Source organism: Salvia miltiorrhiza, chromosome 1 (genome assembly GCF_028751815.1).
Source record: "Salvia miltiorrhiza cultivar Shanhuang (shh) chromosome 1, IMPLAD_Smil_shh, whole genome shotgun sequence".
Taxonomy (NCBI): domain Eukaryota; kingdom Viridiplantae; phylum Streptophyta; class Magnoliopsida; order Lamiales; family Lamiaceae; genus Salvia; species Salvia miltiorrhiza.
This window is the reverse complement of record NC_080387.1, coordinates 56,866,912-56,975,438: the sequence shown is the minus strand read 5'-3', so window position 1 is coordinate 56,975,438 and position 108,527 is coordinate 56,866,912. Positions and strand designations below refer to the sequence as shown.

General features: G+C 34.3%; 10 protein-coding genes and 4 long non-coding RNA genes across 40 annotated transcripts; 6 read left to right on the top strand and 8 right to left on the bottom strand.

Moving 5' to 3' along the window:
* Nucleotides 1-1,845: 1,845 nt before the first annotated feature.
* LOC130997481 (transcription factor bHLH153) lies at nt 1,846-6,168 on the bottom strand. The gene is made up of 6 exons (XM_057922809.1): nt 5,598-6,168; nt 3,622-3,744; nt 3,397-3,462; nt 2,982-3,047; nt 2,384-2,428; nt 1,846-2,191 (listed from the first exon to the last, which is right to left on the bottom strand). The coding sequence occupies exons 2-6, from the start codon at nt 3,718-3,720 to the stop codon at nt 2,021-2,023; spliced, it is 447 nt and encodes a 148-aa protein (XP_057778792.1). The 5' UTR covers nt 3,721-3,744; nt 5,598-6,168; the 3' UTR covers nt 1,846-2,020.
* Nucleotides 6,169-14,400: 8,232 nt separating this feature from the next.
* Nucleotides 14,401-17,500, bottom strand: LOC130997470 (uncharacterized). Of its 2 annotated transcripts, none has more exons than XM_057922794.1 (7): nt 17,125-17,500; nt 16,122-16,193; nt 15,972-16,039; nt 15,409-15,556; nt 15,231-15,314; nt 15,013-15,087; nt 14,401-14,742 (listed from the first exon to the last, which is right to left on the bottom strand). In XM_057922794.1, exons 1-7 carry the CDS (start codon nt 17,404-17,406, stop codon nt 14,737-14,739), a joined length of 735 nt encoding a protein of 244 aa, XP_057778777.1. In that variant the 5' UTR covers nt 17,407-17,500; the 3' UTR covers nt 14,401-14,736. The 2 variants fall into 2 exon arrangements, with proteins under 2 accessions (XP_057778777.1, XP_057778769.1); XM_057922786.1 differs by having other exon boundaries at nt 15,013-15,108; nt 17,125-17,499.
* Nucleotides 17,501-19,860: 2,360 nt separating this feature from the next.
* On the bottom strand, nt 19,861-23,784 carry LOC130997459 (protein THALLO). Its single transcript, XM_057922774.1, is given in 10 exon segments — nt 19,861-20,006; nt 20,110-20,289; nt 20,853-20,940; nt 21,338-21,524; nt 21,613-21,709; nt 21,807-21,946; nt 22,587-22,662; nt 23,126-23,217; nt 23,339-23,490; nt 23,678-23,784. Coding segments are annotated over 9 exon segments (1,110 nt in total). The 5' UTR covers nt 23,460-23,490; nt 23,678-23,784; the 3' UTR covers nt 19,861-19,877.
* A 3,143-nt stretch (nt 23,785-26,927) lies between these two features.
* Nucleotides 26,928-37,433, top strand: LOC130997395 (uncharacterized). Of its 13 annotated transcripts, none has more exons than XM_057922703.1 (16): nt 26,928-27,235; nt 27,318-27,568; nt 27,654-27,885; nt 28,760-28,839; nt 29,551-29,589; nt 30,173-30,191; nt 31,419-31,472; nt 32,990-33,117; nt 33,197-33,268; nt 33,584-33,669; nt 34,763-34,872; nt 35,126-35,176; nt 35,661-35,719; nt 36,657-36,701; nt 36,781-36,855; nt 37,123-37,433. In XM_057922703.1, exons 2-16 carry the CDS (start codon nt 27,413-27,415, stop codon nt 37,240-37,242), a joined length of 1,326 nt encoding a protein of 441 aa, XP_057778686.1. In that variant the 5' UTR covers nt 26,928-27,235; nt 27,318-27,412; the 3' UTR covers nt 37,243-37,433. The 13 variants fall into 13 exon arrangements, 10 of the variants coding, with proteins under 10 accessions (XP_057778686.1, XP_057778670.1, XP_057778729.1 ...); XM_057922687.1 differs by having other exon boundaries at nt 26,949-27,235; nt 27,326-27,568; XM_057922695.1 differs by having other exon boundaries at nt 26,950-27,235; nt 27,323-27,568.
* An 18,239-nt stretch (nt 37,434-55,672) lies between these two features.
* On the bottom strand, nt 55,673-57,601 carry LOC130997365 (protein RETICULATA-RELATED 3, chloroplastic-like). 2 transcript variants are annotated; one of them, XM_057922662.1, is made up of 2 exons: nt 57,375-57,601; nt 55,673-57,071 (listed from the first exon to the last, which is right to left on the bottom strand). In XM_057922662.1, exon 2 carries the CDS (start codon nt 57,004-57,006, stop codon nt 55,930-55,932), a length of 1,077 nt encoding a protein of 358 aa, XP_057778645.1. In that variant the 5' UTR covers nt 57,007-57,071; nt 57,375-57,601; the 3' UTR covers nt 55,673-55,929. The 2 variants fall into 2 exon arrangements, with proteins under 2 accessions (XP_057778645.1, XP_057778639.1); XM_057922656.1 differs by having other exon boundaries at nt 57,460-57,601.
* Nucleotides 57,602-58,748: 1,147 nt separating this feature from the next.
* On the top strand, nt 58,749-61,445 carry LOC130997382 (uncharacterized). 3 transcript variants are annotated; one of them, XR_009093070.1, is made up of 3 exons: nt 58,772-60,066; nt 60,133-60,304; nt 61,049-61,445. It is a non-coding gene; the product is annotated as an uncharacterized LOC130997382 (long non-coding RNA). The 3 variants fall into 3 exon arrangements; XR_009093072.1 differs by having other exon boundaries at nt 58,774-60,066; nt 60,150-60,304; XR_009093068.1 differs by having other exon boundaries at nt 58,749-60,304.
* Nucleotides 61,446-64,067: 2,622 nt separating this feature from the next.
* LOC130997285 (uncharacterized) lies at nt 64,068-72,896 on the bottom strand. 8 transcript variants are annotated; one of them, XM_057922567.1, is made up of 7 exons: nt 72,766-72,896; nt 72,552-72,625; nt 70,342-70,530; nt 69,152-69,590; nt 68,140-69,065; nt 66,836-68,059; nt 64,068-65,751 (listed from the first exon to the last, which is right to left on the bottom strand). In XM_057922567.1, exons 2-7 carry the CDS (start codon nt 72,613-72,615, stop codon nt 64,094-64,096), a joined length of 4,500 nt encoding a protein of 1,499 aa, XP_057778550.1. In that variant the 5' UTR covers nt 72,616-72,625; nt 72,766-72,896; the 3' UTR covers nt 64,068-64,093. The 8 variants fall into 8 exon arrangements, with proteins under 8 accessions (XP_057778550.1, XP_057778559.1, XP_057778544.1 ...); XM_057922576.1 differs by having other exon boundaries at nt 72,761-72,872; XM_057922561.1 differs by having other exon boundaries at nt 72,722-72,848.
* Nucleotides 71,398-78,965, top strand: LOC130997357 (uncharacterized). Its single transcript, XR_009093060.1, has 4 exons — nt 71,398-71,964; nt 72,053-72,148; nt 72,234-73,896; nt 78,159-78,965. It is a non-coding gene; the product is annotated as an uncharacterized LOC130997357 (long non-coding RNA).
* Nucleotides 75,103-78,152, bottom strand: LOC130997341 (uncharacterized). Of its 2 annotated transcripts, none has more exons than XM_057922634.1 (11): nt 77,851-78,152; nt 77,686-77,770; nt 77,478-77,602; nt 77,320-77,404; nt 77,112-77,238; nt 76,865-77,046; nt 76,352-76,757; nt 76,158-76,268; nt 76,004-76,075; nt 75,684-75,917; nt 75,103-75,598 (listed from the first exon to the last, which is right to left on the bottom strand). In XM_057922634.1, exons 1-11 carry the CDS (start codon nt 78,077-78,079, stop codon nt 75,410-75,412), a joined length of 1,845 nt encoding a protein of 614 aa, XP_057778617.1. In that variant the 5' UTR covers nt 78,080-78,152; the 3' UTR covers nt 75,103-75,409. The 2 variants fall into 2 exon arrangements, with proteins under 2 accessions (XP_057778617.1, XP_057778624.1); XM_057922641.1 differs by having other exon boundaries at nt 76,865-77,022.
* Nucleotides 78,966-80,032: 1,067 nt separating the features above from the next.
* On the top strand, nt 80,033-83,737 carry LOC130997329 (putative UDP-glucuronate:xylan alpha-glucuronosyltransferase 3). Of its 2 annotated transcripts, none has more exons than XM_057922618.1 (4): nt 80,033-80,137; nt 81,495-81,704; nt 81,832-82,469; nt 82,562-83,737. In XM_057922618.1, the coding sequence occupies exons 1-4, from the start codon at nt 80,082-80,084 to the stop codon at nt 83,599-83,601; spliced, it is 1,944 nt and encodes a 647-aa protein (XP_057778601.1). In that variant the 5' UTR covers nt 80,033-80,081; the 3' UTR covers nt 83,602-83,737. The 2 variants fall into 2 exon arrangements, with proteins under 2 accessions (XP_057778601.1, XP_057778608.1); XM_057922625.1 differs by lacking the exon at nt 80,033-80,137 and adding an exon at nt 80,317-81,268.
* A 5,003-nt stretch (nt 83,738-88,740) lies between these two features.
* Nucleotides 88,741-90,674, bottom strand: LOC130997275 (uncharacterized). The gene is made up of 6 exons (XM_057922545.1): nt 90,488-90,674; nt 90,272-90,403; nt 90,020-90,180; nt 89,680-89,956; nt 89,102-89,274; nt 88,741-89,015 (listed from the first exon to the last, which is right to left on the bottom strand). The coding sequence occupies exons 1-6, from the start codon at nt 90,520-90,522 to the stop codon at nt 88,852-88,854; spliced, it is 942 nt and encodes a 313-aa protein (XP_057778528.1). The 5' UTR covers nt 90,523-90,674; the 3' UTR covers nt 88,741-88,851.
* A 3,424-nt stretch (nt 90,675-94,098) lies between these two features.
* LOC130997265 (TNF receptor-associated factor homolog 1b-like) lies at nt 94,099-96,579 on the bottom strand. Its single transcript, XM_057922533.1, has 6 exons — nt 96,388-96,579; nt 95,992-96,120; nt 95,759-95,913; nt 95,385-95,658; nt 95,148-95,317; nt 94,099-94,390 (listed from the first exon to the last, which is right to left on the bottom strand). The coding sequence occupies exons 1-6, from the start codon at nt 96,420-96,422 to the stop codon at nt 94,224-94,226; spliced, it is 930 nt and encodes a 309-aa protein (XP_057778516.1). The 5' UTR covers nt 96,423-96,579; the 3' UTR covers nt 94,099-94,223.
* A 312-nt stretch (nt 96,580-96,891) lies between these two features.
* LOC130997255 (uncharacterized) lies at nt 96,892-101,007 on the top strand. Of its 2 annotated transcripts, none has more exons than XR_009093027.1 (3): nt 96,892-97,324; nt 100,091-100,153; nt 100,776-101,007. It is a non-coding gene; the product is annotated as an uncharacterized LOC130997255 (long non-coding RNA). The 2 variants fall into 2 exon arrangements; XR_009093026.1 differs by lacking the exon at nt 96,892-97,324 and adding an exon at nt 97,456-97,535.
* A 2,349-nt stretch (nt 101,008-103,356) lies between these two features.
* LOC130997247 (uncharacterized) lies at nt 103,357-107,471 on the top strand. The gene is made up of 3 exons (XR_009093023.1): nt 103,357-103,999; nt 106,555-106,617; nt 107,240-107,471. It is a non-coding gene; the product is annotated as an uncharacterized LOC130997247 (long non-coding RNA).
* The last annotated feature ends 1,056 nt before the right edge of the window (nt 107,472-108,527 follow it).

Sequence of the window (108,527 nt, the reverse complement as noted above, 5' to 3'; positions counted from 1 at the left end):
ATAGATTATATAGTTTCAATATATCACAAAACTTTTTTTGAAAATTCCGTATATTTAAGACATTTTTTATTAAAACAAGCATAATAATAATAATAACAAACAACATGTCCATAGATTATATATTTTCTATATATTACAAATTAGTTTCAATACATTATAATTTTTTTTAGCATTTCATACATATTAGGCAATTTTTATTAAAAGACAAGTATAATAGTAATAATAACAAACAATATTTCATAGATCATATAGTTTTAAAAAAACAAATTATCCTTAAATTAAGTATATATGAGAGAATATAATAACCAAATACTCTTTTATAAAACAAAATTATTTTATAATAGGTATAAACATATATCTATATATATTTTAAAATTAAAAAAAAAAAAATTGGGAGGGGGCTCTAGCCCCCCCCCCCCCGGCTCCGTCCCTGACTCTAGGTGCACATAGTTCGGTTTACCAATCAATTATCCAACTAAAATCTACAATCTATATCTATAATTTATAATATAATATATTAAAAACGTAACTTTTAAATTAAAATTAATTTTAAAATTATTTGACAATTTTATATTTTTTCTTTTTTTTTTCTTTTTCTTTATCTTTTTTTTTTTTTTTTTAAAATTAAAAAATTCTACTAATTATAAATATTTAATCTACATATCAAATTAAAAATCACGATAAAAACTTTAATTTAATACTCTCTTCGTCCCTTTTAAATATCTCAAAATTATAGGACAATTCTATAATTTTGAAACAATAATATGCATATGAGCTCGGACGTCATGAAATCTTCAATAAGTCATAAGGTGCTCCTCGTAATTAGAATGGCAAAAGGATAAATAAGTCGATCGATAAACAAAGAATAGAGCAGATAGTGGAATTCGTGCTTGGAACTTGAATTTTAGGTATCAATTAATGCTATCATCCGTCCACAAAATATTTACTTATATTTCCTTTTTAATCCGTCTATCAAATGAATACTCATTTCCTTTTTTTTTATGAGTGTATCTCACACAACCATTCACAATAAAAATGAATCCCTTATTCCCACCCACACACTTAATTAATTTCTTAAAACTAGTGTCATCTCTAAATGAGTACTCATTTCGTGGATAGAGGGAGTATCAATTTTGACCAAGACGTAGAAAATGAATCTCAGGTGCAGTCTTCGAGTAGTGGCTTTGTGGATTTTTATGATTTATGCTCCTTATATATTCTCGTTGTCCCTCAAACATCTTCTTAAAAAATGGTGATAGAGTTTTTAATAAAAGTTAATGTATATTTAATTAGTGAAAAATAAATCCCGCAAAAAGTAAAAATTGTAAAGATAATTCCAAATATAAATTAAGAAGATATTTTAAAGATGGACCAAAATTGAAAGAAAGATACTCCCTCTGTTCCAATTTTTGGTTATCTATCTTTTCTTTTTTAGTCGTCCCATATTTTGGTATCCATCTCTATTTTTAGTAAAAATAGATGAGACTCTTACTTCACTTTAATCATTTTAACACTCACATAAAAGGTGGAATCCAAATTTTACTCACAACACACTCAACCACTTTATTAAAATTCGTGACACTCTCAAATGAAAACTAAAAGCTTAGACGGAGAGAGTATTTGAGAGAGAGACGATGGGAGTATCTTGTTTTTGTTTTTAAGAAATTGCAATGAAACTAATAGTTTGACTTTAAAAACAATAGAGACCAAGTCTAACTGGCCCAAAATCTAAATGATAAAACTGTGGGTGTTATGTATATAGAATGTGGTTCAAATAAAAAAATTGTTATCGTAAGAACTATATAAGAACTCTTGGAATGAACTTATAAAATAAATGACCTGAAATAAGAAAGAAAAAAGTGTTGATTTATTCCCACCATTCCCATAAATTTACATCTTAATTCATACATACACTATCATCAACAACAACTCATTCTCAGATCAATAGCTTCTAACTAAAATGCGATCATTCTCGTTCATGCAGACTGGCTAATAGTAATAGTTGACCTGACAATCTGAATCAACTTTGGGTTATCACCGAAGCTTCATCCGATATGGCTCGTTTAGAATTCGTAGGGCTCGTCTTGATGGGCGCCCATATATCTGCACCGTTGCTGCTAACAACTCCAACGGTGAATGAGACAGGCACAACGCATAACCCTCTGGTGCTGAGGCTGGATCCTTCTTCCCCCTTTTAGAACAAACACGTTAAAACACCCCGTTTTAGGTGCCCCCGTCAACATAGATCAAGTAATGTGCTATGCATAAGCTTTCCTATTTTATGGGACATTAGTCTGTAATATACTATAGGAATGTAGAGTTGCAACGAAACAATCTGCAAATCTGTTAATGTCGGATGCGAGGTAGAAAATAATAAGCATACCTGTAATTGTGTTGGTGTACTATACAAGTATGGAGCACTCAGTACCTGAAAAGCACAGGAAAGTAAGAGCAATGAGGTCACTTGACGTTATGAGATGCAACGTCCAATTTTGCCGGCAAAATGGTATTAAAACTAATAAAAAAGTATGATGGAAATTGGGGCCAATTTTATTGATTCCCTAATTTCTAGTTTGGGCTGCATTGTATTCTTTGATCATGTCTAATATTGTTGGACACCAACCTAAGTTCCTTTTACTGCCTCAATACCACCTAGCGACGAGTTATGGTGAAATTGATATATAGATTGTGAGAAATGGTAAGGGTCTTGAGGAGAATCTTGAAACGGCCCGGACAAGACAAATGTCACTAGTGGGAATTTGTTTACATCTTTAAACCGAATCATTGTGATTTTCTCCATGTGATGAAAGCAAGATTCTAGTCATCTTATCAACAGTTATGCCTTACAGGTGAATTTTTGGCCAATTTTCAAGTCCAAAACGAAAATGAGTTATTCATTAATGAAGGCAATGCAAGAAAAGGATCAAACTTCAGCTCAAAGTCGCTGATATCTTTTATTTAGTGATGGTGAAGAAACGTACCTTAACCTGTTCATGAAGAAACCTTATGTACTCCATTGCTTCTAAAAGGACAGAAGCTGTATCGGTCTGTAGCGAATGTAAGAAGTTAGGGAAGGAAAATTATTTCAAAAATGTAAACTGACTGATGGATGAAGCACAGTATACAAAACATTAATTACTCATTTTGCCCCAACTGTCACACCTACACAGCGAAGGATTGTTTGAACGTGTTAGGGTGTTCCAAGGGAATGTATTAGGAGGAAATGTTCATGAAAACATGATGTGTGTTTGATTTTATTTCAATCAAAAAAAGTAATTGGGAAGGCTTCCACCTCATATGCATCCAAGAAAATCGCGTTATGTTGAATGGTCAACAGCTATAAATTTCTGAGACTCACATGCCAAAATCAAAACTGTGCTTGGAGACTGCACCTACCTTCCCATATGGTGAGACAAGCTGTTGAAGAGCAGAAATACGTTCGCTAATCTTCTCTTTCTTCTCCTGCTCCGAAGAAAAGAGGTAAACAAAGTTGCATGTGAACTTGCTAAGTCAGTAGATGCTCAGTTGCGCAATTGATAACACAGAGGTTGGGCACTTAAACCCAATGATGCAAACAGATATCGGACTCGTAGCATTACTGGATGAACGAAAGTGACTAACCTTTGAAGAAAGAGATTCATCAGTCTTTAGTCGTTTTGGCATAATGTCCACGAAGCTGTTTTGCTCGAGAGAGATAGGGCCTCTTTTATGTTGCATCATCTTCTCCTATACAAGTTCCTCTTACTAGACAACAAATGGCAAAAAGTGTTACTTCTAAGCAAGAGGAAAGCGGAATCCAATTAATACGCAGGCACTTAGGGTACTTGCATACTAATAAACAGAGTAATATATCTAATTCAACAATAAGTGCACTATATTCGTTGTATTAGAGATGTTCCTTAACTAGACTAAAAGTAATTATCCGCAGAATCATATATTTCTTTATTCTCTACCTAAAAGGAAGTTCGAAGTTAGGAGTAAATAATCAACAACCATGAATGCTCCTAGTAGTTCTATAAATAGGTCAAGAATAAACTACAGCCTCCGAAAGTTGGAAACATCCGAGGTGGAATATGCGGACGGGTTCTAAACAGACAACTTGTTGCACCCGAAAGAAATATAAGATTGATACAATGCAGTTGGTTTGATTTATATAAAAAAATTATACGAATTCATAAAAAAACAGAATATATGATGCAAGTGTAGTGTATTGAAATTCACAAGGACAGTACTATTTTAGTCAAAATTCCTTAGTTAGGCCTAAAACATCTCTTTGTTTAATACGAAATGTCCCCTTGAAACAACCAACAGGTCTCCTACCAATATCAGATAATATTATTTAATCATACAAGCTCACAGACAGACAAGTCTACTATAGAATATCAATTGAACTTCATGAATAATACGAAGCAAACTATATTTTTTTTTTTTTTTGATCAAAACTTTTATTGAAAGAAAATGGATCAAGGCATAAGGAATGCCAATCAAAACAATAAAACAAGTTTAAAGTCTTTGGAACACCAATAAGTAAAAAGAATTCCTAACTCCACGATTTTGTAAGCCTCGTTCCAACTCCAAAGTCTCCCCTTAATCTGTAATACAAGTCTATCAATATCCCAAGCCTTGTCCTGAAAACGACTACCATTCCTGCTTTCCCAGAGCAACCACACTGTTCCCACCCACAAAGCTTAAAGCAATACGAAGCAAACTATATACAACGCGGGAACCTACGTCTCCAATTATGATCCAATCTAGTATTTTATTTCACCATTGTCTACCAAATTACATGTAACGATGAGTAGATGACACAGAAATGAAATCAGAATAGAAAAGGGACAATCCTCAGCTGTTATCAATCCTGCATTCTCCAATTTTAGAAATTCATTAATGATTCAACAAACTCAATATCCATCAACAATGGAATCCACACCAGAAACCAGATTCTCTTGGCTGGTCAACAGCATGCATTTTTGTAGTAAATGAATGCAGTAGATAACAACTACCCAACCACCAAAAATATTTTCCAATCACTTATTTTCCAACTCTAATAACCCATTTTTCTGCTTTCTAACATTAGGAAACAAAACAAAAAAATTTGGTAATGTCACATCCAGATTTAACATTATTACTGACTCGTTTTCGTGTTACAGTGAAATCTTGATTCTCCAGATATACTGTGAATGCGACCGAAAACAACATAATCGAAATTATTAACTCAGCGGGCCCATACCATGGACATTTTTGCACATATGGAATTAAAAAAGTTGTTTAAATTTGCAGTACTTGGAATTAAAATAGCAGTACAGAGCCATGCATGTAGGATTATAAAACTATTATCCCAATTATCTATATCCACAATGAAAAAATATTCAAATTCAAGATTGATCTCATTTTCTGTATACCAAAAAACTTTGTCAATGGTCTACTAATTACGCCTTATTTACGCAAATTAAGACGACTAAATACCAATAAACCCAAGGCAGTTTAACAATCAAACTCAGGTGGAAAAAATAATGTAAAATCAACTTATGAAAGAAACGAAAAAGTAATAAAAAAAATATTCATGGCGGAATTGAAGGCTAGAAGGGCTCACTCACCCTCAATGCGAAATCTGCATCAGAATCAGTCAGAAAAAATGTCGACTTTCGGTAATGAAGAACGAACATGAGCTTCAGTAAAACCAAAAATGGCTATAAAAAATCTCGACTTTCGCCGCGGAATCCACCGCCCCACCTCGAGAATTCCATAACCGAAGCCCTCTTTATACCTATTAGTGGGCTGAGCGGCGTAGGGATTTGTGCCAACACATGTACAAACCTTTGCTTATTAAGCAACAGCGTGTTTGAGTGTGTGCGTATTCGTTTTCACACGCGGAACCGGACGCATACACAAACAAAACACCAAAAGAAACGGCTTTCCTGAAGGGGTTGAAACAGAAAAGCAGGCTGAAAGTTGTGGAATTCGTGAATGGGAATAGGATCACGAAAATCGTGGCTGTCTTGAGAGAGAGCGAGAGAGAGGAGAGGGAGAGGGCTGGGAGTTTAAAAGTGAGTTTATATACGTATAGTTATAGTTAGTCACAGTGTGATATTGTGGAAGCTTAAAACAAGTGGAAATTGGAAGGAAAAGAAAAAAGGGAGAGGGAGAGAGAGAGAGATGTGGAAAATGGAAAAGAGTATTTAGTATAGACAGCTAATATACAGCGAGGGAATGGAAAGGGAAAGGAAGAGTAGTTCGAAATGAGGTCACTTCACTTTTACTTTTGACTTATAATGGATAATGACTGCTTTTTTTTTTTTTTCGGGCAAATCCACCTTATATCTCCAATCTCCAATTCGCTCCCAAGAGGGATCGAACCCGGATCACTTCACTTAAGTGAGGACCCGGTGGCCAGTGGGCTAAGCCCCTGGTTTAATGGATAATGACTGCTAATGTAAGTAATTTTTTTCTTTCTTTTACCTTTTCTTTTACTGATTTTATATGGCTTTTCAGTCTTAGCTTGGGGTAAGTGTGAGTAAAAGGAAATACTACCTTATATAGCATAGCATATTAGCATTGTTGTAGGTTTCTACAAAGTGATCCACATAATGTTTTGAATTATCTTTAACACCAGATTTTGGTTGGTTAGAAGGCAAGTGGCATTTCCAAGCAACCAATGTGATGGATATCATTCTAAGAAGATATGATCTTCCTTAAAAGTGTATTTGATTGTTTCTATCGTATAAATAATTTGAGTTACTGTTTAAGTTCTTTGGCCTTAGAATTTTTGGTATCGTTTATTTATTGCTTCATTTTATTTGTATGTCAACTTCACTATTTTTAATTTTATACAATGTAATTAATATTGAGCCATTATCTAGGTATAAGACAGATTAAAGGCCTTTCAATACGAGCCTCGAAATTTCAGTAAATTTAAAATCTCTCTCTCTATATATATATATCAAATATGTGCACACCTAAAAGTTAGTTCTAAGAGCATCCACACTGACGATTCGATCTAACTGACTCGAGTAAGTTAAAGATCGAGTCACCCCACTGTAGCCCTCCCTTACTCGAGCATTACTCGATTTATCGAGTATGGCTCTTTCTCTCTTAAGTGAAGCGCGAATGCACGGTTTAATTAAAGAAAATGTTAAATTCGAATTGCTTTCCAACTATCTATTATCTTGTCAATTATTTCAATTGCTTTCCCACATCATTTTGCTTTTCTTCTCATAATATATCTTTTTCCCATTATACATGCGAATTCTGGCCCGAAATAAAAGGAATAAAATAAATTGATAAGTTAAAAATCAACATTTAAACTAAAACAATAAACGAGACACAGATTTTACGTGGTTCGATCATAAGATCTTTGTCCACGGTAGGTCTTCGGAGTTTTTCACTATATCGAGAGTGTTTACATATTACCAGTCGGTGAATGAATCCCCTAAATTTACCAGTAAATGTGCTATTTATAGTTTGTAAATAAACCCTAATTCTAAAGGCTCACTCATTTAGTCAATTAGGCCCAAAACTCACTATAATAGTCTTAGTTTCGGAGCTGAATTATCATACGCCGTCTGCGCGGGTAAGCTTCTTGGCTACGCAGCTGCGCGGGTAAACTTCTTGGCTGCGCGGGTAGGCTTCTTGTGCAATAATTCTTCATTCCATCTACTTAGGTGGATTTCTTACTCTTTATCTGAGATATTCGATTGTACATGTGCTTGGTAAATTCTATTTAATAATAATAATAATAATAATAATAATAATAATAATAATAATAATAATAATAATAATAATAATAATAATAATAATAATAATAATAATAATAATAATAATAATAGTAATTGAGAGAGATATTCTAGTATTATTAAGCACAACGCTGATGAAGGATTTAGTCCTCATCATAAATAATGTTACAATGTTTTCCCAATAGTAGAGGTTTTTAAATTTTTAAGTTTTATGTAATTTTTAGGATTTTAAAATTAATGCAATTTAAATTTGAAGTAAATTGTGTTATTTAAATTTGTGCAATTAAAGTTAAATGAAAAATACAAAAATCAAAATTAAAAAGATCAAGTAAGAAATCAAGTCATCTCATTGTGACATCCTTACTCATTGTGGTCTCATCATTATATCAAGTAAGCTATCAAGTCATCCCACTGTAGATGCTCTAAAAACCTACCCATAAACCAATTGTCAAAATCAAAGATATGACCCAAGCCGACGGATACATAGCATGTGATCGAGGCCGGTTGCGTCGAACGTATGTGTATTTACACATAATTTATTTGTGCACATAATTATTACAATCAAATTTGTAATAACTTTATATAAACATACTGAATATTAATTAATCAATGTGAAATAAATATTAAATAATTTTTTAAACATGCATAATTTATTCATAACAACTTTACTTTTAAGTGTATTAGTAGTAATTAATAAAGGTATTTTGTTTTTAAATCTGGATTGACAAAATTGTTTGCTATCAAATAGTCGTGTTGGAAAACAAATAGTTGAGTGAACTTTAAAATTGAATTATAATGATGATGAGAAAAATGTTTGAAGTCATTATTTTATACTATCTAGCGCATATTTTATACGAATGGGTCATAGTACTTCATGCGTCCCAATTTTTAGTATCTAACTTTCTTTTTTTAATCGTCTCACATTTTAATATTTATTTTTATTTTTAGTAAAAGTAGGTGGGATCCTTACTCTATTTTAATTATTTTAATACTCGTATAAAATATGAAACTCTTATTCCACTCACAATACATTTAACCACTTTATTAAAACTTGTGTTAACCTCAAATAGATACTACAAGTTGGGACGGTGGGAATATTTAAAAGTAGAAATTACTCCTACTAATTACTTGCATTTAAATTTTAAATATGATAAATGTTGGGCGTAAAATGTACTCCCTCCGTCCCATTAAAGTTGGCAATATTTCTATTTTGGGTGTCCCACTAAAGTTGGTCACTTTCTAAAAATGGCAAACGTTTACTTTAATTAAGTCAACAATTACTCACTAATTTGGTCAACAATTGTAGGTCACTTTCTAAAAATGCCAAAATTACTTTAATTAAGTCAACAATTACTCACTAATTTGGTCAACAATTGTAGGCCACACTCTATTAAAACATATAACACTCAATTTCTTAATCTCCGTGTCGAAACAAATGTTGCCAACTTTAGCGGGACGGAGGAAGTAATTAAATAAAGTAAAAGTGAAGTCCTTTTCTTTTATTTAATTATTTCCCTTTAGAATGGCTTTTTGAAAAAATGAGCATTTGTTTCCTGCTTGGCGCCAATTTGCTATCTGACGAGCTTTTAGTAGTAAGTAGAGTGTAGTGTCCCCACATCTGGACGGTGATTGGAACCGTACACGTGTCACATCGGAGACACGTGTAAGCCTGAGAAAAGCGAAGAAGAAATCTGGTGCGGGGCCCCTACTGGTACTGAGCCGTGCACAAAAGTCCAACGTTGGAGGTGCAATTCTAGAAAGTGGGCCCACGCGGTTTGGACTTTGCTTCACTTCCACTTACAATGTCTTTGTACAATTTTACCCTCGCAATGCTGCAATAATTTTGTACCACGCTTCACTTGCATTCTTGCAATTATCCAACAAAACCCTTCTTTTATCTAATCCTATTCATTTTTTGTTAGATGTTTTAAAAAATTAACTGTTATTTAGCTATAAATTATATTACCTCCGTCTCTAATTTATCATTTTCGTTCGTCTTTATAAAATATATTCAATTTATTTTCAATAAATTTTTTGCTTATAATAAAATGAGACGCTTACTCCACTCACAATATATTTCATCACTTTATTAAAATTTATATCATTAATATATTTTATGAAGACGAAAGAAATATCATCTCGAACAAAATTAACTATGTCGGAAAGTTCAAGAGATTATGGAATGTGGGAAGACGCAATATTGCATCCTACCTTTTGAATCTTTTATCACACTATAATTGGATTTTCAAATGTTTACAATTTGGCACTTTTTCTATCTCATGAAATTTGAGCAATTTTTTTTTACACGAATTTAAAGAGTTACTCCCTCCGTCCACAAAAAATATGCCACAGTTTTCTTTTTCGTCCGTCCACAAAAAATATGCCACATCTATTTTTAGTAGTAGGGTCCACACAATTTCACTCACATTTAAAGTGAGACCCTTACTCCACTACCAACTTCACTCACATTTTATTAAAACACGTGCCGAAAGTAAAGTGACATATTTTTGGTGGACGGATGGAATAGTATTTTGAATACGTTAGTGTGGTATGTGAAAATAAAAAAGAAAATATGAGTAAAGAAAGAAAAATATCATATAAAGAAAGTGTTCAAATTTTATCGGATAATTCAAATAGAATATCATTCAAACTTTAGGAACGGAGAGAGTAATATCTAAGATTATTTAAGATTTATTCCTATATTCAAATTCAAGTACTTGAAATCAACATGGACGGTGTGGTGGGACTCTTAATAGTATATAATAATGTCAAATTTCAAAACAAAAATATTGTTGAAATATTATAATCCACGTCACATCAAAATGACGATGTTTTGATATATAAATTCGAAATAATTGAAAAGACATGTCATTTATCATGTTTTTGAAGCGTATGGTGGTGACGAAGTGGCGTCATTTTTAGAATATATTTATCCCTAAAAATTATAATCTTATTATTATATATATTGATATATATATTTAAAAATTATGATATTTTTTTTTATTTGAAAATGATTCCATAAATCCTCATTTCATTATTTACAAAATAATATGGAACTCAGTTTCCACTCAAACACAATTATCATATATTTTCTTAAAAATTATGTGATCTTTATTGGGTCACAATTTTTAGGGACGAATGAAATATATTTTTATCTTATTTTATAATTATCTTTTATAAGGGGTTTGATTAAAATAATTAGTAAGAAGATATTACTCCCTTGATCCACAAAAATAAAACCTAAGGAAAGATGGTACGAGTTTTAAAAAAAATTGTACATTGTTTATTGAATGAGTAGAAAAATAAGCACACAAATCAGGAAAAATAGAAAAAATAAATAAATAAATTAGTGAGTGGACAAATGAGCCAGAGTTAGTGAGTAGAAAAGGTAGCCCACAAATTAGTCAAATCTTTATTAAAAATAGATTAAGATATATTTTTGTAGACAAACTAAAATAACAAATTAAGTCTTATTTTTGTGGACGAATGGAGTACTAACTTCGTCCCCTGAATAAAGTCTTAGGAGTTTTAAGACGAGTTTTTAACCCAATTTATATTTTTGGTATGAAAATACATAAATTTTTATTTTTTTTGGAATTTAACTAGAGGGCACTCCAAAGGTATTGTTGGAAAGTTGTTGATATTATCTTTCTAATAATATTTATATTGTTGAATTTTTGTCACCAGAAATGGGCGAAAAATGTCATAAAACTATATTTTTCTTTTTTTTCGATCAATTTTTATTGACCAAAACTCAACAAATAGGTCTCATTAGATAGCTATTTTTTCGAATTATTGGCCAATAATTTGATTATAGCCCATAATTTGATTACTGTGGATAATGAAATTATTGGCTAATGAACTTTTTGATTTAAGCCAAACTACAAAAATAAAAAAATTATATATTTTTAACCTAAAAATAAATTCAATTAAAAATCAAAATTTAAATATAATTCATATATTTATAAGCAATTATCCCTATATAAAAGACTAACTTGAACTAAATATGTTTACACTGCTCAAAAAAGTGTACTCGCAAATGAATGCGACATTTGATCATATATAAGATTTTTTTAAAACAATGTATAAATCGTTTGGAGTCTCTTCAAAATCCACCGGAGATTGCGGCACAAAACATGGGAATAATAATAATAATAATAATAATAATAATAATAATAATAATAATAATAATAATAATAATAATAATAATAATAAAATTGTTTTCACGTCACAGGTATTAAATCAACTCATTTTAAAAAATACAAAAAAATAATCTAAACTTTGAATTCATTTGTAAAAATGGCATGAACTTTGTACTTATTTGTAAAAATGGCATGATCTTTAAAGTCATTTGTAAAAATGACATGAACTTTGAAGTCATTTGTAAAAATAGCCAAACTTTAAAGTCATTTGTAAAAATAACACGAATTAAAAAAAATACAAAAATAATTTAAATTTTGAAAATTTGAAAAAATGGTCTGAATTTTAAAAAATCTAAATGACTCGATCTTTCATAAATACAAAATCTAAAATGACCTGAAAAGTATGTGAAAATTCTTTGTCTATGCGTAATATGAATTTTATGTACTCGAAGTTTAAAAAATTCGTGTTGTCAATAACATTTTATGAGAGAAAAATTATTTGTACGAGATTAAAATTCTTATGATAAGAGAATTAATTATCATACTTTATTATAAATATTCAAAGTGGATATTTTAATTTTCATATAATTTTCACGTCAATGTGGACACGTTGTCATAATTCGATTCCGAAAGTGTAAGCTCATGCCATTTTTATACATTTGATAAAAATTGAGTCATTTTTTGTATTAATAAAGTTTGTGCCGTTTTTACAAACGACTTCAAAGTTCATGCTATTTTTTTGTATTTTTTAAAGTTAATGTCATTTTTACAAATGATTCCAAAGTTCAGACCATTTTTACAAATAATTTCGAAGTTCGGACTATTTTTTTGTATTTTTTAAAGTTCAGGCAATTTTTATAAATGATTTCAAAATTTAGGCTATTTTTTTTATATTTTTTAAAGTTCGGGCCATATTTACAAATGACTCAAAGAAAGAAGGGAAAATGATCTCGTTGATCGTATTGCCAATCTTTCAAGATTATTTTTGTTTAGGGCTTTTTTTATTTTTATTTTTGCGATCGCGTTAAAATTAGTGTTAACAACTTAACATGTAACAATAGCCATTCTTGACATTTTAGCCAATTTGTACATTTTCAAATTAAAAGTGAGAGTGGCCCCATTTTGATCATAAAGCGAGTGAGTCCACAATTTTGATCATTAGAGAACGACGTATACAATTATGAAATATATTTTTATGTTAAGATACATCGAATCATTATCGCACTAAACATGTCATGAAGAAAACAGAAGCATCACTCTGCCTAAAATTAATGAGAAAGAAAATGGGTGTTGTGCATGGATTTAAACACATAATTGTCTCTTTCACCTCTTTTCGTGACAGTGCAAGTAGAAATATTATCAAACCCCCCAAATAATGTTGGGATTCTTATGTGCAATTAGTTTGGAGTCATTACATTCTTTCGGCGTCTTTTATTTCAATCAGATGGACATTAAAGAATGGTAAAACCAAGTCTTGCTTCGAATAAGTCTATTAAAAAAAAAACCCTTCAAAAAATTAAAATAAATCGAGCACACTAATATAGTTTGTATCAGAGTAATATTTCTTTTGTTGTAGTACGTATAATCTTGAATATGTACTTCGCCTTTCTTATTTGATTTAGAGTCAATTGCTTGCAAATACATTATTAACTTTGGCCAAAATTCAATTTTATCGCGTACTTAGAAAATTTTAATCAAATATACAAAATTTATTAATTGTTTAATTTTAATTTCGATGAGTCACATAAACCCATGTAGATACCACGTAGACGTCATGTAGATGCCATATCATTTCTAATTAATAAGCCACGTAGACGCCATGTTATTTCTTTCCTCAAAAAAAAAAAAAATGAAACAGAATTAAAATTGAACAATTAATAAAGTTAGTGTATCTTATTAAACTTTTCTAAGTACGCATAAAAATAAATTGTAGCCAAACTTTGTATTTACATGCAATTGTTCATTTGATTTATTGAAAAAATAACCCACAAAGTACAAAATATATGAATGCTATAGGCTTGTGGCGAATAATCTATTTTCTAGTTTAATACTATTACTCTTTCCATAAATTTCAATAAAGCTACTTATTTTAATTAGTAGAAAGAGCGTGCGTTATACGTATAATTAATATTATTTTATTTGATATAATAAAAATACAAATATAATATTTATTATATTTAATTTATCAATTAACAATTTGGTCCATTTAACTGATTTATTCTATTATTTATCTCTTCCAGCAATTTTTCAAAAAATATATTGGTTGAATAATTTATAAAATGGATCAAGAATTGGTAGACAAATGAAGTATAATTTATTAAATAGATACATTTTTATAGATATATTTCACATAGATTTAATATAATATCTAATGAATTAATATATTCTTATAAATATATAAATATAAAATAACTTTAGAATAAAACATATAATAAGGATAAAATAGATAATTCACATATTGTGCCAAATGCTCTTTTTATATTAGTATAAATTACTCATGAGTGCATTTTTCGTGACATATAACCTAGAAGAAAAGACTATTTTAATTACGAAATTGTCCACTCCTAAGTCCTAACCAATTAAATCATCTCGGGAGATATTTATTTGAGGACCTAGTGAACTCAAGGAAATCTCATTTACAATTGCATTTTTGAGTTCCTAGATAGACTAACAACATCAAACATATGCCTAATTCTACCATGCCTTGCAACAGCAGCAAAATTCAAATAATTCAATGTTAAACCTTTTCAATATGAGATTAAGCTTAGCTTAGGCAAGCAGCTAGAGACTTGAAGAAGAAGAATAGCTCGGCTATAAATACATCGGCCGCCTCGACATACCTTTAGAGTCAGCCATTCAGCTCATCCCTGATCCATAAAGAGAGATCATATAATGGAGTTTGATTGCAGACAAAAATCAAGGCTCAAAAAGTAGAATATTTGCCATTCTCAGATTCAGTAAAAAATTATCCTTTTTGTGGCATCTATTGGTTCCTTGTATCTGTCTAGAGTTGTTGGATGGATTTTAAATCATAAAACAACGATAGTCTCATAGCTGTTTTAAGAGATAATATTATCATGTTAAGTTGTTTAATTGGCAACCATGCATTTTATGAAGATACTAGAAATAGAACACACCTGCCTTCCCCTTCGGTATTGTACAATGTACCATGAATGGGCCACGATGTAGCAAGGAAGAAGAAAACCAGCCAGCTGAAGAATGGAAATCAGATACTGATTTAAGAAAATGAAAATGTTAGATTGATGCAACTTTTTAAACAATGCATGAGCTGGAGTTTAGATTTGTTTCTGAAGCTTAAAATATCGCTCGCTGTAGCTATGTTTTAACGCCATACATGGAAGAAAACTGATGATCCCAGTGGCATCCCAATATCTAATTTAACCATCAAAGTTTGGTGTATCACCAAGAGCAGCATCAGCTGCAAATATAAGACGGATTAACTTATACTTTCAAAAGAAGAAACGAAGCATGTCAAAGGTAATTTAAGTCCAAACATAATTCCATTAGCTTACAATGATAACAGCAGAGCGGAAGCATATAAGAATCCTACGGTTTTCCATGCCATAGTCGTTATACTCTGACTGCAAAAGCTGATGCCCGGCTTCTGTGAAGGCCAATAACTGAGTGTGGTGAAGATCAACATGAGCTTCCCATGCTTGTCTGAGGCAATTACACAGATGATGTTAAGAGTCTCTCCACCAAAATCATCAACTAATACATATATGATTTTAGGGAATCAATAAGCTGAGCAAAACTTCGACGATATGCTCCACTATAATGATCTTGGTAATTAAGCACATGATTTAGATATAATAGTCTACTTCCATGGAACCAAGGGGACGTAACAGCAAGTAATCCAATTCCAAGTTTCAGGTATGAAATGTAGAAACCAAGAACAATATGTAGAAATCAGTAATAATGAAAAAATGGAGCTCGTTTTATAACTATGAAGTTTGTGCCCACCAAAAGGCCACACCTTGAAAAAATTAGAAATGCAAGAATCCCTCCTCAAAGATAAATGCATCTGTTTATTTAAATGTGTATAAGTAGATTAAAAATCCACCATATATTATACCTGATATCAATAGTCATAACATCAGCATTGCCTCTTGGGGGTGGACAAATATAATTTGGTGAAAAAACCTATGAAAAGATAAATGGAAATCCTCAAGTTGAGTTTTCGACAGAATATCATGATTTCGGCCAACAATGTTTGAACTACTACCTGATTGCAGATTTCACAGGTGATGTCGCCTTTTTTGTTGCACCATCTCTGGACACACTTTCTATGAGCAAACTGCGCAAATTTTCAAGTGTTGGTAAGGCAATGTGTCACTAGAAACAATCTAAAAGCAAATATATTCAGTAACATATATTGCTGGCCATGTATCACACAAACACTTGAAGGATAAAAAGGAGGAAAATGGTTTAATATACTCCAGCAATGTAAGAAATTAAATTTGACAGTTTATTTACAAAAATAAGAAGGAAGAAAAGTACTTGTTCATGTGAAGATGTGCTAGTCATTTATGAGACCTTATAGAATGAAACATTTATATGAACAGCAGACTCAGCAAAGCATCATGGTGGTTCTTCCTTGGGCTAATTGACGGTTGCCTCGGGCCCCCAAAAAAATTAAGGCTTCCCTATGGTATGTGTATATATATGCCTTATTTTGTATACAAAATTTTTGTAAATATACTACTCTCATGATAGGATTTTTAATTATCTTATTGACAGAGGCTTCTCCGTTTATTTGGTTTTCATATCCACACAACATATAAATCAAAAGGCTCAAAATGAAATAAATACGCACTTATACAAAATTAGAGTAGGGACAAATACAGGCACAACAACAATAAATGCAAAAACGGCATAAGATTGAATGCAGAAATTCCAAAGTAAAGAATATGTAAGTAAATAAATGGAAGTGCTTAACATAACACCCCAAAACCCCCCGTTGAAGAAATCATCCAATAGGAAGAGATTAAAAACGAGCAGTAAAGACGAACATGGATATTACAAAAAAGAAATGAACTTTAATCAAGAGAGAAAGAACACAAAAGAACCCTTTCTATTAAATTGAAGGTTAGACAAAAGCAGCTAGAAGAAAGTGACGCATATATATTCTTTCAAAATAAATAAACCCAATAATGACAAGTATATAAACAACAAAAAAGGTTCCATAACAAAGAAGGTGAATAAATTAATAAATAAAAAAAAGAAACCTTGAGAGTGCCGGAGCAAGCACAAGGAGACTCCAAATCCTTGTCGTGGTCTTCCTCCTGACAAATTCTGCACTCACTCACTCTCCCTTTTACTTCTGTCGAAGAAGAAGAAGAAATCCCTCCGTTAAAAATCCCATCTTTTGTTGTACCATCGCCATCATTTCCACCACCAACACTAACTGCAACACTTTCTTTTTCTGGTGTAGTGTTATTTGGTTGTTGAAGGCATGCAGCTGATGCTATAATCCTGTCCACGCACACCACCATTAATTCATCCACCATATTCTCTCTCTCTCTCTCTCTCTCGAAGTGGATGATGATGATGATGATGAAGTTTTAGAGAAATTGTATGTATGTAGAGAGAGAGATGTAAGAGCAAGTGGGTTTAACGTACGTACTTAAAGGTGGTGCGGCGGGCAGCGGAATCTACCGCTTGGCTTCGCGCCTCCAAATTAATGGACCGGATTACCCCTAATTAATCACATAATCTTTTGAAAATTACAAAAAGTATTTATTATTTAATCAAATAAATCACTTGTACATAGACGAAATCTCTACACCATACAAAAGTGGAAAAATAATCGTACATACACAAGATCACTACCTACACAAAGATGAAAATACTACACTACATGCAAAATTGAACTCAATATCTCTCATACAAGATAGTCTTGGGTGACTAACTTTGTCATTTAAATTACGTCTCATTGTAATTAATCACCTAATCTTGTGTGTTTTTAATCTACCCACAATTCTACTTGAGAGCATTTATTTCAAAGAATTAATCTTGATAAAGTTAAATAATAATGTTAATTTCTTATTTATTTTAATGAATTTAAAATTTTGGGATATTTCAAAATATTTGATTATTTTTAAGATTTAATATAGCATAATTTTATGCGCAAATGTTTATGGCAAATAATAAAATTAATGGGTAAAATCTTTCTATGGTTCGATTATATATCATTAATTATCTAAAAATTACTTTCTCAATTAGATTACAACGAACATGAATATATTTTTTACTCCCTTCATACAATTAATAATGTCTCATTATTGTCCTCAAATCAACAGCAAGCTGTGCGAACTCCTATCTGTGAACAGTGAGGTTCATGGTTCGAATTCCACCGCTCCCCTTTCCCCAAGTAAAAAAAAATGTCTCATTATTTTTACACTATTAAGAATAGTGTAGCTAGTGTGTAAAGTGAGTTGGTGAAAAATATTTAAAATTTATTTTAAATAAATTAGTGTATAAAATTAGTTGGACCCACTATTAATAATATTTTAAATAGTTAATTTTTTACTACTAAATAAAGAATACGATATTACTAGTGACGTTCCAATATGAGTAATTAGGACATTATTAAGGGGAGGGAGAGAATATTAGATAAATAAAGATTTTATATTCCATAAGTTCAAATTTAAATGAAATAAGTGTCAGTCAATTAAATAATCAAGTTACCTAACATTCGATTTGACTAAAAAATCAATTGGTAAATATTGAAACAAGCTAAATACAATTTCAGTAATAATTAGAACAATATTCTTTAATATTTTCCGCTATGCAATTTATTCACATTCTTCCATGATAATAATTTGTTACTGATTACTAATTAGGTCCGACTCATTGAATATGATTAGTTATACATAATGTCGTAACTCTAGGTATAATTGTTTTTTTTTTCGTAATGTATAATTTGTTTGTATACATTAACTTTATCTAAAAGATTATTTGCTGAAACCGAGATAATATTATTTAAATTAATAAATAAGTATTAATTTAATTGACATATTAATATTTCTGTAAATTAATAAATTTCATTGTCCTTAGATTATTAATTTATAGAGGTTTACTGTATTGGACGAAGTTGTGGTAAGAATTTTCAGTCAATTTGATAGTCTCAATTTAATGCTTTTGTTTACCTAACTATAAGTTGGGAGCTAGCTAGGGACAGAGATTAATACCAAACCCTACAAGGATGGAGTATTAAATAGCAGCAGGTGATTTGTGTGACATCAGTGTCTATTCACTGCTATTTTCATTTTAAAATAATATATACATAAAAATGATTTAAGTATGAAAATACAAAGTTATCGTTCTTATGTATATACGCAAAAATATAAATAGCGCGTGTACTGTAGAGTTTCTGGAAATATGTAGAGAGAGTTTTGTACAAAAATTGAGGTACATTTCGGTTCATTCGTCTGAATTTAATTTTAATTTATATGTAATAAATTTTAATAAACTTCAATTCAAAATTAGTAAAGTAATTGAAAATAATTAAGCTAGTCGGATTTGATTAGAGCGGAGCGGATACAAATTTATCTTTTGGGACATTCATCATCCACCTAAGCGTTGGATTTAACGATAAAGAAGTTTTATTGCAATATTAATTAATCTCCCCATCCTATTTGACTTTATTGAATTAAGAATTTAAGAGTCATCCTTCAAAATAAATGTATAAGAAGGATATTCATACGAATTAATCGAATCAGGTATAAGGAGATGAATATATAAATACTTTATGACCTTATAGCCAAGAAATAATAACTTAGATAAGTTTCACTTATTGAAACAATTAAACGCCAAAGACACCCGATAACTGACCTGATAGAGGCGGGGCCACATTGGATTAAGGAGGTTGCGGTGAGATGACATGATAGCTTACCTCATCTTTTTAGTTTTGATTTTTATATTTTTATTTAATTTTAATTGCACAAATTTAAATAACACAATTTACTTCAAATTTAAATTACATTAATTTTAAAATCCTAAAAATTACACATAAATGCATTGCAGGGTTCGGCGGGCTATCAAACTGGCTACTTTTTCCGTCATCTTGAACAGAGGAAATTACCACAAAGGTTGGATTCAAGTCTCCCTGAAAGTAAATTTAAGTGCTACATTACTTTCATACAAAATTTGAACAATAAGAAACTCCAGAAATTAAAAATTAAGTTTGCCAGAAAATGAGAAACAATAACCTTATCCAATAAACTCTTGATCTCAACTAAATGAGTAACAACTGGGTGATCACGAACAGGCTGCGCCTCGGACTTGAGAAGAAGATAAAAGGTTATAGCCTGGCAAAAGGATTGCAATAGAAGCTGCTTGACCTCAATATAGCGCATCGCTCCCTTCTTTCCACTCTCTTGTCCTTTAATCTTCATACGTAGTGGAATAGTTAATTGATTGCACAATAAAACTCCAACTAATAAACCAAAATTTGTTAGTCAAGCGTAACATCTGGATGAACATAATATCTGAATAAGTAATCTGTCTTAATAGTTTTACATTTCAATTATAATATTAAGAAAACTATTCCTTGCTTACATAGTTTATCTCCACTATCGATCTAACAGAAACATTTCTGACATAAGACTACAACTACAATAAGTTCAGGGCTCTAAACTCAACAAATATCTAGTCAATATACAAGTAGATATAAACCAAGATTTCCTACTTTCTCAAACACTCCAAGTATATGGAATCATTAAATTATTTTTCCATTAAAAAATTGAATATTTCTTAATGAAATTAACTATTTAAATTAAACATCATATTTAATGTACAATCTCTCTTTGTCTTCTTATATGAGTTTTACTGTATTCACTGGTTTATCATCAACATAAACAAAGGTTATACACATATTAACATAATGGCACAAAGCATTAAGCAAAATAAACTAGACAAAAGAACGACCACATAGTACAAGGAATGATCATACCTTTTCTACAAGTGGGTTCACTTTGTTCTCAAGTTGCTCAAGGGCATCTTTCAGCTCTGACAAAAGGCCAATTAATTCCGGAGCAGAGCTGTAAAACCAGTCATTACACTAGTCCGTGAGCGCAAACAGAAAGCAGTCACTGGTCGCTTATGCAATTGCACCATGACTTCTAATTATAGCACTTACCTAAGTCTGCTGCACGCATCGGATTTGGATCCATCTTTTCGAAAGTCGGTTGATATTCTAATTGTGAAAAATTGTATGTCAGTGACGTGTTGCTACAATTTCAAAGTCGCATTGTAATTGCAAAGCCAATCAAAGTTCAAAATTCTAAAGGAACTAATTCATCCTTCATAAACTAAAGTGTGTATATCATACATGCAGCCACTGAACTTATTAGATGAAGACCATGCCAAAGTCACAAGCCATCCCTAGTTAGGACAACAATACCAGAGGATAACCAGGATACTGGAAAGCAAACTAACCTGTACACGACATCCATTTGCTCTTCCTTTGTCAATGCATTTAAATCTTTCTTTACTATCTCATATGTCATTCCTTCTTCATCCTTGATTCATTTGTCGAGGGAAGACTTTGATGGGGGTTTACCATGGTCCAGGATTTCCTGAAATGTGACAAATGATGAGGAATCAACAAAGCTCCTTTCCAAGCCTAGAACATGACACTGTAACATGAGAATTTGTTGGACATAATTGTTATGCATATTTTTTCACCTGTAACGTAGGCTCCTCTTCAACACCATAATCTTCCATTGACAAATTATTTGCTATTGTCATTTGCCGTTTCAAAACGGCATCCTCCTCTTCAGCTGCATCTTTATCATCACTTGATTGTGGCTTAAGATAAGAACAAAATGTTAAAGCAAGTCATGACACTCAGATAACTAGCAGACATGCCAAGAGTTAAGCATGAAGCATTGTTGGGAAAATAAACCTCATTGCCAACATCAGCGCCATACAGGTCACTTTTTTTACCCCAAAAGTCCCTTCCCGGTTCTTCTTCATCAGCATCATCAAGAATTTCATCCTCTGCATCACCAAATTTAGCCCGCAAATACTTTTGTGTTCTTGCAACTATATAAACCCCATAATCAAATTAGATTACAAAACATTTAACATAAAAAGTATTTACCACAAAAAATAATAGAGCCACAACATGGGCCAGTGACCAACTACAAATCAGATCAACTAAAACCAACCAAGAGAATCTACTCATTTTAATTTAAATGATACTCTTGCAAGTTGCAAGCATATATATCAAGGTCTTATTATAATCATGAGAGGAAATTACAAATGCAAGACTAAAATGAAGGGAAGATTAAGGATTCATATCAGTCATGCCTCTAATAAGTGAGCTTGAAATATTATTACTAGAACACTATGCTGTTTATCATACTGTTAAATAACGAGAATGGAGGAGTGTAATTTTAATCAATCTAATAACTGTAACTGTTGATCTTAAGATATTGTAAGCTTTCATTGAAAGTTATCATTGATTGAGAAATTAGGAAATGACAGATTATAGTTGTTTTATACCCATTACATATATTACTAACAAAACTTTAATAGTTAGTAAAATTTATCCCAAGCTTTCCCTGATATTGATCTGAGCTGTTGAACTAATCATGTGTAAACAAGCTTTATCATAAAGAGATTCTAAGTAGAACCACCTGATAATATATCTATGTCTTACTCATAAGAGAAGCTATCTTACTTTTTACAGCCAGACCCTTTGGTGGCTTATCATCATCATCATCAGTGTCTTCATCTTCCTCATCCTCATCCTCATCCTAATAACAAATAAAACCAGAGTTTATGAAAAGAGTAAGAAAAAGTACAAAGCAATGATTTTTTATCCTCAACATCACAAGTAAATATTTTAATTGTTCTCTGATCTTCATCATAACCACACAACATAATCCAGAGTAAAAAATGTATATATTAGCATGAAAAAGAAAAGCAAATACTTTATCATTAAATACAAGTTGGAAGCATAATACATAGCCTAATTTCATTGTTCCTATTAAAATAAGATTACATCTATTTGACAAGATGCTGCAAGGAACCTTCTATATAAATATTATATTATCACCTTACTGTAGTCCTAAATTTGTAGAAAATCACATAAAAGAATGGTTCTAAAATGTTCAAACATAAATACAACTAAGAATCAAATTGAACGAATAAACTGAAATTCCTTGAATAAAATATAAATTACTTAGGAGCCAAACAAAAGGACACACAGGGTTCAACCTCAAAATCTAGCACAGGCTGCTCGGCATCCTCGTCAGATTCTTCCACATCCTCGTTTATGTTCAGTGGTATAACGTTCCTTTTCTTATGAACTAAAATAACAGAGAGTAAATCAAAAAGGGCAAAGTTACAAACCATTGCTCACAACTTAAAACAATTCTGTATATGAAAAGTCTTTGAAGCATCATATTATGAGTAAAAAAAATCACATACAAACATCAATATCGTCGTCCATCATGTCTTCATTATCAGAATCAAATCGAATTGAATTTTTCTTCGGACGGCCATTATCTTCCTTCTTCTTGAACTTCCCGGCTTTTAATTTTTTCCCCATGATTCTTCCTCCCACTGCGCAAACCTAAAATCTGTCAATTCCTCGAGTTATATATTTGAGATTTAACCAAAAACAAAGAAAACATGACCACAAACAAATATTCCCAAAAAAAAAAAGGAACAATTCAACTACTAGCTGAGAACAATCAATAAATTACACTGAACAAAGTGCGAAAAGAATCGTGCTCGGCAGCTAGTGAGAAAAAACAGAATCACTACCTATCTGAAACAGTGGCGAAGCGTTGAGCAGATGTAGGCGTCTTCGGAGAGAGAAGCAGAGCGGTGGCGGGAAAAAGCCGGCGGAAAAATATGGGTTAATATGCAAAAACACCAACAACCTAACGTTATCACTCCAACTACACTTAACGTTGATAGCAAAAAGTTCATTAAGTAGTACAATTAAACTCATAAACAAAATTTCTTTAACAAAATCAAGAAATTCATTTTTTAAAAATTTATATTTATATTAATATATAAAAGGAGAGTTTTCTCCCTCCAATTTTTTCCACCATTTTTTTTCTCTCTTCTCCCATCAATTTTTTCATTATTTTTCATCTTTTTTTTCTTTTACAATTTTAATATTTTTCTAAATAATATCAAATTTAATTTATGAAGAAATGTTTAATAAGCATCTTATTTTTTAAGTTTGTAACAAAATATTTAATATAGTATAAAAATTATTACAAAATAAATTTAAAACAAATAAGTTATTATAATTTTAAAATATTCTATTTTCTTTCTCTTTGTTAAAATTTTACAATTTTTTCATTTATATATGTGTATGAAAATATTTATTTATAGGGAAAATTGCACCTAAATACACAAACTTTGTCGAAAATCCATATTTGACGCGAAGTTAGGATTTTACATTTTAATACACCAATTTAAGAAGTTGTTCAATTTTGACACAATTTTGAATTCCGGCGACCGGGATATTGACGTGGCAGCCGGAATCGCCACGTCACACACACACACACTCCACTCTCTCTCTCTCACACCCCACTCTCTCTCTCTCTCTCCACACGTCAGCTCCCCCACCCCACCCCTCCCCCCCCGGTCGGACCCTCCTCCTCCCCACACCGCCGTCGCACCCACCGCCGCCCCTGCTCTCTCCACCACCACACCTCTTCCGTGAAGGTTGCCGCCTCTCCGGCCACTGCTGTCGCCTCGCCCTCAATTCTCGGTGAGCCCACAATTTCAGTCGCCGCTGCTTGTATATCAAGCAGCAGCGCCACCTGAAACCCTAGGCCCCAAATTGTGGCCACGATTTCCGGCGAGCAGCAGCGATCCCCCGCCATCGTCTACAACCTTCCGGAGACCGACGGGCACGGCGACTTAGCGTACTGCAGTGCCTTTGACGATGAGAGCGAGTTCGACTGGGAGTCGAGATCGTCGACCTGACCCGAGGTCTCGGCGCCGGTGGACGCAAGGGCAAAGCGGGCGGCGGCAACCTGGATCTCGATCTTGGGCGGATTTTCGGGGAAATTGAACTTGGCGTTGCCCAGATCTTCGCCGAAGGCACACGCCGCCTTCTCCACCATGGTCAATCGGCGGCGGCGACCTGGATCTCAGCAGTAGAGGGCGGCTGGGGGCTCGACGGCAGCGGTGTGGGGAGGAGGAGGGTCCGACCGGGGTGGCTGGGGGGTGAGCTGACGTGTGGAGAGAGAGAGAGTGGGGTGTGAGAGAGAGAGAGTGGAGTGTGTGTGTGTGTGTGACGTGGCGATTCCGGCTGCCACGTCAATATCCCGGTCGCCGGAATTCAAAATTGTGTCAAAATTGAACAACTTCTTAAATTGGTGTATTAAAATGTAAAATCCTAACTTCGCGTCAAATATGAATTTTCGACAAAGTTTGTGTATTTAGGTGCAATTTTCCCTTATTTATATGAAAAAAATTGATCGGAGAAGAGAGAAAAAAAATGGTGGGAAAAAATGGAGGGAGAAAACTCTCATTTTAGTATTATATAAATTAAAAAAATGAATTTCTTAATTTTGTGAAAGAAATTTTGTTTATGGATTTAATTATAGTACTTAATGAACTTTGGAGTGTTAGTTGCTATGAACGTTAGGTTAGAGGCTAAAGTATAGTTGGGAAGGTAACGTTAGGGGTGTTTTTGCATATTAACCCTGATGAAACAAGAAACTTTACCCTAATTATAAAACGATAAACGAGACAACAAGATTTACGTGGTTCGGCCATCAAGACCTACGTCCACGGGAGGTTCTTCGTTGGTTTCACTATACTTTGAGAGAATTACATATTACAAGTGTTGCTCAGAAAATAAATCATCCTCTTCCCCCTTAATGCTAACCTTCTATTTATAAATGTGAGAGTGGGCCCTAAAGGCCTTAGGCCCATGAACTCTAATAATTGGACTTAGGCCCTTTAATGCCTTAATATACTTTAGTCTTGATTTGACCCATCTGCGCTGTCTTTTGTTGCCCGTGTTGAGTAGCTCCCTTGAGCTGCACAGGCGAGTCTGCGCTGCTGAGTAACTTGGGTAGTCTGCGCCGCCAAGTCCCTTCGTCTACGCTGCCGGGTCCCTTTATTATCTGAGGTCTTCAATTAAACCTGCGCTGGTTGGCTTCGTTCAATAAGAATAATAATAACAATAATAATAATCAGGTAAGATATTCTTGTATTGCCAAGCACAACGCTGATGAGTATTCTAGTCCTCATAAAAAATCATGTACTATATCATGCATTTTACACCGTTCTATCTGCTTCCTCGATCCACTTTCCTCAAAGTCTTGAAACAAACATTGCATTACTAAATTGTTGAAGTACTCTTTCCCTTTAAGTTTCGATCCACCATTTTCTGTAACAGAGCCCAAATACCCTATTGCCATCCATTCTTGTATCAACCTCTCAACATTGATTCGTGAATCTTTAGAATAGGCAGCACGATATGAAAAACAATGCTTAAGTGCTGGCGACAATTCATTGTAGCTTAAAATCAAATGAGGGAAAATGTCTTTTTTCGCCTTCTCCAATTGCCATATTTCACTCTCTAATGTATTCCCCAATTCTTTCAACAAGGCGTCGGGCGAGGAGATTACGTATTCCCGGCCAATTGGCAACAAGGCGGTGAAGGCGGCGACGAGTACGCCAAGAAGAACAAGCTCAAGAGAGAGATCTACGACGATCGGATCTTATTCATGAAGAAGGATGGCATGGATCTGGAAACTCTCTAAATCCACAAGGCTCGGGTGGCGAAGATCGTAGCTAGGATGAAAGAAACGAAAGATCTGTAGGTTTTAATTAAGTAATTTTAAATTATTTCTTTACTTTTTTTATGTAATTTTTAGAATTTTAAATTTAATGCAATTTAATTTTGAAGTAAATTGTGTTGTTTAAATTTAAATGAAAATATAAAAATTAAAACTAAAAAAATCAAATTATCTATCAAGTCATTCTAGTGTCGCCTTCCTCCTTACCCATTGTGGTCCCCTTTATATAAGTAATCGGAGTTTGGATGCTCTTATATTTTGATGTTCATTTTGTAAACAAAATTAAGATAATTTTGTCAGAAAATAAGAACAGACCGGCGCAGTCCATCTTTTCTCCTCACCCTCCTCACCTCCCCGCCGATAGCCACCGCCTGTACCCGTTTATTTTCCCTTTCTGACTAATCCAGTCGGCGTGCCGCAGCCACCCTTACTCTCCTCAGGTCGCTGCTGAGTGACTGCGGGCCGCGTCCAAAGCCACCTCTCTACAACTACCTGGCTGGGGGCTGGAGCCCCCTCCAAGCCCTGGGTTCTTACTTAGATAGTTTGGGTAGTGTGTCGTCTGTATTCCTATCCGCCTTATTTTTTTAATTTTATTTTAAATGACGAGCGCTTTTTTTTTGTTGGTTAAGAAAAGCAGCTAATTTTGATTGAAGTTTGACGCAAATGTCCGCTACTCTTTCTGTGCCGTATCCCTCAAAATGCTTAGATAAATAGGCTAGTTTTCATGGCTTGCTTTCAAATTCCGCACCAACAACTTCATATTTTCTGGAGGACGTCTTATTGCTGCGGGAGGAGTCTCTCTGTGAAACAGAAGTTAGGCCACAAATTGACGTCTAGTGGAGATTCAGGAAGGTCATATTCACGCCTTCTTTTTAAAAAGGTAGTATCATTCATCACTTTTTACTACACTATTCACCTAGCATTTTATGATTTCTGTTATTCTAGTTGTCTGATTGTTTATTTAGGACTCATGCAAAGTGAGACCTAGTTTGAGTTCTGGATTTTGTAAAGTTCTGCAACCTATCTGTTTGAGAGGTGTCAGTACAGCTGCTCAAAACGCAACGCTTAGCCAAAGTACACTTCTTGATACTGCTCCACGTGAAGATGGTTCCACCGCCGCCCTAAATCCATCAAATGGCAGAGTAATGCTCATTGATGGCACTTCAATCATGTATAGAGCGTATTACAAGCTTATTGGTATGTACAATGATCAGTGTATTCCGATTAATTTATATAATTATGGACTCCTAAATGATTGTTCTGGAATTGCTGGTGTTGTGCTCATTTCTTTTTTAATTTTATTGGGCGATGCTTACCATACATGACCAAATGCTAAGGAAGAGAAGTGAAAGTGAATTGGAGTTAAAATGAGATTATTTGATCAAGAAAATATTAGAACTTATAGGCAGATCTAGTGTGATAAAACCTTCAACATAACTTTTTAATTGTTTAGTGATCATCAAGCACACTTGCTCCACCTGATACAAGATATGTTTTATTGTTGTTATATCACCACTTCGTTACTATTGTACATAGCTGGTTTAAGTGGGGTTTTTTCAGCCTTCTTTTGCCATAGAGTGCATATTGATTAAAAGCTGCTTAGTGCTTAAATAGGAATTATAGGAAAACAATAGAGAGACTAGGTAAGCCCTTTATATCAAATGGCCAACCCAACATGATGTCTAGGTATTCGCTAATTTCCTTGATAATCCATTTTCTGCAATATACTCTTATTGATAAAACAAGCTCATAATTTGTCCCTAAAACAAACTAATCAAAAACATAACTATAAATAAATTGTTCGACCAATTGACTTGATTTATGGTTATCTGAAAAGAACCCAGAAGGAATTCTATTTCTGTTGAGAACTTTGATCAGCTCCACTGCCTATACGTATGCTAGCTTAGCTGTGGTTGTTGGGAGCTGGCTTTCTTCCTTATTCCTCTCCTCTCTATATGATCTACCGCTAGTTTGGGCACTCATCATTTCTGTTGTTACATTCTGTTTCTTCATGCCGCTGCGTGTATATGCCTATGCAGTAGCTAATTAACTTGTTATGGTTCTTTTATAGCGAAATTGCACCATGGTCATCTATCTCATGCTGATGGCAATGGAGATTGGGTCCTAACCATTTTCAGTGCGTTGTCTCTGGTAAGATTTCCTTAAGGGTATATATATCTGCCCAGTTCTTTTTCCTTGAAATTTAATAGTGAATATGACACAGTGTGTTAAGAATACGAGGATTATGTGATTTTCTTAGGGCTGTCTTAAGACCACACCTTTCATGTTATATAAGACGCCTTTCTTAAGAAAAAGAATCTAGTTATAGCTTTTTTGTGTCTCACTTATATGCATGTTTATATGTTATCTTTATTTTTTTAACTGCATAGTAGTTGGTTGAATATCCTAAGGAAGAATGCAAAGCATGGCCTGTAGTGTTTTTTGTTCTGTATCTCTATGTTCATTCTCATTTGTAATGTGAGGAGCTAACTATGTTATTCTCTCGGCTAGCCACCTTTATTTTCTTTTGATGCACAAAACTGCATTCCAAGAGTTTTCTGTTTATGCTAATATCACTCATCCTCTTTTAGAAATGAATGCTGATGTTTTCATGCTGCCTACTGAAAGAGTTATCTTGGATAAACAGCATAAAAATTTATTTTCCACACCTTGCTATCTGAAGCTTTGTGCAATAAAGAAGTTAATTATGTAATTTAGCTAATAGAAGATGTACCTAGGATGATTTCATTAAACAGCATGTTCTGCCCGGGTAAAGATCAGACTCATGTTAGTTTTGTAAATTGCTCCCTGATCTTCTATATTTTGTACTTTCTTTTAAGTTTTTTCACTGCCTTCTTGCAGATAATTGATGTATTGGAATATATCCCTTCACATGTAGCGGTATGTCCTCATTCTCCCTATAACTAGGGATAATTATTTTGTAAATAGATCAGCCAACTTAACTCTTAATATTTATATCTCCTGTACCTGTAGTAGTGGTTTCATTTGTCTTTTTCCTTCATTCTAAGGTGTTTGAAGATGTGTTCTTTCTGGTCCACTTTGTCTATTAAAATATCTGCTCCTAGAGCTGAAAAAGATCTTTTATCATAATAATGAATATAGTAACCAATAGTAGCTAGAATAACTTCTTTGTTCATCCAAGAGTTGGATTTTTCGAATACTAGAAAATTTTGCTATAATTCTATTACAGATTGAAAGAATTATATTTTAGCTCCTCTCAACACTGGCTGCCACTATTCACTCAACAATGTCACATATACCTGATGCTATCTCTATCTTCACGAGTCTCTTTATTTTCCTTCATTCTTTTATTCTCATTTTTTGAGGTCTGTGTTATTTGATTTCTTTTCTGCCCACGTCAGTTTTGTGCCTTTTATTCACTGACCTATTGCTGTTGATGTGTCCGCTCTAACACAAGTTTTTTTCCCTTCTGTTTTTTGCTTTTATTCCATCCGACGTCCAGGTGGTTTTTGACCATGACGGTAAGCTTGCTTTTTAATTATGTTTTATTCTCTTTATTCCATTTATTTATATAGTTCCTAATTTTGCAGTTTATATCTTCTTTATTTTTAGCACTCGTCAATTATCTATGGTTATGTTCTGGTACTTGAGGGGCTGTGTGATGTGCAAATATTGCAAAATCTTGTTTATTTTAAATCTTTGTTTATTTTATCATTTATCAGGAATGGTCCAAGTTTGATTGGGTCTTTCTTTCTGTTGTCCGCCTCTAGGTTACTTTTTTGTTTCTTAAATATTTAACAATTTATAGTTCCATATCTTTTAACTAAGGAGTTAAGCAAGCGATGAATACGTGACTCAGATTTATAAATAGTCATACTGTTGATCTCTTGTTTCTCTGTTGGAAAATTGCTGAAGTTTGATGTTTTTGTGACCTTGCCATGGTATAAACATCAATGCTGGTTCACGTAGTTACAATCGTCTAGAAGTACGCAACTGAGATAACTGTTACCCAGAAAGAGGAACTGTATGGTGTATTTTGATTTAATAAGGAGACTCATATAATTGAAATGCCGCTGGGTGATGTGACTTCAGCATCAGCTTTCAGTTCTATCTGGATTGTCTAATTTATTGGTCTTTGCGATGATCAAATTGAGTAGATTTAGCTAAAAAAATTCTTTCACCTAAGTAGTGGGTACAGTTGGAAGAGCTCTGGGCTTGTAACTTCTGCTGCTTGTCAGAGCCCGTTTTGATTGGACCTGGGTGTCGTCGTGCCTGGTCATTGTGCATGCATCTTTTCCTTTCTAATGGTTCTGTTTCAATTTAAGCTTGAACGAATCTCATTGGATCATTTAAACTAATAGACGATACTGAATTTGGTTAAGATGTTAGTGAAAAGGATAGATTGTTTGTTTTTTATAGAGAGGTTCTAAACATATGGAATCAGTTATCAGTTTCCTTTATTTTTATTAAGTTGTTGCTTCCAGCTAATGGAGAATATCCATCAAATTAATCATTACTTTTCTCATCTTATTTCATGCCTACTTGGGTGGAGGGTGGGGGAAAAGGGGGTTCAGAAAGGACCTAAAATGATGACTTTCAGATGCTATTTCTGACTATAGGGTCATAATAAATGTTTACTTATACTGACTATAGTGTAGTTGAGTATACTCCTATAATAATTTTTAACTAAGATAGATGGGTGTGGCCTTGAGCGAATTATTTTGATAAAACAAAGTTTTTCTTTACAGGGGTTCCTTATGGTCATGCGTCTCTTTCGTCCAAACAAAGTTTTGTTGGAAAAGGTATGCTATTTGATTTTTATTTTTTCTCTTTCTTCATTTATGACTAGCTAAAAAGGGAGGGCTCTTACCTAATAGTCCATATCCACGAGCAGTTACCTGGATCTCTTGATATTTTAATTGCTAATAGTAATAGGACCTGAAATTATATTCATGTTTTAACCTTAAGCTTTGAGTATGTTTCTGTCAAGCTAGGCGTCTTTTTGGAGTTTTACTTACCCAGAAATATTCATTATGATAGAGAAAAAAACTTGATCGTGCATACAAATATCTTGATGTCAGCACGTGCATCCTTGATTTAGGAGGACTGTTTTATTTGTTTTCTTGCTTGATTTGCTTTTTTCAGTTATTTAATTTTTAGTATGGGCTATGAGCTCCTGAGCAGGCTCGAAACTTTAGGCTGGATAGATAGTTCTCGCCTGATTATGGGAGAACTCTTCTAAGACCATTTAGAATTTAGTGTCGGTATCTGTGGCGCTTGGGTAGGAGATTTTCCTCGAGTTCTTGCTTTGTTCTTCTTTCTGTTTAATCCCTACAGTACTATATCGATTTCTTTGGTTTAAACTCGCTTCTCTTATCTTTTACTTTTGTCATTTTTTCTTTGCTTAGTTTGTTACTGTGAACTCTGTGTATTCCATGGATAAATTAAACCTGGGATTTAAAAGAAGTTAGTCAGAGCTATGTTATCTTTTAGTGGAATGTTATCTTTTGTTCCACTAAAATTTTTATGTCTGATTAAAAGTGGTAAAATAATGTTCTGGCAGTTCTGAAGCTTCCGTCGATGTTGGTTTTTTTATCAGATGAAAGCTTCTCTGTCAGTGATATTCAATGGAAATATGTCCAACCATACTGATCTAATTTGGTCAATCCCCCTCCCCTACCTGGCCCACCACCCACGCACAAGAAAAAATGTGCAACCTGAACTGATGACCCAGATTGCTTGGTAAACGGATCGTTTAAGTTGATAAACTATAAAAGAAATACTACCCTGTACCTATCTACTTGTCGTCCTAACTGCATATTACTATCGTCATGATTATCCTTCAAAATAAATGGCAATATGTTGCCGACCTGATGTGGTGGTTAAGCCAGCCACTGTATGTCGCTCGTTTCCCTTGCATTTTTCTTAGCATTATCTTACCATAAGAAGGTATTTTGATAGAAAGTGAGGGGTAAAAGAGGTGGAGCTGTAATGGAAGGTTTAGATAGGATAAAAATGGTAATTAAAGTGGTGATGTAAGAAACAATGCGAAGGTGGGTGGCTAAGGATGGTATCACCTATTTGAAAAACCATGTATGGGCTGTTTTCCATTGAATTGAGTCTTTGAAACATACCACATACAAATTAAACTGAGTAAATTTTATAAAATCCTTATTCTTGTCATAACTGATAACTCATAAGTGAAGATCTGTAGTTGGATGTGTCTTGTGGAATTCTATAAGTTTTTATGTGAAATTATATGCATTTGTTGAAAAAAAATGCACTGGAGAAAATGATCTAATTGGTCAATTTCTTGTAGGCATAAATTTTCGTCACACCCTATACCCGTCTTACAAAAGCAATCGGCCTCCAACCCCTGATACTGTTGTCCAGGGGCTTCAGTATTTGAAAGCGTCCCTCAAGGCTATGTCTATCAAAGTGATTGAGGTACAAACACATACATATTAATTCTTTGTTGATAACAAAGGTAGCAGAAGCATGTGAATTTATCTTTTCATTTCTTAAGCAGGTTCCAGGTGTTGAAGCTGATGATGTAATTGGGACACTGGCCGTTAAAAGCGTCAATGCTGGGTTCAAGGTACTTTTCACTGCGTCGTTTCATTAGTTCTATAATCTATTGAGGATCCAAGCAGACTTTTGTCAATGATTCTACATTAAAAAAAAAAAAACCATGTTAGCTTTCCTGTTATCTTCTGAAAGTTGAATGGAGTTCATTTTTTGCTTATTTGTTCTGTTCCAATAGCATCTAGTTTTGTGAGATATGGAAACTATTGCTGTGAACGGTATTCACATCCTAATTATTATACAACTTTCAATATCTAGTAGTTTTTATTTCTATCCTTTGTTCTATTCTTCATTGGCACATGACTCTTTTTTAAGATAATCGGTACAGGTACGAGTTGTCTCCCCAGACAAAGATTTTTTCCAGATACTGTCTCCTTCATTGCGCCTGTTGCGAATTGCTCCTCGTGGCTTTCAGTTAGTATTCCTCTTGGCTATTGACAAGCTTTCTGGGATCTGCCTGTTTATTTTCCTCTCTTATTTGCTATGCATGTGTGCAAGATGTCTGTAAGTTTCAGGAGTACATAATATTTGAAGGTCAACTTGTCTCAATGTTCTCTATAGCTATAGCCTATAGCCAACTGGCTGCAACTACCAACAGTTCCATTTTCTACAATGTAACTTCTGTCCTTGTTACTTCTTGCCTTAACATATAATTTCATGGTAATTTTCTGAAAACTAAAACATTCAGATTCAGAAGAGATAGGCTCACATCTGAACTCCCTGATTGATTCAGTAGTTTGGTGAAAAAATTGTTAAACATGAACAATGAACTAAGGATTGTAAGTGGGCTGAGCATTAGAGTATACACTTGGTAGGCCAAGAAGAATAATTTCGGAGTCAAACTTTGAGTTTATTTTGTTATTCCTATTTATGTTTATTTACTTTATTTTATGTTAACTATTGCAATTTCATTGTCATGGGCTGGTGGGTAGGCATTGGGCTCTCTGGGCTATTGGAGTAGTAGAGTACATATTTGCATTCTAGAGTTCAGTAGGCATGTGAAGAATTACAGTGCGGGACAAGTTTCTCGACCTAAGTATTTGGGTTTCTGCTATGGGACTTTTGTTGGTTTGAATTATTTTCTGACTCAATATTCTAGACTATTAATTTTGAAACTGGAACCTCATTTGCTGACCACAAGAATTCTTTTGACCTTATATTGTAGTACAATTTTGTAAAGAAAAATTGTACTCCCTCCATCCACGATATCGTTTCCACTTTTGTCATTTTAGTCCGTCCACCGATATCGTTTCCACTTCCATTTATAGCAGTAGGGTCCACAAACTTCACTCACAATAATAGTGGTACCCAAATTCCACTCATAACATTACCCACTACTATCCACCATTTTCTTGAAACCTTTGCCCTCCACAAAGTGGAAACGATATCATGGACGGAAGGAGTAGTACTTTTTTTCTTGCTTCATGTTTAATGCTTCTGTTTTCTTATGCAACTTTTAGCTGCTTTCTTTCTCTCTTGTTCTTACTGCATTGCTTACTCATTTTAGGATGTCCTCTTTTGGGATGGAAGACTTTGCTAAGAAGTATGGGACACTGGAGCCATCTCAGTTTGTTGATGTAATTTCACTCGTGGGAGACAAATCTGATAACATACCAGGTTCATCTATGTTTCTTTTACTAAACTTGAGAGCCAGTAGAAGACATATATAAGAAAAACATCTGATTCAGAGAGTAACTCATTTTATGGGTTTTTTCCATTTGGGAGATTGTGGAAGATAGTTGTTTTTTCATCCACATATTGGTTACCCTGTTGACGCATTACCTCTTAAGGTCATACTTGGCTAAATTTAACAAAATTGCAACTGGACTCTGCAGGAAATTTATAAATTCATCTGTGATCTGTATTGCAGGAGTTGAAGGTATTGGAGACGTTCATGCTATTCGACTTATTACAAAGTTTGGTAGGTTTATGCGGACCTTTTTACTATTACTTAAAACCATAGCATGTTAATCTCAAAGTGTGATGATGATGGTGATAGTCGTTATTGTCCTTTTTTTTAAAATTATTTCATGATACTCTTTGCGATATCTTTCCTTGCTGCATCCATCCATGTCAAACAAGGGGGGTTGGGGGTAGAGAGGGAGAAAGGCAGCGTGTGGACAACAGCTTTCTTTTCATATGGTGGATCGGTGATAAACAAGTGCATATAAGGTACATTGGGCTCTTTTAATGTGGGGAAGTTACAGTCATCCTATTGCCTAGTGAAAAATGAAGTCACTGTGAGATCAATTATATACTATTTTTTGCTTTTGCTTTCATTGTTGGGCAGAGGAGTTCCTTTAGATTAATAGTGCATTAGTTCTATTTTCTGAAGTTTGTGTGATCTTTCTTTTCTCATTTCATGATTACATAGTTCCTAAGTTGACCTTATTATAATTTGTTAGGTTCATTGGAAAACTTATTGCAGTGTGTTAACGAAGTTGAGGAGGAGCGAATCAAAAAGGTAGTTTGGCTATGCTAGTGGTTCCTTAAACCTTTCTTTCATGAATATATATACATATATATATATATATTGATATATTTCTTCATGCACTAAAATGATCTTGGTTGCTTGGTGTATTTTCGTAGTACTGTCGATGTTTACGAATATTCTGAAACTTCATATATAGTGCTGACTTTTGGCTTGAACTTGATCTTAATCTCTTTTTGTTATGGATATTTAATAGGTCGTTTACGGGCATACCACATTCATTCTCTTTGATGTGGCAACCCAAAAGTTGTTGGACCATGGTTGCTTTATCACTCCAAGAAATTATTGTCATATCATACATAGGAAATTCTGAATTAGTTGATGCTACCAAAGGGAGTGATGATGTCATACATAAAAAGGGAATAGACTCGTTGGAGGAATAAAAGAATCAGATCCTTGTAAACATTAGAGAAGTAAAATTTGCAAACTGACGTAAACTGTAAATGCCCTGAGGAACTTTTCAACTTAACATTCAATTTTTTGTGCTTGGCAGTAATTGCTAGCTATATTTAGTTAAATCTTACGGTTTAGTTTAAACCTTTGAATTGAGTTATGTTAGGAACTTGGGTGAGAAGGATGTTAGTAACTTATTATATTGGTTTAAAGAATGCCAGGCAAATTAGTAGCCAGCAATAGAAATTAGATTATCATGGAATGACCCTTATCAGTAGAAGAATATTATGGAATCTCAAGGTGCTTTAAACCTAAGCTTCTCCTAAGATGGGATTTCTTTACTGTATTAATCCATTGCATTAGTCAAACAAAGGCAAAACTGTGATGCAAATTATATATTCAGAGCGATAATTATGATCTCTGTCCTATCTACTGTGTCTGTTGAATATTTTCTTGTTATCTTCTTGAAATTAAATACTCTTTTCCCTGGACTTTATGTACTATTTATTTTTTCCAGGCATTGATTGCAAATGCCGAGCAGGCTATTCTAAGCAAGAATCTTGTAAGCTTGTCTGTGTGTTGATTGATTACTTTCAAAGCTTGATACTTAAAGCTAAAGCTCCTTGCTTCATGTAATGTAGGCTATGTTACGTTCTGACCTTCCATCCTATATGGTCCCATTTACAACCAAAGATCTGACTTTTATCAAACCAGAGGTTAGTTAGAATAATGGCGTGTTCTGGTTTTATTTCTGGCAATTGCTGCAATTCTAGGTAGATTGTATTTTTGTTAGTGAAGTAGAAAAGGAAAATGCAATTTTGATATTTTGTGGAAGGAAAATGATGCAATACATTTGAGGAAATGTTTTCTATCGTCAATGTGTAGGTATTTGTGTTGGAATATCTTGATTGAGTTTCAGTTTGTGATAGTGCACATGATTCAAGTAGTATTCTAATATGCTTGTTCGTACGTGGAATTTACAGGATGACGGGCAGAAATTCACAAGCCTCCTGATTGCCATTAGTGCTTATGCAGAAGGATTTTCTGCAGATTCTATTATTAGACGGGCTGTTAATTTGTGGAAGAAGCTTGAAAGCCAATGACCACTAATCTAAAAGGTATTTCCCAGCACTTGGAGTATGTTTGCAGTTTCTTCTGTGGTGGAAGGGAATTTTGGACACAAATTCACAGCCAATTCGACTGTTTTTGAGCATACTGTAGGTGCTAGCTCTTTGATTCCGATATCTGTTTTCCTCCAAATGAATCTCCTATATATATTTCTTTTTCATCTTAATTTTCGGATATCGTTGCCTAAAAAATTGATGAGATGGTTTTTCTGTTTGTATGTATCTTATTTGCTTTTCCTCGCACCAATTTTAATAGCGATTTCTAATCACTATTTGATTAAATCCTGAAAACTTCTCCATAACTTTTTCTTTTTGGTGCCGTTGCTAGTTTTTTTTATGTAATTTTATTTTTTATATAATGTTTTTGTTGTAAATATATCTTATAGATATATCTTATGTGTGTTGACCAAGAAATCTCCCTAAAACCCTAGCTCCCTACTTGTATAAATAGAGGTCTCTAGTCCTCATGTTGAATACGCTCAATACATATTCTCTTCTCTATTCTCTCGTTTCACTCTAGTTTATAACACGTTATCATCACGATCGTTCTAATTCTCTCATCTCCCTCCAATCGTTCTAGTGCTCTGATTAAAAGGTAATGACCTTTGCTTCTGCAAATTGAATCAAATTATGATACTGGATTGCTTTATGTATACTAAATAGCATGTGTTTTAATGTAATTGATTTACAAGATATTAGATGTATCGTTTTTAATAGCATGCGGTTTTATTGCTTATGCACAAGATATTTTTGTTTTTTTGTTTTTTTTTTGTTATTTCATTCGATTGATTCAATTGAATCAATTTCTTATGACATGGTATATTGTTATTCAAATCCAATTATTTGTCAGAACTATCAAAACAATTTATCTGATCCAACTAAATCAATTGCTTATATGATTGCATTTAGTTATTATTTTTATGATTGATTTAATAAGTCGATTATTTTTATGTTGGAATCACTCAATTGTTTAATCAATTGTATTGAAATGTTATTATTTCAGCAAGGCTGTTATTATGTATTGATTTGATATTAATTGGTCATTTATATCATTTATGTGTATCATGTATATCCATCAATATATCGACTCCATATAACTCTTGAACCGATTTTTCATATCAACTAGTACGCTCCCCCGTGCGATGCACGGGTTACGATTACACTAAAGCATCAATATAACTAAATTAATAGCCGTCATTTAATATAATAATTTTGGCTCGTAAAAGTCCAAATCGTATATTATTAAATTGTTATATAAATAAATAAATAATTTGTACACATAATTAAATTAATATATATAATATTTTAAATTCTAATTTTAAAATATATAACTAATATTTTATTTACAAATTCATATCAAAATTAATACAAATTTCCTCCTCCTTAATTGCATTAAAAAATATTGTAGTTTAAATAATTATATTTAAAAATCATGTAAACTTTTTTAAAAGGAAAAAAATGAAATATGCTTATGTTTGTCACCAATAAACGAAAATACAATGAAAATAGAGTACGATATTCAACATTATAGATAAATGAGAGCAAACAAAAATTAATTTTAATATTTTAATCAATCATGACTTAATAATCTCAATTTTATTTTTTATAATTTTTATATCAAATTAAAGATCTTTTTACAATCTTTAATTTAACATCCATTTGCATTATTTTTATAATAGAAATTAATGATTTTTTAAAAAGAATTAAAAAAAATATATAAAATTTGAAGGGAAAGTTTATGAGGAGAGAGAAAAATTGGAGGTAAACAAACTCCTCTTTTATACTCCCTCCGTCCCAATGAAAGCGGTGCGTATTCCTTTTTAAATCGTCCCAACGAAAGTGGTGCATTTTCTTTTTTGGTAATAATTTTACACTACAAACAATGTGGCCCCACACACCTTTACACATTTTTACACAACAATCTTATTCTCCTTAAATTCCGTGGCGAAAAGAAGAACACCGCTTTCGTTGGGACGGAGGGAGTATTATATATAGATTATTATTTCAATAATGGTGTTATTGATGAGTTGTAAGTTTATATGTGCCAAGTAATTTGAATAAATATGACAATATTTATCTTTATATGCATTTAAATTTTAATTTGTGTTGCTTTACAAACAAATTTTTTTATTTTTTTTTATCAATCGATTAGTGGAAAAACAGGGGTTGAACATGATATAATTGTCATTCATTTTTAAATAATATACATGATCTTTTTAAATTTAAATAGACGTGCTATTATAAAATTAAGCAGTTCAATTTATTTTTTTATTTTTAAATAGTATCAATACTGATTCTCCAATTAATAATTTTCCAATGATCCATTTTGATGTTTAATATATAGTAAATGAAATCTAATATAATATTTAATTAAAAATAGTAGTAGTAGATATGTTAATACAAATAAATATAAAAAACAATAAAACATAATTAAAGATTTAATAAATTTAAACCATATCTGAAATATAATTTTTAAGATGATATAATTTATTATGGGTCAAAATTTAAAATACCCACCTTCATAAATTATCTATCAAAAATACCCACTTTTACAAAACACATATCAACCATATCCAACTCATTATTAATACCAAAACTACCCCTCAACCAATTCTCAACAAATCCACCATTAAACCCTTTCATGTTCAAATTATCAAAATTCTATTAAGACATAATCAGGCCCAACATGCTTCCGTACAACTTCGAAATAATTCAAATCATAAATCAACAGTATACCTTTTGTCGACTGGTCACCTTCCGGAGCTTTTATCGCGTTTTACGGACTTCTTGCCTCCTCGGCCTTCGTCCAACCACCCACTCGCAAGTGATGGTTGCAACCTTCTCCCTTCACTGTGTTCCGGCTTTCGCCGGATGGTCACCTTCAGGAATCAGTTTCCCTCCTTCACTGTGTCACGACGCCAAATATTTTTGTTGAAAAATGAAAAGAAAATATTCTTACTAAACCGGAATAGTTGGACAAAAACTAAGTGTTTATAGAGGAATTATATAAAATTTAATTTTATTTCATAAAATACTCCCCAAGGGAGGAGACTAACTTGTTTAGCTACTCATAGTAGCTAATCCTTGTGTACATAAAATAAAAAGGAACTAAAATTAAAAACGAAAAAACTTTGAAACCAAAATTTAAAAATTACAAAGATAATTTCTAGAGAGAGGAAGTGGTGTGTGAAAATGTTGTGAATTTTCTGATGATCTTCTTCTCTCCAGCACTTGTGTTTATATAGAGGTTTGATCCCCTCTATAATTGCTTGGTTGTTGGCCTTGGATTCCCTTCTCGTGGCCAGCTCGCTTGAATATGACTTCCACCTTCTTTTGTCGGCCTTTATTGCCGACACTTGTTAGTGGCATCACATGGTGCTGGACCCTTGCTTTATCGTCTTGTGATAATGCTGGTAGGGGCCGGCTGCTTTTCCTTCCACTCACTTTTGTCCTGGAGCGTTTGGTGAGTGGTCCTCCTGTTCTTCCACCCACTTTTGTCGTTTCTTTTGTGGGTGCGATCCTTGCTGTGAATCACATGATTCACTGAGTTTTGTCGGCCACCTTACTTTTTTGGTGCCCGAGGTGTCCTTCCCTTTGGAGTCTGATGCTTGTCATGTTCATCAGACCGGAACCTCCTTTTATCCGGCTTTGGAAAGAATCCCTTGCCGAATTCTGGCTCCTTCTGCGATGAGCATTGATCGCAGATTTTATCGTTCCATTGGCCCAGATGAGCCATATTGCAAAACTTGCGACGAGTCTCCTGGCTCCCCGCAATCCTGTTCTTCCAAATCATTTGCCGTTTCTTCTCGAAGGATTCTTCGGCAAAAGGAGTGGTTGTTCCTGTCATTGTATTAACTAGGAACGTTCCCAGATCCGAGCTTTGATAGAACTTGAATCTGGACTTCATTTTGTCCATCTCTGTAAGACAGACCCATAGACCCCATGCTCGTCTAGTGGAGATTTGATCCTCCGTGAATGTTGAGACGATTGCGGCCTGGAAGTCGGGAACTTTGATCCTGTTAAGAGCTCCCGTATCAGGTCTCCGAAGCTTAATGAAGTGAAAAGCTTCACGGATTCCTTTTCCGACTGGCTCTGGCGCTGCACTGAAACAGTACAATTCCAGAACATCTCCCCTTTTGAGGGACTCGTTGTTCTCCCATGTGTCGAACACCGTTTTCTGGATCCATTTTGGTAGACCCTTGATTTCGGTGAAGGCTGGGGCAGTGGTATAAACTGAGGCCAAAGCCCCAAACTCATACCATTCCTTGACATCGTTTGGATTGGCTCCTGGAGTCGTCCAAACTCTTGGATACTTTCCGGCAACATCAACCCGGCAATTTCCCGGATTAATCCCCTTCCTTATGAGAAGTTTCTCCCATCTGTCCTGGTACATCTGCCAAGAAGGAGAAATTTCAGAAAAGTCAGTATCAACCTTAACTTGGCCTGTCATGGGCCTAAGATTGATCTCTCCCTCTTTTACCCCAGAGGTGGAGGGTTGACATGTTGATTCAGGGTGTGACCCCTTAACAACATCTTTTCCTCGAGAGTCTGGCTGTGAAACCATTGTCTCAGGACTTGTGCTAGGGGTACTTGAATCCCCTGCTACAGGTAATCCGCCCTGTACGGAAAGCATTGCTTTAGCCCGATTTTCACGGACAGCGCGCAAGAGCGGCTTGTTGGTTGCTTCCTGAAGATTGAACATCTTCATGAAACAGACATCGATTTGGCTAGATACTTTGGCTTCGTCAGCCGCTTGTATCTTTCCTGCTTGTTTGGTATGTAGCACACACTTGTGCCACTCTTGTTGTAGCAGCTCTAGACTTTCAAAGAGCTGCCCCTGTATTGCCTCGATGGCCTCCACTTCAGGGAGCTCCATCCCTTGTAAGGAAATCTGCAAGAACATTCTGATCAGATTTCAAAACGACAATATCATAATCATAATATTGGCATTCTGCTTGCCATCTAATTAATCTAGCCTTTTCAGGTTTAGATTCAATCTTTTTAGTTAAGAAAGCTTTAACGTTGGTGTTATCTACTTTCAAAACAAATTTTTTAGCAAGTAAGAATAGCGGCCATTTTTTGAACGCCTTCCTGACTGCAAAAAACTCTTTCTCGTTTATGTGCCATCGCACAGCCTCGTCGTTGGAGAAAAGACCGCTACAATATCTGCAAGGTTCTTCTCCAAAAGGGGTGATCTTTGTGAGTACTGCTGCCCACCATGAATCACTCGCGTCGGTGTAGAGGACCAAGTCATCCTCGTCTTGTGGTATCGAAAGTTTCGGGAGATTTTTGCAAATCTCTTTCAACTTCTTCATACCCTTTCGATGTTCCTCCTTCCATATGAATGGAACATCTTTCTTCAGTAGTGGACTGAAGACCTTTCTGTGTTCTGCAAGATTTTTGATAAACATCCCTGCAAAATTGACAACTCCGAGAAAACTTTGGAGCTGCTTCTTCTCCTTGAGATCCTCCGTAAAATTCTGGACCTTCTCCACAATATGATCTTGTAGAATGATTCCAGATTCATCGATCTCAATCCCCAGAAACTCCATCTTCTGGGTGGCAATGACTGCCTTCTTTTCAGATAGCACAAGTCCTTCTTGTTGACAAACATCCGCAAAGATCTCCAGATGCCTGACATGTTCATGAATGTTTTTTGATGCGATGAGAATGTCATCAATATAAACAAACATAAACGAAGAATAATCTTTGAAGAGATTATCCATCTTTCTTTGGAATATCTGAGGCGCGTTGGCTAGCCCCATTGGCATGACATTCCAGACATAATGTCCTTGAGGAGTTGAGAAGGCTGTGAACTTCTTACTCCCTTCCTCCATGCGAATCTGGTAGAAACCTGATTTGCAATCGAACTTTGAGAATACCCTTGCACTTCTGATGCAGTTGATAAGGTGTTCTCTGCTTGGGATGAAATATCCACCGAACTCAAGAATGTCATTAATCCCTTTATAATTAATGACCAATCTTGGTTTTTCTCGCTTGATCTCCCCATGATTTCTCACCAGAAATCCAGGACTGCTGTAGGGTGATCTTCCTTCTTCGATCAGCTTTAAATCAAGGTGTTCCTTGATTATACTCATCATATCCTGTTGATCTCGAGGGTTCATCAGGATAGGTCTGAACCTTACGAACTCATGCTCCTTTCCAGTTTTGACTTTCAAGGTTGCTCTGAGCTGGTTCTTGTCCCACCATGCCAAAGGATTCTCATGGTAACACTTTTGAATCCTCCTTTTGACGTCGGCAATGGACACCTGTTCTTCTTCCTTGATATCTTTGTGTGATATCAAGGATACTTTGAGGATTTGAGTTTCTTCCTCAGAGAGATTTGGGAATCCCTCAGTTCTGCATTTGAGCAAAACTTCTCCGAATCTCCTTTGATCCTTCATTTGGGGTCTCCGGAGTCTGCCATCATCACCACGCTTGCTGCGGAATTTGATTGGCATTGAGCGATGAAAAGCTCCATTGAGCCTTTGCACAATGATTTTGTGATCACAATTAGTTGTGAACACTAGCCTCCTGGCTTCATTGTCCTGTATGTACCTCTTGAAGCTTTGCAGAAAATTATTTCCGAATAATATATCTGCTCCGGTATCATGAAAATAAATTGGTGGAGTCTTGACCTTGTACCAAGGTGTCTGACCTGCTCCGCCGATCAATATTTCCGTTTGCTTTACTCCCTTTGATAGAAGTAAGATCTTTTTGGAGAAATCCCTTCCTGCAATTCGAGGTAGTTCTTCTTCAACTTCTGCTGGAAAGACTCCTCGTTTTGCTGTACAGATTCCTGCTCCTGAATCCACATAAGCAGCAAAATATTCTGCTTTGTATTTCTCGTATAACATCCCCACAGAGATGTATATTGAGAATGGACTTGTCATTGGATCATCACTCTTTGGCGTCCAATGGTGATCTCCATTCCTCCTGATTTCCATGACCATGGTTTATATTTGTCAAGGAAATCTCGTCCTAAAATCAGGACATCTGCTTCCTGTCCGGCTTGGCCTTCGGTTTGGATTTCAAAACCTCCAACCTCCAGAGTTCCGATGTATCGGTTGTCACCTGGATTTGCCAAATAATACAACGAACTACAAGGAAACTGGTTTTCCCTGCTTGTTGTATCAAATCTTGTGGAAACTTGTCTCCATCATTCGGGACATTTGAGCTTAACTCTCATGTCCGAAACTGGTGTTTCCTGGATTGCCTTTCTCTCATACGAATGAGAGAAACTTCTTGTTATAGGCCCTGAAGTTAGCCTATTTCCTTGGAATGAAAGCCTTGGTGCTCCTAGTCTGAGACTCTGAGTATGGCTAAGCACCGGCTTGTCTCCAATGTCGATGTCGATTTCTCTGATCTGAGGAATCTCCACTCGGTTTGGATTGACTGCCTTGGCGACCTCCTTGAATATTTCTGGTATTTCAATATATTCTCTTCCCAGAAATAATTCCGTGTGATGGGAATTTGATAAGGCATACGAGACTTGATAAGTCAGTGAGTATGGCCTATTTCCATCCGTCATATACTCCTTCTTCTTGTAGTCCTGATAGAGAGTCAGGGCTCGGCTGAAGGATGAATCTTGCAGATTATAAGCGATTTGTGGATAGAACTCGGTTATAATCTTCTTGGCATAGAGATTGCCTGAAAAAGCTCCAAGAATTGAACCTCTGGCATCTCTGATCCTTTTGTCGCAGAGTGCGACATCAATTGGTTGGTCTGTCCCTGGGAAAAGGAAAGATTTGATTACCAACTGAATTGCTCCGATATGAATCCATTTCATCGTGTTTGCGACTTCTGGCTTCATTTTCTTGAGATCCTGCCTTATTTCTTCGGCTGGAACCAGCTGGATTTCCACCTGATTACTTGTGATCTCAATTGGAAGCGCCATTTCTTGGCTTGTGACGCCAAAATAGACATGATGCTTCCTTTTAGTTGGAATCAAGCTATGTAAAACTCGATTCAATCTTCCATTGGAAAACCCTTGATAGGTTTGAACCTCTTCGGTTTCCTTCTTGAGTTTTCTCACGAGCTTTTTCACCACTTCTTCTTGTGGAATCAGGAAATGGCTGGTAAATCCATTCTGATCCTCCTTCTGGGTGTGGTGAATCTCTTGCTCTTCTTTAGTCTGACTCGTCTCCGGTTGATCCATCGGTCATTTCCGAATCTTCAGAACTAAAGACCTCTTCTTGCTCATATATACTCTCATCAGAGGATATATCTTCGAATTGATATACGGGTATCAATTCCTGATGGTAGATAGCATCTTCGATATCCGGTGTGGACTCGAATCTTCTTATCTTCCTTTTCTCGTTGTCTGGGCAATTGGTTGAAATATGCCCCTTTGCACCGCACGACCAGCAGTTGTAATCCTTGAAACTTTCATTTGCTTTAGCCTGAGTGCGCCTGAAAGTTTTTCTCGCCGGGATTCTCTTTTGATTTGAGAATCTGTTTCTTGATGGTCCGCTCCGTTGGCCTGACTTGTAGGAGCGCGCTTTCTATCTGGTCCACATAGTTCTCGGCTTCCAAGAACTCCTTCTGGACTTTCTTTCATAGGGTTGGTACCTATGTTTCTTTCGACTCCTCTTTTGATACAGCAACTCAGCACCGATCTCTGTTGGAAGATCAATGTTGTCGCACATCAATAATGGAGATCTCTTGTTGAGTTTTCTCAATTTCTTGAGATTCCTCTGGTCCGCCGCCTTCTGACACCATTCAGACAGCTTCTTGTGAACATATGACATCCTTCTTGATGCACTATCAAGTGGATATTCTCCAGGTGAAACGTACTCGTTGGTGAGCATCTCCCTCCATGGACTTGGAAACTTTGTGAAAAAGAGGTCCTTGGCAGTTCGATCATCAACCACCCCCATATGGACATATAGGGTATACAGGCGTAGAAATTCATCGAGAGCTTTCGGCTCTAGCACAACCAATCTTAGATTGTAAAGTGCCTGATGATATTTCTTTTGCTTTTCCTCTGCAGATCCTTCGAAGAAACCCATTCCGAGAAAATGGATTTTAATCTGCTTGGTAGCCAACGTAAGAATTTCAGCAGCCGATGTGTGGCTGAACAATTCATTCTTTCCTTTGGTGTCGGCTCTATCCCAGAATTGTTTTGCCATGCCCGCAAAACTTGCCTCGAAGATTTTGACAAATTCTTCTTTGTCGTATTCAATCGTGGCAATCACAATCTTCATTGCTGAAGCCCATTCATCGATGAGTCCTTCCCAATCTTTGAAACTGGCTTCATCGAGGTTGAGAATCAATCCGTATGGATGGATTGGTTCAAGTGTGGCCTTTCCTACAGGAGTATCCCGCATCTGTGGCCTGCGTCTTCGGGTTCGTTGGTAATGGCTTGCATCATCTGAAGCCCCACCCTTTTTTGACGAACTTTCTTCTTGGTGCTCAGGTTTGGGCACTTCAAGGTTGGGCATTTCATCCCCTTGGTTCATCTTTAGATCCACCATGTTGAGGTTAGCAAAAGATTCTGCTAACTCCTGTAGATCTTCTAATCCGATTCGATCAAGGCTATTCATTTGCCTTTCATGATTCGAATTATGTCCTCTGGTGTCAGCTCCTTGGGTGCTGCATCGAGTGGTAATGGATACGTCGGGTCATTGGACCATTTTTTCCGAGTTTTTCCGGAACATGGTTTTCGCCGTTCGATCTCCTCCACTCTCTTCTGGATATCACGCAAGAGGGTTAGTATTTCCTCTTGTTTGAGTGATATTTTGCTCATCTCCATCGGTAGCTCATACAGCTTGTTGCCGTAATACTCCACCGTCTTTTGGATCTCCCGCAGGTTGACATTCTCGGAAGAATCTGGCTCGATCTTGTGGTAGCTTGGATAAGCTACTCCCGCCTTATTTTTTGGTTCCATTAGTCGTGCGACCAATGGGCCTCCTCCATGTTTTGTTCAATCCTCGTTCTGGCTGCTGCCATTCTCATGAGATTCTCATGATAAAATTGGATACTCGCGATGACTTCGCGAATAAACTCGATGTCTCCTCCTCGTCGTAAGTTGGAAACGAGGACTCGATTGTTCCATCTGAGATCGCCTAGTAGGCGACTGGTTTCTATCTCCAGATTCTGGAGAGAGTTCCTGTAGTGTACACATCTCGGACACTCGTCCGGATCCATAATTTTCAGTGGAGTCTCCTCCCACATAGGTTAATCATAAAATAAATTAAAATTAATATAATTCCTCTATAAAAACCCGCTCTGATACCATTTTGAGAAGCGCGGGATCAATTTGAACAATTACCAATTTTATCAATTGCTTAACAGTACGTGGCGTTGTCTCACAGTCCAGACCCAGTTTACCGAAGTAACCTATCGGGCACAAGGAAAGTTTCCAGCCGATATACTAGTCAAGCTTAATTAGGCAAAAGATGGGAGATAAAGAGAACTTAAGTATAAGGGTAGAAATGGTATTTTACAATGAAGTGGGTATTTTTCATAGATGTTTTATATAGGTGGGTAGATTTGATAGATGTATTATAAAAGTGGGTATTAAAAACCATTTGCCCATTTATTATTCAGCTATAAATTTATATTAAATTAATTTAAATTCTACTCTAAAAACAATACTTTTAAATTGAAAAGCTTTGAAATGAGCTAATATGATTTAAAAAAATACTAACGTGACTTCAATATTAAAAAAAAAAGAGTGGAGAGTGGAGAGAGGAAATAGGAGAGAGGAGAGAGGAATAAATTAATTTTATGATTTCAAACTATTATAACTTTTTTATGTCAATTTTTTTAAATATAATTTTTATATCAAATTAAAGATATTGTCACGATCTTTAATTTAACATCCATATTGAATATTTTTCACGGATCAAATTTGATGATTTCTACAAAATAATCAAAAGAAAAAAGAGAAGTGAGATAAAATTTGGTAAAAATCATATAATAAAGATGGTGAGAGAAACGTGTGAGATGAGGGAGTTAGGAGAGAGAAAGTGTGATAAAATGAGTGATAGAAGGAGAAAGAAAATCTGGCGGTAAAAAATTACCGTTAAAAACTGGTGTTTCATATATATATAGATTGATCGATTTTTCTGTGCATTATTAAGCCCAATTGCTTAACATATTTTTAATTGTTTGTCATAACTATATTGCATTTATATGTATTTATTGATGTTATCAATTAATGCTCACAATTTAATATGACGAATTGATATTCATTAAAACAAGTCAAATAAATTTGTTTACTGTGAAGTTTATTGTTATATTATGAAATATACTATATATATACAGTTTATTTTTTCAAAATGATCTTGAAAATTAATTGATGCTATTTAAATAGCACAAGTAGTATTCCTAAATAATATTACATTCAAGATCTTAAAAATTGATGCTATTAAAGTAGCACAAGTAATATTACTAAAGAATATTACATGCATAATTCATATTATACGCTCTCGAAAATTAGACCTTGAGCACAAGTAGCATTTATGAATAATATTACTTTCAATATCTTAAATTGATGCTATTAAAGTAGCACAAGTAATATTCCTGAATAATATTACATGCTCTTGAAGAGAAATATATATTACATGCTCTCGAAAATTAGACCGTGAAGGTCAAGGCCCTAAAGGCCGAATGGTTGTACTCTTTTTTCCTTACTAAGTTTTTTCCTACGAGGTTTTCTTAGTTAAGGTTTTTAACGAGGAAACTAGTGTAATATATGAGTAAATATATGTCTTGTACTCTTTTCCTCTACCGAATTTTTCCTATAAGATTTTTGCGGAGATGTTTTTAACAAGGCATGAATATCTAAACACTAACATCATATGGAATCTTGTGATTTTTGTCTTGGTGATAGTGGCACTACACATATTATTCTTCAAAAGAAGAAGTATTTCCTTAAGTTGACATTAGTTGAGAATAATGTTAACACAATATCAGGTGTATCAAACATCATTGAAGGCAAGAGCTTGTATCATTTTGCCAAATGATACTAAATTAGATATTGAAAATGTCCTGTAATTTAGTAAGTCTAAAAGGAACTTACTAAGTTTCAAGGATATCCGCAATAATGGATACCGCATCGAGATAATTGCGGAAGGTAGCAATGAATATCTTTACATAAATTCTTTTGTTTCAGGCTATAAGCTGACAAAAGAAAAATTAGCATCACTACCTTCTGGAATGTATTATACATTCATAAAAGCAATTGAGACAAACCATGTCATGAACATGAAGTTCAATGACACAAAAAGCTTTAAGCTTCGGCATGATAAGTTTGGACATCTTGGAGCAACTATGATGCGCCAAATAATCAATAATTCATATGGGCACAACATATGAATCAAAAGATTATTTATACAAATGAATTCTCATGAGATGCTTGTGCGCAAGGCAAATTAGTCATTAGACCTTCGTATACGAAGGTTAATACTGAATCTCCATATTTCTTAGAAAGAATTCAAGGAGACATTTGTGGACCTATACATCTACTTTGTGGATCTTTTCGATATTTTGTGGTATTAATTGATGCCTTTCATAGATGGTCACATGTATGCTTGCTTTCTACTAGAAATGCAACATTTGCTAGACTACTTGCTCAAATCATAAAATTAAGAACTCGATTCAAAGACAATTCAATTAAAAGAATTCGTCTTGATAATGCTAGTGAGTTTATGTCTCAAGCATTTGAAAACTATTGTATGGCTATTGGAATTGAGATTGAACATTCAGTCGCTCAGGTCCATACTCAAAATGGTTTAGCAGAATCGTTTATTAAACGTCCTCAAATTATTGCTAGACCATTACTTATGAAATCAAAACTCCCAACTACTGATTGGGGTCATGCCATATTACATGCTGCAACATTAGTTCGACTAAGGCCATTAGCCAATCATGAATACTCCCCGATGCAAATTATCTTTGGTCGAGAACATGATGTTTCTCACTTCCGAACTTTTGGTTGCGCGGTTTAAGTCTCAATTGCACCCCCCACAACGAATAATAATGGGTCCCCAACAAAGAGTTGAGATATATGTTGGATTTGATTCACTCTCGGTTATAAGGTATATAGAACCTTTAACAGGTGATTTTTTACTGCATGTTTTGCAGATTGTCATTTTGACGAAATGACATTTCCAACATTAGGAGGAACAAATCTACATCCAGAAAAGCACAAGGAACTCTCTTGGAATGAGAAAAACTTATCACATTTTGATTCTAGAACAAATCAATGTGAACAAGAAATTGAAAAGATCATTCATTTGCAAAAAAGATTGCAAATCAAATTCCTGATGCTTTTGTAGATACAAGAAAAGTGACACAATCTCACACACATGATGCAAATACTCCAACTAAAATTGATGTCCCTGAAGGACATATAGCTTTGGCAGCAAATGAGTCTAAAATTCGTCAAAAACATGGTCGACCAGTTGGTTCCAAAGATTTTATGCCTAGAAAAAGAAAGGGGCAAGATGGAAATCAAACAATGACGAAAATGACTAATCAACCAAATGAAAACGATGTAATTCATGAAGAATTACAAGTATCTGAAAATCATGAGATCTCAATAAATTATTTACATCAGATACCAGAGAGAGAAAATATCATTGTTGATGATATATTTGCCTTTCATATAGCTCTTCATGTTTTAAATGAGGATCCTCAACTAAAAGCTGTTGCAGAATGCCAACAGAGACTTGATTGGCCAAAGTGAAAAGAAGCTACAGAAAGGGAATTAAATTCCTGTGATAACCGGACAGTATTTAATATATAGCCCTAACTCCGGAATCTAAAATCCATGTTGAATACAGGTGGATCTTTGTTAGAAAGAGAATCGAGAAAAATGAAGTTACGAGATATAGAGCAAAACTCGTAGCACAAGGTTTCTCACAAAAACCAGGAATTGATTATGAAGAATATACTCTCCCGTAATGAACGTTATTACTTTCAGATTTTGTTTAGTCTGGCTGTGTCACAAAGGCTTGATATGCGCCTTATGGATGTAGTAACTGTTTATCTATATGAGTAATTAGATAATGACATATATATGAAAATTCCTGAAGGATTTAAAAAAAATGCCCGAAGGATTGCAGTCAAAACTCAAAAGCATGTATTCAATTAAACTGCAAAAATCGTTGTATGGGTTGAAACAGTCTAGTCGTATGTGGTACAATAGACTGAGCGAGTATCTTTTGAAAGATGATACAAGAATAAAGATATCCGCCCTTGTGTTTTCATTAAGAAAACCGAAAGTGGATTTGCAATCATAGCAGTTTATGTTGATGATTTAAATTTAATTGGGACTCCTGAAGAGCTCAATAAAACTGCTGAATATTTGAAAAAAAAAAAAGAAGTGAGATGAATCAAAGTTTTGTCTTGGTTTGCAAATGGAACGTAGTCGTGGAGGAACGTTTATCCATCAATCCACATATATAGAAAAAGTGTTAAAAATGCTTTTACATGAATAATGCACATTCATTAGAGCACCCACAACGCGGGTACTCGAGGGGCTCCTCGAGGAGAGGGGTGGCGTCGAGGAGGGCGTTGCGGCGTGGAGCTACTCGAGGCATACTCGAGTCTTCGAGTATGCTCGAAGGGTGGAAGGGATGGCGCGTGCAATGCACGCGCCCAATTGAAAAAAAAAGAAAAAGAAAAATTTGAAAATTCGAATTTTATTCGAATTTTGACTGTACCTCCTCGATTTGCGCTCCTTTGACCGACCGTTTTCAATTTTTTTTCTTCTTCTTATCCTCTTTAAAAAACCCCAACTTCTCTCCACCATCTTCACACCTCTTCTTCTCCTCTAATTTTCATCTCCTCCATTTCTCTTCAACAATTTTCTCCGTCATGGATCCACACAACCCTTTCTACGATCCAAATTGGTGCCCCGATCTCTCCTCCGATTATCATCCCGATATGGGAGGAATCAACTTGGAGGAGAGCCCACACAACGTGCATTGCACGCGTCCATGGTCGCCGACGTGCTCAGGCGTCGTGGTCTATCCTAGGCTTTTAATTATGTGATTTTAATGATGTTTTAGTTGTTTTTAATTTTTATGTAATTTTATTTTATGTTTTAGGTGTTTTTAAATTTTTATGTAATTTTTATTTTATGTTTTAGGTAATTTTAAATTTTATGTTTAATGGCGTAATTAACTATTACAAAAATATGTTATTTAAATTATGCAATAAAATTTAAATGAAAAACATAAAATCAAAACTAATATTATCAAGTAGGCTATCAAGGAACCCCAATGCAGCACTACCTACTCAATAACACAACCACTATCAAGTAGGCTATCAAGGAATCCCATTGCGGATGCTCTTAGCATCACCAATGGTCGTTAGATCTATTGATAATAATAAATATTCATTTCGACCAATTGAAGAGGGTGAAACAATACTTGGTCCAGAAGTACCATATCTAAGTGCATTGTAGCGTTGACTTATATGACTAATAATACTAGACTGGATATAGCTTTTTCAGTCAATCTTCTAACAAGATTTAGCGCTGCACCCACTTTGAGACATTGGAATGGTGTTAAACACATTCTACATTATCTAAAGGGTACAATTAACCTTGAATTATATTATCAAGGAAAATCTGATAATACTCTAGTGGGGTACTCGGATGAAGGATTTTTATCCGATCCACATGAAGCTAAGTCACAAACTAGATACATTTTCACATGTGGTGGAACTGATATATCATGGAAATCTGTGAAGCAAACCTTGACTGCAACATCCTCAAATCATTCTGAAATCATTGCAATCCACGAAACAAGTCAAGAATGTGTATGGTTGAGAAATGTGACGAGTCATATCCAAAAGTCGTACGGGTTTGCTCCATCAAAGGCCAAACCAACTATTTTATATGAAGACAATGTTGTTTGCATCACGCAACTCAAGGAAGGATACATCAAAGGCGATAGGATGAAGCATATTTCTCCCAAGCTCTTCTACACACACAACCTTAAAAAAGGATGGCGATATCGACGTTCAACAAATTCGCTGATCAAGTGATAATCTGGTGAACTTATTCACCAAGACATTACCAACATAAACATTCAGAAAGTTGGTACACGAGATCGGCATGCGTCGACTCAAAGATATTCAATGATCTCAAGTTCAGGGGAAGCAGTTGTACTCTTTTTCCTTCGGCTAGGTTTTGTCCCATTGGGTTTTCCTGGCCAGGTTTTAATGAGGCAACATTTTTGTTTTAGGGATTGGTCAATCAAGGGGAAGTGTTGTAAATATATCTTATGTGTGTTGACCAAGAAATCTCCCTAAAACCCTAGCTCCCTACTTGTATAAATAGAGGTCTCTAGTCCTCATATTGAATATGCTCAATACATATTCTCTTCTCTATTCTCTCGTTTCACTCTAGTTTATAACAGTTTTTATAAATTTTTGTTAGTCTCAACTCGAGATTAATAGATAAATAATAAAATAAAGCATTCTACCCTAACAATCGATGCTTCTTTCTTTTTAAAAAAAAGACTGGGAATTCTATCTAGATAAACAACCAAACCTACTTTATTCTAATTTCTATCTTCTGGCGGAAACTATTAAACCGTATTTATATAGTATGGAAATTTAATGATGGACGTTGTATACAAAATAATAATGACAGCAAAGTGTATATAGTGGAGAATTTATTCAAAATATTTGGGTAGCATAGCAGGAGGACTGGGAATTTGATGCATAGTCAAAGCCACTGTTGAAGGAGGCAACAACCATACAATACTGGAGCAGCATCCCATTCTCAAAAGGGAAAACACCTATTTTACAATTTCAGCACCACTTTCAAAAATTGGCAATTAAGTATGTAATTTTCGGCCATTTGACTTCTTGTTTTTGACAATTCCTCGACCTCACAGTATGGAGTAGTTTGGTGGTCGGAAAGCGAATAATGAAGGAGAATTTTGACATGCATTCATGTTTTCAGATTTTTTTCTGGTTAAAATAGAATGGGATCCGTGTTATTAATTTATGGTCTTTGATGTTTTTGAAAAGAGAACATTTTGATGGATAATTTCACTGACGAAGATTGCCATAAAAAAAAAAATTAAAATAATAATATAAATTATGTATTTAGAAGTTGATGTTAAAATTGCAAAATAGATCATAGTTAGTGATTTATTAAGCTGTTTTCCTTTCTAAAAAAATAAATAAAAATACTGGGGCCATTTGTATTGATTTTCTTGGGCAGTATTTGTTATAAGAGGCAAAACTGGAGCTGTTTTGAGCAACTGATATTCATGTTACATACACCAGGAACCAATTAAAAAATAATCAAAGATCATCTATCCTCTTCTCTTCCCCTCTCTAATGTTGCTGCATCAACTTTAATAGAATTTTCCCTATTATAAGCTTACAGTGGTTAACGGTACATATCTGCAAATCAGAGAATAGACTATTCTTCAACAGTCACCTCCACTTCTGTGGCTGATTATTTTGAGATATAATTAAAAATGAGCGGCGATTCAGAATTACAGATATATTTGAGTGCTTGTCTGTTTCAAAACACCTCTTGCTGGGTTTTTTTGTGAAAAATTAAAATAGTTGGACAAAGAACTAGTATTACTGAAACAATTTGTTCTAAAAGTATTTTCAGAAAAAAAAAAACTTCTAAAAGTTATAAAGAACTATTACTGAAACAATTTTCTAAAAGTATATTCAGCAAAAAAAAAAGAAAAGAACTTTTAAAAGATAATGGGCCACAAATCAGAAAGCCAATTCTATTAAATTATTAATAGCCCCCATTTTACTCTTTAGAGCCACTATTTAAAAATAATTAAAAAAAATTCCTATATTTTCCCTATATTTAAATATGAAAGTTATAAAAAGTAAAATATGTCGGGTTTAGTTCGGTCTCATTAAAAATTCGCAACTTATGTTTGAAACAGGATATATCTAGAAATAGGTAACGGTCTAAAAAACTTGTTTAATTTGGTTTTTAGAAACATTGAAGTGCTCATACATTTTCTCATTAAAAATTCGCATTAATTTTGTTTTTAGAAACATTTGAACTGCTCATACATTTTCTCATTAGAAATTCGCAGTAACCGTTGACACTTAAAAAAAAATGAAGATAATTAAGTACCAATAAATGCCCTTCCAACTATAAAACTAACATAGTATGCATGTCCATATGAACTAAGATTGACAGCAGGTAGCAACTAGAAATAAAATTGACAGCAGATAACAACGAGAACTAAAATTGACAGCAACGATCCACACTCTGATGCGAAATCAAGAATAAACACCCAAATATGCAAATTTGAACTACCTACGCATAAATTTATCTATAAGAGGCTAAAGTGCTTCATGTAGAAATAAAAATGAGATGCTAAAGATGAATGGAAGCTCCCACCCAAAAGTAGCTCGCAACGAAAACTTGCATCGGAATTGACACAGAAACAACCATCAAAACCATTCCTTTATTTCTTAGTTCTTTAAGTTCCTAAAGCAGACGATTGTACAAAAAAGGGAACTAATTTAAGAAAACAGACCAAGTAATTTTAGTCGCCAACATGGTTTGGATAAAACTAGCATATGATTTCAAGCAGAGCAGCACACTGACTGGATAATCACGATAAGCAAGCATCCAGTCAATCACAAGTCAGGAGAAGAAACCCAGAATTTGAGATTAAGGGTGAGACCATCTCCAAAGGGCAATCATTTTGAGGTGGATTCCCTAACTAGGAACTCGTCCGATTCAGCCTCGCTAACCAGTTTCTCCCTCTCGTCACCCTTCCCTCCATCGACACTCTGTGACCCGGTCAACCTGGCCAAGATTACAAAAGACATCCCTCCAAGAATGTTGTTCAAGCATCTCAAACCGACCACGGAGGTCTTGAAAAGAACAGGCGAAACTCCCTTGGCTAACAAAAACTCGATCCCATTCAAGGTTTGGTATCTGAGATTGCTGCTGACGCCCATGTGGATTGCCCAAGTGACAGCATTCAAAACTGTTGGTGGAGCTTTGTTTGGCGTCTCAAAACTAGGATCCATCTTCTTCCTCATCTTGATCAACCCGTTGGAGAGAGCAGTGCCAACAAGTCCAGCTGCAAACCCAACAGCTGCAAATACAGTGCCTTTGTACACAAAAGTCCCCAACCTACTCAACACGCTATATGCCCCGGGTTCAAACATATGGCTCGTTGGAGAACTGGCGAAAATGCCGGGTAAAGATATACTTGCGGAGGACATGGTTGGGGCCAAGAGATACATAAGCACGAAATTCATGATGGAACCAACAACAAGCGTAGAAAACACAAAGTCCAGCTCATTGAGCCCGAAATTCGGGCGCGAAGCCATGTCTCCTAAACAGCAAGCACTAACACCCACCAACTCCTCCATGAGAACTTTGAAGGGGAACTGCGGATCAGCAGCAACCCTCGATCTCCATCCATTGAGAAAAGCCCCAATAGGTCCAAAACTATCCGATGAAGATTTGGATTCATCTGAATCTCCTCCACCACCGTTCCACCCTCTATTTCCACCATCATCTCCACCACTACCTCGTCCAACGCCAATATCTCCACCGCCTCCAGCACATGGTAATTGAAATTTACTTTGTAGATCAAGACTCCCCATTAAATTTCCACTGCATTTCAATGAGGGAAAGGAGACAGAACTCGAGGAAGTCTTATCGGCGAATATTGGGGAAAAACTGGCAAACTCGCGACCACCGCTGGGGCGGCTGTAGTGGCACGCAAGTGGGGAGAAGCGAAGCTGAGCCATCGCCGCCATCTATTCTCACTTAAAAAACTGCTAAACAGATCAAGGAGATCACTCGTCTAACCCCAAAATCGATTCTGGAAACAGTATAAACAAAGCAAATCTCAGATCGCAGGTACAAAACAGATTACGGCATAAATCCAGTAAAAAACTGATGCAGTCAAGACAAGATCTTTAGCAGAGGAATGCATGCGCAAAGACACATAAAGCGGAGATCATCAGCTTCGATATCTAAAACCCTAATTTAGACAGAAATAAAGTCGATTCAAGCAGCACCGAGAATCTTACGCTGCGCCAACTTACTCAAAGTGAAAAAAACAAAAAACAAAATCTTACGAAGTGACATCACAAGCGCACGAAATAGATATTATGAATCAAACCTTAAGTAAAAAATCGTCAAAAAAATAAGGTGCTACTTGCGTAAAAATGGGAAATAGGGAAATTAAGAAATTATATGAGTGTAACCATCTATTAAGGTTGTAGAGGTGTATACTGCATCACTTCTTGAGAGAGGGGTGAGAGAATTAAAGAGGGGAGTTGGTGGGGCGTATTTATATAGCAGCCGGCGACTCTTGGGCCCTCTCACCTAATTTTGCCCTCTCAATTTAAGAGAGGAGGGCCTTTTGAGGCCCACTACTATTACAAATTCTATGGGAAGTCCTCGTTCATTATAAAAAGTAAAAATCACACGTATTCTTTCATCCGTCACGAATAATAAAAATAAATAATATTCTTTCAGTTTTATTATAAATATTTCATTTTTCATAATAAAATATTTTATTTTTTTGGGAACATATTCTCTCTATACTTAATATTTAAATAATTTTCATCAATCCATTTTATTTATTAATTACACATTTCTTAATCTCTATGGTCAAAAGTAATGAGACATTTGTAATATAATGTTTCATACATAACATTTAGTGTTTCAATATTTAGTTCATTGAAATATTTCTCTTTAGTATGTATAATTAAATTTCGTATGTTGATAAAATTTCATAAATTTTAATACGGTGCATCATATAGACACAACACTAGTTAGTAATCCTTCCATTTCACCTTACTAAACTTAATTCTTTTTCGACACAATTATTTAATAGAGATATATTACAGTATAAAAATATACTATAAAAATGTGTGAATTAATATTTATCATAGTGAAAATTAATTACTCAAAAAAGAAATAGATCAAATCAAATTGGATAATCCAAAAAGAAAAATAGGCAAAGTAAATGCGACAAAGGGAGTAATACGTAGGGGTGAGCAGAAACCGAACCGACCGATTTGATTTTTGGCAGATTTGAATTATACTACTCCCTCCGTCCCATTAATCTTGTCTCGTATTCTTTTTTTGTTTGTCACACTGATCTTATCTCATTTCTATAAATAATAACAATTAGCTACACAATAAGAATTCTTAATTACATTCTCTCTGCTAATTTATCACCTACTCTTTCATATTTTATCACTTTATTACATTCTCTCTCCTACTTTTTCATCTTTCATCTCCTACTTTATCAATTTTATAGGAGTACTTTATTACCTAGACACTTAAAACACTAATAATATTCTTCTTAATAATTATGTCGAAATTAAATGGGACAAGCCTAATGGAACGGAGGGAATATATTTTAAGCGGTCGGCCATTTTTTTTAAGATCAATCGATCGGTCGATTTGTGCAAAATCGATTGGTCTCATCGGTCGGCAGAACCGACCCTTATTACGTTTTTCAAAAAGGGGGAGTATTAGTAAATCGGATCTGGATTTGGCAAAGCGGATAGCCCGACCCATTAAATATTTCTGAATTGGATCAATTGATGTAAATCATATTCAAAATAGTAAAATTTCCATAGCAAAAAAGCACGCGGAGAAGAAAACCTCAGACCAAGTTTCTTTCCGCCGTCCGTTGCTGGAAACAACATGGCAATTTTCATTATAACTCTTATCAGTAAATGCTTGTATACATCTGGAAATGTCTCTATGATGGGTATCAAACTAGGTCGGGGCTCTTGATTTGAACCTAATTTATTTAGTAATCTGTTGATTTTATTGTTGTATTTGTCTGTGTTAATCTATACTTTTGCTTTTAGTGATCAGTGAATTGTCTGAATCTTACGGATTGATAGATGCATGTTAACTGAAGTAAGTGAATGCACAGTTGCAGATGAAGAATCTTTAGGTTTAACTTATTTGATTTTTATTTTTTGGGGTGGGAGGACAATGAATTTGAAATATGTTGAACTTAGCAACAAAAAGCAAAATCTCAAGTTGATGTTCAATTGCAGTTGGAATATAGAATTGTGATTTATATGACCAATTTTGATGTAGCATAGAATTTATATATCCGCATTGCTATAATTTATCTTTAACATGCTTTAAACTTTGCAAGGCATTGTTATTGGGTTTGATTCGTTTGACTATGCTTGTTCATTTTATAGTAGCATGCATATAAGAGCTGTTCTCAATTCTCAATATTGGGGGTAATAATATTTTCCAAGTTTGTTTAATTATCAATACTTGTGGAATATATTTTGGATACTGGGAGTGGGATCAAGAAGCATGTGTTGATGATTTGTTTTGCAACGACCTATGTGTTTTCAAAGACATGTATAACTGTATATGCTATCATGTGATTCATGTTATGGACTTGTGGTTAATGTGGATAAATTTGATCGTAAATTCTTTCTCAGTCTTTTTTTGGTTTGTTTTACAGTGGTACAGTTAGATATATGAATACTTAAGTATTATAACAATTTCTTAGTGTTCTGGAAAAAAAAATGCTACCTTTTCAATGGAAGAGACAAACATGTTTTTCATATTGAAAGAAGAAAAATAGAAGATAGAAAATGCGACCAAATATGTTTGCATGTATAGACTAATGTGCATCTCCTGTTTGCATTGTCAAATGCCTAGATCAATTATCTATATTAACTAAAATAGCAGCAATTGTTGCTAATCTTTCATTTTCTTTTGTTAGGTACGGTTACAGCCTGATCCATTCCTCAATGAACTCACCAATATGTTTGAGCAGACTACAGAAAAGGGCTCTGTGTGGGTTACTTTGAAGCACTGTGAGTGTTCATCTTTCAATGCACGTTCTTTTTTGTTTTTACCTTTTTATACGTTTTCGTAGACAGATTTTTAACTACTGCAGCTGTTGGAAATAAAGAGTAGTCTGTTTCTTCCTTTGACTATCTCCAACTTCTGACAAGTCCAAGGTTAAGAGGAATAAGATGAAGACGGCTGGGAAAAGATTGAATATAAGTGCCTCATTCGAGCTACATATGGAAAGAAACGATTTCAACAATGGTATACACTATACTATCTTCCTTTCCCTTTCATATTTTATATTCATTCTATTTCCAACTCATTCTTTATGAGAACAGTCAATCATATTGAAAAGTGATGTTGAGGGAATAAGTTTTGTTCAGAAACGGGTTGATCATATTGCATCAGTGACGTTGTGGTTGCCTGTTTTGCCAATTCCATTCATACATTTTGAATAAACTCTGCTATGACATATATGCATTTACAGACAAGGGCGATTAGGATCTTTTCTATTCTTTGAGATAACTCTCTTATTCTTCGAGCTTATCTCAAAACAGTTTCGATCCTAGCTAGGGAGACTTCATATGAGCTTAGTGATCTTATTTTTGTTCCATATAAGTTATAACAGCTTGCCAGACAGCCTTGGAAGGAAAGTTTGACATATGAGTAGTTGAATAACTTTCTCCAAATGAAAAACCCTCTACAAATAATTTTAATGCACCAATTCTTCATCTTAATTATCATGTCTAGAATGGACATACTATTATCCCGTTGAAAAATGACGTAAACACCAGTCTCTTGCGTTCTTCACATGTAATTCACAACCAATTTTCATCAAAGTTTAACTAATTTCTGTTTAGATTTGTCATCTGTTTTGAGGTCAAGATGCCTGGAAGCTTAGATAGTTGATGGTTTCAAACTTGCTTAAATGTTGTCGTCGATAATTGCTGCCCACAATTGTTGTCAGGACTACTTTTACTGAAAGACACTTGATTTGAATGTCAGGTTGGTCCAAAAGATCACCAACGATTCCAGTCGAGTTATGCAACTATCTTGAAAGCCCGGATGACTACTTTGAAAAAGAGGGAGAGGAAGGACAAGCGAAAGGCAGCAGATTCTGATAAAAAGCAGGACCAGAAGATGCAATCAAAACCCTCTAACTAAACTAGATTGCTTGAATGAGTTTCTTTCAATTGTTCTTTTTTATCGTTTATATTGTATGAATACATCTCGAGTCATTTGATATTAAGAATTCTTAATATCATTTTAATGTGTGAACTGTGAAGTGATATTTGTGCTCTATATTTTGTACAGTTAGGTCATCACATTTTGTTCATGTTGTTTTCATGCGCTAGTTTGTATTAGTTTATTTATTTATTGAATGAGAATTCTTCTTATACAAGCCGTGCATCAGGGTTGTAATGCGCCAGACAGACCAGACAAACATGCCTTTTTATTGTATATTTATTTGTATGTTTAGACCTTAATGATATACTACATGGCAATTACAAAATTGGACATAGCAACTAGAGTTTTCGATGGCCTATGACCGATTGTATCCAAGATCGAGTCCATTAATCTATTTGAGTTAATATTCATTTGAGATTTTATTTATTAGTGACATCATCCTTTATTTGGAATTTTTTTTATTATTAGAATGGTGACATCACCAAACCCATAACCCATTCCCCTTTTTCTAATGTCTACCAAAAGGAAAGATATGCCATTTTCGTAAATTTGAATCGTACTCACATTCACTAACATACTTGTTCATATTTTTATTATGAACATCGTAAAAAATGCAAATATACATTCTAAGCATTTAAACCACAATTTGCCAGTAGGCAAGTTCATTTATAAAATCTAAAACTATGACTTGTCGCATTCTGGCAAAGTGCTGTTAGTGTTGGTATAATTAAATAGATTAAAAAAAACTTCAAGTTGTAGTTTTTCAAATTTATGATAAGAAGGCTCCAAATTGTAATGATTGATATGGTCAAACAGCTCAAATAAAATAGAACGAATAAAATTAATTATTACCGATAGTTTATGACTTCGTTTTGGTGAGAATGGCATCTAAATTAACAATAAACTTGCTCCAAAAAGAAATTTTATTCTAGAAATAGAAGAAACAGACTAATACAAAGTTGATGAAATTCACACATATTTTCATACCTATTTAATACACACTAAATGATTGATATACTTTTTATGTTTGTTTTGAAAGGGTATTATACAATAACATAATTTACTTAGTAGACACCTCAGACAAACGTCTGTTAGTTTTCTTCGTCATGAAAAAAAAACGTAAGAGTAATTTCTCAGTTGTGTAATTTCAATTATTCGCTCCATTATTTCTCTAATCTCTTTCCCTTTCAGTCAGATTAGCTTATGCCACACCCAACAGTTGAATAAGCATTATACGGTTACCCAGATAAAAATAAAAATAATTAAAAAAACAGATCGAAATGCAAGCTAACTTTCCAAACTTGTCTCTTTGCACAGCAAATTAAGAGATAAAAAACTCCAAGACCTTAATTTGACTTCACCCTCACATTAAACAATTTCTCTATCCGACATAAAATTCTCCTTCCTTGGCATTTTCTTTCTCTCTCTAGATCCTACTTTCCTAAAATCCATGAGAAACCATGCGCCAGTTTCTATGAATCCACAACCTTGAAATTCCAAAACCATCTTTATTTTTTACTTCTCCAAAACTCGATTTGTTGCTATTTGAAGAAAATAAATTACTTTTGTTGTTTCTTGAGACTAGTGTTATACCCGTGCTTCGCACGGTACGAATATTCATACGTATTTGCGAAGTATAGTAGTAGTACTATAGAATTGTAAAAATATATATTAAGTGATATATACAAAACATAATAGAAAGAAATTAAAGAAAATTAATAATTTATATTACATAATACAAAAAATAGGAATTAAAATAATAAAAGACTTTCATATCATACAATTCATATTAAAAGACGACAGCACGACACAAATATAATGATATACATAGAATATTAAATTAGTGATAGTGACTATATCTCTTTAAAAAATAAATAAGAGACAATTTGTTATTTTCATATATTTCTTAAAATTATTAATTTTTACGAATTAAAATAGTAAAAATTAAGTCCAATTTCAATATTAAAATATAGAATAAAATAACATGTTTCCTTAAGATCAACAACATTTTTTCTTAAGTCCCCAAGGGGACTCCAAGCGGTGCGACCTCCTGGTTGTGAACTGTGAGGTCTCGGGTTCAAATCTCATTGCTCTCCCTCTCCAACTCCCCTAAGTCAAAAAAATAAAATAATAAATTTTTTCTTAAAACAAAATTTAAAATATAGAAAAAATAAAACACGCACAGACTTATAACATCAATAATTCTACATTATACTAAATAAAGTAATTAAAAATTTGTTAATTTGCAATTAACAAATCTTTATGTTGTACATATATTAAATTTGCAAGTACACGTGTTTATCATCTATTTTTATTATGGCAAAATATAAATTAATCTTGTATTTGTATTACCATTTTGCAATTAGACGTACTATTCTCCATGGTTTTTGTCACTTTTTTACAAAACATCATTACTATAACTTTCCACAATATGGCTAAGTAAAAACATTCAATACCATAATGTTTTTAAATATTTTTAAATTATGTTTACAGTAATAATACATAAATATGCACCTCATAAAGAGATGCCATATGCGCAATACAAAGGGATATACTAATTTCATATACTAACAATTAATAAGATTAATGAATTTTTGGTACATTTAATGATGTAGTAACTAATAACAGCCCATTATACTTTCGATAATGAAGCTAATAAATATACTAATTTGACAATGAAATAAGGAGATGCAGATTAATGTAACCTATACTTAAGTTGGAATAAAAATTATTTCAAAATATATAATACCATTGAACTTTTTTATTTAGGTGCATAATTATGATAAAATTATCTTAAAAACTACAACAAACAACATAATCTAGTCGTGGTCTCTTCCATTAAACAAAGTAGTCAAATATAAATTACAAATTTCGAAAAACTTCTTTATAAACTACATTATCAGTACTATTACATTCTTCATCACTATCAACACATACCAATATTTTCAAACCTTGTCGACTGGTGACCCTTGAGATAGCAACATAAAGTTGACCATGGCTGAACACAGGTTTCTTCAAATACAAGCCCACATGTGCCAATGATTGTCCTTGACTTTTATTAATGGTCATTGCATATGAAACAACCAATGGAAATTGTCGTCTTTGAAATTTGAAAGGCAATCTTATATCAGAAGGTATCATATTGAGCCTAGGGATCAAAACTAATTGGCCAACATTGTGACCACTTAGTAATTTTCCCTCCAACATATGAGAACCCAACCTTGTAATCACAAGTCGAGTGCCATTACACAACCCATTATGATGATCAATATTTCTCAACAACATTACTGGAGTCCCAACTTTCAAGAACAATTCATGATTTGGTAAACCAGAACACTTCAAACTATTCAAAAACTCAGGAGTGTGAATATCGTTGATCAAGCTGCTACCTGAATCAGATCTGCAAGAACTGTTTGAGCTAAAGTACATTTTACCATCTCCACCCCTGAAATTAATCATGTATTCATTAATGGAATGAACTACATCTAAAGTAGGAGCAAGTATTGCCCTATTATCCAAGTAAGACAAATCAGAGTTATCACTATGGAACAACGGATATGTGCTAGATACGATAGTTCTTAACGGATCATCATTACTCTTAAGCACAATATCGTCAGGTAATCTAATCACAGAAACACCATCACCACAACTCCCAATTAATCCATCTCCAACATCAGCTATCCAACTCGAAAATTCTTCCAATTCAGTGGCCATATTCTCAGACACTTGTCGTAAACGCATATTCTTTGTCAACCTCAACACTTTGCAACTGTTCCAAAGGTAAGATGAATTGATCGTTGCATTAACTATATCATGCCTATTACCTTTAGGGATAACAGGTAATATTTGCCGAAAATCACCACCAAGTACAACAGTTTTACCACCAAATGGCACATCTAACCTTGATTCATCACGAACTCGCATTATATCACGAATACTTCTGTCTAATGCTTCAAAACAATACTTGTGCACCATAGGAGCTTCATCCCATATAATAAGCTTTGCCATCAAAATTAGCTCTGCCAACGGACTTCCTGGTTTTATATTACACATAGAATCCTCATTAATACTAATAGGAATCTTGAAACGTGAATGCGCTGTTCTTCCACCTGGCAATAACAATGAAGCAATTCCACTTGATGCAACATTCAAAACAATTTCCCCCTTTGAACGAATAGCAGCAGACAATGACTTCCATATAAAAGTTTTTCCAGTTCCTCCATACCCATACACAAAAAATATACCACCAAACTCAGATTCCACTGAAGTCATAATTGTATTGTAAACTCCATGCTGCTCATCAGTAAATTTCTCAAGATATTCAAGATGATCTTTAGCCAATTGTTCACGATCATATGCTAACTCATCATAGATCAACCTATCATTGCTCATATCCAAGAATTCCGAAGATGGAAATGGCATTGTTTCAAAATCACGCAAACTCTTACCAAGCTCACCCAATAACTTCTCAATTTCAACCAATGTAAAATTTTGAATTTCAATATCTGTAAGCTTCAAATCTACACAAAAATATTTCCAAAATAAAAGGAATTAGTTGCAAAATAATATAGAATTACATTTAATAGATATACTTATAATTCATATTATTTTAATATTTTTCATCAAAGTACACTTTTGAAACCTATCCTAAACAGACGGTACACTACATTTGCACAAAAAATATCTTTAATTACGCTACATTTTTACACACTTGCCAATAATATATATATATATATATATATATATATATATATATATATATAGGGGGTCGCGCCAATGAGACCCCCTAATTTTAATGAGATCTAGAGCACGATCTGGTGCGTTTATTTTATCAATCCTATGGCTGATATTGTATCTGGAGGGAGAATTTTTTTCACAGGTTTCGAATCCTAGAGGAACCAAAAAATTTTAAATTTTGTTATTCAACAGTTTATACTGCATTGTTCATCAGTATATACTGCCTTGTTGATCAGTATATATGTCTTATTCATTACCAATTATTTAAATTTTATTTTTCATCAGTATATACATTTTGTTCGTTAGATATACGTCTTGTTCATTAATATTATATGTCTTATTCATTATCCTCAGTGTTTCACGAAAAATAGGGGATCTCACTGGAGCGCGCCCATATATATATATATATATATATATATATATATATATATATACAAACAAATATATATACATATATTTAAATAGAAGTATTACAGGCAGACATACTTGATGAAAAATGAATTGCATATGATACTAAACTTGATACCAACAAATATTATTTAGCTTACTAAATAATAAAATATTATAATATATATTTTTTACAATCACCATATATATCCCTATTTTTAATTAATGCGTTCACTTATAGATCAATTTTAAATGATTGAATTATGTTTCAATATTTTTAAAATATGGAATTCTATTTATGCTATCAAATTATATATCAATAGTTTAATTATTCCACTTTTATAAGTCATTTTTCAATATATAATATAAAAACATACCATATATTTTCAATGTATATACATTCACATATTCATATAAATTTACTCATTATTATCACAAAAGGAGTGCTTTAACTAATAACAAAGCATCATAAAAACATACCTGGATATCGTAATACCAATCTCTGTTGATATAAGATATCATCGCCTAATAAATTCCAAGTACTGCTCCACACATTTTCAGGCCGACTCATGGAACTTGAAGTAAGCAACGTCACAAATAACCTTATCAAAGATGAAGCAGAAGCCCAATTACTTGCTTCAACAATCCCATCAATATATTCTTTATCATCTTCTAACAAACCCAAAGCATAGCAAGCCTCACGAAATGTTGAATATTGTACACCATTTACACATCTAATATCCTCATAAGAAGTCGCACCTCGAACAATATTCAACAAACATCTTAAGTAAAATGATTCACCCGAACCTGGTGGAACATAATACAATCTACCTATAGAAACTCCTTGTTTCCTTGGTTCCCATCTCCGATGATTTTCCGTAATTTTCCAAACAAATTTTGTAGGAAATTCAGGATATGTAAACTCCTTAGCTTCTGCATACATTTTGTTTGCTTCAAACCAACCTAAGAACATACTTTCATGAATAGTTTCCCTATTCAAAATATTTTCAAGCCGATCTGCCTCTGAAAATATAACCGCATGCTCACCAGGTAAATGGTAACTCAATCTCTCCACAGAAGGTTTTTTGTATTGGATTTCAAATCCAAATACTCTCCAAGCAGCTTCACATGGTGAGATGTATCTACAATCATAATACTGATTCACCTCATCTATGCCCCTCCCTTCATCATCTTCTTCGCTTGAATTATAAAATGATGCAGTAACACGATCATTGCCTTTATTAATATACTTGAATAAATACTTGATCGATCGTGATTGATTACACCATTCTACATTAATATGAGCACCATACTTCAAAAGCAAACCACGATTGTGAGGCACAACATATCTATTGTCCAAAGATATACCATTCTTCAATATAACGCGCCCATTATTCCGCCTTCTATATACAGGATATCCGTCATCATCAACAGTTGTTGCATCAACATATTTCTTTGGAAAATACTTCGTACAACGACCATTCATCATACACGGCGATGAAATTCTGAGGGCACCACATGGACCATGAACCATGAATTCTTTAACAGCTTCATAATATTGAGCATCATCTATTGGATCTGGAATTTCCGCTGAAATGATCTTATCTATATCTTCAGCATCAGGATGTTTATCCTCTTTTGCCATAAATAGCAAAATATGCGCATGTGGCAATCCTCGTTTTTGGAATTCAATTGTGTAAACAACTAAGAAAAGAAAGTTTAATTTAGAATATATATTGAATTCATGAAAATATATGTATAAAGAAAATAATCTATATAAATACCTGCTCGGACCACACCGAATACTCGATCATTGCGAACACTATGAATTAGATTGTCTAACTTTATTTTGAAAACTCTGGAAACTATATCGGGCCGATCCTCTGACTTTAGACCTTTAGCATCAAGATATCTAACTAACTCTGGCCACTTTGGATTGCAAGTAAAAGTGATAAACAAATCCGGATATCCAGCCCAACTACAAATAGTCATAGCATCTTGGTAATTTTGAATCATATATCGTGCACCACCAATGAAAGAAGACGGCAAAATCACTCGTTTTCCCTGCATAGCTGGATCCCTCTCACCTCGTATCAAAGCATCTGCTAAACCTTTATACATATCACATCGCAATTTATTTTGATTATAACGAAAAAAGTTCAATCTACCAGCTTCCACCATAGTGTAACTATCAACAATAAACTGCTGAAACAAACGTCGACAATAGAACAATATAGAAAATTCTCCACGTCTTTCATGCAATCGATAGGCCAAAAATTCCTTCACACTTATTTTCTTCCGCGAAAATTTGCTTTCTTCAACACCCTTTGCAAATGGAATGTCACATTTATACCCATCTTCTCCATATGGAAACAACAATGGATATTGTAATGCAAGATACGATGGATGAAGCTCATTAATTCGTTTCAATTTTCCACTCTTGAACTCAATAACAATATCTCTATTGCCCATTGAATCATCTATGTCTCCAACAATAAGTGCAGCTACTTCGGACGTAGACGGCAAATTATAAGTTCGAGCATCTTTCCCTCTTTCACTAATCAATCTCAATTTCACATCTGGCTGGATTGCATCCCTTAATCGATCCTTAGCCATCCTAAATGACTTCGCCAACACATTTTGTTCATCAAGCATTGCTTGCAAATCACGCACAATTTCAGTATGTAATTCATTAAAATTTCCAACATCCCTGAAACAATATTAAAATACTATAAATATAAAGTAATTACATGTATAAAATATTGTAAAAAAAAAACCACAAATGAAATAAATTACCTCACTGAAAGTATTCTATTGTGAACTTCATTATCTGTGTCATAGATATACAACTGCGCAAACTTTGGAGGACAACCTTCCATAGGCATCAAACTACCAATGAGATGATAGTTTTGCCCATGCAATCGAAAAATCGGAGGGGTATTGCCTTGATTTATCGAGTGATCAATTTTACCACCCATTGATGTGAATCCAAACATATTATTATAAGATCTAATATTTTGGAGATAATGCTTACTTTTGGCATTATTTCCAAAAATAAGATCATATAATACTTTTGGCGGACACATAGCTTTTGGAAGTTCAATTTTTCCATGCATGCAACACAATGAATATTTGGGTTTTGTAGAATTAACAGTCTTCGCCAATCTTTCTTCATACCAAAAAAATGCAAAACAATGTTCACATTCATGAACAACATCTCCAATATCCCAATATTCTGAAGAAAAAAAAAATCAAAATATATTTGTCAATATAAATAACTCGAAAGTACAAAAATAAGTTAAAAGAAAATGCAAAGCACTATCATACTTATTTTCAAAAAGCAACTAAAATATAAGTACCCAATCGGTAAAAAAACTTCTACTCAAATAGCATTCACTAAATTATTCATACAATGTATGCTATCATTCATATATTTTAAAAAAACTATGTACTTACTTATTGTAAACATATTTGAATTTCATAAGTTGTACTCCTTAATATAAAGAATTACCTAAAAATATAATACACTTGCTTAATATGTTCACAGTAAGCAAAATTGGAATCCTTTCAAAGACTTGCAATAGTATTACACAAAAATAACTAACATAATATAAATATAAATTAAAATTTTAACACACACACACACACACACACACACACACACATATATATATATATATATATATATATATAAATTACTTTTGAGGCATTAAAGAATTACTACTAAACAATGTAAACTATATATAAAACATGATAGAAACATAACATATATAAAAAATTAATCGATAAATATATATAAACTCACAAATTATAGGAAACATATGTTCTTTATATATATATATATATATATATATATATATATATATATATATATATATATATATTCATTTGTAAACAACACAACACTTATAAAATTAAATATTAATTGACATGTATATATAGATAACATCATTATAAATTTATACTACTAAACAATAACTAATCACCTTGACTTTCAACTTTCTTCTTCTTGCGACGATCAATAATGGAATTATCACTTGGAGATGAAGATACACAAAAAGATCTCTTTTGCTTTTTAAATTTATCAATAATGATAAATTTCGAACCATTGTCTTCAAAATCAACAACACTATCTACATTCTCCACAACATTTGAAGAGATAGACCTTTCAACATCTACAAATAATGACAACACAAAATAAGAATTTTATAAGTTAATCGCTTTAAATTTAACACTGAAGTATACATATTTTAGCAAATCTGGCATAAAAATATAATATAGAATAGTTGAATATATCAAGAATTTTCGACATAAATTTATTAAAATTAAAAAGTCTGTTATTCATTTTCACAGACACACACAAACACAAAATAATATAATAAACCCTAATTAACTAAAACTTGTTTTTCATAGTGATTGGACAATATACATATAAGTATACTGTATAAAAAATTATAGTATAATAGTTTGATATGCGTGTATATATATATATATATATATATATATATATATATATATACACACACTCAATTTAATGTCACATTTGAATTATCAGTTTAACTTTGTTGTATATAAATTACATAGTTTCATATATGTGTATCAATACTTATGTTGTTTCTAATTATTTTTTAAATGATAATACTTCTGCTATTTTTGATTAAGTTGTTGTTCATAATAGATAGTTACGTATATTGGAATTGAACAAATAATGCAAAATATTCAATAATTCACGTATTTTCATACGAATCAACAACTCACATTAATATGATAATTTTGAACACAGTGTTTGATATATAAATTGAGATAAATGGTGATAAATAAAACTAAGATAAATAATACCTAGCTAAATAATATCAGGGGAGGAGATATTAAATTTTTTAGTGGAACAATGATATAAGAGCAGACCTCTCGCTTAATGCGGGCCTTCTTATTTAACAAACAAAAAATAGAAGCAATATAATAGAAAAAAGATGATAATCCAAACAAATGACCCAAACTAAAAATAATAATTTTGGACATGAATTAAATAAATTAACGCCATGATTTTTCATATATGAAGCCCATCAGGCTTATTATTCTCGAACCCACTACAATCTAATATCCTATCATTCTTATTACCACAAAAAACTATAAATTATAATTATCTTATATGGCTGCCAACTACCACAACAACTAAATTTATTATGCCATAAAGATACAATAATATAAATAGAGAGAACTTCATTTCTAGGGTTTCAAGTCCACCTTCATTCTAAAGGTTAGGAGGCGCCGCTTCACTCTAGAATTCTAGAGTCTTCTCTCTAAATTCTTACCCTAATTCCATACCCCGCATATCCCATCCTTCTCCACATCCAAATCTGAAAACTATTCCACAATACCATCCACAAACTTCAATTACAGCTACACAACTACCAATTTTTTGATCCAAATCCCTTCGAAAACTTAGAAATCTCGCTTATTCAGTGTGTACAAATACAGAGCCTAAAACTCACAACATCTGAAAGTCTCTCGCAAGTGCAGCCACGCCTACCGACACTACATGCACAATTGGTGAAGCCAAGAACCAGAAACGCCGAATCCTTTCAGATCCGAAGAGTATGAGCAAAAAGGTACAAATACCGAGATTTCTTAACCCTTACTTTAGACTTACACTAAAGTTTCAAAATTAACTAACACCAAAACACGAATCCTTTTCAGATTTGAAGACGCTGATTTAAAAATTTCAGAGCCCCCAGTTCGATCTACAGGAAGGAACAATTACCTATGGAATGGCTTTATAAGAAGGCCAAAGAGGTAGTAATTTATAGCTCAATATATTCATCAATAAATTGTATTACCAGAAATTCGATACTTACTAACTAAATGTCCTTCCAAACAGTTTAAGCACAATTTTCATGTACAAAAATCCGCCAAAAAAAGATAAGTATCTTACCTCCTGTGTACTTAATTTCTTTGTTGTATATTTTTCACTTTATCTAAGACATTCCTTACTAATACTCAAACTTATGTGATTTTCTTACAGAAATGTAAAAAATAATGGAGAGCAAAAAACAGAAACGTGAAGATCTACTGAAGTTTATTATGCAGATAAAAACTTCACTGTCTACTCAAGATCTACAGCAAAAATGAAGAACCAATATCAAGATAAGAACTCATTTTCATACATTATTCACAAAGATAGAAATATAATAAATACCAGTAGAATTTTCTGCATTTGATCTGACGCCAGTAATCTTCAACGATTTTGTTAGCTTTCTCATTTAGAATCACCTGTAAAATATGTGAAAAAATTAGTAAAAATTAATAAAAAAAAATTCCTCAATAAAAAAACTCGTATAAAAAAAAGGTGAAGAATAATATAATCACTTTCACAACAAAAATGGTTAAAAGTAAAGAAACTTCAACTTTACTGTTCTTGAGTAATATAAGCTTCTGAGATTTGCTAATATGAGCACTGTAAGTGAATCTGCAGATGAGAAAAAATGAGCCTTTATTACAAAACTTATTTATATAAAAGTTAATTAGCTAATATCCAGTGGTTATTAACCTGCAAGTATTCAAATGTCAAGACAGTACAGATAATACCTCCTCACAGTTCCTAGGAAATAACAACACATGCTAACTTTTTTCCTAAGCGAGGCGCATGGAGTGTGGGCTTAATTAATAAAATATTATTAATTAAGTGTGAGGCAAAGTAGTGTGGTGTGCAGGAGGTATACAGCTGTATATCATTTATTCTAAAATATTAGGATATTCCACTATTCTAATAAAATATTATTAATTAAGAGTGAGGCAAATTAGTGTGGTGTGCAGGAGGTATACAGCTCATTTATTCTAAAATATTAGGATATTCTAGTACTATATGAACTAATCTATTAAATATTAATTTATATACAAATTAGTGAATTACCCATTATCTAAATTCTAGAAGTCAGTTCGTCACTTACCTTAGGTAAATATATTAGAATTTTTTAGGCTTTACTGCGCCTCGCCTACGAAAAGCCCGCGCCTGCGCTTAAAGCCCTGCGCCTAGGCTCCGAGGCATGTTTGCGCCTCATGCGCCTCGGGCTTTTTAAAACCCAGATCAGACTTATACTCACATATATATATACATAATAGAATTTTATAAATTTTAATATTATATTCATAAAACTAAATTTATATATCTTATGTGACATTTTGGGAATTTTGGGTTCCTTTTTATATTTTTCAATATTGAGTTCATTGAATTCTCACTTTCATAATACAGAAATTTTAACTTTATGTAAAGTTTCATTAGTATTGAGTTCATTGAATCCTCACTTTCATATTTCTCAATTTTGAGTTCATTAGTATCTTAAACCATAGATATCTTTAAATTTATGAAAAGTTTACTGTGTTGAAAGTACAGCCCATATACTTATGATCTACCCATAAATATCTCTATCTCCTATTTTACTGATTTATATGCTTAAAAATACAGGTCATATACTGATGTTGTGGCTCCAAGATCAAAACACCATACAAAATCCTTATGAAATATTGTGGCTACTATGCATAAGGTAACATCACCTTACTTGTAAATTATGTTAGACTTTGAATGGAGTGTGATCTGCCTGGTGATCACGGAGATGGCCTGCCTGGTGGTCAATTATGTGATTATTTTTTTCAAATTTAATGGAGTAGCCCTGCCTGGTGGTCAATTATGTGATTTTTTTTTCAAATTTAATGGAGTAGACCTGCCCGGTGGTCATTTGTTTATGTTTGATAACATAAATATTAAACATAGACACTGAATGACATTTAACGAAAAAATAAAACTACATCTGCATTAAATCATATGATATCAGCTTCAAATACACAAGAAATAGTAATTAAATTCACACTTCAAAAAAACAAATTCAGTTTACATTAAATTAATATAAACTGAAGAGGTAATTCATATAAGATTATAATTTCTGTATTTGAAAAAAAAAGATCATATTTTTTATATGATATCCTATATTAGATATAAGACTTCTTAATAACTTGAATTGAAAATATTTTTAATGATATATTTATTTTCAAAAACTTGAAATGAGTTAAGAAATTACTGAATAGATGTTTTTAATTCCCTGTTACTATCTATTTATGTAATAACTCAACGTTAATACATTATTTTCTTTGTTACTTTCGTTTTTCTTTTTCTCAATAAAATTTCAATTCAGCAACTCAACGTTAATACATTATAACATCAGTTTGATAACATAAATATTTAAAATACAATATCTGCATTAATTATAGTATCTCTGCATGTAAAATATTGTCTCTGTTAAAAAAATATGTACATTAAATATGAAACTTGTAATAATAAAAAAAATCGAATACAATCCAAACTTCAAATCTCATAATTAAAAAATAAATCTATAGGTGCATTAAATATCAAACTTTCAAATATATAAAAGCTGTAATTAATACTTTGGAAAATAAGATTCATGGTCAAGAGAAATTTGATGTAAATTGAATATGTAACTCATATAGGATTGTACTTTCTATCTATTAAACCACAGTAAATAGATATAGTACAAATTATTAACTTTGACTTACACCAGTAAAGTAAATTAGTATAAGTTAATATTTAGTTAAGTTCATAGGCCTGTAACATAAAACTGAAATAATTATAGCATATATACAATATTATAATTCTTAGCAAATTATGTACTTTAGTTAATGATGCTGGTTAAACATGATTATAAATGTATAGAAATAACATTTAAAACTAAATCACATTTACCAGATAAAACTAAATAGTTACTACCAACACAAACTGGCAAATTCATACATAAGGTCATGCAGATTAAACAAAATAATTACTACCAACACAAACTGCTAGATTCATACATAAGGTCATCTAAATCTATTGACTGCAAATTATATGATGCTTACTCAAGTAAGCATCAATATTTGCAATCAAACCAAAACTAACATAACAAAAGTACTGCAACATAGAGTTTGTAATAGAAATAACAGTTAAGATGACCATTCCTACTTAGAACCTTAGACAGATCAGTTCAAAAAACAAAAGGATTTGCTTCGTCAATTCTTTTCAATCTTCACTTTCACAGCTCTCGCCTTCTTCTTCCTATCATTTTCTTCATTTGTGAAATCATCCAACAGCTTCCTCTTCACAGATTCATGGCACTTAGGTTCCTTAATAATCTTCGATGATGCATCACTCCCAGTCTGTGTAACCTTCTTTGGGGTGATCATCCCATCTTCACAATCCTATTTCAGTAAACAATAAAAAATGTTAAAGTAACTAAACACTAATTTAAAGTACAAATATTAATATTCATAAATCATACAATACCTTCCCAAAAACTGTAGCCATTGAAACATCAGTGTTATGTGATAAGGACTCACAATCTTCCAAGTAACCTTTGTCAAACAAATTCTCTGCAGATGCAGACATCCCACAAATATCAGCCTTAGTTAGCAGCTTCCTCTTCACTAATTCATGGCAATTAGGTTCCTTAATAATCTTCAATGATGCAGCACTCTGGGTTAATGTTTCACCCTTTGGGGTGATCATCCCATCACCATCCTATTTCAGTAAACAATAAATAATTTTAAAGTAACTAAACACTAATTAAAAAGTACAAATACTGATATGCATAAATCATGCAATACCTTCCCGAAAGCTGACATTGAAACCTCAGCAAGTGAAACATTCATGGGGGTGCTCAACCCATCTCCATAATCCTATTTAAGGAAATGAAATACATTTCAATGTCTAAACCAATTGTAAAAAACACAACAATTAATATACACAAGTATACAATACCTTCCCAAGCTCTTCAGCAGCTGATATATCTGTAATTTGGGAAATCTTTGATAAAACATGCGACTCTGCAAGTGAAACAGTCATGGGGGTGCTTTTCCCATCTCCATAATCCTATTTAAGTAAATGAAATTAGGTTTCAGTGACTAAACCAATTGTAAGAAACACAACAATTTAAATACACAAGTACACAATACCTTTCCAAGGTCTCCAGCCATTGTTATATCTGAAATTTGAGATAAAGACTCACACTGCTCTAAATAACCTTTGTCAGACAAATCCTCCAGGGTCGCAGAAAGCCCACAAACATCGTTCTCTTTCCAGAAATGATTAATGACCAGTTGGTCAGTGCAAACTTTAGTAACTGTGTATGGCTTATCCTCCACAAAAGATGCTTCTGATCTCATCTGTATCTTAAACATAACAACTCGTTCATTCAAAGCTACATCAATCTCCTTTGGAACAATCTTGGCATCAGCTGCCTCTTTGTCATTCATTGATATTTGCACAGCTTTTTTCCCAACCAAGGCCACAGCCTCCTTATCCCACACCAATAAAGAAGCATTATTGGTACAATCAACCACATTCAAAATCAGTTGATACCTATAATAGATATAAATCACATATGAAAAATTTAATAAACTTGTACAATACATCCTATTAAATCATATTGAATAAATTAAATACTAATGGCATTTAATATACTTAACCTCTTATTAACTACTCCATCATATTTGTCACAGTTACCACAATAAAATCTTCCAGTTTTCTTTTCCACTTTTCTTGTGCATTTTCTGCAAGCGTTATAACACCATTGTGCATAACAGTCAACATTGTCTATTTTGGCACAGATCCAATGCTCCCCATCCTGCCAAAAATCATAACAAAGAAACTGTTCTTTTGTTAAAACACATAATCTTTCCTAAATTTACTCTTCTTAGCTATTAAATGCATTACCTCAACTGTGAAAATATCATCGAGCGTTTTAACAACTATGTTTCCATTGAAGAAATCATCAGTTTGAACAACACTTTTTTCAAATGATAATTCAAGCCTGGCTGAAAATGACTGATTCCCAATGATCCTACACATAAACAACACATTACTAAAGAAAAACAACAATTATAAAATGCATATCAACACTACACAATCATGAAACACTTACTGCTTCCTAAAATCTTCTATTTCGGGAATATCAGAATTTAGAAAAATCTGAGAAGCATTGTAAGATGTGCATGCTCGCATCTCACCTACATACAATCAAAGTTAGCTATTAATATTATCCACAACATACAACCTGAAAAAATCAAACAAAATTCATACCACGATAAAAGTTAGGGCGACAAAGCTGAATAATAATAATCTGAACCCTTGTGTCTGCAGCATCAGCTTGATTGAGGAACATATCAACATAGTCCTCCCATAGAGTGCAGTAGATTTGATTGTGGCTGTTAAATAAAATCATATTATAATAACAAAAAACCTACATAATGATTATACTGTGAAAACTTAAATAAAGATTAACATATACTTTTGATCCTCCAACTTTAATTCAACCATTTTTGACTCGGAGTCATTCTTCACAAACCCTTTCCCTGCTATCACTCCAATAACATCTACAAAATAATCCAAGGTTACCAAACTGCACATTGTAGTACCAATAAACCCACAAATACCAAAAAAATAAAACACATACCAAACATTCCTACTGAATCAGTAGTCTGAATTGAAGAAATATCCTCAAATGATTTGAATGAGAACTTATAGTTTGGAAAACACTTTGGAAATACTTCCGAAATCATGGTTTTTGGCGTGAGTTCAAGACGATGCACATGATCTGTCACCTTCCACTTCGTACCATTTCTCTTGACCATGAAATTCATTATTTGATAAACCAAACCTTCTTTAAGTTTGTTTCCAAACATTTTGGTTAGTTTGTTTGGCACACTCAATTGTATCCGTGTTCCCTACAAATATATTAACATGTGAATTGTTATGCAACAGGAATGCACTGATTTGCACTGATTCAGGTAAAGGACAACACTGTACTGCATATTTTATTGGTAAGCAGGGAAGTATTTTCATAGACATACGAAAAAAGTTTTTTTTTTTAAATGAAGGGAAGTATTTGCAGGGAAGTATTGGTAAGCATATTAGTATTTATTGGTAAGCAGGTGGGTATTTGCATAAAAATGAACAGGCATATATCTTACATAATTTTTTTTAATATAATACTATTTTGTAATAAATTAACAAAATTACACACACACTACAAAAACATGTTCATCATGCACAACACATTCAAATATAACAGTTTGGACAATATTTTTATAAATGAACATGCATATATCTTTCATAGTTTTTTTTAATATAATACTGTTTTGTAATAAATTATCTGATACCAAATACAATTACACACACACACTACAAAAACCTGTTCATCATGCACAACACACTCAAATATAACAGTTTGAACAATATTTTTATAAATGAACATGCATATATCTTTCATAGTTTTTTTTAATATAATACTATTTTGTAATAAATTATCTGATACCAAATACAATTACACACACACACTACAAAAACCTGTTCATCATGCACAACACACTCAATTCGAATTATTTCGGACTTTGAGCCAGCAACGTATCTATTGTACACTCGCACACAGCGCACTTTTATGGCTTGAGTTGTTTTATTTGTCACCAGTGCATCAATATTGGTGTACAGGGGAGCCATCTTCAACTTTTTTCTAAAATCATTTAAAAAAATTAAACAAATATTAGATCCTTTTTTGGTTCCTTAAAAATGTGATACGAAAAATTATATCTTAGCATATAAACATTCTAACATGGAAAAAATGATTACATATCACTTTATGAAAATTCTTTCTGCAATAACGCAAAGTACTTTATTTTTGTACAAATGATCATGTATTCAACTTTGTCATTGCAGAATAGCTTAGCCATTTCCAAACAAACATCTTTTTGAAAAAGCAAACAAAAAGTTTTCAAGTAGACAAAGAAAAAGAAATTTTTGAAAAGTAGTAAAGATAGAAAAATGAGCATACAGAATATTCATTATAGAAAATCAAACAAAAAGTTTTCAAATAGACAACAAAAAGAATTTTTCGAAATGCAGTGAAGTTTGAAAAATCAGCATAAAGAATATTCATCATTCTCACTGCCACTTATCAGTGGAATAGCTCTTTCCATGGAAAGGCTCTCTGCAGCAATATTGAGAAATGATTAAAAATGAAACAAATAGAAATTTTTGAAGATTTTTGAAGAAGACAAGAGAATCTTTAAAGTACGAAATCAGATAAATCATCTCATTGCCACTTATAAGTGGAATAACTCTTTCCATGGAAAGGCTCTCTGCAGCAATTAGAGAAATGATTCAAAAGGAAACATATAGAAATTTTCGAAGAAGACAAAAGAATATTGCAAGTGCGAAATCAGATAATTTTTTTGGAAAAAAGAAGGATGAGAAATATTACAAATGTTAAATCCCAGAAGTTAAGTGTGAAGAATTAGAAGATAATGAAGTGGTATTTATAGAATTTCGAAAACAGTTGGCTGAAAAGAAATTTGGGCTCCAAATTTCAAATTCAAAATCGTGCTGATGTTGGAGCCAAAATGCAGACCCTCTCTTAATCCAGTGCACGATAATCAAGCAAAATCCATTGGGCTGATTGGCGGGAAATGGCTGCTGAAATTTGGGCTCCAAATTTCAAATTCAAAATCGTGCTGATGTTGGAGCCAAAATGCAGACCCTCTCTTAATCCAGTGCACGATAATCAAGCAAAATCCATTGGGCTAAAGGCTGGGCTGATTGGCGGGAAATGGCTGCTGCAGAAAACTCTGCTTTTATATTAGTATAGATGAGATGCTGCCTTCTCTGAGTTGCGACTGAACCACCAGAAAAATGAGAGGCTCCTCGCCTACGTCACTGGAGTCCAGACACAGGCTCTCTTTCAATAAGTAAGGCTAAGTTTCACTAAATTTTAGCTGTGTTTCTCTACATTTTTAGCGCTACTTGCGTTTCTTGGATTCTTTATGCTGAATGTTTGAAGGATTTCGCGTTGGCGTTGTTTCCTTTCTTTGATTGTTTCTAGAACTTATTTTGTTGTTGATGATTTTGGTTATTTGGCGTGTAGATGTTGTATTCCATCTTCTTTTCTCTTGTTGGTTTTGGATTTTGTAGCTCGTTTTATGCAGTTCATTCCGAGATGTTTGCTTTTAGTTGTGGCTGGATCGTCAATTTTAGGATTCTTTGATATCAACGATTCAATTATTTGGAATGTAATAAACAGAGGCCATGGCGGTGGCCGACGGTGGTGGGTCTAATTCTTTCTCTCAGTGTATAATGAGAGTGGAATAAAATGGCTGGCACAGAGTTATGGTGTCTGAGATTGTCGGTGTGAATATAATTATGGATCTTTTGAGCTAATGAGCTAATTTTTGAGGACTTTAGTGATGGTTTGGTGATAAGGTAGTTGAGAGCTTGGATTGAAGAACTTCCTGTTTCCTTCAGATTATAATAAGTTTTCTTGTTTCAGAATGGAAAAGGTTAATCCTGGTTTAGGTGCAGTGTTAGGTGTTGAATGTTTCAGTAACGTGTATGGGGTATGTGCTGCTGTCAAAAATAATTTATTGAAGATTTTGTTGTATGGTCTTATATTTGGTGCATTCTACAAATAATTAATAGAGAAAATTTGGTGTACATGCCTTCCATTGTCGTTGAGTTGACTATTTCCAAACCTTCAAATTAGTAGAAGTATTGTTGGAGGTTCATGATTTGGTTAAATATCTGGTAACTAAACAGGCTACTTGCCTGCTTGGTGAAGTGGTTGGAAGTATGTGGACTGCTAAACATCTTATTGGTGATATTTTTGTTTTCCCGTGGACGTTGTTTTGGGGTGGGGTTGGAGGGATTATGATGTTTATGGTTAGGCATAAGCAGTCAGGACTTGATCAGCAAATTCTATGGTTTGACTACGGCGGATTCAACAGATTGAGTTTCAGCTTCTTTAGGTTCTTAGGTTTCCTTTTAATGCTCCAACTTGTATGGGTGTTGTGAGCATGGGATTCTGTATGCAGCAAGTGGAACAAGTAATTTCCTTCATCTTTCGCTTGATTGAATTCTCTGGCTTAACTATAGTTGACGCACTTGAGTTTTCTGGGGTTGGATGGAATTGCAAAGATATATTCTCACAATCAGTATGTTATATCATAGATATCCACTGTGCTCTAAGATTGCTTGCTACTTTCAAAGTCACCCCTTTCGAATGTGATTCTAGTTATATCTGATCGTCCTCGTTGTTTTGGCTGTTTTCAGTGATGATACAAGCAAAAGAAGGTTTCTAAGAAGTAGAGTGTTTAAAGATGGGGACAGGTCCCTTTATCGTTCCAGTATGGACAGGATATCGAGCTTCAAGTTCTCTACCTTGAAGGTTGTGATGGTCATCATCATAATTGGAGCATTTTTCACATTTCTACGTCCTCCATCAATTCATGATTCAGATCATATGTCCCGTTCTCGATATAGGTATCCTTTTCTCTTCACTCATCATTCCTAGTGCCGTGTTATAATCTGTAATTAAAATCTCCCCCCCAACCCCCATCTCCCTACACACAATGATACTGATACCCTGTTCTGTGATACTTCATTGAAGGTACTTGGTCGATAAAGGAATAAGTGATAGATTTGGCATAGATCAAAGTTACACATCACATTTAGATATCGACTGGGATGAAGCATCGGCAGCAATGGAGAGATTAACCGACAGGGATGAGTATAAGGGAATAGGGTTGTTGAATTTCAACGAGGAAGAAATTAGTCAGTGGAAGCAGTTGTTGCCAGATGCAGATCACATTGTACTTTTCACAGATTACGCCTCACCCAATGTCACTTGGGAAACATTATATCCAGAATGGCTAGATGAGGAAGAAGACTTTGATATTCCCACTTGTCCTTCTTTACCCAAAATTCACTATCTGGGTAAACCACGGCTGGATCTTATCGCAGTGAAGCTTCCCTGCGATAAATCCAAGAAAAACTGGGCAAGGGACATAGCTCGTTTTCACTTACAACTTGAAGCAGCAAGGGTAGCTGCAACGGCCAAGGGGTATCATCCTGTGCATCTTCTACTTATCACCGAGTGTTTCCCGACCCCTAATCTGTTTACTTGCAAAGAGCTAACTGTAAGGGAAGGCAATGTATGGCTGTATAAACCCAATTTAAATAAACTGAGGGAAAAGCTGAATCTTCCAGTCGGGTCATGCGAACTTGCAGTTCCTCTTAAGACAGAAGGTTAGTTCTAATGTTATAGTGTGATATATAACTCATTCAAGCACTTGTGGTTGTGGCAGTTTGTTCTTGAACTTCTACTTCTATCTGTGCAGAAAATTGGAACTCAGGTAATGCAAGGCGAGAAGCATATGCAACTATTCTGCACTCAGCTCATGTCTATGTCTGTGGGGCAATTGCTGCAGCTCAGAGCATCCGTATGGCAGGTTCGACTCGTGATCTCGTAATACTTGTTGATGATACTATCAGCGACTACCACAGGGGCGGTCTTGCGGAGGCTGGGTGGAAAATCCATACAATTCAAAGAATCAGAAATCCAAAAGCAGAACGAGATGCCTACAACGAATGGAACTACAGCAAATTCCGTCTCTGGCAACTAACGGATTATGACAAAATTATATTCATAGATGCTGATCTGTTAGTTCTCAGAAACATCGACTTCCTCTTCGAGATGCCAGAGATAACAGCCACAGGAAACAACGCGACCCTCTTCAACTCAGGAGTGATGGTGATCGAGCCATCAAACTGCACGTTCCAGCTGCTGATGGACCACATCAACGAGATTGAGTCCTACAACGGTGGAGACCAGGGCTACTTGAATGAGATCTTCCCATGGTGGCATCGGATCCCTAAACACATGAATTTCTTGAAACACTTTTGGATTGGTGATGAGCCGGAGAGAAAAGAGATGAAGACGCGTCTCTTTGGTGCTGATCCGCCCGTACTATACGTGCTTCACTATTTGGGGCTGAAACCATGGCTATGCTTCCGGGACTATGACTGCAACTGGAACGTCGACATATTGCAGGAGTTTGCAAGCGACGTTGCTCACAGGACCTGGTGGAAGGTCCATGATGCAATGCCGGAGAACTTACAGAAGTACTGCTTGCTTCGATCCAAGCAGAAGGCCGCGTTGGAGTGGGATCGCAGACAGGCTGAGAAAGGCAACTATAGCGACGGCCACTGGCAAATTAAGATACAGGACTCACGGCTGACAACTTGCTTCGAAGATTTTTGCTTCTGGGAAAGCATGCTGTGGCACTGGGGGGAGAAGAACTGGACAGACAACGCGACATCGACTCTGCCGCCACCACCACCATTATCGACACAGGCAGGTTCACTGTCTTCTTTATAATATGTGGCTTATTTTTTCATTTTTTTCTTCTTTCCTTTTGCACCTTGCATTCTTTTTCTGATGTGGGGTGACAGAAAATTTAACGTTTTACGGTATAGAAATGATGCTTTTATAAAGATTTGAGGTTGAGGAGTAACGTCGTGTTATCTTGCATGTTATGGTTTTCTGGGAAATATGCTTTTGTTTATATGGTGAGTATCAGATTCAACTCTCATCTTATGAACAGGGATAGACGTCGGTAGAAAAGTAGTTTGTGAAAGCTAAAATCGATTTTCAAGAAAATACTTATTTATGTATAAACTCAATAATAAGCGAACAACATTCTTTTATTCTCTGACGTAGAATGATTCAATACCCAGATCATCCAAACACTACAAATTATAACTCATCAAGTACTCCCTCCGTCCCATGTAGCAAGACTTAGTTCTTTTCGACACAAAAATTAAGAAATTCGTATTTTGTGTGTTAAGTGTGGTAGGTGAAAAAGTGAAAAAATGAATAAAGAGTAAATTTTTTGTTATTCTTAGATCTGGTCTTGCTTCGTAGAACAGACCAAAAAGAAAACTTGGTCTTGCTTCATGGGACGGAGAGAGTAATTACAACTCAAATTTCAACCAAAACCAAAACGCGAAACTCAGGCTCCGATTTAGATCAAATTATTAGACACAAGCTCTTGCACATGTAATTAACATTTATATAGTGAGGAACATAAAAATAAAATAAAAGGTTAATTATAATTTATAGCCAACTATTTTAGTTTATAGTCTCAAATTTAATTTATTTTTTTTATAGTCTCAACGTTGAGAAATCATTTAATTATGATCACACAATATTTTATTTTTTGAGAAATACCACATGGAGATTACTATAGTTTTTATTTTATTTTTTTGATAGTTTTCTAGAAATCAATCATTTAGATAAAGAAAAACTAATGCTACTGTCGTGATTAATTAAATAATTTTTCAAGATTCAACTTATATAATACATATAAATTAAAATTGAATTAAGTTATAATCAAAATGATTTTTTATGAAAATTCAAACAATAAACTATAATTAACTTTTTAAAAAAAACTATAATTAACTTTAAAATAAAATATATATTGTTCAATACATAGACTTCCGCAACAAGTGGTGAATAGTCCAAAGGAATCCAAATAAATAAATAAAAACAAATAAATGAAGTAATTAAGGATTGCTGAATGTGTTTAAGTTGAGAAAGTGTCGAACACAAACCCTTCACATCCGCTAGAAGCAGAGCCATTCATTGTTGTTGGAATTAATTAAGATCTTGAAATGAGTTTTTGTTGTTTTTGGTTAGGAACTAATTGGTTAGATTAAAGGGAAAAGTATCAAATAAGCCCCTGTCGTGGTGGCCCTTTTCACGTCTGGCCCCCTATAGTCGAAGGGGTATCAACTAAACCCCTGAACTAATTAAAATTGAATAATTTCCCTCCTCTGACCTAACGCCGTTAAGTGTCCGTTAACGTTTGAGTTTAATTGCACCTCTACTTCAGGGGTGGATCTGCACCTTATTTTTTTTTTTTTATATATAATTTCAGCAACCCACCTCCGACATCAATTTAACCGCCCCCCGTACTCATTGGCTCCAACTTACACTTTGTCAGCTCGCACGCGCTCAATCTCTTGATCGTCGACTGCTTATCGCCGACATGCAACAGCATCACCAACTCCAGATGTGGACCTGGATTGAATCCTGCTTGGTCCAAATCCATATCCGTATTTTTTTACTTAGGTCAGGATCCGGTCCAAATCCATTAGGTCCAAAAAAATAAGATTCATGTCCAGATCCATTAGATTCACAGGTTCTCGAGTCCTGACCCGAAAAAGAGAAAAAAGAATGGATCCGGGTCAAGACTCGAGAACCTGTGAATCTAATGGATCTGGCCATGAATCTCATTTTTTTGGACCTAATGGATATTTGGACCGGATCATGACCTAAGTAAAAAAATACGGATATGGATTTGGACCAAGCATGATTCGATCCAGGTCCACATCTGAAGTTGGTGATGTTGCTGTATGTCGGCGGTAAGCAGTCGACGATCAAGAGATTGAGCGCGTGCGAGCTGACAAAGTGTAAGTTGGAGCCGATGAGTACAGGGGTCAGTTAAGTTGATGCCGGGGGTGGGTTGCTGAAATTATATATAAAAAAAAAGGGTACAGATCCACCCCTGAAGTAGATGGTGCAATTAAACCCAAACGTTAACGGACACTTAACGGCGTTAGGTCAGAGGGGGGAAATTATTCGATTTTAATTAGTTTAGGGGTTTAGTTGATACCCCTTCGACTATAGGGGGCCAGACGTGAAAAGGGCCACCACGACGGGGGCTTATTTGATACTTTTCCCTAGATTAAATACAAGCAAAATGGGCTATAGCAAAACGTACTTTTTTGAGGTTGGGTTTAATACGCTGGGGGTTTGGGTGTAGGGTTCGTCATAAACTTTTTTTTTTTAATTCATTTTATTATAAATAACTTAACCTCTCTTCACAATAAACGTACCTCGAATTTATATATTTTTAAGTTTGTATATTATGTAAAAAAAAAAAAAAAAGCACTACCCAGGGCTCTATAGAATAATAGGATTGATGATTAAGAAATCATAATTAAATAAGCAATACCATAATTTATACTCAGCTAATAAATCTTTAATCCATTTATATATAACTAGTTTTACTTGTGCAATGCACGTGATACACTATTTTTTTAAAGAAAATAAAATATATTTTTTAATTTAATTATTAATAACATGAGTATTAAAAAAATTAAATTGTACTCCAATATATGGGTTGAAGTAAATATTGCTCGTCCTTTGAAATAAAAATTATTGTGAGATGTTATTGAAGTAAGATGATGCATTATTATTATTATTATTATTATTATTATTATTATTATTATTATTATTATTATTATTATTATTATTATTATTATTATTATTATTATTATTATTATTATCTCACAACCCATTATGAAAATTGTTTCAATTTAGCAATCTTATATTTTAAAGTTTCGCATACTCAGTTAATCGTAACACTTTGCAATTAAATTATAAATTCCTGACCATAAATTTTATTAATATCAATCTTTTAGTAATATTATTTACATTTATTGAATAATTTATTTATATTTGCTGAACATATATGATCATTTTAGACAAAAATATTACATAGTTCATTCAAAACGAAATTATGTAACGTGATTATGTCATATATATATATATATATATATATATATATATATATATATTGTTCCATTTAGAATTTAAACTACAACTTCCATAAGAACTTGATAATCGTTAAAATTACTGCATATTTTGTTCCATTTAGAATTCGAACTCATATCTATATAAATATATATATATATGTGTGTGTGTGTGTGTGTGTGGTACTTATTAAAATGCAGTTTTATTAAAAAAGAAGAAAAGAAAAAAGAACCTAAAACCCTTGAAAGCACAAAAAAGCGGACTAAGGGCCGAGCCTCATTAAAACTTTTTCATGGAAAACCCAAAGGGAAAATCCAGGAAAGGAAAAAGAGTGCTCGGTGTGTGTGTGTGGTACTATTATTATATTATATTATATAATATAAGCGCAGTCTGTTGATAAGACGCTTCCCCTCCAACCAATAGGTCGGGGGTTCGAGTCACCCTAGAAGCTAGAGTGTGAGTGAGTTTTTTCCTTTCTTTGGTTGTAACAATTTTTTTTAAAAAAATTATTATATTATATTATGTATATATATATATATATATGGTCACATAACATATGGAGTATAAAATAGGGTTAATTGCCCCTAAATACACCACATTTCCTTGAATTCTACAATTGCATATCACCTTTAAATCCGCCCCAAAATACATCACCTTTATATTTTTTCTGTTTTTGCACATGACTAAAAAATCCTCAAGAAATAAATTAAAGTGTTAATTTATAAATTTAAATATCTTTTTAGCAGCGAAAATATAATAAAATAAAATAAAATTCTTTATTTATTTTTATTATATTTTCGCTGCTAAAAAGATATTTAAATTTATATTTAACACTTTAATTAGATTAGGGTGTTACCACTTTAAATGACGTGGCTTCCAGATTGGCAAAACTATGTCGTTTTGAATGTTATGATCGTATGTGTCATCATTTTATTAACGTGGACAATAATTGCATGTTCCCACACTAAGTATACTATGTATGCTTATCCCATATTTAATATTTCAGGTAAATGACATTGGAGGCGCGTGGAGAGTCGAATGGGCGCGTCGAACCTCTTTAAAAAAAATAATAAAAAAAATGTTTCTTTCAAACTCATTATATTATTCATGTGGTACTTTTGATTATTGTAACTCTAAATTCCAAATTATATCGAATTCGTGTGAAATTTATTAAAATAAAAGTTTCATTTTATTTTCTTAATGTTATGACTTGTTTATTTTTTTTAATTCAAGTTCTTTCTAAAAATTTATTAGAGAATTTATTTCTTTACGAAAATACTTATACACACACACACACACATATATATATATATATATATATATATATGATTTTAAACTTTATAAAGAATTTTATTTATTATATTTTCGCTGCTAAAAAGATATTTAAATTTATAAATTAACACTTTAATTTATTTCTTGAAAATTTTTTAGTCTTGTGCAAAAACAGAAAAAATATAGAGGTGATGTATTTTGGGGCGGATTTAAAGGTATTGTGCAATTGTAGAATTCAAGGAAATGTGGTGTATTTAGGGGCGAATTTTAAATGTGATGTGCAATTGTAAAATTCAAAGAAAGATGGTGTATTTAGGGGCAATTAACCCTATAAAATATTTAAGAAATAAAAAATCAACTATGCAGTACTAGATAACGAAAATGAAAACTTACAAAATCACATAGCCGAAACCCCAAGCATGCAATTAAGTTGATTCGAAAGTATCAGTTCGAAAATAATTATTTACATTTAAGTACTGTTAAACAAGAATCGTCACTTTCCAAATCCAAAAAAAGAAAAAAAAGATGAAAAAAGAAAATGCTACTTTGTGGGTGTTTTTAATTTCTGTTGTATAAACTAAAGCAAATCAGTGCATGCTAATGAGTAGCAACCCATTTCAAAATTAAACCATGCATCCAAACAAAAAATCTCATTTCCCAGACACAAAAAAAAATGGTTGAAATAAGACGATGAAAATAGTTCCCATACCAGACATAAAATAAAAACATGAAACAGAAGACTATAGTAGTGGAGTATTATATTTTAGGAGCATCGAGAACAAGAGCTGCGACCGACACTTCAGTTTCAAGAATGCAGCAGTCACCGACAACAAAGCCTTTACTGGGATCGTTCATATCAGCAACTGCCATGAAATCACTATATCCACCACTTCGTGCGGATGACATAAACCAGTGACTAACTGCATTCAAAAAATATATGATATTAATTAATTTGTAAGTTAGAAAATAAATACACGTACTACTCACTTTTTAAAAATACACTTACAGTTTTTAGTGTGGTGGCTAACATTGAGGCCGAGCTTAGTTTTGATGCGCAAACAAATCTCTGCTTTAAGTCTCTGATTAGGGGCGAAGCTATTCGAATCATTGCATGATAAAAAGATGGAGATATACTTGCCGTTTGCCTTTGCATCTCCCTTCGAATACAGGGTAACGTTCCTAAAAAAGTATTTACACAAACAACTTAAACTTTAACAGAAAAAACTTGAGTGCATCTGATTGCACGGCCTGATACTAATTTGTAATCTAAAGAGTCATGTTCAGCACTCCTCATTTATTCACAAAAATAATGTATAACAATATTTATGTTCCGATGTGAATACCTCCGATAAGTACCAAATGAACTATACATTATTAATATTTATAATAAAAAACACTCACCGTAGTTGAATTTAGAATTTAATTATTTGTCTCAATTTGTGAATGTTAATGACCTAATTGTACAAAACATAATATGATCCATTTACTTTTTGCTATAAACATTAGAAGATTTGTTATTCCACAGCAAGAGTGTGGATCAATTTAATTGCTACGGTCACACAAAATGAACATAATTAAAGTTACCATTTGTAATTTCCAACAACGAATTCTTCCGAAGTCCAAGAATTGTTTATCAATTTGGAGAAGCCGGAAATCTTCCATTCATGAATAGTCGGAGCTGTAGCTTTCACCAAACTCAAACACTCATTAATTCGCTGGGGTTTGATGACAAAAACTTCGGCCCCAAACACACAACTGTCGTCTACAACGAACCCTTTACTGGGATCCATCAAACTCTTCTTAGAGATCAATTTGGAAAACCCCAATTTGGGAACAACTGCATTAAATCTCCGCGTAGTCCCTGCATAAAACATATATGATTTCGACAAAAACGTTGAGCAAAACCCTAACAAAAATTAAATACCTCGAAAGCAGAGGTAATTTTCCATGCGATGATTGTACACAAAGAAGGCAAAGATGACATTAATCTCCCACCCCACAGCCAAAGAACTGGTTTCTGCAATACACAAGTGAACAGAAACATGGCAGCCTTCATCTTTACCCTCTGGAAAGATTATAAGCTTCCTGTCCAAATATATAAGGATTTATTGCAAATTTGGATTCAACCAACTAATTATACCATTAATAGTAAAATTAAAGAAACAAATCAACACACCATTTATAGCCACCGGCTTCGAAAGCCCTCGATTCGTAGTTGCCAAGCCCATGATTAACGGAGAATGAAGAAAAAGATTCAACTTTGATTAGCAAGTTCGCCGGAGAAGCCTCTCTCGTTTCCTCCAGAAATCTGCCGAAATATTATTTTGACAATAATTAAGAGTGAGGACGAAAACAAATTCAAAAATACTAAAGATAAGAAACTGATACAAACCCTTCACATCCGCTGGAAGCAGAATCACCGCCCATTGTTGTTAATTGGAAGAAGATCTTGATTCGAGTTTTGTTGTTTAAACTTAGGAACTAATTGGGTAGATTAAATATACCAAGATGGGGTTCAATCTATCATACGAATCGTCACTCTCACTCCTCGTCTTCCTAAATTGTTTTAATTTTGTGCATGTGATATTGTGATGCAATTAATTGTGTTCAGAGTTGCAACGAAATGATGGTATATATAGTATCGTGGCATGAGATAATGTGTGATATTTTTATCGTGATATGCTGATATCTAAGTATTTTATTAGATATATCAATATTACATTTGGTAAAATATATATAAAAAAATATTACTTTACATATAAAATCTAAAAGATATTATAAATAATAAGTAACCAGTCAATTTATAAAGAACTTTAATTTATAAAGCAAACATCCTATTAAGATATTATAAATATATATTCTATACTTAATAATTATCAATGTTATCTGCATAGCAAACAAGCCAAAATGTATTATTTTGGATAAAAATAACACTACGGCCTACATAGCAACAATTACTAAAGCAATAATTTATTTCACAACAACTAACTTGAGACAAAAAAAATTTCGTTTTGCAATTTCATGCATAGTGTGTTCGTGTTTCAAATAAGTATATTTTTTATAAAGATAAAAAAAAAACTAAAAGTATTAAGTATCACCATCCTGGTAGAGATCATCATAAACAATTGTAGCTAGCCGCCCACGTTAAAACGAAATTAAAGAATAAATAACAGGTCTTTCTAGGCAATATTATGGAAATTATCAACATTAGTGTTGTACTCGTGGCGATACATGATTTTAAAATGTATAAATTTTTGTATATATGTGAATAATTAATTACATAAAGATAAAGAAAATAAATAAATAAATAAATAAGGAACTTGAGTAAATTACACTAAAAGTAAAAAAGACAAATACAATATATATAATATAATAAAATAACATATTATTCAATTATTAAAAAAGATAAAATTTATAAAAATGTATATAAAAGTTACTCATTTTTTCCCCTCATTTTTCTATTTCGTCGGATTCCAACATGCTGACATGACATAAATATATGCTCGTGAACAAAAATAGAAACGACGTTGTATTATTTAATTGGATGAAAATGATGTTTTCACAACAAACAATTAAAAAAGCCCAAAATCTATCGTTCTCTCTCCTATTCCCTTTTCTTGTTGAAAGTAGAGAGAATATGATAAGAAGAGTTAGAGCATCCGCATTGGGGGTTCCTTGATAGCCTACTTGATAGTGTTTGTGTTATTGAGTAGGTAGTGCTGCATTGGGGTTCCTTGATAGCCTACTTGATTTTTTTAGTTTTTAAAGAGGAGAGAGAAATTTTTAAAGAGGAGAAGAGAATTAAAAAAAAAAAAAAAGAAATTATCGAGCATACTCGATAACTCGAGTAGCACTCACTTGCAACGCCTACTCGAGTGGCTACTCGAGTTCGAGTAAGGCATCGAGGATGTGCGATGCCAATGCTCTTAAATTTGGAGAGCATATTATAAGAAGATACAAATTAAGCTAGAGTTAGGATTTGATCTTCATCTATACTAGGAAAAATATATTTACAACACTTCTCCTTAAATGATCATCCCTAAAAATATTTTGTCTCGTTAAAAGCTTGTCAGAAAAACCGAATGAAACATAACAATATATTAGGGTGTTATAGATTTTATCCTACTCTTATTATGCATAACAAACAAGCCCTTGTGTATTACACTAGTCACCCATTAAAATTAATACATATAAACATAAAGAAAATTTAACTTACTGCAAAATAATTAACGTTCTTTGAAATATGAATATAATTTTGTAGTCCATACAGTGCCAAAACCAGAAGAACATCTAAGATTAAGAATAACATATAAAATTTTCATTTTCTATTATTATCATATATTCAAAATGTATAAATTTTCTATGATCTACAGCGTTTACATGTTTTTAACCATAAATCAACGTGATGATATTATGCTATAAATCAATAAAAAAATAGTTGAAGAAACAAAAACAAAATATTAATTGTGTCCATCCTGGTAGAAATCATGGCATTTCATGTAAAACTGCATATGCGTATTATATACGTGAATGTCGGCTGGCTTTTTCTCGATATACATATAACGTATGTTTGTTGTCCATAAATGATCAGCTAAGACTACTCACATCGGTGACACTCGCATGAGTGTCACCATATAAGACAAACAAGTGAGTTTATAAATTTAAATGGAAATTGGAGAAGACTTGGTGACTTTGGGCGGTTCACCGCCTTTGAGGCGTGAGAAAGTCATGATTATGTGGCACCCTTTCATTGGGTGCCACTTAATTAAATATATAATTTTAAATATTATTTTTTAATAGTTTATTGTAATATAAAAAAATTAAAAATTAAGAAAAAAATTCTATATATAGGCTTCAAATTTTTTTCATCAACACCACTTCAATATCCTTATTTTCTCATCAATCTTTCAATAATCTTATTTTCTATCTTCATTTTGAAGCCATGGATCCAAATGACCCCAATTATTATTCAAATTTTGGATCTTTTTTTCACCCTAAAAATTTTTCAAATCCAGAAGATGTTCAAAATTCTCAGTACTACGAGAATTCTCAATTTTCTCCACACCTCAACCAAATTTCTACCCCTCACGAACATCCCATTTCACAAAATATCTCTCGAAATTTATTTCAAGATGTCGAACACCCAAAGAAAAATCAGAAAGCTGCAAAAAATGTAGCTTGGTGCGTGAAAGAAGATGTAGCGCTTATGTCTTCTTGGATCTGCGTTAGCGAAGATAAGCAAAAAGGAAAAAATCAGAAAGCTCGATTTGCATTTATTCGACGTCCTTGTCTCATTTGGGATAGGATTTTGATGGGAAAAATTATGATGGCTTGTATCATCATGCACAATATGATAGTGGAAGATGAACGACACATACCAAAACTATTATGATCCCACAGAATTTTTGATGGATTTACCTGCAGATGAAGATGTATCTATTCACTACTCAACTGACAGAATTGCAAGTTTGTCTAATTACATGATCAACAGGGATCGACTTCGCAATCGCGAAGCTCACAAAGCTCTTCAGAAGGATTTAATTGAGCATATATGGGCAAAATTCGGCACGACTAATTGAATATGTAATTTGCATCTATTATACTTGTAATTTTAATTTCCTATATGTATTTGTAATTTATTTTATGTATTTTTAATTTTGTTTTACTCGTGTAATTTTTGTTGTATGATCAAGTAAATTTTAATTTTTTTTTAATTTTATTTTTTTCTCTATTATTTTAATTTTTAAAATATATTTAAAAATTATTGTGATTAATATAAGAATAAAAATAAAACAAAATAAAAAAGATAAAGGTCATGTGAGTGTCACTAATGGGAGTAGATTTAAGATAAAGGTTGGGTTGTGTATGTGGAAGAGAGAGAAATGAATATTTTAATTGAAGGTTGGGTTGAGGGAAAGTCACTGATGGGGATAGTCTAAGATGAAGCATCATGCCTTTTCTGAGAAATCCTCCAATCACAGAAATGTAATCACAAACAAGAAATTAACAAGAAATAGCGAACATCATTTCCCAGAATTAACAAAATAGTAATATCAAAACAATCCAAAACAGATGCATAGAAAATATTACTATCATTTCTCTGAATTAACAAAATAGTAATATCAAAACTAGCTAGATTTTAGCCTTTTATGTGCATCAAGCACAACAGCTTCAACGGTGATTTCAATTCCTACACAGCAGCAATCGTCAGCAAGGAAGCCACTTTTGAACATTTTATCAATTGATATAAATTCGTTAAATCCCCAACCTTCATTAGCTATAAACCAATGATTTACTGCAAGGAAAAAAGCAGCAAAACAGTAAATATCAATACACCTAAAACACCCTCTTAAAGATGGGAACATTGAAATTTATCTTGGCGGGCTACAACAAAAAGGGAAATGCTTCACATGTAATTACAAAAGTGTGAAAACTAGACAAAAATCAATGACAAGACTTTGAAGTTGGAAAAGCAAGTAAAATGCAAAATTTAAGTTGTCAAACATGATCTAAATCAAAAGGAAGTGCAATAGTAGTAGCTATAACTTGAGCTAATTGTTCAAATAGGACCGTCATTTTCAGTGTTTTTCAAAAAGTGGACTATATATTACGCAATTTAAAAATAAGGACTATATTTTACAGAATATGAAAATGAGACTATAGCTTCCATTTTTTACATTTACACTCCTATTGACACACCAAAATGAGGACTATAGCTTCTATCACGGTCTGAAATAGGAGTGTAAATGTAAAAAATGAAAGCTATAGTCCTAATTTTCAAATTCTGTAACATATAGTCCGTATTTTCAAATTCCGTAACATATAGTCCTCATTTTAAAAACACTGAAAATCAAGGACCTTGGATTAAAAAAACAGAAAACCCTTAAAAACTTTACCGTGGTAGGAGGTATCATTGACGAGCTCCAAAGTAAAAAGTAAAAACAAAAAATGATGCATCTAGTGGAAGAAAGTGTGACAACTTCAAATGAGGTGAGTTTGTTCCAAAATGAGCAGTGTCATGTTTGAATGAAAGAAGATTGAAAAAAGCTTACAATTGTAAGAGTGGTGGGTAGCATTGAGCTTGCCTTTTAGGAACATCAAAACCGCTGCCTTCACCTTCTGATGAGGACCAAACTCATCTGAACCAACACACACAAGATAGATGGAGACATAGCGGCCTTTTTCGAGCGAAGTCTCCCCGTTCGGATACAACCGAACTTTCCTAATTATACAAACAAATCTTAATATGCTAAAAAATATACAGCATACAAGAGGCAATAGAAAGATACCATATGTGATTTCCAACATCAAACTCTTCCGAATTCCAGACATCTCCCAGTTTGGAGAATCCCGAAATCTTCCATTCGCGCTTAAACACAGATGTGTCTTTAACCAAACTCAAACATTCATTGACACGTTGGCTTTTGATAACAAAAACTTCAGCCCCAAACACACAACCATCGTCCACAACATAACCTTTACTTGGATCCATTAAACTCTTCTTAGACATCATCTTAGAAAATCCACATTTTTTAATAACAGAATTGAAACGGCGCGTTGTTCCTGACCAACAAGTTTCAATCAAATCATACTAGTTAAGTTAGGTAATTTTCAAAAACTGTGTAAGTAGCAGAAGCAACATAAGTTGATAAAATTTAATTACCTCGAAAGCAGAGGTAATTGTCCATTAGTTGATTGTGCACGAAGAAGGCAAATATGGCATTAACCTCCCACCCCTCAGGCAGGGATTCAGCATCAGCAATGGAAAAGTATACAGAAAGGTAGTCGTTTTCACCATCAGGATATATTATCAGTTTCCTGTCCAAATTAGTAGCAAATCTTGGTTTCAACAAACTCATAATAACACAAATATATATAGAGGAAACAGAGCCTCACCATTTATAGCCTCCGGCTTCAAATGTCCTGGATTCGTACTTGTCAATCCCATACTTTGAGAATAACGAAAAACATTCAATTTTCATCAGCAAGTTCGCAGGCGAAACATCCCTCGTTTCCTCAAAAAATCTAACAAATATTAATATGTAACAATAACCAAGACACCAAAAATCAAAAGATTAGCTAGTTGCTCAAAAACAAGACCTACAAAAATAATTGAAGGCTTCTGTTTGGTTTTTAAATGAAATCAAATATATTAATTGTACCATTTTCGTTGCATTTAAGCATATAATTAACGCTAATACAAAATAAATCATTATTCTATATATGGTCGTGCGCAACAAATAGTATTGGAAAAAAATGTATTATAACTGAGTAAAAGTGTTGAACACAAACCGTTCACATCCACTGGAAGCAGAGACGTCACTCATTGTTGTAGGAAGAAGATCTTAATTGAAGCGAGTTTTGTAGTTTCTAGTTAGGAAATACTTGGATAGATTAAAAGGTGGGGTTGAAGCAATAATATAAATCGCCGCTGTGACTCCTCGTCTTCCTTTTTTTTTAGAGGAAACTCCTCGTCTTCCTAAATTATTGTAATGACCCGCATTTTTATTTTTATTTAATATGGTATCGCGATAGTTAATATCGCATCTTTCAGTAAATGAAACCCAGCTGCCAGTTATATATGAATCCAGTTTATGATCCTGATTTTTTTTATCAGAGACAGAGTTATTATTTTAGCTTTATACTTTTATAACGTATGAGAAAAACGCGACGAGGATTATTGAGCCATTCAATAATTATTATTTCCAAGTTATAACTGACTTAGCAAAGTCATGTTATTTATTAATCGAAAAACAGAAGCAGTTATATTTTATTAGTGCTACTAGAAGTCGAGGAATTATTTCCGACTGCAACGCAGATTAAATCTACAGATTTAATCTAGATTCATATTACAGTATTAGCATCACCAAGGCATGAGGATATACTTCATTTATTCATCAATCTCATTCTCATACTTTACAAACTATTACAACCAATTTTCGTTCATACCTTCCAATTACACCACAATAATTTAGCATTTGCATAAAGAAGAATAAAAAGAAAAGAAAAGAAAAGAAAAGAAAAAGTGTTGCCACCATCCTTTGTTTCCCACAATTCCTTCCACCATCTACCACTTTATACCATGCCCTTTTATCCCCACACGTCTATCAATTCATAAGTTTTCTCTCACAACCAAGAATTTCATCAGCTGGTTGATCCGAACTTCCATCGTCCATCAGATTAACAACAGCAGATTAACAACAGCAACAGCGGGATCTTTTCATAAAAGGTTTCATTCTTCAATTCAATTAATATGTCAATTTCCTTAAAGCCAAAACATTCAGGTTTTCAGTAGCTCAACTTAAGGTTCCATCTTGTAACCTTCTCGCTGATTTCATTTTTACAGTATGTTTAAACAACCAATTGTTCCAGTTTCAACTCACCACATGAACAAGGCATACACATTCAATATCTCATCAAGGCATCTGCATATACAATCAGTATGTATATGTATTCTTTTCATAAGATATATGCATAAGAATTTTTATGATGCAGTAGCAAAGCCACACGCCATTAATTCCTTACATAATCACAGTTCATATACACGAAATAGCCAAGATATGTTGTACAATAGAGAATTACTTTACAACAGAAGGAATTATAAACTTCACAAATAGGCTGCACTCTAGAACAACAAGCTATAAGAGTTTTTCCCAGACCATTACCAACTGAACATCAACTGAGATAAGAGATTAGGACTTAGCTTTAAGATGTAGTGCCGGCTGCCGGTTTGGACGAACCCAAGGGGACGGCGAACCCCTGCTGCCGTGACGAACACTAAGAAGCAATGACTGCCCTGCTTTGTCGAGGTAACGGAGCCGTAGACGATCACGACATATCTGGAGGACGTGCACGACGATGCTTCATAAAGAATCGAGAGCCGACGCTAACTCTGGAAGACATGTATCGGAGGCGCACCTGCGTGCTTGCTGCTCGCCGGACCAAACCAGAAAGGAGCTCCGATGCGAAGGCGTCGACCTGCGCCGGAGAGAAGGACGCAACCGCTCGCCGGATTTATAAGAAGGCAGCGGTGGACTGCTCATCCCTTTTGCCTCAATCGAGAAGGGTGAGGGAGGAGAGGTGAGCAGACGAAGGGAGCAGCGCCAGTGGCCGGCTGCAGCCTCGCCGGTACTCCAACGACTTGATGCCGATTTCGCCGGAGCTTAAGGTGCCAGCGGCGGCGGTGAATCTTCGAGGAAGAAGAAGTGGTGCTGCGATGTGTTTTCGATTTTGGAGATAGGGGGAGTTATGTTGGGGAATTGATGAATTGAGATGACAGGATGAGAGAGCGCCGGCTGAATCGCTGATTCCGGGCGAAGGAGTAGCAGCGACAGCGGCGATGACTTCTTGAGTTAGGGCTCGTTTCAGGGCTCGCCTTTTTGCCATGGACGAATTCAGCGGAAGAACAGTGGAGAAGATGATTTAGAGAGAGGAGAAGAGCGCGGGCTCAGGCGCAGCGCCGACTAGAACGACCGGAATTGGAGGCGGCGTACTCCTCGGCCAGAAGCAGGTCGAGAGAGAGAGGAGCGCCGTGCGTCTGTTTGAGAAAGAAGGAGAGTATCGGCCTTGAGAAAGAGAGAGAGACCGAGATCCGAGAGTTTAAAGAGAGAGAGTTTGGGCTGTGTACTATTATTTTCATTTGGGCCTCTCCAAATTTTTATTTAATTGGGCCGAGATTATTAAATTAGGCCCAGATAAATTTCCATTTATGATTGATCCAATTTTAAATTGTGGGCTGGAATTATAATTGTGTTGGGCTTGAGTTGTTCCGTTGGGCCGAAAATGTAGAAGGAAAGTGAATGGGCTTAAGTCAGTTTGGGCTTGAGTTTTGGGGCTATTTTTGTTGGGCTCGTTTAAATGATTTTAATTAGTCTGGACTGCTCTTTTTATTTAACATGGACTCAATTTTAATTAATAGTTCAGCCTTCAGTTATATAAATTTTGGGCCGATTTTAATTACTGTATGGGCCTCTGATTTTAATTTAAATTGGGCTGATTTTAGTTACTTATGGGCCTCTGATTTTAATTTAATTTGGGCCTAATTTATTTTTTTAAGTTGGGCCGAAAATTTTGAGCTTGTGTTTTAAAGATTTGGGCTTCTTTTTATTTAAGTTGGGCCGAAATTTTTAGCTTGTTTTAAGGTAATTGGGCTTTTCCTTTTAATTTATTGTGGGCCGAATTATTTTAAGCTGGGCTTGATTTTATTTTAATTGCTTGGGCTTTCACAAATAAATTCGAAATGGGCCAGTCTTTAATTTAAATGGCCATTCCCATTATTTCTATTGGGCTTGAATTATTTTAAAGATTGGACTGATGCTTATTTTACGATGGGTTATTATTCTAATCCCATTTATATTTCGTTGGGCCAGTTTAATTCATCATTTGGGCCGATTAAATTGCCTATTGGACTGAGATTTATTCTTTCCAGCCCACATTAATTTCTATCATCACTTGGGCTGAAGCTACTTCTTAAGTTAAGCCTTGCAGTAATTATTTTGATGGAGCCCAATTATTTATCAGTGAATGAGCCGCCCAGTTTATTAATTATTGTTTTGGATTTCAGACTTTAAAGCGAACTATTATCATTTATTTCTTTAAAGCCACTGGTTTATTTAATTAATTGGCTACTTTCTTTTGAGCCTATTAATTATTTGAGGTTACATTAGTAATTATGTTTCTATCGAAAAGCCCGATAAATTTCTACGAGGTCACACCTCGTTTAAAGCCGAGTTAGTCCTATTTCCGATCGAGTACAAAGGCGAGGTTTATTTCACGACTAGAATATTTCGATGAGGAAGGAAGAATCACAGTTTTATTCGATCGCGTTAGACGAGAATTAGCTAAATCTATTAACGAGGATTAATAGTAGAATTCCCGATAATCGCTCAGAAGATTAGTTCATGCATACCAGATTCATGCATAGTTAAATTACGCTTTCTCATTAATTAAGAATTTTCCTCGAGGCAATGTCTTATTTTATATTCTCGTGATTAAGGTCAAGCGCAAGAGTAAGAACTACACAAGGAGTTAGAGTACCTTAGCAAAACTTTGCTATCAGGTGGGCAATTTCTTACGCGTAAATAAAATGCTATGCATGTGTTATGCTTTAAAATGCAAATTGGATCTTCAAGTGTGGTATGCTTTATTATGCTTTACGCTAAATGATTTACGCTTGATTACGCTTATTTACGCTTGAATGCTTTACGCTGATAAGTTTATGCTTATGTTTGATGCTTGCGTCTGTTGGGGGAGGCCTCCCTCAACAGTACGATGCCGTGTCCGCTGAGGAGGGCCTTCCTCACGGCGCGATGCCCGTGTCCGCTGAGGGAGGCCTCCCTAGCGGCGCGATGCCAGTATGCCAGTGTTACAGCGTCTATTGGGGGAGGCCTCCCTCAATAGTACGATGCCGTGACCGCTGAGGGAGGCCCCCTTCACGGTGCGATGCCCGTGTTCGTTGAGGAAGGCCTTCTCCACGACACGATGCGTGTTGATGATTGTTAATGATGAAGAATGCGCTCATGCTGTTTATGAATATGGAAATGTTTAATGAGCAAAGGATTTGAAAGAAACTTATGCCTCTTATGCGAAGTTGTGTTTTGTTGTTGATATTATGTTATATGCTTGGCACTGCCCACTGAGTACTCTTGTACTCAGCCCTTCGTATGTTTATGTTTGTGCAGGTTGAGTTGTGATGGGCGATGAAGTGTTGCTGAGTGGAGTTTTTGTTGAACTTAAAGTAGGCTCAGAAAGGATACATGTCTTCATACATGTATCTCAGTTATGCATTCCGCTGTAAACACTGATTATTTCAGTTACACCTTCCGTTGCAAACTCTGATAATGTTTTAGCCAAGCCCCTAACGATGCCTTTTTCCTTTTAAGGAATATAACGCGTATACAAGTTCTTTGAGTACCCTTTTTATGCGAACTATGCCTTTTTCCTTTTTAAGGAATATTTCACGCGTATCCAAGCTCTTTGAGTATTCTTTTATGCACCCCTTTCTAAACCCGCTTCGTAATTTCCCTTCCCCAGTCATGGTTTTTCCCGGATTAATTATCCTTAATTAAGGCCGGTCGTGACAGAGTGGTATCAGAGCAGTTCGTTTGCTCTGAGCCTAAGAGTTTATTTAAGCCAAACTTAGAATGGATCACTAAAGTGTCTAGAGTTCAATCGACAAAGCTCAGCACTTCATCGCATCACACTCAACGAAGCAGAATGGTAAGCTATTTCAAGTTTTGAGATAATGTTTACAAAAAGTGACAAAGTGTGTAACTGTTAATAGCTATGTTATGTTGTTGAATGAAATGATTTATGCAAACACGATTAAGTATGCCTATGGAATGAATTCCTACGAACATAGAGCTATTAAGATATGAGATCACCACTACGACAGAACATAGAAGCAAACATAGAAGAAATTAGATTGTATCTTTTGGTGGCTATAGTGAAGGCAGCAAGATAAGTGATGCGTATAGAATAATTTTTAAGCTCATGATTTTATAGCCACTATAAATCTCCATGACTTATGCTTAAGTATCCAGTTTAGATGATGTGATATTATATGTTTAAGGATTGTTATGACTCATAGATTTGAGATGCTAAGGACCCTTAAAGCTTACTACATCAATGATCAATGATGTCATTGGAGTCATGACTTGTTTACAAGTTATATTAAGTTAACATGTACAAGAATTCTTTTGAGGATTGTATTAGATTATGCTAGAGTGTACTAATTGGCACATCCTTGCTATCAGAATGCCACCTAAGAGAGGACGCCCTGTGAGAAACAATAACAATCGCAGAAACCGTAACGCTGTACCAGAAGAACCACAAGATGCTCGAGGACATAACCCACCCCCTCCGCCCCCAACTAGGAGAGTCGAAGAACTCTTTTTAAGGCAAAATCCACCTACGTTTGACGGAACGAGTGAACCGGCTGAAGCTGAGATTTGGGTGCGTGCAATAGAACGCATTTTCAACTTCCTACGTTGTACTGATGAGGAGCGCCTATCTTGCGTCTCATTCCAGCTAACAGGATCAGCGGATTTCTGGTGGGAAGCACGTCGAAAAATTCTGACACCTGAACAATGGGCAAGTTATACTTGGGAAGATTTTAAGACATGATTATATGATAAATATATTCCGAAAAGCTATAGGAAGAAGAAAGAAGCTGAGTTCTACGAGTTAAAGCAAGGAAAGAAATCTGTGGTTGAATACGACAAGGAATTCTGCAACCTGTCTAGGTTTGCTCCGCAACAAGTGGACACAGATGAGAAGATGGCAGAGAAATTTTGTGCCGGTCTGCGACACGAGATCAGGATGGCTCTAGCAAGTCACGGAGGACTCTCATATACGGAGTCTCTGAACAGGGCACTTGACATTGAAGCTGCAATGCCGTCAGACAAGTCAGCCCCACCATTGATCTCAACGCCAAACGACTTACTAGGAGCCTCACATACTCTCAAAAGGAAGCGCAAGTGGGACAGCAACGAAGACAATATCAATCAGACTAGTAAGAAAGTGTGGCAAGAAAAGGAACGGGCTGAACAGTTTATTCAACCAAGGCACGAGGCACAGACTAACCTCGAGCCAACTAGAGGTAACCAAGGTCAGAAAGGAATTTCACCTTGCCCAAATTGCGGTAAGATGCATAGGAGTGTTTGTCGAGCTGGGACTAAGGGTTGTTACAATTGTGGCCAAAAAGGTCACTACTCCACGCAATACCCCAACAAATAACGAGGTTCAGCAATTGAGAACACCCGTACCCCCTTGCCAGCAATACGTGGACACTTGCGAAATCAGCCTCAATCACATTAGTGAAGATCTTATGGAGACACCGCAGACAAGAGAAGCTACGCGGGAACTTGAAGACAAGATGAAGGAAAATACCCCGAACTGTTTTAGCAGATATATGCAAATTTCGGGACGAAATTTTTGTTAAGAGGGGTAGTATGTAATGACCCGCATTTTTATTTTTATTTAATATGGTATCGCGATAGTTAATATCGCATCTTTCAGTAAATGAAACCCAGCTGCCAGTTATATATGAATCCAGTTTATGATCCTGATTTTTTTTATCAGAGACAGAGTTATTATTTTAGCTTTATACTTTTATAACGTATGAGAAAAACGCGACGAGGATTATTGAGCCATTCAATAATTATTATTTCCAAGTTATAACTGACTTAGCAAAGTCATGTTATTTATTAATCGAAAAACAGAAGCAGTTATATTTTATTAGTGCTACTAGAAGTCGAGGAATTATTTCCGACTGCAACGCAGATTAAATCTACAGATTTAATCTAGATTCATATTACAGTATTAGCATCACCAAGGCATGAGGATATACTTCATTTATTCATCAATCTCATTCTCATACTTTACAAACTATTACAACCAATTTTCGTTCATACCTTCCAATTACACCACAATAATTTAGCATTTGCATAAAGAAGAATAAAAAGAAAAGAAAAGAAAAGAAAAGAAAAAGTGTTGCCACCATCCTTTGTTTCCCACAATTCCTTCCACCATCTACCACTTTATACCATGCCCTTTTATCCCCACACGTCTATCAATTCATAAGTTTTCTCTCACAACCAAGAATTTCATCAGCTGGTTGATCCGAACTTCCATCGTCCATCAGATTAACAACAGCAGATTAACAACAGCAACAACGGGATCTTTTCATAAAAGGTTTCATTCTTCAATTCAATTAATATGTCAATTTCCTTAAAGCCAAAACATTCAGGTTTTCAGTAGCTCAACTTAAGGTTCCATCTTGTAACCTTCTCGCTGATTTCATTTTTACAGTATGTTTAAACAACCAATTGTTCCAGTTTCAACTCACCACATGAACAAGGCATACACATTCAATATCTCATCAAGGCATCTGCATATACAATCAGTATGTATATGTATTCTTTTCATAAGATATATGCATAAGAATTTTTATGATGCAGTAGCAAAGCCACACGCCATTAATTCCTTACATAATCACAGTTCATATACACGAAATAGCCAAGATATGTTGTACAATAGAGAATTACTTTACAACAGAAGGAATTATAAACTTCACAAATAGGCTGCACTCTAGAACAACAAGCTATAAGAGTTTTTCCCAGACCATTACCAACTGAACATCAACTGAGATAAGAGATTAGGACTTAGCTTTAAGATGTAGTGCCGGCTGCCGGTTTGGACGAACCCAAGGGGACGGCGAACCCCTGCTGCCGTGACGAACACTAAGAAGCAATGACTGCCCTGCTTTGTCGAGGTAACGGAGCCGTAGACGATCACGACATATCTGGAGGACGTGCACGACGATGCTTCATAAAGAATCGAGAGCCGACGCTAACTCTGGAAGACATGTATCGGAGGCGCACCTGCGTGCTTGCTGCTCGCCGGACCAAACCAGAAAGGAGCTCCGATGCGAAGGCGTCGACCTGCGCCGGAGAGAAGGACGCAACCGCTCGCCGGATTTATAAGAAGGCAGCGGTGGACTGCTCATCCCTTTTGCCTCAATCGAGAAGGGTGAGGGAGGAGAGGTGAGCAGACGAAGGGAGCAGCGCCAGTGGCCGGCTGCAGCCTCGCCGGTACTCCAACGACTTGATGCCGATTTCGCCGGAGCTTAAGGTGCCAGCGGCGGCGGTGAATCTTCGAGGAAGAAGAAGTGGTGCTGCGATGTGTTTTCGATTTTGGAGATAGGGGGAGTTATGTTGGGGAATTGATGAATTGAGATGACAGGATGAGAGAGCGCCGGCTGAATCGCTGATTCCGGGCGAAGGAGTAGCAGCGACAGCGGCGATGACTTCTTGAGTTAGGGCTCGTTTCAGGGCTCGCCTTTTTGCCATGGACGAATTCAGCGGAAGAACAGTGGAGAAGATGATTTAGAGAGAGGAGAAGAGCGCGGGCTCAGGCGCAGCGCCGACTAGAACGACCGGAATTGGAGGCGGCGTACTCCTCGGCCAGAAGCAGGTCGAGAGAGAGAGGAGCGCCGTGCGTCTGTTTGAGAAAGAAGGAGAGTATCGGCCTTGAGAAAGAGAGAGAGACCGAGATCCGAGAGTTTAAAGAGAGAGAGTTTGGGCTGTGTACTATTATTTTCATTTGGGCCTCTCCAAATTTTTATTTAATTGGGCCGAGATTATTAAATTAGGCCCAGATAAATTTCCATTTATGATTGATCCAATTTTAAATTGTGGGCTGGAATTATAATTGTGTTGGGCTTGAGTTGTTCCGTTGGGCCGAAAATGTAGAAGGAAAGTGAATGGGCTTAAGTCAGTTTGGGCTTGAGTTTTGGGGCTATTTTTGTTGGGCTCGTTTAAATGATTTTAATTAGTCTGGACTGCTCTTTTTATTTAACATGGACTCAATTTTAATTAATAGTTCAGCCTTCAGTTATATAAATTTTGGGCCGATTTTAATTACTGTATGGGCCTCTGATTTTAATTTAAATTGGGCTGATTTTAGTTACTTATGGGCCTCTGATTTTAATTTAATTTGGGCCTAATTTATTTTTTTAAGTTGGGCCGAAAATTTTGAGCTTGTGTTTTAAAGATTTGGGCTTCTTTTTATTTAAGTTGGGCCGAAATTTTTAGCTTGTTTTAAGGTAATTGGGCTTTTCCTTTTAATTTATTGTGGGCCGAATTATTTTAAGCTGGGCTTGATTTTATTTTAATTGCTTGGGCTTTCACAAATAAATTCGAAATGGGCCAGTCTTTAATTTAAATGGCCATTCCCATTATTTCTATTGGGCTTGAATTATTTTAAAGATTGGACTGATGCTTATTTTACGATGGGTTATTATTCTAATCCCATTTATATTTCGTTGGGCCAGTTTAATTCATCATTTGGGCCGATTAAATTGCCTATTGGACTGAGATTTATTCTTTCCAGCCCACATTAATTTCTATCATCACTTGGGCTGAAGCTACTTCTTAAGTTAAGCCTTGCAGTAATTATTTTGATGGAGCCCAATTATTTATCAGTGAATGAGCCGCCCAGTTTATTAATTATTGTTTTGGATTTCAGACTTTAAAGCGAACTATTATCATTTATTTCTTTAAAGCCACTGGTTTATTTAATTAATTGGCTACTTTCTTTTGAGCCTATTAATTATTTGAGGTTACATTAGTAATTATGTTTCTATCGAAAAGCCCGATAAATTTCTACGAGGTCACACCTCGTTTAAAGCCGAGTTAGTCCTATTTCCGATCGAGTACAAAGGCGAGGTTTATTTCACGACTAGAATATTTCGATGAGGAAGGAAGAATCACAGTTTTATTCGATCGCGTTAGACGAGAATTAGCTAAATCTATTAACGAGGATTAATAGTAGAATTCCCGATAATCGCTCAGAAGATTAGTTCATGCATACCAGATTCATGCATAGTTAAATTACGCTTTCTCATTAATTAAGAATTTTCCTCGAGGCAATGTCTTATTTTATATTCTCGTGATTAAGGTCAAGCGCAAGAGTAAGAACTACACAAGGAGTTAGAGTACCTTAGCAAAACTTTGCTATCAGGTGGGCAATTTCTTACGCGTAAATAAAATGCTATGCATGTGTTATGCTTTAAAATGCAAATTGGATCTTCAAGTGTGGTATGCTTTATTATGCTTTACGCTAAATGATTTACGCTTGATTACGCTTATTTACGCTTGAATGCTTTACGCTGATAAGTTTATGCTTATGTTTGATGCTTGCGTCTGTTGGGGGAGGCCTCCCTCAACAGTACGATGCCGTGTCCGCTGAGGAGGGCCTTCCTCACGGCGCGATGCCCGTGTCCGCTGAGGGAGGCCTCCCTAGCGGCGCGATGCCAGTATGCCAGTGTTACAGCGTCTATTGGGGGAGGCCTCCCTCAATAGTACGATGCCGTGACCGCTGAGGGAGGCCCCCTTCACGGTGCGATGCCCGTGTTCGTTGAGGAAGGCCTTCTCCACGACACGATGCGTGTTGATGATTGTTAATGATGAAGAATGCGCTCATGCTGTTTATGAATATGGAAATGTTTAATGAGCAAAGGATTTGAAAGAAACTTATGCCTCTTATGCGAAGTTGTGTTTTGTTGTTGATATTATGTTATATGCTTGGCACTGCCCACTGAGTACTCTTGTACTCAGCCCTTCGTATGTTTATGTTTGTGCAGGTTGAGTTGTGATGGGCGATGAAGTGTTGCTGAGTGGAGTTTTTGTTGAACTTAAAGTAGGCTCAGAAAGGATACATGTCTTCATACATGTATCTCAGTTATGCATTCCGCTGTAAACACTGATTATTTCAGTTACACCTTCCGTTGCAAACTCTGATAATGTTTTAGCCAAGCCCCTAACGATGCCTTTTTCCTTTTAAGGAATATAACGCGTATACAAGTTCTTTGAGTACCCTTTTTATGCGAACTATGCCTTTTTCCTTTTTAAGGAATATTTCACGCGTATCCAAGCTCTTTGAGTATTCTTTTATGCACCCCTTTCTAAACCCGCTTCGTAATTTCCCTTCCCCAGTCATGGTTTTTCCCGGATTAATTATCCTTAATTAAGGCCGGTCGTGACAATTATGTTATGAGACTCCTCGTCTTCCTTTTTTTTTAGAGGAAACTCCTCGTCTTCCTAAATTATGTTATGAACCCTTGTAAGTATAAAGTATATATTTCCATATTTAATGACTTAACCCTAATTTTGTATCTCTTATACATAAAAGGCATTTAGTCCTCACAATAAAACAAACTCCAACAGATTGACCTAAACCTAAACCTAACTTTGTATTTCTTATACATATAGGCATTTAGTCCTTACAATAAGACCGCTCCTGCAGATTATTGTGACCGCTCCTGCAGATTTTATTCTGTTTATGCTCTCTACGCTAATATTTTTTTCTTCTACTTTTCTCTTTACACGATTGTTCTTCTATCCCCATTTTTGATGTTATGTCCTAGGAAAGAATCTCGTCTTTTCTGCAAGAGTCAATATTAGAGGTATGCCTTAAGAATGAATCGTGTCTTTCAACAAGGTAATTCCTATTCGATTTATAGGTGTGATAATCGAATTGATTCTTTGAAACTGTGAAAATTAATGAAAGAAGAATTAAAATGATTATAGATTCGACTGTAGCTAATTTTCTTCCTGCTTGATCTGCTGCTTTTCTCTCTAGAAAAAGTAGGTTGCATTTTGGGTTGAAATTCTTAAATGACATTGGAATTTGATTGATTTTCTGATTTGCAATTAAATCAATCCATGAAAAATTGCTACAGTTTCAAATATAGTTTTTACTGATTTTGTATTTTGTTTCTCACTTGGCCTCTAATTTCCTCTGAAATTTTTTCAAATTAAACGGATTGTGGCTTTGGTGTGTTCGGGAATGGTGATGATATCATGATATCAAAGTTTTAATTTAATACATTCTTTGCCTTTTGGAGTATTCTATTAGATTGTGGCTTTGTA

Bases quoted from the DNA above. Each gene is read 5' to 3' on its own strand.
- LOC130997481 (XM_057922809.1), bottom strand. From the start codon at position 3,720: ATGATGCAACATAAAAGAGGCCCTATCTCTCTCGAGCAAAACAGCTTC. The intron at 2,429-2,981 runs GTACGTTTCTTC...TGTGCTTTTCAG, and splicing joins TTCTTCATGAACAGGTTAAG to GTACTGAGTGCTCCATACTT. The intron at 2,192-2,383 runs GTATGCTTATTA...TTGTTCTAAAAG, and splicing joins GTACACCAACACAATTACAG to GGGGAAGAAGGATCCAGCCT.
- LOC130997470 (XM_057922786.1), bottom strand. From the start codon at position 17,406: ATGGTGGATGAATTAATGGTGGTGTGCGTGGACAGGATTATAGCATCA. The intron at 16,040-16,121 runs GTAGTAGTTCAA...ATCTTTTCATAG, and splicing joins CCTGTGAAATCTGCAATCAG to GTTTTTTCACCAAATTATAT. The intron at 15,557-15,971 runs GTATAATATATG...TAATTGCCTCAG, and splicing joins GTTATGACTATTGATATCAG to ACAAGCATGGGAAGCTCATG.
- LOC130997395 (XM_057922703.1), top strand. From the start codon at position 27,413: ATGGCTTGCTTTCAAATTCCGCACCAACAACTTCATATTTTCTGGAGG. The intron at 27,886-28,759 runs GTATGTACAATG...GTTCTTTTATAG, and splicing joins AGCGTATTACAAGCTTATTG to CGAAATTGCACCATGGTCAT. The intron at 35,720-36,656 runs GTAGTTTGGCTA...TATTTTTTCCAG, and splicing joins AGGAGGAGCGAATCAAAAAG to GCATTGATTGCAAATGCCGA.
- LOC130997365 (XM_057922662.1), bottom strand. From the start codon at position 57,006: ATGGCGGCGATGGCTCAGCTTCGCTTCTCCCCACTTGCGTGCCACTAC.
- LOC130997285 (XM_057922567.1), bottom strand. From the start codon at position 72,615: ATGAGAAAGCTAACAAAATCGTTGAAGATTACTGGCGTCAGATCAAAT. The intron at 69,591-70,341 runs GTGATTAGTTAT...TTTTTTCTTCAG, and splicing joins GAAGAAAGTTGAAAGTCAAG to AATATTGGGATATTGGAGAT. The intron at 65,752-66,835 runs GTATGTTTTTAT...ATTTTTGTGTAG, and splicing joins ATTGGTATTACGATATCCAG to ATTTGAAGCTTACAGATATT.
- LOC130997341 (XM_057922634.1), bottom strand. From the start codon at position 78,079: ATGTTTGGAAACAAACTTAAAGAAGGTTTGGTTTATCAAATAATGAAT. The intron at 77,771-77,850 runs GTATGTGTTTTA...ATTATTTTGTAG, and splicing joins TGATTCAGTAGGAATGTTTG to ATGTTATTGGAGTGATAGCA. The intron at 77,239-77,319 runs GTAAGTGTTTCA...GTTTATGTGTAG, and splicing joins ATAGAAGATTTTAGGAAGCA to GATCATTGGGAATCAGTCAT.
- LOC130997329 (XM_057922618.1), top strand. From the start codon at position 80,082: ATGAGAGGCTCCTCGCCTACGTCACTGGAGTCCAGACACAGGCTCTCT. The intron at 80,138-81,494 runs GTAAGGCTAAGT...GGCTGTTTTCAG, and splicing joins CACAGGCTCTCTTTCAATAA to TGATGATACAAGCAAAAGAA. The intron at 82,470-82,561 runs GTTAGTTCTAAT...CTATCTGTGCAG, and splicing joins AGTTCCTCTTAAGACAGAAG to AAAATTGGAACTCAGGTAAT.
- LOC130997275 (XM_057922545.1), bottom strand. From the start codon at position 90,522: ATGGGCGGTGATTCTGCTTCCAGCGGATGTGAAGG. The intron at 90,404-90,487 runs GTTTGTATCAGT...ATATTTCGGCAG, and splicing joins GCTTCCAGCGGATGTGAAGG to ATTTCTGGAGGAAACGAGAG. The intron at 90,181-90,271 runs GTGTGTTGATTT...ATATTTGGACAG, and splicing joins GAAGCCGGTGGCTATAAATG to GAAGCTTATAATCTTTCCAG.
- LOC130997265 (XM_057922533.1), bottom strand. From the start codon at position 96,422: ATGAGTGACGTCTCTGCTTCCAGTGGATGTGAACG. The intron at 96,121-96,387 runs GTTTGTGTTCAA...AATATTTGTTAG, and splicing joins GCTTCCAGTGGATGTGAACG to ATTTTTTGAGGAAACGAGGG. The intron at 95,914-95,991 runs GTGAGGCTCTGT...TAATTTGGACAG, and splicing joins GAAGCCGGAGGCTATAAATG to GAAACTGATAATATATCCTG.